Source organism: Anser cygnoides, chromosome 4 (assembly GCF_040182565.1).
Source record: "Anser cygnoides isolate HZ-2024a breed goose chromosome 4, Taihu_goose_T2T_genome, whole genome shotgun sequence".
Classification (NCBI taxonomy): Eukaryota; Metazoa; Chordata; class Aves; order Anseriformes; family Anatidae; genus Anser; species Anser cygnoides.
The window spans coordinates 78,744,923-78,866,818 of NC_089876.1; the positions used below are offsets into that span (position 1 = coordinate 78,744,923).

Here is a 121,896-nt window from a genome sequence, read left to right on the forward strand (position 1 = left end):
AAAAATGTTACTTTGCTCAGATTCTTTCCCTTCCATTTCCCTCAGTAAAATAATTTCCACGATGGATTTTCAAATAAAGGGAGGCAGGGGATATTGAATTAGAGCCGAAAGTGCAAGGATTTGTAATATTGAGGAAATCTACATTATTGGCCTTATACGCAGTACTTCGATAACAACTGCATTTCAACAACAAAATTCTGCCTCTGGAAGTATGTGAAAGGTAAAGGCAGTATCCATACTCATTCGAAAGGCAAATGTTAAGCTTGTTTGTCTTCTGTGAGGGATATGACATCACCTCTTCTCATCATATATTTTATAATCATATTTTCATAGTATAGCATATGCCCTCGGTGATATATAAACAAAGGATAATTAAACAATATAGGTAATCAGTATCCAACAGTTATATTATGATTTCAGCAGTTACCTAGAAACCACCCTAGAAAACATCTGTGCAGAAGTACAATGAAGAAGGCATGCAGAAATTATATTTCCTTCTCCCCTAATTAGAGCGTATCAGAGTCTCATCTCTTTTGCAGAACATAATAAAGTATCATTAGCAGAAGTGCAATTCTGTTTGACAGAACTGTTTAATTTCTTTTGATTTACAAAGCAAACCGCATGCTAGGTCTGTCGTAAGCCTGTCTGGTGTTGTTTTCCCTGGCTCCAGCCCCCGCCAGGAGCTCTGTAGCTGCACTGAGGAGCACGGAGCTGACCCAGGCTGAGCTGTGTGGGCAGGGGGCCGCGATAGCTGGGATGGCACTTCCAGGTGTAATGCATGCCAAACGTGACTGTACCATGCTCTGAGCGCAGGCAGCATCAGCTTACATCAGTACTGGTGCACGGTTACTTGGGGAAGAGGTGGAAGACAGCATGCAATCCATTCTTAGCTTGTTTCATTTAGTTTTTTACCATTGGATTACAAATACCTGTGGGTTTTTTTTTCAGTGCATTTGCAAAATGGCTGAGCCAAACAAAGGCTTAAATCAGATCAAGTAGCTGCAGTCCCCTTGATGCTGAATCTGCACAGAGAGAGGTGTGCTCGTGCCACATTCCCTTCCCAGGGTGCCGGCCCTTCACACAGGAGCCTGTTTTTTTTTTGTTTGTTTGTTTTATTTATTTATTTTTTTAAGACTGGCAGGGCTCTGAGCGCTGCACCCATGTGCCAGAGGAAAAAAGGAAAAAAAGGCAGTGCGCAGAGCCACACCGACTGCATTGCTATGAACCTTAGCACGTACGGCCCGTAGGTCTGGCTTCCTGATCACTGCTCAGTCATTCTGGTCAGCCAAGCATCTACCACTGCCTCAGGCATGGAGATCCTGGATATATAGCTTAAAAAAAAAAAAATCTGTTTGTGGATTGTTCTGCCACTATACCCTGCTTGTTGCCATAATCCCTACCCCGTTCCAAATCCAGAGATTTCAGCATATTTTTCGAAAGCTAGCAATCATTCCAATAAATTTCAATGGTTCAAAGTTATTGCTTTTGTCACTGATTCATCACTTGAGACCTAACGTCCAGGCCTCACTAAAGCCCAAATGGAACCTGGCTGCAAGCAGAGACGTGAGCAACAGAGACGTCTGTAGGGCAGGTTCTGCTTTCAGGTATGCTGCACCCATGAAAGGAGGGCGGTTAGAGCAGTAAAGAAATGCTAGAATAAGATAAAAATATTTGACTTTATGCATACAAACCTGAGGCTGTATTTATGATGAATTACTTCTCCCGAAGTAAAATTATTAGAAAACGTGCTGGGCAGAAAATGTGGTGTGTCTGCTCCACAAGCATAGCTCTCATACCACGGAGGGCAGGGCAGCTCTTCTAACATGGTGCGAGAGGCTTAGATGCCAAACCACAAAATGCAAGCTAAGTGCATAACCCATATTAAAGCAGAATAAAATTCAAAGGGCTGTATTAGGCCATTATACACCGTATGCTTCCTTTTCTTTAGTTTAATTGGCACCGGTGAGCCAGTACCCTAGCTTGTGACAGCACCTGCCACTGGCAAAAACAACTACATTCTTGCACTGCTCTCATCCCATATAGGAGAGGTGACTACAGAAGTACTTTAACTGGAGACATACAAACTTACAGTTTTATTTTTGATTTTTTAATCTTTCAACTGAAAATATTTAGATTTTTAAGGGATTTATTCGATTAATAGGAATTCATCAGCGCTGCTGTATTGTAGATAAGAATGCCAAATTAAAATGGGAAGCACAAAGCATGTAACAATTATTTATAACCTACACATTAAACAATGATGGAAAATTACAACAGGGGTGAGAGAGACCTCTGTAGGATTTGTCAGATACAGACTTGAATGAGTTTTGAAGCTATTACTTCCATTTGAATAAAATATCTACGAATTTGCTGCAGAATGAAGGAAAGGGTTTAAGTTGCACATTATTCCCCTGTCTTCATATAATCTTTCAATCCAGCTCCCTATAAAACCGGCCAGAATATTGCAAGGACAATTATTCTCCAAACTGTTGATGTTGCTACATTCCCAAATGTTTGCATTTTAAGGCAGCTCAGCATGCTTCCATCCAGAAGCAGATATTTACAATAGCTAAGATTTTAAAGCTCAGTGTCGAAGTCTTAGGTCCTAAAAACTTAATCCCCAACTGATTTATTATATTGGTAGCACATGTAAAAAGTAGCATTATGAGACAAGAATGAGACAAACACCTAGGATTTCTCTTGTGGTCTTTGAGAGGTGATGGTTGAACTATATATTGAATTTATACTGCTCCCTGCTGCCCCTGAGGAATATATAAGACCTATTGTCTGCATTTTTACCATTTTCTTTCCTGCTCCTGTAAGCTTTTGTGCTGCCTTTAAATTGTTCTTGTTGTAGAAGGCAAGCATGCTTAGCAAAGAGTGACAGCCTATAGTCTATTTACCTTCTGTTTGCTTCAGGTCAAATTGTTATTACTTATCAAGCTCACAATACAGAATTTACTGTGTAAATAGAGACACAAGAGGACAGACAGAAGGACACTAATATACAAGCAAACCAACAGAGCTACATTCTCACTATTCTCACTTTTTTTTTTTCTGCATATGGTTTTATTTCCCTCCTCCCTCTCGTTTTCTTCTTCTTTTTTTTTTTTTCCCCTGACCCAGGCTTTTCTTTTTCCGTTATTACAAACATTGGACTCAATTTGGGATGTATGAAATAAGACTAAAGTGATTAGTCAGTTGTGAAATGCCTTGAAAGGTATTATCTGTCTGCCTATCTACATGCAACTCTCAGACTGATGGGGATGCCATTTTCATTGCACGCTCCCATTTACCTTCCCTCTTTATATGGAATAACAAGCGAATGTAATATATTCTGAGTAATCATTATTATTGTGGCACCTGCATTCACGTGAATAAAGACAGCTGGGTTATGTTACACAGCTTGGTTTTTGCAGGTATACAGGAGGCTTACTGCATCTGAATGCAGAAGAACAACTCTGCCTCCCTCCTGCAACTACTACAGCACAAAAGCACCTTAACGGCTTTTCTTTCTCTGGAGGGAGATCTCTCATTTCTATAGAAAATGAAAATACCTCACAATTTTGTATAATCACTCTTGTACCTCAAATGAACAGATATAGCCCTTTCTCTCATTTGGTCTACTGCTTATTTGGTCTACTGATCTACTGCTACTGCTGCATTACGTCTCTGAAATCAGACTAATCAGGCTAATAAGGATTTTGCAGGGATATTTTTATGAATCGTTCCCTGGCTTCATGGCTAAGCGAACTAAATAGATTGCAGTCTGCACAGACTTCACTCGTACAGCATAAACGCTAAGCCTGGGAAAATGGCTGATGTGGCACAGCAGAACAGGATCTCTGAGGCTTTTAGTAGCGATTTCTGTATAATGCCAAACAGCGTAAAATACAATGTGATTCTGAGTGTTCCTCTGATAGCAGGAGGAGTAATTAATGCCAGCGGTTATTATGGAGGAGTGCAGCCAACCTCATTTGCATCAACAGCACACTGCCAAACTCTTTACATTTGTTATAAATGGTAATTTCCAGGCCATTTTGGAGTCCCTTTGCATGACCAGTGTGAAGGGCATAAAAATAAATAAATAAATGAGATTTAGGACACTTCTCACAGCCTGAAATACAAACTGAAATCAACGTGAAGAGTTAGACTCTCAGAATAAAAAAGGATAAATACTTTCTCAGGCACACTAAGTTTCATGTTGAGCATGAAAACACTGAAAGAACCCCTGAAATATGTAAAATTGTTTCTTACACAAGGACTCAAAATAGTTGGTGCTGAAGCTACTGAAGATACGTCTAAAACATAATGAAAAATATTTCATCTACTTTCACTTTCTTGGAACTGCATGATCAAAGTGAGTTAAATCATTAATCCTTCTTTGTAAGAAAATGTGTGAGACATCTGCTGGCAGCACATTAAAAAATACAGCTTTCTTTTTTTCTACTGGCTAATATAAGAAAAGATACTGAAGTCTAGTTCAAAACCCAGTAAGATTAGTAGAGTCAGTCCTATTAGCATCAGTGGATTTTTACAAACAGCCTCCTAATATGTAAAAGGTTCAAAAGCCAGCTAGCATGCTTGCCTTTCATGTGTTGTTTGTTGTTTTCCCTCCAGTCGGATGTACCAGATGCCCTCCATTCTCTGCAGTGATCAAATGCAAAATGAAGGCTTACAGTACTACCACAATGAGGCACAGGGAAACAGCTGAAGAATACAGGAGCAAACAAATATTTCAAAAGACATAAACAGGAATTCTGAAAATAATTTTCAAATATATATGATAGATCTGTTCTGCAATGTACAGAAGATGCACTCTTGGTCAAGGTATGCTGACAGAATTGGCCCTTGTGGATCACATAGAAATACTATCTGTAAGCTTTACCTAACAATCTCAAATTCTGGTGCTTTTCAAGTTTGTTTTGCTCTAAACCTCAGAAGCCATTACAATTGAAAGCAGACCTGATTCACTGCTGTCGTAGGTAGAAATTCAACTTGAAATAAAAGATTTGCCAATTTTTATCCACTCTCTCTATATATGGTAAAACAGTAATATTGCCATATATGCATGGAGTTTGGAATAAATCAAAACAAAACACCCAACTCTCTTTTACATTTCAGTTTTCTGTACTGTTAATTTGAAATTAATTACCATTCACATAAGAGAAAGTGAAAGGTTTAACAAATTCTTTCAAAACCATATCGAATTAAATATTCTGTGTACATTCTGTTGAATAGTACTCCACGTGTGTTTGACTGACAGGACTAAAATACCTTGAACTGGGCATAGAAGCTTAATTCTATCTGCAAGAGTGAGGAAATGATCACTTAAATGATGATCATATGCTTTACTGTAGCTGCCAGGTAAAAGGTTCAAAATGAGAACTGTTTCTCTGACAGCAAGGAGAAGAAAAACAGTAGCTAGTACGCACCCACTTAGAATTATCTGCCAGAATACTTCATCCTTAAATAATTTTTCGTATGGTTTCTCACTTCTTTTCCTCTATCCCTAAGAAAAAAAGGTTTGTGGTATATCTTCTCCTTATTAACACTAGAGCGAATAAACTCGCTAAGGTTGAGATGTTCAAGCAGACATAAGTGTTCTTGAAAGGTGTAATACAGGCATCTGTGTCAACATTAAACATGCAGTACATTTTCTCACAACAGTTTCATGCTATTTCTTGTCAGATCAAGCATCCCCAATGGTTCTGTTTACTGGAGGATTCTGAGTAGATTTATTTCTGAAAGTGAATGAGAAGCAATAGAGTTAGAAGTGGTATGTCTACACTGAAGAACTAAAAAGTGGAAACCCACATACTTGACAAATGACCCCTCACTAAATTCAATACTTGCTATTTTCCACACCCTTCTTTCTACAGAGGTCCATTTAGAATCTAAAGCCCTTGGCATCAGCAGATGAGAGTAAGTGCTGACAGCTCAAGATATTATAATAATGTAACTGAATAGAAAGGAAAAATGGAAGTTACTTTCTCCCTATAACCAGATGTTTCTATATTAATTTGCCATATATAAGTCATTATTCTGAGTCATTTGTAGGGTTTCTGCAATTATTTAAACAGAAGGGTTTAAACTTTTTGAACTGAATCAAAATAAGCCATCTCTCCTGATGATCTACAAAACCACTACTAACTGCCTGTCTTCAACTAACATCAAAGGACAAAGTAAAGATCTTAGGGGCAGTGACACAAAGAACATGAAGAACTTCATCCCATTCATTGGAACTGGTATAGAAAGGATTTTTTTATATTTTATAGTTAAGTCAAGGATGGAGTTTTGATAGGGTGAACAGAATTACCTTGAATGTTATGCTGTGGAAAAGAGGACCAGTAAAGAGTCTCTGAGGAAAGAAAACATCTAAAACAGGCAAGGTCTGCAGTCCTAGCGACGCTTGCAAAACCCTAATGTTTTAGTTGACTTCAATTAACTGTGCAATTTGGAATTCCAGCATTCTCTTTTTTTTTTTTAATTATTATTTTTTTGTTCAGAAAATAATTAACTGGCTTCATTAGATTGCCTTCAAGCTTAAGACACCCACGAGGACCAAATGCACCCATGTTAAGTAGTCAGGACACAAACACTTTTACCACTGGTAGAATACACAGATGACCTTGGATGATGAGAGGAAGCACAAATGCAGAAGGACCTCTCTTTCCCAGACTGAAAATTACTACATTTTCAGTCATGCATATAGTTTTAATAGGCAAACAATTTTCCCCCAGTCACTCATAAATATAACCTTCTTTATATAGACACTGGAAAACGAACAAACAAACAAAGCAGAGCTGTGGAAACTATTAGGCAGAAAGGTTATTTTTCAATCACAGTTTCAACAATCTGACATGATTTTAGAAGACTGGGTTGAATGTTACTCAGGAACTAGAAAAAAAGCTTGTCGAAGGAAAGCTCTTCTACACAATACAGAATCACAGAATTGTAGGGGTTGGAAGGGACCTCGAGAGATCATCAGGTCCAACCCCCCTGCCAAAGCAGGTTCCTTAGAGCAGGCTGCCCAGGTAGGCGTCCAGATATGCCTTGAATATCTCCAGAGAAGGAGACTCCACAACCTCCCTGGGCAGCCTGTTCCACTGAAACAGAAATACAAAGGTGTAAAAAAAATAAAATAAAATCCTAACAACCAACAAACCCAATGTTATAATCTGAATTCTTTTACAGCTGTCTGATGTGTAGGAATTGAGAGTAAGACTACAGAGAAGACACCAGGGGCAGTGGGATTTGGTTATCTGGCTGCTTGTGTGTCATTCCCAGCCCTAACGCTACCCACGTTGAACTTCCAGACTCTCTGGTCACGCCTAAGGAAAATCCATCAGCTGAGAATGGAGTGGAAAAGAAATGCCAAGGAGAAGAGGTGGAGTTAGGTCCTACCCTTCAAAGTCAAGTAAGCAGTTAATTCAGCGATAGCAAGTAATGCCTGCCTTCACGCAGGCATTTTATCTCTGAGCCTTTCATGGAATTAGGCACTTCTTTAGTGTCAGAGCTTTTTCAGCAGTCTGCAAACCTCTCCCTCCTGTCTCAAATCGCTTTGAATATTCACAGGAGGATCTGCTTGACTGGAAGGTGAGGTGATGTATACATACCTCAGTACTGGAAAAAGCTCGTGAAGCTAGAGAATGTTACATAGAATATAAACCAGATCAACGACATAAGTCAAGCTGTTCATACATGACTGCAGCATTAAAATATTCAGTTCTGTTTTCCGTTCCTTTTCTATCCATAACTGATTACTTGTACAAAATGTTACTGTTTAATAGGAAGCTTCCTTAAAATACTTCAAGCATATTTGAATCCAAAACTCTGTTGCAAATTGGGCATAGCAGATTTTTGAACATGATTCTTTCACATTTCATGTGAGCACACAAACCGTTATGCCAATGGCAGTAAAGAAAATTCACCTCACCTTCACAGCCTCCACTATCTCATGTGTCAGTGGTCACTAGCAAGCAACACATATGACTTTATAAATTCAATATATTACATTTATTATATTTATATCGTATCTATGTATAGAATCATATGGGTTGGAAAAGACCTCCAAGATCATCTGGTCCAACCATCCCCCTACCACCAATGTCACCCACTAAACACTGTTCCTAAGCACTATGTCCAACCTTTCCTTGAACACCCCCAGGGACGGTGATGCCATCACCTCCCTGGGCAACCCGTCCCTATACCTAACCACTCTTTCTGAGAAGAAACGTCTCCTAATTTCCAGCCTGAACCTCCCTTAGCGCAACTTGAGGCCATTCCCTCTAGCCCTATCACTAGTTATCTGTGAAAATAGGCCGACCCCCAGCTCCCCACAGCTTCCTCTCAGGTAGTTGTGAAGAGCAATAAGGTCTGCCCTGAGCCTCCTCTTCTCCAGACTAAACAACCCCACAAGACAGCATTTCTTCATGGTTTTTGTGTACATGAACTGTTGTGGATCTTGTTTACATCTCATTAGTGAGCAGAACATGGTCATCAGAAAAATTCGTTTGTATTGAGTGTGAAGTGGTTGCAGAAAGTAAAATCAATCCAAAACCATTCCTGTACACATTCTTTAAACTCTAATACTTTCAAAAATTGTATTTAAACTATCAGATTTATCCTAGCTGCTATTTCATACTGCACACATTTTCTGCTATTGTTAAGCTTCCTCTCTAATTAAAGAGAAAGAAATTATTCTGTTACGACTGTGAAGATCTTTGTTCGCCTCAGCCAGAATCACTGGGCAAACAACAGCGTTTGAATTCAACAGGCTTACTTCTACAGAAGTCAGGTAAGTTTTAATGACAGAAGGGGAGAGTCCTCATGTTGGAAACCTGACTGCACACATCCTTTGTCCAATAAACAGATCTTCCTATGTTTAAGACTCTAGCTATTGTGTTACTTCTCTTCATACTGATGATTTCAAAAGAGCTCCTCAATTTCACACATTACAAGGAAGAAATAACACATACCATCTGAAAGAGAGTTCTGAATGGTTTTTCTATGTAGAAAGAATACTTCTATTAAAAAAATAAAAATAAAAATTACCGGCACACTGTGAAGAAAAAAAAATACAGTAGACTGCCTAAGAGACCAACTTAGCTTTGACAATAAGGTGGTCAGTTCTGCTAGCTGCTGTTTTACCTTAAAACTGGAAGTAATGACAACAATGTTCATGAGTCTTAAACTCTTGCCAACCTTATTCCTGTCTGCAAACAGGCCTAAAACCATAATACACAAAATTCTTGCTTCTGCCTTCCTGCAAACAGGCATTTAAAAGCAGTCTGTCCAGATGTTCCAATCAGTGTTTCCAATTTTCTTCTGTTCGGAAACCAAATGTGGGTTGGGGATGACTCGTACATCCTTGAATATACTTTCACATATGACCTACTCCACACAGATTTGCATTGCGTGAAGAATGCTTTGCCAAGAGGGTTACTCAGAACATCAAAAATTCAAAATCCATAATTCAGGCCAATTTTGAATGTTTTCTTCCATAAAAACTCTTTTTTTTTTTTTTTTTTAACATATGCTGAGTACTGAGAAAGCAACATAACCAGGCTCTCAAGACAGCACACTGCCAATTGATCATGCTTTTACTCTAGCAAATCATCATCTTTTTTTTCCTCCACTGAGAAGTTTGGCTAATTCTGTTTCCTGTCCTGCCTCAGGACTTGGGGCAAAGAAAGCTTCCAAGATTTGCTATTTGACTTCTCCACCTCAGCCTATGATTGAGTAGAACCTGTTTTACAGAAGTTTGATCCTTATGCAAAATCATCACGTGCAGATTTTAGGTAAGAACGTATACATCCTGTGAGGTGTTATAGAGATCATGACCAGCAGCAAAGCAAAGTCTGAAATAGGAGCCGAGAAGCTCAAATAAAGAGCTGAATTTGACTTTCCTTGAACTTGACAGCATCTTGACTTGTTTGAGAATGAGTCCTTCCTCTCATTAAGGCTTGGGGATGTTCTGGGAAGGTACATTTTCACATAATCTCTGCTCAGTAACTGACATGAACCTCATCCCTCAGGGCTTTGACATGACAGGAATTCTTGACGAGCTTTCCTGGTCACAGTGACTTTCGACAGACACGTTCGACTGTACAAGCGATGCTACCTGCACACTTACTGTTTCTTTGGTAGGCACTGAGGTACCAAGGGAAGGGAGACAGGGGAAGAGCAGAGACATGGAGTATGTACCATTAGCATTTCAAAAGGAACTCCGAAACCAGATGAACAAAAGGGATGGAGCTGCATCCAGGCCAGCTGGGGAGCAGAGAGAGAACAAATTAATTGAGAAATAATAATTTTCAGAAGCAGTCCTGTGTGTAAGAATCAAAGGGGCTAGTAAACTAAGGCCATTCCATAGCAGTATATACTATAGTAGTATACACTACTATTAGTAGTGTCATATAATGCAATTGTGAGTTCTCACTGTGCCAGCAGATCTCTCTATACCCCAAACACTGAATCCTGATACAAAAAAAAACAACAACCAACTAACCAAAAAAAACAACGGGACTTTAATATTTATAATGTTTCTTCAGAGATACTGCTATGCATAAGTAAGATTCTGTCACACATACATGAATAATTTTATTTAATCTACATGGCCATGGACCTCTTATTTACCCTGAAATGTACCTGACATGATCTTGTGCGCTAGATAAATTATAAATTTCCTCACTATATTACCTCACAGTTTGCAGTAGCCTCAAACAACATCCACAGGCTTCTCTGATAAAAATTTTGAGCTTTCCGCACCTGAGATAAAGATAAAGGCACTTGTACTTGTTTGGTGAGCCCTGCTGATATTTGCCTAGACTTTAAAGCTGTCACAGTTTCAGGGGCTGAGAAACCATAGCTAGCCTATAAAGGCTCTCTCTCTTTTAGGAATAGATGGAACATTCCTCTCTGATGTGAATTCAGAAGTGAGCTATCTTTCTGAATCCCCTGCTTCCCACTGTTATTTTGGCTGTCACTTCGATATCAAAGTAATCTAACAAAGTAAGGGGGTGAAACTACAGTCTAGACAATTAATACGCCAGAATATTTTTTTTCTAAAACACTGCAACTACAGCATAGGGAAACATTTCGAAAGCTCAAAGGTTTGCATTGAATGCATTTTGGCTGTTGATTAAGGATGGATACCTGAGGTGAAAGCTACCAAGTAGCTTGTGCAAACTGGGTTTGGCCATACTAAGAAAGGGAAGTTTAGGGAACTACAATGAGGTAAACCTCTACTCTCACTAAGTGTATAGTAAGGATCGTTATGTTTTTATTTTTAATATACCATTTGGCACATAAAAGCCAAGCTTTTCTGCCTGTATGATAAAGCTTAAAATAAAAAAACAATCCCAAATACCACCAACCCCAAATGATCTTCACTAAAGCTGCTCCTATCTTCTACAAAAGCACATTAACCTCTGACTTTGTATTTTGCAATCTTATTTTAGGAAACCTTATTTTAGGAAACATTTTATTCCACACTACCTAGCCCTGCAAAGCTGAATCTGAACAGCTTGAGGAACTGCTGAGATTCCAAGGATTTCATGAAGTGAAACAAAATCCTGTGAGGGATGTTTGGTACTACAAGAATATTATACTTTCTGGCTTTTCATCTTGAATTGGGATTTTCTTCTCTTTCAAACTGTAGCAGTTCTGTACAACAGGCATTCGGGTTCTTCAGTCAACTCTGTAAGCAGAAGCTCATGTGGACCTAATTGTCACAAACAGGTAAAGTAATCAAAACCACTATCTAAACCCAGGAAGCAGCTGCCATATATTTTAATTGCCACCCAGGTCCTTTTTCCTTTCCTAAACACGTTTTCTCCTCCCAGACCACTGTCTGGAAAAATAACCTACATGAAGCACTCGAAAAAGGGTAACAAGGGCTATGAACACTGACCAAAGAAAAGTGAACAATGTCATAAAACACTCAGCCAACTCATGAGTCTTACATGACTCAACTTCATTGGCAGTTGTCCAGAGTTTTTCCTCACAAAGGATGAATCTTCTTCACTGTATCTCATTACAATTTCTTAACGTATACGGAAGAAAAACAAAAGACATAGAATAAAAAGCTCATTCCGATACCCTTGGAACTAAATGGGAAGAATCATGTTTGCTTCAACGTGCTTGAATCAGAGTTTACATCAAGGCACATATACATTAGTAAATGTGCATATTGTTTTTACTCCTTTACACTCCAACAACAGTAGATAAATAATCTGGACAACTTCTTTCACTATTTTATTAGTGTAAATCTAGAGTAATTTCAAAAATGTTCAAGTACTAGTAAAGTCTGGTCTCTGAGACCAGAACTGTGAACATTTAGGAAGTGCATTTTTTTCCTGCTTTTTCTATTGAAACAGCAGCTAGGTCTCCTTACTCTCATAGTCCCACCGCATACGTTTACAAAATCTGATAGTAAAGCATCAAGTAGAAAAAACAAATGGGCTTTAGTGCTGACATGGAAATCTTTTAGCTCCGGTATATGCAAGATTTAAAGCAATTATGTCTTTGGGAGTAAGCACAGCGTATCTGGGATTTTCTTGGAAAATTCCAGTTAAATCACAGGGATCAAAACTTCAGCATACGTATGGTACTTGAGGAATGGGATGCTATCCTCTTCTATCGCAGATACATTTTGGAATCAGCTTGTATTTGAATAGCAGATGTCTTATTTTCTCTTACATTCAATCCTGCATTTATGTTCCTGTTACACAGCTGCAACCCTTAATTTATTTCTTGCACCTGATACAGCATTCTGGGGTCAATGATGTATTAACTCTGGTTCTGCACACGCTTCCAATAGCGAACCATGAAAAAGCCACTCTTTTTATACTGTAAAGGGAAACTAAAAGGAAGGGGACTCTGTATGGGTTGCAGTTGGTTTTGATTTCCCAAACAAAGCTGAGAAGAAACACGACCACTTTAAGGGAATAACTCACTACGTAAACAACAGGAAGCAGCACGGAGACTGTGTAAAACCAAGCACACACAAGGAAAAATAGTTTTTTAATGGTAATATTACATTGAGGCTGGAAATGAAAAAAGTTTAAGTTATTCAACATGTGAAACTGAATTAAGCTTTTACAGTAATTCATAGGAGCTTGGGGGACAAGGAAGTCAACCGGCTTAGGTATAGATCCCAACAAACTGTATGCACAGGCTTATGCAGCTACATTGCACACAAGGAGATGAATTTAACCGTGCAATTCAGAAGATCCCTGTCGGTTCTCTATCCTACATTTCTCATTTGGGATTTTCTCCATGAGTGATTCATCCATTTGATGAACCTCTCTCTTAGAAATTGCTATAAAAGTTTATTATGGTAAACAAATACAATTCTCTTCTTTGAAGGCCTCTCACAAAATTTAGCATTTTCTTTAAATTCTCAACTACTAAAGTGAGTAGTGGAAAGAATATTTTCATAATCTTTACTGTAACAGGTAGTGATGCATTAGTTCTGCATGAGCAACTATAGTTCAGTGAAAAATACATAAAATCTATTTTATCAATTTAAATATTCATTTTTGATTTAACAGCACTATTCTACTATTTCCTGTAATTCTATAAAACAGTATCTAAATTAATTATGATTTGACGTTATCTGTGTTGCTGGAGTGTCATCTACTGGACATTGCTAGTACACTTGGATCAGCAAGAGTATTATTGGATATTCACCTAACTGAAAAGGAAGGGTCAGTAAGGAAAAAGTCTCTGCTAATACCTTAAATAACTTCAGTATATATATGGCATCAAAAAAGTCATCTCGTAAGTAATAAAAATTCAGCAAACTTGTCCCAGATATTTGATTTTGTTTTTAGACCTTTCAGCATGTCTTTGGTCAAACTATATGCTTGATAAAAAAAGGATTTACTTGTGACATCTGATTTTTTCTTCATCTGGCTGTTCCATGTGCAATCTTCAGCAAATAAACAGCGTGACACTATAGAAAAAGAGCACTGTTGAGTTCTGGAGGAAAATAAATTGAAGCCCTCATACTAACAGCTAAATCTGTTATTTTGATTTTCAGTTTTCTCACTCATAAGATGGGGATGATAATGCTCACTTCATTATTTGATATCCTTATAAGAACGTTGCAGTTATCAGCTAAATGGATATAAAAAATAGATGACATACCTGGTAACAACTAGGTGCTCCACATATTGATACAATACCCTTAAACTATTGATATAATACCCTTAAAACCAGCACTGTTTGTAAAACAGAGCACCTGGACACTGAATCAAATAATTAAAAAATTCTCCTTTAGTTTAGCAGACCTGACTTAGGACTTCACCATGATTATGCCACCTTTCCCACTGCTGTGAATTTGAGTAGCCACAATGTCTATGTACAATGTCAGGTTATAATGATTTCTCTCTCTGTTTTAAAAGCTAGGCTATCCAGGAATGGCAATTACGTTATTTGTACCCTGAACCACACGCAGGAAAAAACAACAACAAAAAAACCCACCAACCACTAGATAAAAATAAGCTTCTTCTGAAATAAGGCCTAAATAGAAGAAAACAAGATTGTCTTTGCTCTCCAGTTTCCCCACCAATATATCATGGTCACCTTTACCATCAGATGTTTCAGCAAAGGAACAAGTTATTTGGTAGCTGACAATCTTCTGGAACCTGACAGCTGTCATAACATACTTGATAACAGCCTTCTAGATTTGCTTCTCCTTTTCCAGCTTCTTCAGGTTTTATGCATTTTGTAGATCATCAAAGGCATTTAGCAGGTGCTAAATAATCCTCAGTTCTGCTTTTTAAAGCTGAAGTTTATATTAAAGTATCTTAGATATCAAAAGTATTATTCTACAGCAAAATAAATAATTAACAAAACTGGAATAAATATAGGAAGTGCAATCAAAGAAATCATTTAAACAGTACTAATTTCTCTCAATAACATATTAAAATTTAAAAAGCAATAGGCCTTTATTTGACAAGAATATACGTAAAAGAATAAAGCCTGAAAATTAACCTATTTCACTGGGCTAACAATTCACTAATTCAACAATTGTAAAATACTGACATCTTCAGGTGGAATAGCTATTGAAGTACGTAAATAATAGAATGGGCTGAATATAAAACATTGAAATTAGAAATAATTCTTTAAGCAGGATACTTTCTTATATTTATTTTTGTCTCTTCTCTATTTTGAATGAAATATATCTATCTAGATATACATTTTCAAAATGTTAAAATAGTTACGAAATGCCTGCAGCCTTCTCAATATGTGGTTTGAGTAATGTTGTAATCAGGTGCACATGAAAGCTCGTAACAAAATATCCTAGAAAATGTCAATAAAATCAAGAGTTATTTATGAAAACATTTCAAAGGAGTTACTTCTTATGGGAAAGCCAACTTTTTTTTTCTTTTTTTCTTTTTAAATCAACTTATGATATTGGTATAAGCAGGCAAAACAGTTTTCCTTTAATTACTTAACCTGTTTCTACGAAACTTTTTAAATCATGTGCTCTACATTTGGATGAAATTAAAGTCAAGTGGGTAGACTAATGCTGGATATACATCGGTGATAGGTAAACTAAAATCTGACTTTGAGGTCCTGCTGTTGTCTTCTGTTTCACAGCGTTCGGTAGATTTCGATACCAGAAGCGATCATTACCCTTTATTTACATACCATTGAAACTAGTGTCCACTTTCCACAATTCTGACTGACTGCAGTCACGTACTGAGATACCCAGACTAGCTCCGCATCATCTGGAGCAAATTCTGAAAGATATCTAGCTCTTGTAGCAAAAAGTCCATACGGGCTAGTTTAATGCTAGGGCAGAACATGAACAATCTCTGAAATCTGGGCCTACTTGGTAAAAAATTCCATTTCATCCCCAAATTGGTGTCTGTCCAGCAGCACAAACTTCAGTATATCCAAAGAACTCGATACAGACTTTGACACTGACAGTACACAGATGACACTGTGGGCAGATGTTGATGGAAAAAAATAGAGTTTTCATAATAAGGACTTTGGGTGAATTATATTTTGTATTTGAAGGCTTTAATTGTGTAAGAAAGCACATAAGAGATGGCTCTGATGTTAGTAATAGGTGATTCAAGAGAAGTCAACCTCTTCAAGAAATATAAGAAAAGATACCTTATCTCATCTGACCATTATGGCCCAATAGGCTAAACAAGTTCTGATACTTCTACTTATTTTTAAGTACTTCTGTTTATTTTTAATTTTTACAAAGTGAAAAAACTCGAGATTTTCCTCTTATTTTTACAAATAATTTTGTTTTATAATATCAAAATCAAAAAAGCTATCAAAAAGCAAGACAATGCACATTGCAGACTGTTCCCATCGGAGAGCCCTGAAGCCACCAGAGGGTGTCAGCAGCACAGGGCAGTCCGTAGAGGAATACCTGCGAGAGGAGCACACCTGGAAAGGAGCACCATTTCTGTGCCACGGCAGCTAAAAAGACATGGGGGGGCTTGCTTGAACACACAATGCTTAAATGAATAAACCTCTTTAAACTTCTAACAGTGGTTTTCTCCTTGGTGAGGAATCGAGTGATCTGTTGACTTTCTTGTTTAGATGATGTGATTCCTCTTAATGCTTAATGAGGTTGGTGACCCGTAGACTCAGACCATCCCCTAAGGAGTAACCAGTCCAACCACGCATGGTAGGTCATCGCTGACCTCTGGCTTCAATTTATAGCTGACAACAGAACAAAACACCATTTCCAATGACACAATCTACAAGCTTGGGTGTTTTGGAAGGTTCTAAATTTACACTTAAAAAATGCACGACCATGAAGACTGCACGTGAAGATTAAGACGGCACGTGAAGATTAATCTGCTTATTTTTCAAGGAGAAAACTACGTAATAACCACTCACCACATAAAACCAATGCCCCTACATTTGTGCTCATTCATCCTTCCCTGAATGTTTTATTCCTACTTTTAAATGTGCCAGAGGGAAGAGAGAGCAAAAAAAGCTTTCACATCTGGCAGCTGTACTCAGCCAAACCTTTCAGAGCTGGGTTGTGCCATTAGGTAGTTATTTGTTCTGGCAACTTGTTGCAAGACTACTAGTGTTACTTAGGGCTTTGAGGAAGGTCAGACAAAGAAAGTCAAGGGTAAACTGTGACTGTTTGCAAAACAAATATAAACAGTCTTGATTGTATACGCAATGCAGAAGATAGTATTCCGTGGCATTCTGCAGAGATGTATCCTTCCTAACCCCCAAGGGTCGATGATTAAATGCTAACTACAGTTAGATGATAATGGTTAATGTAAGTTGTGATTTCACTGAAAGTCTCAGGCATTTATCTTAAGATATTGTACATTTTAGCAATACATGAAGGATGCGTTTCAAGTACCAATGGAAGAAGGGTAGCATCCAAAATCTTGGACAGTCACAATATAAAGTAAAGGAAAAGGCTGCTTACAAGCTCAGACACAACTGAAAACAATTTTAAAATGTGCATGAATTCATGAACTATAAAAATCAGGTTTAGACAAAGAGGCTCAACTGCCACGTAAATACAAAAAAGCCCTTCAATGCCATGAATTTCTTATCACAGTAGTACTGTGCATCCTGACTTACTGTTCCATGTATTGTACAAACGCAGAACAAGGAGACATGACTCACTTCCTCTCTCCAGAGAACGGACAACATACTACTTTTGCTCTCCAGAGGTCCTCCACGAGTTGCAATTGCCTTAACTTCAAGGTCTTGTAAGGACTTGTACGGACTGATGTGTGGCATCGGGAGACCTGCAACTTTGTGCCTATCTCGTCCATAACATGAGATACCATCTCTCTTTCTGCACTTACGTGAACAATTGCTCATCACGCTTGCATAATAAGTGACCAGTTGTAAGAATGACTATCATGGGTCATCACAAGTATATCCCCAACTAGCAGTTATCACTAATACAGAAGACAGTTTCAACTCCCTTTCAACACTGGTGATTTCTGGCCCTGCCTTACTGCTTGCAGCTCAAAACAGCCCCTGCTGAAATCAGCCTGAAAGTATGGCTCTACCTGACAAGCAAAGGTGTCTGTGGATACCACAGAATAAAAATCCCATGCTGCAGCTGCTTAGGAAAAAAAAAATCACTTAAGATATAAAAAAGGAAATTGTTCTGAATGAATTTCAACAGGAGTACTCAAGGGTAGATTTAGAAGAGACAGAAGGAGGGAGTGCAGTACAGAAATTTGTTCTGCCATTAAAGACTGTAAAGCCAGATATGGGAAATGGCACAAAGCTAACAATCTCCATGGGTTATTATCTGATGTCTACAGCTATTTGGCCATCAAGAGCTGATGAACATTAATGAATCCCTTTTTTGCCTTTTGTATTTTTAGAGAATATCCTCCTTTCACATGCATTGCACTGTTATCTATACGGAAACTAATTGCTATCTTTAAGGTTACTTAAGATTTCATTTCCTTTCTAAGTTTCAGATATCAAAGTCACTTTTTCTTCTGGCACACGTTTGGGATGTAGTAGCCAAAACTCATCTTGAGGGTACTGCCTACACTGCCTCTGTAATCACCAATTCCAACACTACAGGAATTGATAGGAAACCAGCTGTTTCTGTAGGACATTTTCCACTAAAGCACAAGGATGTACAAAAATATCAGAGGCAGTGTAGCACCCTTCCTGTCAAGCAGGTGGCTCCACTTTCTCAGACTTGTTGAAAACACTGTTCTTCACCATCACTAATTGAGTAGAAATAAGTGGAATTCAACAGTCATTTTAAATGAGATGCACAGCACCATTAACTTACATCTGCTCTTTTGAAGTTCATATACACAAAAACATTGCGAGAAAAAAAAATAAGTGTGCGAAAATAAGGCTTAATTCACATAGATGTTTTGAACTCTGAAAGTGCAATAATCATTTTAATAACATTTTTGCCAGTCTGGAATTTGAAGCCTTAATCTCAATCTCTTAACTCCTCCTCCTTCCCCATTGATAGACTTGCTTCATTCATAGCTTCACAGCAAGAGCCCCACTTGAGATCTTCTAGTGCCAGTTGTGGCAAGCCACTGGATGTACTGTTCTGCACTATGACATTTCTCCCCTGGCGTAATAGTATGGAATCTCAACCTGAGAAACAAGAAGCTTGGAAGAGCAATAAATTCTGCCCTGGTCAGCTGGCAGACCTTCAGCATACAGGCAGGTTCCCTGCTTCTTGGGTGGTGGGGTGGATATTCCTCTGGCCCGTGTTTGCTAGGAGTTATGATAATTATAGCCTTTTGCTCTGTGCACAGGGGTAACCTAACTTGATTTCACTGTCAATTACTCTTATCCTCAATCTCATCAAATCAATCTATAATGTGTCATAATCATAAATCATGTTTAATTAGATGGGAGGTACCGTGTGGCGGGGCAATGTCTCGCCATGTACAAGAACTTGCATGCTAGGATCCCAGTTCTGATTTTTGGGTGTCACTGCAATACAAATGACAACCTGTGCTCCTAAATAACTTATAAAATGTAACCTCCTTCTAACAGAGACGTTAATAAAATGATTTAGTGGATGTCACACTACATTAGCATATACAGCTTTATTTTTTAAGCAGATAACTGATTCTCATGACTTTATTTTCAAGGGATACATAAAATATTTAAGGTAGGACTAATAAGCTAATAAAAAGATCACTCAAATAATGCAAACTATATCCAAACCTTGTTTCTTTTTCTATTTAATTACTAAACTAACCTCAACTGTTACAGTGGCAGACTCTGGTCATGAAAATGACTACTACAAGAAAGTGTAGTATAGTAGTATAAATCACAGATTTTGTACCAAATGTCTTAACAAAAAATTCAATGTAAGGACTTAATTCTTCATTACATCTTTACTGTAATCCTTCTTAAGGAGTATTAGTATGGTTTAGCTTTGTTGACTGTTCTACACTCCCTATTTACATGTACCACCTAAAGAAAAAAAAAAAACATCAAAGCAATTCTACAAATAAAGGTCAAGATTATTTTCATATCAGGATTTCTTAGTTAAGAATAACCCAATTCATTCCAGCTCAAAATGTTTCATTTGGGGGACGATGAGCAGGGGGTAAAGAAGCCATTTAACAAAATGATGCAGAAAAATTTAGAACTGTTTTTACCTTTTATTCATTTCTTTGTTTTTCCTCCATGCAATTTTATGAGCAATTCAGTGTGATTTAATTCCACTCTGCTGCTCACCTTCTCCTCACCTGTGGAGACATTCATCTTCCCCTGGTGATCTTCATCACACCATGGCCCCCAGCTGAATAATGAACACTTTTTTTTTTTCCCATATCTGGTTAACTTTCAGGATAAGAAGAATTACCTGACCTGGCTCTTCCTGCAGCTGTACCCATGGCATTGACAAGAGCACCAATGTTTATTCATACAAGATTCAAGTATTGACTAAGACCTGTGGAAACTAGTTCTGACCATTCAGTGTTAATGACAGCTTTATTAGATGGAAACATTAGCCCCTGCAAACATTACAGACTGTGAAGGCTGTGTTCAGCCTTCAGAAAGGTTCAAACTGCTCAAAGTCATCACTTAACGGCGTGGCTATCACATGAGGGAAGGTGTAAAGGTTGAGGAAGTGGAGAAAACACCGTGTGAAAATATACCTAGAGTGCTGGGCTCCCTCTGTCTTCTAGAAATGTATCAACGCTGAAAGAACATCTTAATTGTTAATGAATTCATGTATGCTTGTCGGACTATCCCCCCAAATACTACAAATTTTAAAAGACAGCCTCAAAAGCAAGCTGCTAGGACATGCAAATTTCTAATCACATCAGTAACGATTCTCAGCTTATTTTTCCTCCCCTGTTCTTCAAATCAAAAACAAACACAAAAACACACACACACAAAAAAACAAACAAACAAAAAATAAAAATAGTGCACTGACAGATCTCTAAAGCTAATTTGATAGCCAAAAAAACCAACCAAACAAACAAAACCCTTTTTCATCACTTACTACCTCACATGACTGGTGCTACATTAAAGTTCTTTTTGAAATGCAGAGGATTCTGATCCCTCTTTTCAAAGGTGGCCCATACTGCTGGATGTTGCAGTGTTCTGTAACAAGAGGTCACTGACAGTTAGGGTAATAAATACCCTTGTGCATTGAAATATATATGGCTCAATTTAAGTACTGTCAAACCTGTTGTAACACCTATCCGACATATGCAGAAAGCTACCTAAAAGCAACTATGATAACAAATTCTAAGCATTTTTTCTCATGCACTCTCGAGGGAAACAGAGCTTCAATGTCACTCAAAATTAATTTGAAGGACACACCTATCTTAGATAATCAGCGAACAAAGGAGCCAGAACCTCATTCTCTGTTCCTTTGAACCTAATTATCCTCATTACTAACAGAGCAGAAGTTTACTGGAAGACTTAGTACCCTCAAGTATTTTAACTTGCTCATTATTTCTAAAACACAGAATATCTAAAATATTCCAAGAAACAGATTGTAAAATAGATCCACTTATGCTCACAAACAAGCTTTCTTTTATGTGGTCTGGGGGTGTGGAATATTTGTGATGTTGACATTTGTAACTTGGTGAAATCCCAGAAGTATACTTTGTACCACGCTAGCCTACTCAGCAAGAATTCTCTGTGTGTGCTTGGTTATTTACAAGAAAATACAAAAGGAGCAATCACTTATCAGAGCTGAAAATCTAAAGCAGGGTAGGGCTGCTAAATCCGTATCTTCTACATGAGCAGCCTGCATAATGTGACGGTACAAGAGTGCTGTAGAAATAATAGCTCACGCAGGAAAATTTGAAGTGGCTTTCAACTAATTACATATGAAGCCTAGATTAAATTTTATTACACGTTTTTGTAAGACTTAATTTTATAATCTGGTCAAAAAGCAGGACAAGGACCTGATGAAACAATTAAGAGTCCCACCACAGTTCAAAAACAGAGTGCTATGAAATGCTGGCTTACATCACTCTGGCACGCTGGGGACAGAAGTCCAGCCTTTTGGCTTCATATTTCTGCACACCCCTCAACCCTGCCTAACATGAGGGTAGAGTGAGGGAGACGACTTTGCTCCCAGTGCAATCAAAGGAAGTCTATATATTAGAGTGAAAAGCTTTTTTTATTTTATTTTATTTTTGTGCTCTCCATTTGATGAGTTAAAAGGAAGAAAATTCAATTAAGTTTGGATGCCAGGATCTGTCCCGTCATTTCTTTGAACTTTAAAATTTATTAAAGATACTGCTTTTTATTTGTTTTTCTTAAATGCTATCTTCTCTTGCATAAAATGGAAAGATAGAACAGAAACACAGAAACATCCATAAACACACTTACTCCATCATGCTATTTTGAGGTAAATGCATAAGCCCAGACTTTGAGTCCCAAATGTATTTTCTCATACTTGCACAACTTAGGATGCACTGCACCTCTTTCCGTCATCCCCATTTACAAATTAATACTTTGATTAATGGGAAAATACTATGCAAAAAGTATCTCAGACAAGTGTCATTTTGAATCTAGTTTTATGGATCAGTTGAAATCAACAAGTAATGTAAAATAGGCGATTAAAAACGCAAAACCCCTTAGAAATCCACATCACAGCCATTATAGAAGAAAACAGACAAGTGGATGCATATTTTATAACAAGTATACATTGTGATTAAAAATTATATAACTATGTATGCGTTAATTTCTTCCCCCTCCTCTTATACTCTAAAAAACACAGGCAAGTTTGTCAACTATTTTCTGCGTTATCTTCTACAACTGGACAACATATAGCCCATCCCTGTCTCTAATGCACACTGTCACAAATTTTTTTTTAAAGTAACTTAGTTTTCTTTCTTCTTTCTGAGTCATTGTGAAACTCGGGTCATTCCTGACCTTTTAAAATGAAATCTGGCTAACTGTATAACCACACATAACACATAGTTTTGTCAGATTGTTGCAAAACCAATTTACATTTTTCTTACACTTCTCATTTCTAAATTGCTTAATTAACTGCCCAAATAGATAATCAAAGGAGAAAGAAAATATTTAAATACTCCACAGTAAGTCAAATTTAGGGACTATTGTAATGTATGGCAGTGTCCCTTTATACCAACGTTATAGATTCAGATGTTTCTCTTATATGCAGACACAGGCATTGAAGATTGTATCCTCAGGATAACTGCACATTAAATTAAAGTCTGCTTACTGTTTATTTTCAGATGAAAATGGACCCTATTTCTTGTTGTGAACCTGTCAGCTGCCATAAAGACAGCAGTGTGAAGCAAAGTAAATACTTGGATTGAAGCTGTCACTTCAGCACTTCCTGTATGTGCTGGTGACAGCGGTCCAGAAAGAATGAAACACTATTTGTGGCCTCTCAGAAGTGCGGTGAGCACGGATTCATTACTACTTGTAAATATTTTTAGTCTTTGAGACGTTACCATACTAATTCTGGGTACGAAGGACAGATGTAAATATGGGAGAAATTTTCTAGGAACTAACAAAGCAAACAAAATCAACAGAAAGTTGGAAAAAAAAGAAAATCATTTTTCTTGATTGACTCCAGTATTTTGTTATTAACCATTTGAAAGAAATTAATCATCAAATTGCCATAAAACTCTGGTAAATCCTTTTAACACTCTCAATGCAGTAGGAGCATGATACAACTAGAACCTGGTAAATGTAGCATATATAAAGCAGAACTGTTCGTTGACAATATCAAAGGAAATCAAGCACATGCAGTAAGCCTAATTTAGCTTAACTCAGACTTTGATGTTATACTCTATTACAAATACTTATTTTAGAAAAAGATTAGAAGAAATATCGGGTGATCAGTAACTGGCTAAAGGAGAGGTGTTGGAAGTAGAAACTGCAATGGAGTCACCGTCGATAGTCTTCTCTGTGAATTGTCTCACTTTGCATTTTCATATTGCTGATTTGCTTTATCAGTACAATTCTATTTTTTCTTGTTCGTTATTGAAAACACAATGCATTTCTGCTGACACACATTACAGTGAACACCAAAGAAACACTGTTTAAACATCAGAGCCCTATTAAAGCAATTGTGAGAGGATGTAAACCGTCTGCAAGCAAATTCACTCTGGAAATCAAGACAAAGAGTTGAACCAGCCCTTCCTTTAAGGTTCAACTTTATTAAACAGCTGTTGTATTTTATAGATTCAAAAGAATAATGCAAGTAAGTCCAAATAAACCAAGTCTACCCTCTTCTTTGGAAGCAGGATCAAAAAATTATTTTATTCTAAAGTAATCTTGGAATGAACATTGTCCGATTATGTCTGAAAGTGGAGTCTAGGGCTTTCCTATAGGTACCAGAAGCACTTCCAATAACTCTGTATCAGTCTGAGATACTTTTCATAGCATTTGACATTTCTTTCAACATTTTCCTATAATCAACCATCCTTACCCCAGGGCACTTATGTGAGTTGAGACCGTGCAAGGAATACATCTGAGTTTACCCTTAATAATAGTAAATCAATAATTTGTCCGTGTAAAGAATGTGCCAAATGAAGGAAACTTTAAAAATTTCTTTGTACACCAATTTCCTACTTCTGCTACTAAAACAAAAGTGATATGATCATTTTAAGTTTGGGGATTTTTTTTATGTGTGTGGTTTGTTCTTTGTCATCATTTTCGTTTTGTTTAAACAATGAGTTACATATCACTAAGGCAGGATGAAATGGAAGGAGACGAGGAAAAGAGCGCTGGGAGCTATAGCACTGCACACCAAACCTAACTTTGATCACTGAAGCTTCAAGTGGTTAAACAGCTCCTCAGCAGGAGCACCTCCTGTGTAAATGTTTAACACAGTGAAGGATATGGTTGCTGATATCACATTCACTTTACTACAAAACAAATATCATACCTAGTATTCACCAAGACAAGTATATATAGCACTGAAATGTACAGCACGGAGTTTATTCAGTTTTTCTAATACAAACGGTTACATCGTTTTCTCCAGGAATGGAAGAGAAAGGAATGGCTAGTTTTGACCACTACACTCCACAACACCTAAGTTTTGCTTCACAAGACATTAATTCAGAACAATGCAAGAATAGCTCCCAGTCTGCACTGACATGAGAACTCCTGGGTAAGGATTACAGATTACCCACGTGCGGAACATTTTCCAAGATTCAGGCTGAATAGGAGCAGGAAGCAGATAAACAATTGGACACTGCTTTTTAGATAGAGAGCTGCTTGGTTAACAGAAGCTCAGCAAGTTCAAGGCTGTTATCTACTGTAATGATAGCAGACCTCATCTTGGATGATGCTGAGTCTGCTCCTCTTTGTGAAACAATGTACGACACACAACAGTTCTCAAAAACGAGGAAATCGTTTTTCAAATTGTTAAAACCTTTGTGCGAACTGAACCCTTTCAGAACTACTGGTTTGAAACTTCTCAAATCTACCTTTTTACATGAACAGCCCCCCTCATAAAACAAAATGACAGAAGGAATGTGATTTGTTCCTTTACACCCTAAATTGACATCCCAGCTACAGGACTACAAAAGTGCTGATGACTAAAAAATACATAACACACATATGGCACAAATACACACTCATTTTCCAGCAGTCAGACATAATTAGCACAATATTTAATTAGTTTGCATTTTGCGTGCCCTTTCCTAACAAAGGGAAGCTTGTCAGCAGTTCTGATAAGCTGATGGAACTACACTTGATATGATTTAGAAATGTGTACAAAAATAGAGTAAAGGAAATCCTAGGATTTGCAAGAATATCTAGATATCTCAATGCGATTTCTGAAGAATATGTGTGTATTTGAGACAACACAAACATGCTCTTTTATATCTAGAGTGGCAGACTATATTTTAAAAAGCTAACTCAAACGTTCAAGGTTCCTGTTCAAACCTGTTCTTAAATACTGTATAAACTGGCATATATTCAACAATGTTACTAGAGATTAATACGATAGTCACACATTCTTCTTCCTTCTGGAAATACAAAAAAAAAAAAAAAACAGACCTAAAATAAGAGAATAAGCAGACAAGAAGGAAAATAGTATACAACCAAGTTGTTTTTTTCTTTCTCCCCACCCCCCCCGCCCCAAGCAGTTTAGGATCTAATCTTCCTTCAACAGTATTGTTTCAGGAACAGTGAATGATGATTTTCTGGGGTATAACTGCAGGTCAAATTTTTCCCTCCTACATAACAGTGCTTCTCAAGTCTTGGGATAGCTCATTACACATTTTGTAACACTACCAGAGAATCATGTCGCTGTATTAGTTCCTTTTACTGCTCTCTAATGCATTCATAAATCAGTCTTCTTTTTTTTCTTGGGTGGCCATGATTTGTCCCCATTCTCAGGCTGGTCTGTGACACGTTGCCTTCTGACATCTGCGAGTGTCACCAACCTTTCTAACACCCCACCCAGTACTTGTTGGTCTGCATCCCCGTCTGTGGTACACACAAGCACACCCACAGGACACGTGCAAATTTCTGGCGCTTCCAGCAGCTTTTTCCAGAGGAAAAAACATGCAGGTTAAATCTTCATCGGAAGATCTTAGTCAGTAACATATGCCGCATTAAATGTACGGTAATTTGTTTTCTTAGGCTGTGACGTATTTGAGGGGTGTCATTCCTTTCCTATGACATCACCCGGATTAGGGAATTTGGTAGGGCTCGCAGATTCCAGATACTGGATGCACACCCTGCCTGCATCCCCGGTGTGTTGTAATCTGACCTCCTTACGTACTCTGCGCTGTGACCTCCACGCAAACAAACACACCAACAGCTCTTCGGCCAGAAGGAACAGGCAGGTGTCTGAGCTGGGTACCTGAGCGCAGCGGGTGCCGCACAGTGCCACTAGGGAATGGCCTCGTCTCCTCCTCGAGCTGCTAGTACCATTACAAGTTATAGCCAGAGAAAAAATGAGAAGATTGAGAGTACCAACACTGTCCCGTGATCTTTTTAATTCTTACTTGGACATCCATCCTGGGTGATAGGTTGTTATTCAGTCACTCTCTACTTATATCTGAAGTTATGATTTGGCTTCTTCAAAAAATATCTGCAGTAAAATTGACTTCCCAACTAGGGGTGATAGCATTCTGAATTACAAACTATTTAACATAACTGGCATTTTACTTCAAACCATTGTTTGCTCTGGTGTTAGCACAACTGCATTTATTTCCTTAACATCTGCTTTAATAAGGGATTTGTTATTGGAAGTTGTACTGTTCGTCACAATGCAGCAGAAGCAGCAGATGACCTTACCAGACTGTTAAGCAAGGTCGTCAAAACACCAAAGATCAGAAAAAATACCTGATCTAAATCTTGTATTTGCTCCCATCAAAACTACCTTAACAACGGAGCTGTTTGAACTCAGAACGAGTCACAGCTAGGTAAGCCCTGGCCCTTGTCTGGAAATGCAGTGGAGTACCAGAATATGAGCAGTTCAACAGAAACCACAATTCAGTATGTGACACGGCTGGGTCCCTGTGTCACCATTTAGAGGTCCCTACACAGCATGCTGAGGAACATCACTGAGCACCCCTTTCTTTCTTTCTATCCCTCCATCAGGTATTGTTAAGACACAGGTGGTTTCAGTCAAGGGACATTAGCAATAAATTGGGTAAGTGGGTTAGTAAAAGAAAGAAGACGGATACCCCCCAGCCCCATGAGACAATGACAGCTAGGGTGACAGCAAAGGTTATATCCAGCAATACATTAACCATGCAGCTGCAGAAACCACAGTAAAATATGCAGATTGGCAGATGTCCTAAAGGAAACTTCAAATTTGCTATAGAATTGTATGCGTACAGACTGCTGAGGTAAGGTTTTTCCAGGGGAACAGGCAGGAATATCTATCTTTACCCTTTGCCTCACTTTCCCCCACCATTTTATCCATTCAGGCTCTCTTGCTGTGCTTATCACCACAATTTCTTAATCCTCTCGTCTTCAAGAAGCAAACAAACTAATAAATGCGTGATTAAGTCAGCTGTTCAGAAAATTTCATCCTGCTGACAGAAGAACGACTTATCACATGATAGTGCCAACAGAGCAACATATAAGGACTAAGAAAAATGAAAAAAAATCCTCAGATAACCATGTGGCCTACTCACATTTTTTGGAGTTCATTTGCTCCAATCTGGACACCGACACAGAGCTCTTTGCCAGGACACCTACTCGTTTTTCGTACGGTAGACCTAAACAGTTAGCTCTAACTCCACGATACATAACATTTGTTTTAGTAAACAAAAGAAATCTTTCATGAACAGTTATTCCTGAATAGCTTAGAGCTTTACTCCTACAGCTATGGTCAATACTTTCCCTTTCTCTCTTTTTTTTTGAGTTACAAAAATGCAGCCTACGTGCTGCAGTGGGCAGCCATTTCTGGCAACTAACACTACTAAAAGGCATTTTAAAATGCTTAAAAAAAAATACTGTCACCAACAGTTGTGAAGACTCGATATTCAAAGCCTGTCAAAACATCAAACAACATATATGCTCGTGTTCTTAAAAGAATGACAAATTTTGGAAATATAATCAGTCCCTTTACAAAAAGGCAAGCTGTGCCTAAGTATGCAAGTTATCCCCAGTACAGGCATTGTGTATTCTCTGGAAGACGAAGTGGAGGAGGAGGTCTGCACGCATTCCTATAAATGCCCACTCCGACTGGCTCGGAGGGAATGCTTGCTGCTAAGACATTCTTCAGGCCTCCGAGAGTCAGCATCACCTACAGCCTACTGCAATGAACTGCAGAAGAATGACAGGCATCCAGGGAAAAGCCTGTGTGCGCGCGCACGCACGCACACGCATGCGTGTAGAAATGCAAATGCAATCAGTCTGAAACTATTTGGGATCTTGGCCCGAGTTCCCCACACATTCAGGACTGATTTCTTTTTCCTAGGGATAGGATCTGTGTGGAATCAGAATAGCAATGGGGATGGCACCCTTACATCCACAGCATGGTGGTTATGGCCTCAGTGCGGGGGCTTACATCTAAAACTTGCTTTTTGAGGGGATATAAAATCCACTCCTTAGGGCAAAAATGACGTTGCCAGCTTTCCCCAAACATATTTGGTTTGACAATGGTGTTATTGAGACCACTGGTCAATTTTTAACATCAGAACCATGCTCCGTTGTTCTGATTCTGTGGCAACCCGGCAGGCTCTGCAGAACAGAATGCGCCCCGGGACCTTGGGGTTGTTTGCAACACATACCCGGCACGGACACTCCATGTCATTTTGCATGAAGTGACAGCACTGGTTTGTGCTCAAGGAAACAGATTCTGCAGAATGAGGACAGCGCTGCAATGTGAATGCCAAAGAGTTCTGTCCTTTCTCAGGCACGTTACCTCCTTGTGAAATGAGATTCTGAAGCCGTAATAAACCTTCCCTAATACACAAGGAAACAGATAAGACAAGCAGAAAGAAAATCAATTCTTCCTCACAAGCACTTAATTTACATCCTGATAAGATCTGCATATTCTTGAGAAGTTTGTGCTTACACATTGGCTACCTTACAGATAAACACTAGAAGAAAACAAAATAAAAATGAAAGCGCTATCCACATTCGGAGCATTAAGGGTCTCCTTGGTTCTACAGCTGCTCAGCAAAGCAAGCGGATGAACCCCACTAAAGAAAAAGCACAGGAGACTGATTTCAGCAGCTTTTGGTCAAAAGCCAAGGAAACCTTTTGGCACAGCAGATGATGATTGCTGTGAATGACAATATCTGGCCCACACAGGGCATCAAGTTTATCATACCTTTTTTGTACAGCTCCCCGCTCCCACTATTTTTGGCTAACCACTTAGGTAGGTGTGAATCAACCAACTTGTCGCAATTGTTGACAGTAGTTAATGAGATAGGGAGGAAAAGAATTTCCTATGAATTTGTTTGCCTGAACACAACATTTGTTTGTGGCCCAAGACAACTCAGAAGGGTTCAAACTGAGAACACAATTATACAACATTAAGAATTGTCCTACATTTTGTTTGGTGTGTGAATGTGATTCAACTGTTTACTAATATGACCTACCCACAGCTTTGCCTACTGATTTGTGTTTGTCCCTTTTCAACACTGTCACCTCCATGTCTACTTTGACATGCAATTTAGATTTTCATAATCATGAACTCTGGCATTGTACTTTCTATTTTGTAAAACCTCAGAAAACACGGCATGCTGTCCCGGAAAAAGACTTCAAGTTGAATGATGAGCAAGTTTATCATGAAGTACACACTCCCAGTACATTTCTTAAGAATACGCTCTACTCTAGCCATGCAAACACTGGATTTTATTTCTGTTAAAGAGTTCAAGAAGTTAATAAACCAAAAATTATTCTTTTTTTAATCAGTGCTGGTTAAGACTTCGCTAGTATCTCACAATACATAAAAAAATGAATACGCAAACAAAACATGCAAGGCTTACAGAGTGTATCTCCAGATCATTTTCACTATGATACATTTAGGGCCTTTTGACATCTTTTTAATTTGTGTAGTAGTTAAGAAATCACCCCAAAACATTAGTAAGAATCTCAAACTGTCATTTTATTTATTTTTTTTCAGAATCCTGAATTCATTTTGAAAGTCATCTCAAAATTTATCACCACCTGAGAGAGACATAACCTTCATATTTGGATCCTTGAACTTTACCAAGCCCCCACAGAATGTACTCTCAGTGGCCTTCAGAATGCAGGTTTGACTCAGACTCACTGCTCAGTCTGGGACAAGGAAGGTAGCTAGACCCCAGAAGTCACAAATTCAGGCTGGAGAAGAGAAGGCTCCATGGAGACCTTACAGCAGCCTTCCAGTACCAAAAGGCAGGCCTACAAGAAAGCTGGGGAGGGACTCTTTGTCAGGGAGTGGAGTGATAGGGCAAGGGGGAATGGCTTTAAACGAAAAAAAGGTAGATTTAGATTAGACATCAGGAAGAAATTCTTCACTCAGGGGTGGTGAGGCACTGGCACAGGTTGCCCAGAGAAGCTGTGGATGCCCCATCCCTGGAGGTGTTCAAGGCCAGGTTGGATGGGGCTGAGAGCAACCTGGTCTGGTGGGAGGTGTCCCTGCCTATGGCAAGAGGGTTGGAACTGGGTGACGCTTAAGGTGTCTTCCAACCCAAACCATTCTATGAAATCTCTTATTTTCTTCTTTTTAGACTACTAGGTGTAGTCTGTATGGAGGTGCATGATGAAGAACAATCTAGCTCCTTTGCAGATTATCTTACCGTGACCTCAAGGAGGGTAGGAACTACAAGACTGGAACAAAGTGTTTAATTACAATCAAGCACAAACACTATGATGTGCTACAGCAACCAAAGTGTTTTACTTTGCCTGGCCAGATTTTAGACTGCATACATTACTTGAATATCTGCAAAGACAAGAGCACCTGAAATATTTATGATACTACACGAGAAGTGATACACCACAGCTCAACATGCTCATGGCTGACCTGGGAGCCATGTTCTCCTAAAATCAAGTGAAGCTGTGGCTTGTAACAGCATCCAGTTATAACATCTCTTACTGCAAGGTCCTCAAACCTGCAACATCAAGCTTGGGCAAAGAATTCTAAAGCAGAAGAATTGTGATTTACCTGTCTGTCAATGGAAAGCATGGATTAGTTTTCATCATCATCATCCCCCTTCCCCCAGCCCCCTCTCCCAGATAACAGCCGTCACAGGCAGCTCTAACAGAGTTCAGGCAAGCACAGCTGTGCACGTAGTCTGAGTCCTGTTGTCTTCGCTGAGACACAGCTCAGCTGAAATCAAGCAGGCCTATCCTACCCAACAATTATTTCAGCTCTAGTGCATTGCACAACCCTGGCTTTGCCTTTCCCCTTTCCTAAGACAACTCTTTCCTTTACCGCACTCCCAGGGAGGCCTGACACCTCTTCTCTGAGTCTCATTCTCTGACCTTGCAGTTGTATTATTCTCTGCCTAATGACACCGATCCTTACGTTTTGTCCTTGTCCACTGATCGGAAACTTGACACAAGATCAAGGTAGTATGGTACGTTTTTCTCTACTTCTCTATCATACTGCTTTCCCCACAGTCTGTCTGTCCCTCTGACACTGTTAGTTGTTTTTCTCCTCCCCCTTCAGCATCGCTATGTATTTATTACCTACTCTCAGAGAGCATTACCTATGTTGGTCACCGAAAACTGCTGATAGCTCTTTAGAATCAGCAAATTTTAATCGTTCTGCATTGTTAAGGATAAGTTAGCCATTAAGGCTCCGTATTATCCACATCACCCTTTCCCCTCACAAAGGATGGGCTACGCTAGCGTTCGACTGCATCTGACTTTAATCAGTAACTCTGCAGTAGCGCTTACGTTTCAGAGATCTCTCTTGCTGATACACAAGAAGCAGGCACAGATTTGCATAATGTATTCCATCAAGTTCAACTGGATACAATAGTGTAACGGAATACAATGTACGGTAGTAATAGGGGGATACAAAAGAGGGCCACACACCACTCAGAGGAACAATTCCAATTATTTCGTTAGCTAAAAGAGAAAATAATAAAAAGAAAATAATTATGCATGTATGTTTTCAGGTGATGATTGTATAAAGCTAAGCATATGAGTCACAGTTATGTAATAAACAGCAAATAAGCATGTAGAGTCTGAATAAAACCTGTGGCTCGCAAATGCTTTTGAAGGTCAGGTCAATGCAAATGGTATTTGTTTTTTCCTCAGAATTACAGAACCGGACATGTATAAGGATGAGTGCAATCTTTCAGCACTGTAAGTATATTAGATACTTAAATAGGGGAGGAAGGAAGTAGAAAGATTTCCAATCTATAACAGGCACAAAATAAAGCTCATTTTGGCTATGTGATAAAGTCCTACCCTAACACGGGTCCTACCTAGCTGTGTGGCTGACTGAGGAACCCAGGGGTTTCAGCATCCGCTCTTGTGACACAGCAAGGAATCAGCATGAGCTAGCAGACACTTTTCCCTGTGCAGTCACCCAGTTAAAGCAGCGCAGGATGCAGTTTGTGGAGCCCAGCTTCACACTGCCATGACGGCAGGATGAGCTTCCTGATGCAACAGAGCCAGCTTCCAGGCTGCAGCCTGTTTGCATCTGGCTAGTATGCAAGACCAGCGTCCGCTCCTCTGCAGCTGGTACAGACATGACCCGAGTTACTTTCAGCCACTGTTACATTATTTAGACCTCCACATTTCATTTCCTTTTTCCTCTTGGCTTGCAGCATCACTTGTATTTGCATAAGTTATTGAACCAGGGTTTTGTTGTTGTTGTTTTAAAATAAAATTCTATTTAATTCAACAAAAAATAAAGCAAACAGATAAATGATGCAGTTCTTATATACTGTGATAACTTACTAGATAAATGGAATCAGATACCTGCAAATCCCATATTTCCTCTCAAATTAACCACCTAAGTTGTGAATTTGGCTGACTTCCCAATGTTCCTTACTAACTCTTAGCATCTCATAGTTTCTGGTACATAAAATTCTTACCTTAATTAGTATTCCTCTCTACCTTAATTAGTATTCCCTTCCTTACTCATGGGTTTGGAGGAGAAAAAAAGTACAGTATGACCTCCTATGTAGCACAGGCTACAGAAGCTCGTAGGGTGACACCAAACTATGCTTGTAGTGCAAACATAGCTTACAGACTGACATCACCCGCAAATTCTGAAGATATAGCAGAAAATCTATCCATGTGATTTTGTGCTAAAACTCATGTGCAGTTAATACAGCATTTCATTTATACTAGGAAACTAACATTATGAATGGATTATTCCTACTGGCTTATCTTTTGTTCTGCCTGTAGAAACCATGCTGCTATCTCTTTTGTGTACTTTCACTGTGAATGTTTGGAAGATGCTCCTAACTTCAAAACAGATGAACCTGTTCTGTTCTGTATATCAACTGAGGAACAGAAAGGCCCAATTCAAATCCCCACCCATAAAAGCAAGTATAGTTAATCACCCTTAGACATATGTATTTAACTTTTTATATTTTTACTTGTAGTTGGATTAGTTGGGATTTGGAATGTCACACTGTACACAAGCCTGCAGGTAACAGTACTGAAAGCTCTGGGCAGGAGAGGGAGAAGAACAATAGAACAGTCACTGTCACCCATTATGTTGGGACACACCCCGTAAAGAAAATTTTCCTTAGCAACACCTCATGAGAGGTAAACCTTACCTCAAAAATGACAACAAATTCTGTGACATGCCCACTCAATTTCCTTCCATTTCTCCATTTGGAAAAGAGAGCTTCTGGCACTAATGTCCTGATATTAATTGTGCTACAAAGTGCCAGCAAGAAAGTGACTGATACTGATAATAACAGTGAAAGATCTCAGACTTTTTTTAATCATTTTTTTTTTTTTTTTAACCTTTTTCCTCTTTTGAGTACGTGCTGGTTTTCATGAACTGTCATTTTCTCTCAATCACTTTCTCCAGTATACTAATGATAGAGTAGAAGTGGTACATTCCTGAGAATAGACATGAATTACTACCAGAAAGTAGGTAAAAGAATGTTAAATTTGCAAAGTCAAAGATGAATTACAGAGCACTAAACTTAAATTTTGCTCCCTTGTATGCATACACTACAGTACAGTCTACATCTACAGGCAGAAACTGATTCCTGGGGTTCTCAGCTCCAGGAACAATCAGCACCACAATCTCTTCCACCTATTAGGAGATTAAACTGCAGGAGAGTTTCTTAAATATTGCAATACTGTGCTATGGTATACACAGCACACACACAATTTTAGCAGAATTTAACTTCCAAACTCTAACAAGTCTCTACTAAGCACGTACAGATCTTTGATGCTTCTGAGATTTGCTCCTTCAGTAAACTATTCCTCTATCAAACACCAAACTCCTGCTTCTCAGAATAGAGACAGTAAAGCTCAACTGATCTTTAAGGTTTATTTAACACTAGGAAAACAGTGTATTCTTCCTCTTTCTTCATCTTCCTTTTCATATGCCCTTGATACCACGGCCAAAATTATAATGTCATTAGCCACAGGCAGGGAAGGATGGATGGAAAATTTCAGAGCAAACTGGTAGGGAGAAGAAATGCCATAACGTGCTACAAAGCACTTTAGGATGCAAAGCACCATGCACTTTTAACAATAGATGGCACTATCTTGTTTTTCTGAAATTGATACTTATGATCTATGTATATTTATTGGACACTAGGCAGGACACAGATATAGATTTTTTGCATGATAAGCATTTCTCTCTTGCTACATGGAAGAATAGCACCATCTTCAATAAATGACTGCACAGAGTTTATTTAAATGTAGCTTAGATGAAGAAAAGAACGGAAAACCAATTTCACTGAAGTCATTTCTTGGAAACTAAATCAGTACTGAACAGTACAAAGCACATGTGGACAGAAAACACAAAAGATCTTTTTCTCCAGCAAAGCACACAGAAGCCAAAGAGATTGTGAAAACATTTAACATTTGACTAACATTAAATTGAGTAGAAGCTTGCCTTAAATTACAGCATTCACCTAAGGTGATTAAGCAACCTTTTTGGCACAAAAATAATGAAACGAAGGAAGAAAAACCAGACATGAAGTTGGAAAGTTGTGACTACTCATTCAAGACTCACATTTCCTGCTCTACTGAAAGCAGCATCCAGAAGTACATTCCTCTGTGCTGAAGCTACAGATAGAAGTTGGCAATGCTTTGGTGAATAAACCTAAAAACATAAAGCTAGTAGATGCATTGAAAAAGTATGGCAGAAATGCAAGTTGCAAAAGTTTTTGGAAAATGAAACAGTAAGCACTCCCCGAGAGCGCTTCACGCTGGCAATACAGAATGGCATAGTCTATCCGGTATTTGTAACAAGTTTGCAGCGGGTGCTGTGATGGTTGTGCCTTAGCCAAAGCAATGCCATTGATGTTTGATGTCAGATCAAATTAACAAAATTAATGAAGATTTCCCAAATAGCCTAGATCCCACTTTTTCTTTTTCATACAAAAAAATGCACACTTCTCAGCTTTTGGAAGATCACCACCAGGATATTCTGTTTTGCCTGATGCTGTTTCATAGGATAATTTCTTGTATTCTTCCTACTCGTGCATTTTAACAACACCTGATGTATCCTAAGCTGCTTCTAATGACAAGCCAATGATAGGAGCTCTACCTGTAGTACGGGAGGTCAAGACATCGAAGAGGCTCCCTCGGTTTGTGGTGCCATCCTGCAACATAAGAAAGTTGCAAGTGTTGTTTACTCACACAGCTGTGAAGGTCACAGCAAAAACTCACATCTATTAAGAAACCCTTTAGTGACATTGCTTCTAAACAGGAGATTTCAAAAGGGCTTCAATCACTACGTTTCGACAGTTGCAAAAGCTGCTGTGAAGGAAGGTCAGCAGCCAACTAGGAAATGCCCCTGCAGAGAGGCCTGCCAGCTAGTGTTATGTGTTGTATTCACATTTATAAGGAGAAAGTTAAAAGTATTTTTACACCACTAGCCCCCGCTCCTGTCTGCTACCAGACTGTATGGATCCAAAAGCCTCTTTCCCCTTACCATTTAACCCCCTCCTTCTCATCACTATGCTCAAAACAGGTTCTAGAGACTCACAGCATACAACTTTTTTCCTGCTCTATGAAGTTGACAGCCATCACTGACCCCAAACGTCTCTGGCCACTTTCATTCATCCAGACGAATTCCAGTCATTCTCCTGCAGTCTGCGTCTTCGAGCCCTTTCTCAACATTGGCATTGCAAAAATGGCAAAAACACAAATATGTTGCATGACGCACAGGTCTATTGCACTGTCCAGTACAAAAGGTCCTAGGTAACCTGCTCTGGCTTACAGTTTCATGTCCAACTTTCGTCAACAGTAATGAAAAATTAACCCAATAAAGGCAAAAGAATCAAGCCAGGAGAGTTGAACACCAAAAAGTTACATCAGTCTGTATTACTCCATTTCTACGCTGCTAACTTACATCAGCACATGCCTGAACTTTACAAGTCACAAAAACCACAGCCCTTCCTGAAAATTACTCCACACACAGAAGTAGAAAGTTACCATCATCTTGTTTCTCCTTTTTCGTATTATTAGGTACCAAAAGCTCTACGAAATGGCAGCACCACACCTGCTTGTTGCTGCTTCAAATGCACCAGAGTTTCATCTGCATTCACAACTGCACACGGGCACCAGCCGTGCATCTTCCCTGTGCCACATAACTGTTTGAAAGTAACCTAGACAAAATGCAAGATGAGGAATCATGGGAGTCTGGTGATTTAACTACCAAAGCCATATTCTTATGGTGCCTCACTTCAGACACTGAGCCGTGCAGAAAAACACTGCTCCCTGTGACTATGGCTTAGAAGCCTGAAAAGTTATTGAGGGAATGCACAGAAATGTGTGGATACTTAACAAATGAAATCTCAAGGTAGCGTAACAAAATAGCAGGGATAAACTTTAATTTAATCTCAAAATACTGCAAGACAGAAAAAACACCACCACAAATTACCTAGTATTCTGTCTGAGGTACAGTCTATGATGAACCACTGCCCATTTTTTACAAAGGCAAAACCTAGTTATCAGCTAGAAAAATCTCAAAGATGTGTTATCATAAGAGAAAGCAGAACAGCAACAATAGATCCCAGCATTTCATTTGTTCCACCGGATAATTTAATGATAGAAACAGGACTTCAGTCAAGGCAACCATACAAACTGCATTTCCAACTTCAAACCCATTACCAACATCATACAGTATACACGTAAACACTAGGTGCCTAAATAACTCACAACTCATCAGACTGATGCCTACAGCAAGGAACACTACTCTTATTCTTGCATCAATTTTTCTGTTGAAGTCTGATTTATAGACTGAATCCTGCAGAAAGAGTAGCAAGTAGAAATGCTTGTCTTCAAAAAGATTTACTTAAGTGCCACACCACTCTTTAAAACCATGCCCCAGTACTCGTACTGGAGGGGGAATTAACCACTCCGCGCTTCCAATCTCAGTAGCGCTCCCTTTTATAAAATACAAGAAATGTCAAACTGGTAAATCCCATTTAAAACTATATTAAATGCCACTGCTGAAGCATTCCTTAGGACGTGGAATATTGATATGATATATATAATACACATAGATTACATAATCATATAAGAATGCCATTGTAACTTATCACTCAGCAATACCCATTATGGGGCAACTGTTACAGCACTGGATAACTATAGCCTATTAAAAAGCAGATAATTATTTTCAAAGGAAGTTGCACCCAGTTTTTCTCAGCTGCATTCGGAACATTCATTGCCGGTCACTTAGGAATTTTGCAAAACAACTGTTTACCTGTCAAACTTGCGTTCCCTGTTTCTAGAGAAGACACCACATAGCAGTGGTGCCTCTCATTAAATTGCAAAATGTTAATCCTAGAATTGCCTTTCACCTGTAAGAAGGTTCATTCATGAAAAAATAGAAAGAAAGAGGCGGAACCTAAGAAAATTTAAGTTCACATTTATAATTTGGTATTTACAGCATATTGTAAATAAAACAAACATCCAAACTCATCTGGAAAACAATTGTGCATGAAAATTTAGTGAATGGGTTTGAATAAAAATTTGCTAACAAAACTATTATTGGACTATAATCATTACAATTATTTGATTTGCAGAACTAGATTTTTTTTTTAAACTTATGCATCATTTACATGAGTAACAGGCTCAAAGACACTAAACATAATACAAATAGATTCCTCTCTGTGCACTTATTTCACTATTTAAATTCTTGGGCACTTGGACCAAACAGGGATTTAAGAGGACCAACTTATGAGATATAAGCTCTCATGTTTTCATTTGTAATTACTGATGAAATCTGAATTGGACTGTGTTTCTGCAGTTGCAGAAGAGAAAGGATTTGCATTTGCATGGATTTAGATTTTATATACAAAATGAACCATAAGCAGTTAAAATGCTGCAGCCAGAGAACAAACAGCCGTCTCAATTAAAAATAAATAAGTAAATAAATGAAAACACTGAAATCAAAGACAAAAGAAGAAACCAATTTTGTATCATTTTATGGTAACCTGTTTTTTTTTTTTTTTTTTTTTCACCTCCTCGAGGGCTTGGATGCTTTGTGCTATTTTAATGCTCAGGCTATCATTTTCCTAAAGCACTTGAATGATCACTGAGGGACAAAGGTATCATTCTGAAGGGCGTAGCTGTTTGCAGTGAGGCAGCCCTGAGATCTTTATTCTGTTGATTCAGTGTCTCTTCAGATCAGGTGAATGGTAGGAGGTGCATCTGTCAGCAACTTTGCAACTTCATCTTTATATATACTCCCATGCCAATGGAAGCAGGTCAACAATGTCTTAGTGGAACCTATTGATGGCCTGTATCCTCATCACCAAGGGTATAATCAGAACAGGATATACTATTCAGTGAGTAACAAAATCTCCCCCACACACCCTAAATATACATGCTGAAGTCTGTTTTCTTAAATTGTGTCTTTGAAAGAAAACTGGAAGGGAACTTACTGCCTGACATCCAGCTGCTTTATTGTTTAGATGACCCAGATTGTGTTTTTAAACACATTTGTTCAGCTGAGCTATGAACTGGCTTCTTCAGGGAAAAAGAATTACGCAGAGTATTAATGCCGATTAGAAGACGCCTCCTTTTATTTCTGAATTCAGAGAAGTCCTGCAATGTTCTAACAAAAACTGGACGGGAAGATCAAAGGAGCAGGGAAGGCAATTAGCAGATTGGCACTTATCCGTCCTCAAAAGAAACAGTTTGCAGCTTTTGTTAATAAGAAAAAACTACTACTATATTTTAAAGGGCTCTTAGCAAACTATCTTAAACCACAGGGGCATCTGTGTAAGGCTTGTGAAAGATGTCTGCTTATTTTAAAATCCTAATTGGTGAGAAATATCTGCCCATTCTGATGAGGGAAGAGCCTCAATAATCTAATTAACAAAGATTAAAAAAAATATAAAAGGACAGTGCAGACTGTACAGAGTTTGGAACACTAAAAGAAAAAATAATAAAGGACACCACAGATATTAACTGTAGCAGTTACAAAGGAAGTCCAAGGAAACAATGAACACTACACCTGATAGAATCCCCCTTGAAAGCGTATTACAGGGTGGGCCTAAGAAATAAGCTTCATACTGAAGGTCCCACTTCTGACCGAAGATACAAATGGCTATGGGTCAGAGGAGAAGAGCTTACCAGATTTTATGAATTCTTTAAAGCAGTAAAAGCTCTCTAGTAATTCCCTAAACAGACAAGAGGATGTAAAGCCATGCGTTGACTAAACATGGGCATTACAGAGGGAGAAAGCAGTAACAGATGCATAAGAAACAAGACATTAGAATCATTGCTTGTGTCCCTGCTGAATGAAGCTACCACAGCCAGGAGGTCTTTGTTGAGTTTTGGTTTATCCTCCAAGGATTCAAGGATGTCTTTGGCCAAGCTGAAAACACGGCCAAGTCAGTTAATACAGAACATGCAAACAAGCAAAAATGCAACTTCCCTTCACTAGCTAAATGCCTTATCTCAAAACATAAGCATGAAGATTAAGCGCCTAATTATCTAACCAAGGTTTGTCTCCAAAAGGCGACTCATGGATACACTGCATCAAAGAACAACAAGGGAACGGCTGAAACTGCTGCAGTGCCATTATGCAAGACTGGTAAAGGCAATGCAGAAGACAGATGAGGTTGGCAATTGCAACCTCAGGCACTGCAAAACATTCTTGTGCCAAAGCCAGAACAGTCTTCTGTAATATACAAGTTAAACACAGCATCACAATTTGAAATGAAAAATAACCAAACCGAACCCCTCACAGGTAATACAGTTTATGATACTAGGTATAACTGAATAGAGAAACAGCATTAACTTAGTGGGAGATGGCACCAAAAATGTTATCAGCATGAAGCTGTAACAAATTGCTAGCAGCTGGTAACATCCAGAGCACTGAACACATCTATACCTCAGCTGCAGAAGAGCAGACCAAAAAAAACATACTACCTCTGGCCCAACACGTGTGAGATACACCGTGTTTCATCCAGGATTTCTCTAATCAACTAATTAAAATAAAACAAAAACAAAAAACATCCCACAGCTTATGTCAGATTGCTACTGTATTCAGGCCATGGTGCTTATGTATTTCTACACACTTCTAACACGCCATGAGGAAAGTATGCTTCTCAGTCAGGACACCGTGTTGCAGGAAACAGCCGCGTGTGCTGTGACTTGAGGAAAAGCACTGCTGCGCCCGGAAGGATTTACAGATTTATTGTTCTGTCCTCAGCTATCTGTGCAACACAAACACAACAGTGTCACTAATAAACCATTTGGGCTCATGTTTGACGGACTACTGTGGGACAGGTGAGGTGACAGCACCAAATGTTTGGGCAACAATTCAGAGATCGTTTGAGAGAATGAATGGGGGGGGGGGGTGGAACAAAAAGACACGTAATTTGATGTCTTCGCCTCAGGAACTGCTGAAGAGCCACCACCCTTTGTAGCAGAAGAATTATGTCCAAGGGTGGAAAGTGGCCCACCCATTGATGCCTGAGACTGACTCAGACTCCCCAAATTTACTCCACCCTAGCACAGATCATCTCCTGATCCATCCCTTGCAGTGGGTGTTCTCTTCACTCCCATTCTTCTTCTAAGCTGTCACAGTTCCTACTTTGGCATGCCAATGTCCCAGAAAATCTGGCATACAGGTAGATAAATGCCCAGATTTTATTAAAAACAAACAAACAACAACAACAAAAAAAAACAGCTTCACTTCAGGGGAACATTACCTCTCTTCATGACATAAGGTTACATTATGTGTTTCCAGCATTACATCTCCTCTCTGGCATACTCAATAACCAAGGAAAGTTTACACAGACGCAAGTCAAGGACTGCCCTTGATGCAGGTGACATTCTGAAGAGTTTGAACATTAATGACAGTATCCATATTGTATTGAATACGGATAACTCCTTCACCAAACAACCACCACCTCAGCCACAACAGTACTGGCAACCTCTGTGAGCAAGAGGCACTCTTTTGTCATGAGTATTAATAATAATATACCTGAAATCGCACCTAGAATTTCCCATTTAGGGAAAGATCTACCAGCTCTCCATCTCTTCAGCAAAGTGTGTTTCCCAATTAGTATCACCATTACTTGGGCACTTGGGCTACAGACCCTTGTAAGGAGATGAATAATTTTGGCTGTTATAGAAGGGGACACGAAGTAAATGTTTTCTCCTGCTCCACACAGACAGCCACAGAATTACTGTAGAGAAGCCCTGCCCAGACCTGCTTCACTCTACCTTAAAGAACAAACTTGACTCAAGTCTGCAGGTGTCTGCTCTGCTTCTCCAACCCATCCAAATCGTTTACAAGCTACAGAAACTGAAAGATAGTTATATGGCTGACTTGCCATGTTTTCTGAAGATCCTTGAAGATTTTCAGTTATTACGCTCCGCAGGGACTGAAGAAAACTTCTATAACTAACTCTGTAACTAGAAGGCAAGCAGGGCTGATTTTGGGGCTCAAGGAACACCCAGGAAAGAAATGCCCAAGAAGCCTGAGGAAATCTCAGACTTGACATTAAACTACGGTCACAGAGCCTACAAAGAGACAAAAATCTTTTCAGCTTTTGGGGTTTTAATGACTACTGCTTGCAAAGGGCGATATTCAGATGGGATCTATTTCTTTCGTTTCCTTCTGCAGATTGAAGATGTTAAGCCTTCTCCTGGAAAATAAAATACTACATCAGAAAAATGGTAGGCAGTACCTGGTTGGAGATGTACCAGCAGCAAGTTCTAAACCCACCACCACATGCAAAACTGAGAATCGTGCAGAAGGATGGGCAGGCTGTTCAAGAGAAACACTGACAAGCCACAGCAGCACAGACTGCTCTCACGGTATTCACCAAATAAATCAATTTTTGGATTGGGCTATCCTCGAGAGAGTGCATTTGACATACAAAATCCAGAGATAAATATGTCTCTGGACAACTGGCCAATACGCAGCCGTCAACGCGCCTTCAAAGTCAAGTGATATCTCCTAGTTACAGGTGAAATTAGAACAACGTTGGGTTCAGAGGCCCACGCTAGAACTGCCTAGATATGAAAGCTCAATTAGGCAATAAAAAATTTAGTATCCCACTTATGTTGTAGGGCCGGCACACCTACAGGATCCATATAATTTGCATCTGTCGCTGATAGTGGTCTTTTCAGTTTAGGTATCTAGTTTAAGGATCAGTAGACAATTAACAATTGATAACCAGCTCAAATAGCTCACTTGATATCTCCGCTGCTGAGGCATACTCCTGCACTGTCAGTGTCTCAGTTCACTCTCTCAGCTACACTGAACAATAACTCTAAATCAAAACAGAGGCAGCTGCACTAACAACGTCAATAAGAAAAAGGCTTCAGTGCTGCCTTAAAAAATAAATCAGCATTTATTGGCGAGTCTTCCTTTAACATTGAAGCCTTGCAGCATGGTCTTAGAACCAGATTATTAAAAGCAGATAACGTACCATATTGCTTGTGAATTGCTGCTTAAGTGGATTTTAATAATTGAGGAGGGAAAATTTTGTCTTTGTGCAGTGGAACCTTGTCAGGATAGGATGAAATGCTGGGGAGCTGAAATTTCCTTTATTTTGGCATTTTATTCTCATTTCAGTAGGATTAGAGAGAATTCTGACCCTTTTTTGCTTCTAATTAAATTATTTCAGCTATCTATTAGGCTCTTTAATTTTTTCAAGGGCAGAATACAATGTAAGAAACAACTTGGTTAAAAAAAGACAACTCATAGGCAGTCCAAGGCAGGCTGCTAGAGAAATTATTGCCCTTTAATTTGCACTTGATGTATGTGCACCTGTCACAAGAGTCACAGCCCAGGAAACAGTGTGCAAAGTGGCTGGGAGGCCATGGCATCTCCTGCATACACCTCTTTCTTCTTCCTACTTGATGGAATCAGTGCTCCTCGCTCATTAAAAACGATGCAGATAACATCTGTGTAGCCTCAAGGTCACGCTTTCAGAGAAAAGCTTCAAGAACCAGCTCTCCCAATTTGAAATGGTAAAACACATGAACCACCCCCTGCTGTGTAATTTTTTCCCTCTTCACCCAACAATATTTTGAACATTTGTTAACACACTTTTCCAGTCTTTCTGGTTTTCACATCCTGCTGGGGCTTTGCCAGTTTCTATACCAGAATCCTTGCCTGGAAGATTCAAATTACAGGTTTTTGTTACTGGACACATCCCTGTCAGCTGCAAAACAAAAGGCCTGTATCTAAACGATTTGGTAGAATCAGAGGCTAGTTAAAAAGCAGATAAGAGAATTAAAATGCAAGTGATATCAGTGTCAGTGGTCATGAAGAACAAAAAATGCAATTGAAAAAATACAACCTGGTCTGATTTAAAATTCCTCTAAACACATAACCCACTTAGCATCTCCCATTCATTTTCCCTTCTGCAAGCCACTCACATTTTCCTATGAATCTTTCTGTTTCATGAGGCAAGAATCATCCCTTTTAGAAAAGAAATAATAAAAAAAAAAAAAATACTTGGATTAGCCAGGCCTTACTGCCCTTCCTTCATGAATAAACAATGAGCTTTTCCAGAACTGTGAAATTCATTATACACAATGAATGTGTTGCTTTGTTGTTAGACACAAAAAAAAAAAAAACGAAACAGTGCAGTATCAAAGCACTTTGTTCTGTGCTGCTTTCACTTAGCGTACTTTCTAAATCTTGAACTTCTGGAGGAAGAAATTACCTCCCCCCCCCCCCCCCAGCAAATGACTCCAAACTCTCATCACATACACGTCTCAAAAATTACACGGCAATAGATTACATGTAGCACACTTGCCTTGGTGAAGCTCTTGGCACTGGGGTAGATTTAATCAAAATGGGAATACACTCATTTGTTGTTCCTCTTTTAACTTTGGCTCTTTAAAATAAAACTACTCAAATCCTTCCTTCATGACCTTTTTCTGGTTGAATAAAAGTGGCGAGGCATTAACACGTCAGTACTTCCAGTCAGTCAAATGCTTTAAAAACAAGAACTCACATTTTTTCTAGATGTTAATATCTGTCAATAAATTGTTCCTTTTCTGCCTTCAAAATATTTTTTAGGCCATAATAGATTTCCACTTGACTGTCTCTTTGACTGTCTATGGAACTGTCAAATCTAATACAACAAAAATCTCATCATGCATGCCATTTCCAAAAACTCTTCAGGAAAAAAACTTTATTTATGGTTTTAGGATACTGCAGGGAAATAAAGCAAAATAGAGTAGAAAGACAAATAGAGATGGTGAGGCTTGTGTCATTAATGAGTTTTATGGTATTTCCTAATGACAGCGAAGTTGATCATTAAATTCTCCCTTTTTTTCCCCTGAGTCTTCAAAAACAAATATTTCTTTTAAAACTTTATATACTGTTGCAAGCAAAAAAAATGCTGGAAATGGCTTCAGTTTCAGAGTAGAACCATAGCAGAGCGAGACATATCAGCTTCTCTAAAATAACAAGTAACTTAGGAGGAGGAGGTGCTTTTCACAAACTAGAGAAAAAGAAAGGAGTACTCTGCTCTTAATATATCAGGTTACCTGGTAATAAGCCAGCTGTTATTCATGGAGAAATACATATTTTCAGTAAGCAACTATTTATCAAGGAAGCAACAAGGACCACTCTCCTGACAGCCAACAGGAGATATTAGAACGTCTTCCCAGGCAGCCCCCTACCAGTGCCGATTTCCATTGCCTCACCCTTTGCCTCCGTGCTCGGCATATTTATTTTTAAGAGAGTGATATGTCTTCCCCTTACTGTTCTGGGAGGAGTTAGGGGTGGCAGGAAGTTGGCAGGAGGAAGGAATAAAGAAATATAACCACCGAGTTCTACCAAAACCCCATGTTGCTGTTTTTCCACCCTACAACATATGAGGAGCAGAAACCACAATCCTAGTCTACGTCCAAGTGTTTGATTAGACAGTAATCCAACAGCATCGGTATCAGGCTGGACCAGCCTCTCAGATTTTCTCATTTTTCACACACACTATTCAGTGCTTGACATGTTTATACTACAGATAAATGAGTATTGCTGACTTGCCACGCTTCATAAAACTCTTCTTTTTCATAATCGTATGGTGGTGACAAACACAATGGGGGAAAAAGAAACTAACAGATTTAGCATCAGTAAATCATTTGCAGTATATTTATAACCAACAGTGCAATAAGAGATTCTCCAGATCACAGGGACAAGGCACATATGTAATGGTTCCTCAGTTAATGAACTATTCTGGAGCTATGCAGGTCAAAGTTGTGTGTGAATGAAGGAGGACTGAAATGAGATTGATTAGAAATCAATCAAATCGGATTAGAACTGCACATAGCACACATTCTACCAGAACAGCCACATATCAGAAAACCTGCCTTTCTCTGTTACTCCTAATACCAACTTCTGAGAAAAGCACATAGCTATCCTTCACTGCTTTTAGGCTTCCTCTTTTCCAGGTCCATCCAGTCCTGGTCAGAATCTATGGCTTTTCCTGGATCCTCATTTTGCCTTTAAGCAAGTGTCTGAAATTTGTCAATATTGCCTCCTTTCAGGTCAGTTGCTTGTGTTACTTGGTATATAACCATAATGAAGGCAAGCAGTTACCTGCTTTTAAAAAACAACAACAACAACAAAAAACCAGTCTCCTTTCCTAAGTACTACATACAGACCTATGTTAAAGGTGAATGTGGTCTTCCTGTTGATTGATTGTCATGGCTTTAAAGCTGCTTAGAAGAAAGTTATTAAAGCTTTTCAGATCACCTATGTCAATGCCAGAAATCATCTCCAAATGCATTTCTTTAAGGTGTAATGGTATAATCAAACATCTTCAGCAAACATGCCTTTCAGACACAGTAAATGTTCAAGCTGCTCACTTTTAATGAAAGGACACAACCACCAACTACAGGCAGAGTGAGCTGGTTACTACTCCTTTCTGTGCGTTGGTTTCCCTGGCAAGCTTTTGTATTCCTCAAAGCAATTCTGAGTTACAGAAGCTTCACTGCTGGTTCTACTTACCATAGTCCTTGAAAAGCAAATCTTGGGTTTTTACTGCTGGCTCGTTTTACTGAGGTAACAATTAAAAACAGTATTTGCAAGCCATCGTTAACTACAAATACAGCTGAGAACTATTCAACTCCCTATTAACGTAGCTGTGGCTACACTAGCAACAGGCTGAGTAGAGATTGTGGCCAGGAATTTGTTGCTGCTGTGATGCTGAGCACACCTGAACTGGATTTAATTAACACTTATGCTCTAAAAGCACTGTTGCTAGAAAACAGAGCTCCATATTTTTAATTATAGTTATGGCCTCTATCTGATCAATAAAGAATATGAATTAGCTTGGATTGAATACAAGGCAGAAGAATACAAACAAGCCTGAAGTTCTAATAATTTAAGAATTGAAGATAACAGGAGCCAATCCTGTCTTAAGCTGATGCAACAAAAAGATTCAACACAAACCTAGACCTAACTGAGGCTTACGTGAAAACCGATATTACTGACTCTCATCCATTCCCCAGTCTCTGATCAAATACTATAGCAAGGAAAAAGTCCCAACTAACAAAAAAATAAAAAGCTAAACACCTATTTAAGGTGGCAGATGAAATACCGTGAGGCTGATTTTTCATCAAAAAGAGAATACAAAATATTTTTGTTTACTAAACTATGACTTACAAAAAAAATCTGTGCTTATGTCTATGGCTGGTTAAGTGTGTGATGCCAGGAGGATTACCCTTTTCCTTTCAGAATTGTAAAATATCCATCTTAATTTCCTTCAGTTTTTTTTTAAACCTGCATTCTACGATATTTTCTGTTATCTATTGTTATCTGTAATATTATATGTATAAAATAGATAAGTACTTGTATATAGAATATTATTTATACAGCCTGTTTTGAACGATAGATTTCCTTTCCTATCTGAGGAGCAGAAAAAGTTAAAATGCCAGGGCGTTAATTTTAACTACAGAGCTAACTCCTATTCCCAGCAACCTCAGTTCCAGGTGGGCTAAATGGAACAGACTGGACTTAGAAATGTAGACTTCAGAATGGTAATTTAGAAATATATTACTGCGTAATAGCTCTAATTCATATTTTCTGTGAAGTGCTGACAGCACACTGTTTGGGTCTTTGTTGCTATTTGCTTCTTATGTTGCCTGCAAAGATAATGCATGCATAATACAAGGACAGAACAGGTTATCTACATCATATGTTTAACAGAAAGAAAAACCTGAGAGGATGCCCACTGTTTCCACCCTCACGTGCTATCCAGATTTCTGCAGGACACTCTCTGTAAGGACTGAGAGGCATGGAAATACAGTAGGAATATATATAGGATGGTAGAGCAGTGCTGGCACTGCAACGAAAGCAAGTTTTTAAGAGACAGAAAGAGCTGCATCTGCCATTACTGAAATGAGCGTACCAATAACATGCACGCCTGTGAGACATGCTATGGAAGAAAATTAATATCAAGAAGGTATTTAAAAACAAAAAGAAACAAAATCACCACCACCAACAAAAAAAACAGATTAAGTTCTAGAGGAACAGTTTACATTGCTTCTGTATTCTGTACACTTGCATCTTGATTGTACTACAATTCCTTATATCTTGTAAACATAACCTAGATCATCTTATTATTCAAATAACATATTTGTATTTAAAGCCAAAGTAAAAAGACGACCTAAATCAGACCATTGCTTTTCTAATGTTAAATAATTAAGGTGTAATTTGCTGTCATTTACATATTCAGACATCTTCCAGAAGCAAAATAATAATGCTTTGTTAAATTGTATAATCAAAGTGGTGGAAAAAATGCTTCTGACTATTTTAGGGTTCAAATTTTACTTATTAAAATTAATGTTGCCCATTTAATTACACAGAAAACAATTTCCATTTAATTATCAACCTTGTGACTTCACACATGCTTAATACTACATAATTGTGATCATTGACGATACAGTAATTTATGCATTAATCACTGACAGTTGCATTATTTCTGCAATTTTCACCTATCATGTACCTGATGTTGGACTAAGACAAAAAACTAATTTAAAACAGAAAAAATCCTATTTCAGGAAGGCAGCCCAATGGCTGGAAGGTAGGATCCTGAGACACTTAACACTGATATCTGTTTTAGAACAGATAAGAACAGTAATCTTTTATTACTCATGGTGCTTCTTACACTGACTTCCTCTCCCAGTCCCACAGCCAGCCTCTATAAGCACTGGAAGTGCTGGTGTACACTCCTCAGCAATGGGGGATGAAGGAAGCATCTCATCTGCACGCAAACATGACTTTATGCATTGTAAAACTTGACTGGAAATTAACAAGCGTAACTACAGCTGTCAGAAACTAATGCAAACTTTTTTTTCCTCTCTCATTCATCAGTTGCTGTCTATTTTGAGCCTAGTGGCACTATTTTCAGCATTTCTGATGTACAGATATTACATGTTACGCTGGCTAGTAAAGAAAGCAGACTGGAGTCTTGGTCTAGGCAGAAATAAAATTGCTGGATAAAACTGCTAGTCAGAAGTGATTTAGCTGAAGGAAGGGTGAGTACTTATAATAAATTTTTGTATTCTTTCATTATTTTCAGAATATCCCCATGTTCCCATTAGTGAGCTTTGGAAGGCTCTGGTTCACAATTTTTGTACTTTTTAAAGGACTTTAAGACAACAGGCATTTTAAAATCAGTTTTCTAAGCTTTCTGGATACTATTGGCTTAGACAATATAGAAAAACTAGCTTACACTTCATAATTCCCTGGAAGAAAATAAACAAACAAAATGCTTTTGTGAGACCTTGAGAGGACTGACCTACAGTCTGCTGCAATGCTGTGAGCAATCATGCTACTCGAGCTGTTCAAATTAGGCTCTTCCTGCTGTGACAGCACTTCCACGGTGCATGCATGACTAAACTTTCAGAATGATTTTTTTTCTGTAAAATGTGGACCATTTGGAAACAAGTAGGACTTGACTTAAGAATTCTGTATGCATAGTATTTTTTACTATCCTACACTGATCAGTTGTGCTTGGAACAAAAGTGCAGCTACATCTATAGTTTTCTATTAACTTGGCTAATGCTGTTTTTACAGTAACTATTCAATATTAAGGAAGCTTTCTGGATCTTAAATTAAGGTGAATAGCTCCTCACACTGGAGGAAAATAAAGCGTATTCTAATAGTCCCATCTGGGATCAAACAGCAATCTTGCAAGCGATGTTCAACATATTCCACCTAAGCCCATTTTCTCTTTATTTCCCCTAGCTAATTAATAATAAATACCTCAGATAGGGCCCAAGCTTATTCCCATGGATGCAAAAGGAAATTGTGATCATTTATACAGGTTTGTTTTGTAGGACCATAATGTAACATACTGTAAGAGCATTCCAGAGCTGGAACAAAACTCTGGAAGTGTGTGCATAACAGGACACAGCCAGAATTGAAGCCCAGTGCCCCTAAACATTTGGATATCCATCTCTCATTGAAACCAATGGATATTATTGCTATAATTCAATTAGACAACCTAAAGCTATTTTAGGAACTCCTGCCCAGCTTCCAGATTGCACTGTAGGAAAGCAGAGACCTCTTCTAGGTCTTGTGCCATCTGCCAGCTCTACATGAATGATTTTAATATCCTCGGCAATCTCAAATTGTAATAGATACCTGTTCCTAAGCACTCAGTCAGTGTTGAATTCTCTCTGTAGTCTCAGTTTCTTTGTGAACCTGTCTTATTGTTTGCCTTCCCCCCTCATTCAACTGCTGGTTCTTTTTTGGAACAGTCAAAATTCCAAAGGGCATCCCTTAACCACCCCAGACCTACTAAACAAACATGACATAACAAAAACATAATCTAAAACTTTTTAGAAAAAAATACACAATAAACTGTCCTCCTGAAGCAAAAGTTTTTGCATTCAAACCTGAAATCTGCTGTTTGACTTGGCATGAGAATTCAATGCCTATTTCAGTGTAACATGAGTTAGCCTGGTGCTGAAGTCCTTAGAGTAAACACAGCCAGAAGAGTTGCAGTTGTCCTAACAGCAATGCTCCTGTTGATACAGTCAACTAGATCTGTTATTTTCACCAGTCTCCTTGTTCTAAAAGGCAGCTAACAGCTGCCTGCCCTTTTTACTGCACCAGCAACATTTGTAATTGAAACTGAGTCAACTCAGCATGAACTGAATGGTGGTTGCAGACTGTCAGGTTCATTGAAACTGGATGTGCTACACAGATATGACTGTAGAAATAGGGAAAATTACACTTTAGTATATCATTTTTCATGATAAACACTCATATTTTGGATAAATACACGGAAACTTCTATGCTAATCAATAAAGGTTTACAAGTCTATTATAAGATCAGAGACACATGGCTGTCCTATACAAAATCATGAATTGTACTTTGAATTTTGACTGATAGATTAGTTGCTGATGATGATCATCAAGTGTACAGTAAGTTACTCATTTTAAAGTGTGATCTTATATCTCACTTTGAATATGTCTCTACTCATGAATTTCCATGCACTGACACAAGTGGAAATATAAATAACCCAAACTTAACAACCAGTAAAAGCAAAAAGCTTCCAACAGAAAACTAGGTAAGTTGAAACACTTCTAGTTTTTCTAGGATTAATAATCTTCAGAATTCTCTTCATTTCTTCTTCACTTCAAACCACCTCTGCAGTCTTACCGCTGTTGCTCCAGCAGATCTACAATGTGAATGATCTGGAAATACAGAAGGACAGACACATAGGCAGACCCTACATACACAGCTTGCCTCGGGTTGGCAGCATGCCCTGTCAGTTCTGGAAGCTTCATTTCATACGGAAGTCTGCCTCTTCCTTTTTAATGTGCCCCCTCCACCCCTGAACATTATTCAGGCATCAAACATTTAAGTACAGCTTGTTCTCCTAGACGTGACTGTCCTGCTCATCAGATCAATACAACGATTTGTTTTGATTTTTTAGGGCCAAAAAAAAAAAATCCTTGGCAATTACAGGTGTAAGAGCAAAACAGTGCAAGCCAAAAGCACATTCAACTTCTCAGCCAAACTGCACTGAAATGAAAGGCATTCAGTATTTCACTAATCCCCTCTGACTTGCTAAGAAGTAAATTAAAGTGCCCAATTCCACCACCTGCATACAACATCTTACTAATATTGGTCACAATTTAGGCCATACAGCACATCATCTCAGTTCTGATCAGCCACGCGTTAGCACACCCCCGCTACATAAGGTCGAGCTCCACCAAGAAACGCTTTCCACAGGAATAATCCCACTAACGCAAACCTTTGGCTTTGCTTATATCGATCTAAGTCTATCAGCCTGGGTTCTCAGTTTCTGCAAAACCTTTGCGACTGCACAACCTCACAGCTCTTTGGGGCGTTTCTGCTACAGCTTATCTGGTTGCTAGGTGTTAGACAAAGGAGCACGGATTAGTGAGAAAACTTCTGGCCAAACCCAGAATCCTTAATCCTGTGAGCAAGTCCACATGCATACATATGGATCCGAGGAGGCTAATGTGACACAACAGGATTTGCAAGGTAACCAGGTCAGGCTATTGATTACTTTGCAGGGAGGAATGAAAAAGCAGCAAAAGCACGGCAAAGCTCTGGGCTGCTAACGTCAGAGGAATGCCAAAGTTCTTAACAGTGTGAGTGGAAGTAACAAATGTCTCATTATCGATATCTACTTGTTAATCTTTACAGCTGATTTCCAAACTGTGATATCCCCAAACTCCCCAAACTAGACCTGAAAAGTTGAAGAGCCACATGCTAGAGCTGCAATAATTTGCTAAGAAAAAAACATAAAAGATAAGAGAACATCCCCTAGGGGCTCACTCACCTGTACGGTGGCAACATCCATGGAAGTAGAGAGCATGAATAGTCAAATACAGCCTACACCTTTGAAACTACAGTTCTATTTTGCTTACTTCAAAAGGTAAAAACCATGTCTGAATAAAGCAGTCGTCTCTGAAAGTGCTGTAACATTTATAAAGATTATTAAAAGCCTTGCTGAGTTAAACAGAGATCACTTTTCCTTACAACATCTTTCCTCCTCCTTTTACCTACCTATCTTTAGAGTCAAGGATTCATCTTAGTTATAGCTTAAACCATGGACAGAAACTCTGCTTGTGGCCTCTCAGCAGCAGGCTCTGAGCAACACAACAGCCAGAAGACACTGGTGCCCTCTCTCTGCTTGGTCCACTCACCAGCACGGCGGCAGCAGCAGCAATGAAGGGCTCTGAAACTGGTTATGCTGAGGGTTTAGAAGTAGGTAAGATTAATTCAGTGGCAAATCTAAGTGTGCAGAGAATGTGATCGCCTTTTCAAAGGCAAGGTCCAACACATTGGCTATTTCACAGCAGTAGCAAAGCTATTTTTTCTAAAAAGAAGGAGCTTTACCAGAATTCAAGGTCACTATCAGATTTCAGAGGAAAATAGAAAACTAAGTACCCTTAAATGAATTTTCTGAGCTGGTTAGGAAGGTGATAATCTCTCTTGTTATCCTAAAGCACAACTTAGTCATTTTAAATAAGATTTCTTTACGGTTTGGAGGATTCCTTGCAAAATCTAGACCTATTCCCCAATCACTACTTTTCTGCCAAATTACTATCTCAAGCCCGTTCTTCTTTTAAGAAGTATACAGGCAAGTTATCAAACTTTGTCCTAAATGTACACAGAACATTAATTACAAAGGGGTCTGGTCATTAATACCTCATGAGAATTTAATTTATTGGGGAGAAATAGGAGAGAATGTTTCTTTTCCCTGTTCTATACTCGTCTGACAAATATTTTTATGATTTTGACAGCATGTAGTCAACCTGTTTTGCAAATAATCTTTATTGTGCATATCTTCCTTTGTTGCATCTAGAGTATTTGGACTGACAATACTGGAATTGGGTTTTCAAAACCTTTGTGACAGCCATAACAGTGCTGTTGAAGCGTGCAGTTCCAGGCTCTGTAGGTGGCTACAGCTGGAATACGTTGTTCCCTGCTGCTTCATCGCCATGGACTTTCAGAGAGTTTCTCACAGCGGAGTATGAGGAACTACACTCCCTCGGTGCCTTTGAGAAGGGTAAGCACAGGGGGCAGTGGTAGCCCCCTCGAGTTCATCTTGTGACATTGGAGCACAAAGCAGCATTTGGATTTAGCCATGAATCTCTGACTCCAAATATTGCAAGAAACAGACTTTTGTTTGTCTCTATATGCACAGATATGTAAGATATAATAGTAAAACATTCCTAGCTGCTTTTCCCTGCTATAGAGTTAACTGAAAAACACTTTGCAAGACCAGAGACAGAGCTGTAAAATGACACAGGGATCACTCTGGAGAAAAGAAGGCTCAGGGAGAACCTCACCACAGCTTTCCAGTCTTTAAAGGGCAGCTGCAAAGTGGGCTGAGTCGCTCTCTTCATGAGAGGCATTGACAGGAAAAGGGGCAACAGGAACTAGTTGGGCTGGGCGAGGTTTCATCTTGATATAAAAAACATTTTTTTTTTTTTTAACAGTGAGAGCTATCACTGGAACAGCCTCCCCAGGGACGCTGTGGAGTTCCCATTAGTGGAGGCTTTAAGATGCAACTGGACAGGGTGCTAAGATAATCTTGTCTAAGCTCCATGCTCCATGAAAAGGCCAGGCCGGACAATGTTTTGGAGGTCTCTTTCAACCTGGGCTGTTTTATGATTCGGTATGACTACAGAAGTGGAAATTTGGAGGAGGATTTAACAGCTGCTCTTTGATCCTCTGCTACTAAAACTGACTCTTCATTTCTGTCTAGGAGCAAATGTTCTTCTGTGGGTTTACTCACTAGAGTAAAACCAAGGAGACAGATACTAAATATTCTGCAAGAGTGGCAATTTAATAAAATAACAAATCATAGCATCAGGACATAATTTTTCCTGTCATAAAGGCTCTTCATAAAAAAAAAATATAGTGTAGCTAACAAGCCATCACAAAGAAAGCAGCTGGTGGTTTAAATTGCTTCCCCCAACCAATAATCATTTACTTTTGTTTACACCAGTGACTCCTTTGGGAGCTCCGAGGAACAAAAAGAATTTGCAATACTTTAGAGTATTTAATCTCATTATTCTGATTGCTGATCCTCTCACTTTCTAAGGGTACCTCTAAAACTTTTAAACATCTTGTCTGTATTCACATTCATTTGAAAGTCTTCTACAGGGCTGCTGGTTGGCAGCTGTTCCAAAGAACAAGTTTATTAGATCAGCTGAATGATATCTCATTACCACTCCTTTAAGGAAAAAAGGAAAATGCCTTTACTGCCACAATATTGCAGACATTGCTATAAGCTTTTCTTTCTGAGAAGAGACAGGAGCCCTTGCAGCTTTGGATCTGTGGAAATGTGGGTACTTTACTTAACGAAAGTGCAAAATTAGTTCTAGGAACTTCCCAAATTTGTAGCATGCAACAGATAAATGTACTACATAAGCAGCAATGTGAGCACAAAACCAGGCACCCGTGGCAGCAGTACCACAATAGTCTTTATACAAACAATTGCACTAATGAAAACTAAACAATAGTCTTCATTATCTACAAACTGCCTGGCTAAATAGGGCTTTTGGGGGAGTTTCTAATCATAACAATACCCATTATTTCCTGTGGATATGAATGAAATTTCAGCTTTCCTTTACCGATTAATACATTTAACAGAATGTTTTTATCCATATTTATTACTACTGCAGTCACTATAAAATAGATTTAGAATAACCAAATACAAGATTTTATATATATATATATATATATGTAAAAGGAAATTGGCAGAAACAACAGAAGAACACCGCAACTCTCTGTATTATCCTTTTAGTGAAATAGTAACTATACTGTCAAAGCTGCAAAAGATGCATTTGAGAAGTAAGAAATTTGAACTAACTTTAGAGGAAAGGTTGAGAGCATCCTCTTCAAAGGTAAGAAATCTGCATAGATTCTGACTTGAAAGGAAATGTTGAGTGAATCCTTAGAGCACATACCTGTGACTTGCATTAAAAAACAGCATGTTACCTATAATGCTGTTAGGGGTGCTATTTGGATGCTGTCATAGATCACAGCAGCAAGTATCTAAGTTATATAAAAATACATTGCCAAGGGATTAAAGATTTATATAATACATTTTTGTTAATTCGTTGTATTATTACTCACCAACCTTAAAGCTACATCTTTAAGGTCTCAATGATATGTCAATATTTGGGTTATGTTCATAAACATGATTGTCTGATTCTAAATGTACTTATAGTTGTGTTCTTTACTTAATAGCCTTTTATTTAACAGGCATAAACAACACATACTTATTCTATTCAGCCATAGCTAGGGTGAAGTCAAGGGTTCTCAAAGTCCTGCTTGGGAGAAGCAGTACAGCAGTGGAAAGTGGGCTTTCCCATAAAACAGCTCGTATGACTGGTTAATGAATGACATTACAGTGAGTCTGCTGTTTGTAAAACCTTGAAAAGTGTAACTTCCTGGTATCTAACATGGAGCTCACCATGTTCAATGACATAGTGAGGTCAGAAACAAGGGACAGGTACAATAAAGGGCTTTTAATCTAATCTAAGAATGAATCAAAACAGCAACACATCAAAATAAAAACTATATATATATAATGTGCTGGTTTTTAGAATTCTGTTCTGAATTCCACAAGGAGCAAGCAGGATCATTAGGTTCTTCTGGTTATTCTTTAAAGAGGCCTAGACAACGTGTGCAGTTTACGTTAACAGGAAGAAGTGTTAGAGTTCACACTAAGTTTGTGAAAGGGAAAGCATCCAGAGCTCCGCAGAAAACAGCAACAAAGTTGTTAGTGGCATTGCCCTCACATCAGCCTTCTTCATCAAAAGAGCAGTTTAATTTGCTCATGCAATAAGCATTAAAAAAAAAAAAAGTATCTCTCTTTGTAAATATACAAAGATCCGATTAGAAAAGACCGTGCTATGATTAAAATACAAAACATATTAAGAAAAGGTCAAACCTGTATCTAGATTTTGAACTAGATATTGGAAGGGACCCAGCAGCACTTCAAAGATTTCACGTAGAGAATGTGAAGAGCCAGGTTTTCCACACATACTACCTGTCTGAATACATCTAAGCTGTGGAGCAGGTTGGTCACTGCTCTCAAAAAACCTTGTAGTGCTGCTCTCCCCATCAGTGTCCTCTAGAACTGCCTCCCTGTTCCCCTTCCTCAAACTTCATCCAACAGGGAGCAGGATAATGCAGAGGGCTAGTGTGCCCCCCCAGGCCTGCCCTGATGCTCACAGGGATGTGGCCAGAGCATGTCCCTGCAGCCAGAGCCGGAATACAGTCCCAGGTTTCCTGCTGCATAGCATCTGCTGAGGAATTTGGGATTCTGCCCTTTAGAGATTAAGAGGTCAAACTATGCAGCTGGACAAACTACTGATTTACACAGGGATTCCGAAAAGATAGATAATTTAATGAGAAGTTTGGATAATTTAACTGGAAGTCCCTAGTCCTAGTACAATTTTAACTACGCATAACACATTTCTAAGTCACACCTCCTTACGCTAATGCATCAATTTAGCATAGCTATGTCAGAGCGGCAGGTCTGGGAGAGCCTGGTACAGAACCAAAGTACCCTCCAAAGGCATTAAAGCATAACTAATTTGATCCTGCAATGTTATAATTCTTGAATCATTAACGCACTGGGGAAAGCTACTACAAGGTCAGAGAGGCTTGTCCATGCAGAGGAACTGTGCAAAAGAACAGTGCCAATTTTCCTTAAAGCATTCTAGCACCAAGAAGGTTTTTTAATACCACAGCATATAACCATTCTCTGATTTGGCTTAAAAGATCTTTTACTACATTGCTGACCCAGATTTTATGCTACGATAAAAACTAATTACTCCTTAACTACATAGTTCAACTAAGTCAAAGATATTATAACATGAAGTTTCTTCCCATTAAAAATAAGAAACCCAGAACTCTGGATTTTTAGCTTTGGTCGCCTTATGGTTTGCACAAACAAATGCCATTCAACATAAATAAACAGCATATGAAGTGGTTGCATAGCTAGAACTATCTTCCAATGTTGAAAGAGTCCATTCGACAAAGGTTACGTAGATTTGATTGTCTGGGGATCTTGCTGTCACACACTGAGAAGAATCGCTATTCAACATCAAGGTGACAAGACAACCTTTATTTTCAATGTGAAACCTTTGCATTTTTCTCCCCAGTAGCTTTTCTGAATGATGCTGCAAAATCTATGCTATTCCTTCCCAACCTCGCTACAAGGAACATTTAGAATTAGTTACCCTTTAGGCCTCAAAGATGGGTGGAAAAAGCTTGGGGAAGAAGTAACTGGTTTGATGTTAATTTCAAAGCCATTCTGTTGAGGCAACAAAAGATCGAGTAATGTGAATGAGGTCACAAAAATCTGACAAATGAAGCAACTGGAACTAGATCTCCTGAGTTATGACTCATGGGAGCCCTCTGAACTTAAATTACAAATGTGTTGATTTTATTGACCACTTTTATTGACCACTTAAATACACAAAAGACAATATATGCGTATATACATGGCGTAAGCAACACAAATTACATGACTTCTATCAAATTCATTAAGACTTCCTCATGCTATCATTGCATTGCAGTAAAACTTTTAAAAAAATGGTTAACTACAATTCTAATGTGAAATCCTTTCAAATACATATTGCAGAGAAGTTTCTAAAATTATTTCACAGACTACATTTTTGTAGGGAGGTGAACCAAAAAGCCAGTATAAAGCCAGTGCTGTTAATCCAGTGTCATGAACAATGTACTTATGATACAGGATTTCAGCTGGAAAATCCTGATACGGATCATGGACTTCTCTTAGAAGAGATTGCAATGACTAAGCAAACAGCAGCATGCTGGGAAGATAGTCACTGCTGTAACTAGCCAGATTTATCATGTTACTCTAATTACCTTGACTTACTCATTGTTAGGATCACTTTTCTGTTGTGGAAACTTCAGGCAGCCTCAAGCTTGACAGACTTTAGTAAGTACATCCTAACTCAATACATAATTAAGCTTCCAAGTCCAATGCTTTTTAAAAACATTTATAGCAAAGCACAATATCAATGGATATACACTAGGAATATGTAATGCTAGGGATTCTCATTCACATTATACCCATATTAATTTATCATGAATCGCAGCTTACAGAAGTTATATAGATTTCTTGCAAATTGCCATGTATTTTCATATTTCTCTTAAGTCAGCAAGAGTAAAAAAAATTTATAGACTGAATTCAACAATAATCTCAGTAATAAAATCTTTGTTCATTTACTCCTCTGTAGCCCAGTAATCTGAAGGCTGTGCTCATCTGTTGTTTTACTTCTATTTACAGAACCACTTTCATTCAGCTGTTTTATACACTTGTGGTGAGACAAAGCAGTTTTTTAACCTGACTTCTCTACCTGGCTAAGGTGGGTCTGTAAAAACTTTGGTTTATGAGAGTGAAAGTAGATAGGTAGAGAGACAGAGTTGATTTGCCCTGATCTTACCACATTTTGTCGCCAGTTATACCTCTGATGCTTCATTTGATATAAAATGCTGTTAAAGATACCACATTTTCCAGTATGATTTAAATGCCCCCCAATATTTTGTTCTGTAACGTTTTATTATGCACGTATGTTCAACACACAGCATTCTTTGAGATGCATTGTTATTAACAGGCGAGTTGTACCTTAATGAGGATTCACGCTCATCCCATGATGAGCCTTACCACGCATCTGAGCTGGGTTTAGCACTTACAAACATTCACTTTGCTACAGATCTTCCTGCTCATCTATTAATGGAATAGCACAGATTTGACAGAGAAAAGAGTTTGACTTCGTGCATGCAATGAAATAAAGTCCAATAGTAATATTACCTGACCCACACTATGTAAAGTTATACAACAAGAGGGCAGTGCATTCTTGTTCTGAACTGAAATTCCCCTCTTCTGCTTTTTTCTAATATATCCCTTTTGGAACACACTGCTTCATCTGTGGTCCACAATTCACTTATACCATCTTTTCAAGGTGTATCTCAAAAGGCAGAGAGCAGCCAACGTTCTGTGTCCATGAAGTTCCTAATCTTTCCAGGGAAACTATACAAAGCAGTAATATTTTTTGGAGAAAAAAATCGTTATCTCCTTATAGGATATTTAGACAATCATGGCTGCATCACAGTAATTTGTGACATTTGTATATTGACTTCGACACATAATCTATACCTCACCTCCCATCCTCCAGGAAATTATTGCTGGAAAGAAATGATGTATATGCTATTAAGAAACCTTTTTCCTAAGTAGTCATGCACAGTAGAAGTGGTCAATTTTTGTTTTCTTCAGCTCTCCAAGCCCTCACCATTCCTAGTCACACGTACAAATGATTTCCAAATTGTACTCATGAATCCAGTGGTCCACATATAGCCTAAAGCTAATGCCTCTTCAATTGATGATGCTTTAGGTAGATATACACCTAAATATCAGTGCACTGACATTTACAGGCATGGTTGGGGGAGAATCCAGTCCTGCCACTGTAAATAGATTAAAACTGCATGGATTGCCGAGGCAAACTTCAGCCTATGACACGATTCAGTGATTTTTGGCTAAGAGTGAGTCAAGCATGAAGATTAAGAAGGGAATTGTCTTCACCAAGCATCTGTTCTTATACCAGTGATAAGAAGAATTGAAATATTTATTCGGATCTTTAGTGGGCTTCAAAGGCAGTTTCTCTATACGGATGGTTGGTAGACTAGATGGGCTGGAGGGTCATTTGAAAACAAGAGAGAGTTGTGCGGTACCCAGCTCCTGATGCCCTTTGAACATCACACAGGAAATCTAAACACTCAGCATGGGTCCCTCCACATGAGCTTGTTACTGCAGGATTCATTACGCAGGGTCACATATTTACAACCCTTTCCTTCTCTCTTAGAAGATGTTTAAAACTAAGCACGACAAACAGGAAGTTTATCCCTGTGGAGAGAGACAGAGTTAAGCCTCTATTTAAGCCTCACTGAAGTCCTCCCAGCATCTCACAAAGAACAAGTCACTGCCAGTTTCTTCATTCCATGGTTAAATTCTCATCCTAATTTCACCAAAATGTTTTTTTTTTAAAAAGAAAGCATCACTACAACTATGATTGGGAAATTAGGTTATTCACCAACCACCACACCTGTGGCACAAGCATCAGTCAGGTATTTCAAACTCTACCTCAGCGATGAAAGTCAACCCAGCCAAAATAAGAAATTGCACAAAATGAAAGGACTGACTTGCAAACACAAATAAGACATCAACACTCATTCCTCCACCTCTGCCTTGATGGCACAGAAGAATTAACTAACTTCTTAATGCAATGCCCTAATAGAGGATCATAAATCACAAGTCTCTTAAACCTTAAATGATTGATTTGCTTTTTATTTGGTCTTTAACCTTATTAGAATCTGCAACTGTATGAAATGTTAGCTAGTACAAATAATAGTAGTACTTTACAGAGTAAGGCTTTTTTAAGTTTTAGCTTTTTTCACAACAGCAGCGCATGAAGAGCAGGATAGCAGTACAGTTCCTTGATTTTCAGTGCTAATTGGTATTGTTGCAGACCCCAAATTAGTCAAAATTTGAGAGGTAAACACAACCACTAAACTCCAAGGGATTAGTCTACAACAGAAAAGTCAGAGCCTTAACTGTAGTTTCTTGTTTCATATAGCTGGCGTATAATTATTTCCTAACATTATTTTGATATTGCAGCAGGACATAACTCTGGCCTTTAGATGCAGCTGTTAAAAAAAATAGTATAACTTCCAACCTTACGCAGACATTTTTCTAGTTGTTTAACTGTTTTACTAAATGTTTCATCTACTAGATGTTGCTATTTTGGAATAGGAATTTGTATGAGCCAGTATGAGACTGCAACATTAAGGCCTATACATGAGAAGACTTGCTGGGGATGTTCAGAAGTTTTAGCACTGGAAAAATATTAATTCCCTTTAAACAAAGTATTTTGTGATAGTGTATAAATAATTTAAAATTTATTTTGAAACCTACAGTGAATGGAGATGTGACTGACTTCTCAACGACAAACTGAACAAAGATTTTCATTCATACTTCTCCTCAAAGCCTGGGACCAGAAGTTTTCCAGGTTCTTGCCTCTGGGATAAGGAGCCTTAGAGATCCTAGTCCAAAAGTGGTCTGTTCTCATACGAACACTCCTTTTTTAGACTCCCCATAAGGCAAGCAACGTTAATGATCAAGAACGCTAGAGTAATTTAAGATTCAATTTCCTACACTTAGAGAGTTTAGTGACCCAGCAAAACTCGCAATATCATTTAAAAGTAGAGTCAATTATTACCATGCAGAGCACCCCAAATGGCGACCTCTACTTGTGCTAGGCACCATACTCACTCATTTGGCATACAACGTATGGAAGGTATCTATGTAAATGTTTCCAGCTACGTAGATGTGGGACACTCACTTTGTGAGAAGCTCATCAACGATGCTTAAGAAACAGATGACAATGCTTTCTTACTGATTACACTAATTGTATAACTCCTTAAATGCATGGTTTGATCAACATAAGCTATAACCACACATTATACATCAGAAGTCACAGGGTCAGGTGTGTTTGATTTCACGTTTACTATGCGACTTAAAAGCATTTCAGCAACTCCTGTCTAAAATTCGGTTGCTATTCTCTACACAATAGCCACACTAATACCACTTGCATACCGTTTCACAGATACCTTAAGGTTTGTATGATATTTCACACCTAATTACAATTTGGAGTCAAGTTTTTGAGGGTTATTTCTAATCAACACTTGCAGTACAGCAAGGATTACAAAACAATTTCTGAGTCACTATCAGTATCATGTCCTTACTTGTCACATAATGAAACAGTGTCTTTACAATTACCTGACTGCTCTGCTGACTTGACCTCACTTATTCCGGCACCTTTTGCCTCTGTGCCATCTGTTCTGGCAGAAAAGAAGCAAATGAACTCCAGCAGATCCTTTCTGACGGGTAAGACAAGAATTAAGATCTTGTGATAGCTCAAGGTTTCATGCTGTGAGGATACACCCTCTTTTATAACTTAAGAAAAACATTTACGGGATCTTTATCCCACAGCAGATATAAAGTGGCCTGTTAGTAATGTTTCTCTTGCTGTATGCTTTAAAGACAAGTAACTTCACCAGTACTGCACCTCACTCAAACAGAATGAGATACCTACAGCTGTCTTTCATCCTTTTTTTCCCACATCTGTGCTTGGAAGCTTATACAGCAATATAAGTTTACAGCATTTTTGCAGACCTCAGTGAGGCTTTTAATGCTAACAATGAATCCTATGTCTAAATTACCATCTTAACATTACGCCTTTGTTGTAACAAATAGCTGTAATATGCAAGCATAAAACTGAGGGATGTTTTGACTCCCAATGTTTTAGATGTATTGCATGCAGCACAATAATTAGAACACTGCAACTTTTTTGTTTCATTGTGAATTTATTCACCCCAAAACGTATCTATTAGTTCAAAACTGAATGTGAACTAGGCTGAAAATACTTCTAGAATCAACTATTTTAAAGCTCTTATTTTATTCATAATCTTTTTAATTATATGCCATTTTCCTTGGTTAAAAAAAAATTAATACTGGATTTCAAACCTCTTTCTATTTAAAGAGGCTCAAGCTTATATCTTCCTCTCTAAATGTTCCAACAAGCAGAAACCACCATATGGCAGGACAAGTCTTTCATGATTTATCTGCTAAGATGTTGCACTTATGTATGTCCATACTTGCTGATGATCAGAAAACATTGCTTTTCCTTGATATTTCGAATGATATTGAAAGACAACACTAGTATTCTTTAATACTGTGATGATGCGAAGGACAGGTAGCATTACCCTGGGAGTGAGAGAGATTTTTAAAGACCCATTGGTGAGAGGAAGGATTTGATCCATGCCAGAGAGCAAGGTGTGACACCATCTGCTTATCCCTGTGGTTGTGAATGTTTATGAACAGCTAAATTTTATTATAATTTCTTTCATTTTGTTGAAAGTAACTGCAATGTTTTTCACTAGTACTATTTCAGTAGCCAAAACATTGTTCATTTCATTGGGCTGAATTTATGTTTTGTTCTGTGACCAGAACAAGGCAATTATTTGTGCAGACATAAAGATGCTCATGCTATTGAAACCAAGCTATCATATGGATACAACAAAGAAACTATTGCCAACCTTGCCATGAACAAGTCACCTCAAAAATTCTTTGACTTGTCCTGACTTCTGTCAACTCTCCATGCACCGTGGTATTCAGATGCTCCTAATTCTCTGCCTTCACTTATGTTCTCTATGATTTATTATTCCTGTAGTTCCTCACTTTCTGGTTCTTAGTCATATCTATCCCTTGATACTATGGCAATTGCTGCTCTTACAACAGGTGGCAGAAACTGTCTCTCCCCTGCCTACTATCCTTGTCCTTACTTTGCACCCTGCTTCTCAACTGTGTTCACCTTGCTCCTTGGAAGCCAGCCTTCTGGTACGTCGTTTTGCTGTGGAGATCACAGTATCCTTGCATGCTGTTTACTGCTTTGGTAGAACTCTGTTGTATCAAAAATATATGTAAATCACTTTACTGATGGGAAAAACAAAAAAAGAAAAAAAACACCACCTGCAGCACCACCAAACAGGTGGCAGAGCTCTGCCTCATCTAGCCTCGCTGCAGACTAATCTGCCTCTAGAGCAGCACTATGCGATTCCACTGGTAGAGTATCATCTCTATCTGACTATAATACAGCAGTCATCTTTTATACTTCTTGGTGACCGCTCCTTTTGACTCAAGCATTTGGCAAAAGTAAGAAACAGAGAGGTAGGATGCAGCCAATTGGTTTCCAAATGTACACTAGGCTGGCAAGGAATCTGGGGAAATGTTCTTGACGCTTATGTTTAGCAAATGGAAGAGAAAAGATTTACTGCAGAAAAAAAGCACTGAAGCAGAAACAGATCCCTATTCCTAGGTCTCCTTGTGATCAAAATCTTCTGCTATGACTAGGCCATGCTGTGGTTCTGTGACAGAGAAAGGAAGCCTTAAAACACACTGCCATCACAACAGGGAAACGACCAACAAAAATGTATTAATACAAGATTCCTAGTTCTTAATTGCTCCCAACAAATAATACTGGGGCATGGAGAGAAGAAAAACTATTGCAGCCTCCGGGCAAGCAGATGGCCTGTTGAGAACATAGATGTATTGCACTGAAAGTGCCCTGAAGTCATCTCTGTTACCACCTCTAAGTATAACCCTGGATTGCTGGGCTCAGTGGTCTGGGAAAAGACAAAAAAGCTGGTGTTTGTCCTTGTGAACAAACAAAAATAGAAAGAGCTTTGCAGTTTATTTTCATCATTTAGAACCTAGTCAAACAATCAGAATGAAAAGCGTGGTAATTGCCTTTTGAGAGATGTTGCATTTTGCTTTAAAAAAAAAATTAACGTAGCTGTAACTCATCTGGTTGGAAGCTTCAGGACATACTGTTTTGGTTTGTGCTTAAATCAGGTAATGAATAGAACATGGCACAGAAAAAAGTATATACACATTTTAATTTCAGTCCTTGCACTGTCTTATTGTTTGTTTAAGCCTGTCCAACTGAGACTCCTTGCACTATACGCCCCTGGATGCATTCCATTTGAAACAAAGGCATATTTCAGGGAAGTACCTCTCACAAAGAGGTATTGATGAACCACAAATCAGAGTCTGGACAAATGACCATTTTACTATAAACACAGCTCTATTGTTTCCGTTTTTCTTCTCCTAGGGAATAAATATTTCATTATTCAAAACAGTGGCTGAAATGCAAATTTCTCCTCCCCTTTCTACCAATGATTTCCCCCCGCTACTCCACAGAAATGCAACTCAATGGTTTCCATGACTCCTCTCTTGCAATATTTGTATTATTTTTTCCTCTTATCTTGCCCACAAATAAATTACTGTGGAGTTAAAAGAAAAAGAAGTAATTTTCTGTTCCTCAATGACTTAGATCCACAAAACCCTGAGCTTGTTAAGATGTACACAGTGATTTCTGTGACCATTTGCCTATCACACAGTAATTACAGTTTGCTCTTTTATTTTCATGATCTATCCTTAACTTCCAGTCATGCCCTACTGTTACCAATGCCTTTATTTCCACCAATCCCATCTTTTTTTTTTTTATTCCACCTCTCAAATTGCCTGTATTGGAATGAGTTCCTTCAAGAGTGCCTTCTCAGCTGTTTCACAGAGATGAAATTAATCAAAGAGAGGAACCACTTCTGTCTTCACTCCAGCCTTTGCAGATTTCAAGAACTGATCTGAGCCGTGAGCATGTGAATTAAATTTGTTCTCAAGATACTATCCTTATGGTAACTGTTTCAGTTCAACATAAACCCAAATTTGTAAAGAGGCCCAAGATTTGGGTAGATGGAGAGAGAGATTTGTGTGCTATGACCCAAAATCCACACTTCAACAATGATGGAAAGAATACGGATGGATAGCTAGTCTAACGTCTTGTATCTTGAACCTATGAATGAAAACAAACCTTAAAAGTTTTCCTTCTACTGGTACAAAACACAGCAACAAGCAACATATCTACAGATGGTTATAAATGATTGACTCTTTGGTTCATCTTCCTAGAGGCAGAATTCAGTTTATAGTCTGTGTTCACATGACATGTGAGAACTGGGCTTGTTCAGCCTTGATGAGAAAAGGCTGATGTCTACCTAATGGGATGGTATAAAGAAGACTGAGCCAGATTCTTTTTGGAGATGAAATGACAGCATGAGAGACAATGGACATGAAGATCATCACCACAGGAAAATTCTGGTTATTTATCTGGAAAAAAATTGCTGCCATGAGGGTGGTTGAACGCTGGAAAAAGTTTCACAGATGGGTTGTGAAACCTCCATCCTTGGAAGTGCTCAAAATTCACGTGGACAAGCCCTGAGCACCCAAAACTAGTATGATCTGCTTTCAGTGGGGGCTGGACTAGATGACATCTCATTCCTTTCAACTTAATTTATTCTGATTCTCATGACCAAGGATCACTCTGTTACTGGTCATAGCTACTGTGGATACACAGAATCTCCAGACTTCATTCTAAAACTCCTACTGGGTCAACATTAAGCACCAGACTTCTCTTGTGCAGAAGGAAGATTCATCATGGCTTCCAAATAATCAAACCAAGATGTAGAACATTTCTATAGTGGATTTTGGTACGCTTCCCCATTCATAGAAAAATAAAGCACATAGATCCAAAAATCTCAGAAGATAATCATCCAAGTTTCTCTCTGTCCTAATAGATTAATAGGATAATGGGAAAAGTCGCAGTGTAACAGATCACTACTCCAAATATCTTGATCCACTTGCATATAATTTACACAGCCTTGGAACAAAACTAAGCAGAATCAATTTCCCTTAGCAAAATGTTCAATATATTATTCAAAGCTCCCAAGAAAACTTTAATATAAATGTACACAGTCACAGATAATAGCTTCAACTAAATCACCAAAGGTTCATCCAGGGTCATGCAGAAGATCATTCATATGAGCAGGACAACACATGGAATGTATCATTGTAAGACAGCATCAACGCATGACTGCAAAGGAGCTAGAAGATTTCTGTATAGAGAAGTGCTTCATCTGCTCTCCCTCCATCACAAATTTGGGCCAATATGCCTCTGTCAGCAGTTATCTATTCGTTCTACTAATCCTGTCCAACTTCAGTTTCCTTGGTAGCTCATAAGCACTGACGGGGTTACATGATTATTAACTGTTTCTAAGCAGAGATGACAGTGTTGGGTAGAAAATTACTCTCCTTCCTCATCTGATTTCAAGCAAAAGGAAATAGAGCTCAGATTTCCTTGTTCTAGATATTAAGTACTTCAGATGTAAAATCTAAGTATTCGCTGCATTCAAATCAATGAATACAGTTCATCTTATTCCCTAAGTAAGGAACAGAAAATGTAAGCTTGTGACTTTTTTTAGGGGAAAAACAAACAAAAGCAAATTGCATTAGTCAAGAAAGTTTATCAAAAGGGAAATTGAGGTAACAAACAGCACCTAAGATTCTTGACAACATTATTACAGCAACGTTCAACTATAAAGTTTTAGGAAAAGCTGTAGTTTCAAGAAAATCTTTAGTAGTAATCAGCGTAGATTTACAGTTATGCTTGTTAAAAGTGATTAACAACATTCTCTGTTGTTCATAGATGCAAACAAGATACAAGCTAAATAGCTCCATATTCAGAGAACTATGTTTTACAATATATTTTTAGAAAGACAAAAAAATAACTGTGATGATTAATACAAAACAAACTTCCCCCTCCAGAAGGAGAAAGGGAGGAAAGATACCTAGAAAACAAAAGCAAACAAAATGCTTATTCAAAAAGGAGGGATGATGTGTATTTCAATAATGTAAAATATTAGTTAATTCCTGCAATTGTTTACAGTAGATTTTCTAGAATTTGTTTCTATAGAATATCAGCATTGGTGACACATAAATCCTATTTAAAAATAAATTCCTTGTTCTGATTGACATTCTTATTTTACACAGCCTTTTGCCATTACGCTGTTGAGAATTTAATCTATATTATTAAATACATGAAGTAAGTTCAAAAGTTAGTGCATGGGTTATTCATCTGAAAAACATAGTCAAATACACATATCAATGATTACTCATTTCATACCACTAGTCTAAAAGAAAAACAGTAAGTATGCTAGCACTGGAAACAGATTTCCAGTATCTATAGATACGTTAAATATGTAATTAAAATTTTCAATTTTTTTCATGGGTTGTTGGAAGTCTACTCTACTAAGACTGTTCTTTTCTCTGATTTTGGGAGAAAGGGAAATCAAGAATTGATCTTCTTGGAAGTTTATTTCCCATCCTTCTTCAGGTATTTAGCATCCCTCCTAAAAATGAGAGAAGGCCACACTACAAACTTAACTAATAAGAGTAGTTTGGGGAGAAAATGAATTTCAACTTGTTCCAAAGCACATCCCCTGCCCTAAGTGAATCATTCCACACATTCAGGTCTACAAGCTTTCTGCTTGTTTTCAGCCCAGTGATAACATAGAATAGGCGGAAGAACAGGAAAAAAATACTTTAGGAAGTGTCAGCAGATATACTTTTAAAAACTGATAAAGAAACAGAATTAATATTGGAATAATTACATGGTGTTTTTATAAGAAATTGTAAAGCCACTTATAACAGAAGAGGCAGTGTAAAATTGCACAGCCTGTATTCCAGAATGGCTAGTTAAAAAAAACAAGAGAGAACCTTAGTTGCAAATGGCTGGCACCTCAAATAGATTTTGATTGTGGAATTGTATGGATATATTTCTTAGATGTGAATGGAAGAAAGGAAACACACTATGATGCTTGTAGCACGTAGATGTGTTGAAAAAAGGGAGATTGAAAATAGGTGTAAGATGGAAAAAGGCTTCTGCAGCACTCAGAAGAGAACCTGACAATGCTTTTGTTACCAGGGCTGCTTAAAAGAGAGGAAGATGGCAAGTAGTTCAAAGCACGTACTGGAACATGCAAAAATGAAATAGGGACAAGAAAATTCAGTGAAGATACTTTAGAAACTGAAGAACAAAAAGGAATGCCTTTCTAGTTCTCTAGATGAAATACAAAAATTTCCTCTGCTGAGTTTTAAAATGGATGGTGATAACTTCAGTACAGCATTCTTTGAGAGTATACTGGTGTTTGCAGGCTGAAACACAGGTATACAAGGGAAGAATTTGTTTAGAAGACGTGACATTGGGAGTTGGTGGTGGCTACTCAGACATTGGTAAACTTCTCTTTGGTGTGTTGCTGGTACACAGAGTGATTTTGGTATGTTTCCCATCACACCCAATCCAAGGCTTGTAACAAGATTAACAGGCATTGCTAGTGAAGGTATACAGATGTCACAAGGAATTTAATACTAGAATTTGCTGACTTACTAAAGCACTGCAGAGCGGCTGAGATATACCTATGGCTCTTAAAACTTCATATTCTTCATGCTTTGTGGACTTGAATCAGTGGCCATATTTTATTACCCTAGCCCTTTTGATTCATCGCATTGTTGTTTTATTTTATATCAGTTGCTGAATCACTGTTCTCCCTACCTCTCCTAGCTTTCTGTGTAAACAAGACAGAGTATTTATATTAAACAGTCACCTGGCATTGGAAGCTTGAACTCAGAATCTTTGCCATGTACCCCATACAAATGTCCTACCTAACAAGAAGGCTGAAGAGTCCTATTCTTTTTTTTTTTTTTTTTGTCTCCCACGTTTTATAAGTCTCTAGTCAACAATTTGGGACTGAAAGTGACGTCCTGGGTTGAGACTCTTACCCTACAGGAACTCTGTCCTACAATGTCTTTCATAGACTTATCAAGCTCATCATAAAAACAGTATTGTTATGACAAATGGAAAAGGTGCAAAAAATTACAGTCATTATTAGTTAACCAAGGAGAATGAGTGCAGCTAGAGCACTGTCCTAGGTGATAGAAGGTGTGTTCTTGTAAGGAAGGACCTGAACTCTTCTCTGGAGGCTGAAACACTGTTTAGCATATTTTTTAGACTACTGCCAGGTGTGACCTTTGACAACAAAGACATAACACTGAGACCAATGTGGTTTATTTATCTTATCTTACCCTCTCAAAACTGAACCAAAAAAAAAAAAAATCTACTCACCTTCATGAGACTAAGAGGAATTGTAGAACCCCATATGAGTAAGTATTTGTTTTGTCAGGCTTTTGCCACTCTACAATTAAGACTATGAACACCCATTTATAAAACAGAAAACTGAACACACAAACACACCGTACCACGCCCCTGTCAATTACCCCAGTATCGAATGACCAGCTGGGTCTCAGTTCAGTTAACTATTTCCTTGAGTCCTTACTGAGGGACATGCTAAGTCTCTTCCTTACTCCTGCCTTTCAGGTGAGGTAGAGAACAAATGAGATTCACAAAGGTTTTTGGGTCTGGTGTTTTTTTAGTAGGTGTAGTAAGACAATGCTCTTATTAGTGGGAAATATTACAAGAATCAAATAAAATACTGTTGGAGTAATACATTTGTTTGTTGCCTTTTTTTCTTCTCAAACAGCAAGACGTTCTAGTAGAACCTCTGGGCACTATTAGGTACCTTATTTATTTTTGGTCATACACTACTAGCCTTTTCTGCTTATAAAATAAAGATAACATCAACCGCAGCACCACAGCTTATCGTCATGTGAGATTTTAAGTTATAACTCTATCTGCAAGCCTAGCCAGTACTTCCTAAAATTGCGTATCAAAGTAGTATAAAACCAAAGCACATTCAGGCATTTTTTTGGATTGATTCACCTTGTTTGCAGTCAGATTTTTAACTCAGTACTTATTACAATATGTAGCTAACAAACCATAACAATCTTATTTGGTTCTGAAAAAGCAGCCTGCATCTGTTAGGATTAAAAATTAGTACCACCTCCATGCTTTCTAAGTATTTAGAAGATTTTTTTTTAATTGTAGTAGTCGCAGCATTTTGTAACCTCTTCTTCATCTTTAACAAACTAAGTAGACTAAGTAAGCCTCACAGGGTAACAATAGACTTTGAATGTTTGATTTTGTAATACCTTTTGATATTTTAAAATGACAAAAGGCTATCACTAGTGTCTGTTAGTTGTTCTCTTCCTCAAGCTTAACGAAGTAAAATTATAGTTCTTACCTTCTTTAAACAGGGTAACAATGGCTGTAAATGGTGTTACTTGCACACACAGTTTGGAAACCTGAAAAATAGAGTTACATTTGTAAATAATAAAGCATTTCTAACTACAGCTAAAAATACAATATTTAAAGCCATACAGATGGTTTGTGAGTTTATATGAATTAGCTTGGTAAAAGATGTAACAAATTGTCATTTGAAACTTCATTTGAATGATACCAATAACTTTTCAATTTTTGGCTCCCATTTCACTTCCCAAAGAGTTAAAGAAGGCATCATAACTCAACATAGAAGTTTATGGACAGAAACAATAATAATAAATAAAACTTTGGGCCTGACTTTTCAAGTGCAGATTTTTTTATATACTAAAATTCAATTTCAGAAGAAGCGTCATTGAAAGAAGACAACTCAGTCAAAATACAAACACAAACACCAAATCTTGGTATTTCTACCTTTTAAAAAAAAGCATAAGTGGTTATTGCACTATTAAAGAAGGACTCAAGCGTGCGATGTCAAAATAGCATTACAACATGAGAACAATATACAGAGTTACACAGGCTTTGAACTGATTTCAGTGAATTGTGGCTAAATGTAAAACAAATGAACAAAATATCACAATAGTTAACAACAAAAAAAAAAGCAACCAAGAAATACCTACACATCTAGCCTTCCTACCTGAATATTACATTTCAGGGTAACATCTATACTAACTTAATAACTTGAAGTGCTCAAAAATAAGTACACAATTTAATTTTCTAGAGCTTAAACCTTGTAGAAACACACTCACTTCCATTTACTACCAACAAGAAAAACAAATGAGTCCTTAGATTTTTCAAATCTCATTTTTCAATTTTTTTAATCTCTGTTGAAGTTGATACACAGCTAGTGGAAAAAAAAAGGGCAAATAAAAAACTCGACTCATGAGTTCACATGCCTTTGAGCTGAGTTCTCAACAGAAGAAATACACTATGGGTGAACCAAGCACCTCTAGGCCACCACTCAGTTTCTGCCAGTGAGAAAAAAAAAAAAAACCTTTAGAGAGAACTTGAGAGCTCAGCCACTTCCTGTAATCAATTCTTCTCTCTTCCCTAGGTCAAACACTGATTGTACTGTGTACTGCCACAGTTACAGGTGCAACCCTACCCTGTAATAGTCATTTATGGACTTGTAGCCATAAAGATGCTTACCCCCTTTCCAAACATACTGAAAAAGTGTGCCTCCACAATTTCCGTTGTTAATAAATAACCAAGTTCAACTGCTCCTTTCATCTCTTTGGTCTGTTTCGATAATTGCTGCAGTGAGCATCACCCGGTTCTTGGATTACAGGATCTAGTGAATAGGAGCTGCGTATCTATCTTCTCTACTTCTTTCACCATTTGATAAATCGATCATATCCTACCCCTCAGCTTTTTCCTTTCTACACAGAGGAGTGCCAGCTTCTTTAGTCCCTACTCATAAGGCAGCTGCTCTATCCCCTTACAAACTTTAAGCACTCTACCCTGTACCTTCTCTAACCATAGTACGTACTTTATAACAACAGCGAAGCAGCATTAATAATTTTAACACTTTCCTACATGAAAGCGTTCTGACCTTACGGTTAACAAATAAACACTCAGGAGAAAAGACTCCTCAGAAAGTTACAGTACTGCTAGCCAAGCGGTAGTCAAAGACGAGATCTTACCTAACTTTGTTTATAAATGATTCCTTCTTCCTTTATTGAAATTACTGTTCAAGGAAACAGAACTTATGTTTTGTAAACGTACAGGCTGCACAGAGACAACTGCAACTGCACCACAGGTTTCTCCTCTAAGTGAAAAAATGACAGAGAAGCCCCATGTTCTGCTGCTACCCAGATATCCATTAGTCAACTAGAAATTACCATTTCATACTTACAAAATCCACAAAATGCAGCATGATAAAACAATAGTTATTGTCCGTTAGAAACCACCATTCAGAGCTATAACATATGGTTATGGTAGTGACCTATACCAGTAGAATAAACACCACTTTTGTGGTAGTGTCAATTATGTGAGATAATAAGGCCAAGAGTTGCCTACAGTAAAGGCAGACCTTCTGTACACCTTTATTGGGTTTATGTGTATCTATGAACAACGTCACAAGATGTAGCAACTAGATCTGGAAGAGGTGGTTGTCTGGCAACACTGCAATTAAATTAGATAATATACATTTTAGATAATTAGATCCATCTGGCAAATTGGTAAGGCAATAGAACTAAAAACCTTATTTAAATAAATTAGTTTGGCTACTTATGATCTCATACCAATTAACAACCAAAATTAGCTAATGCTATCTTACATAAGTTACAAGAAAGGTTATACTTCTATTTTGCCCTGTAGAAATCCTTAAAGTATGCATTTATAGTCAAAACAATCGAGACACTAGGAAAAAATAGCTAAAGAATTGTATGTTAATCATCACAATCCAGGAATCTAGGAAATTACTCTCTTTTACCAAGAGAGCAGTGCAAATCAGGAGAAAATCATGAGACAATTTTCTATTTAATGTACATGCATTGTCCAGTCTAATCAACCAGATTTGAAGAAAAACAAATCTGGAATTAATGCAGTATTTCTATATTTTTATGAGTATGACATAAACTCTAGCAGAAAGACAAAATAGTTCTGCAAACAGAAAACAGCACTCTCCAAGATCTGAACTCTAGAAGCAACATTCTCTCTTTAGTTAGTATTAAATAGTATGTAGTATGTAGTAATTAAATTCAAAACGTTACCGTCACTGTGAGACATTTTCAGTAAGAAATTCCATGAAAAGTCTCTTAAATGATTTTTTACCAAGGTCGGATAAGTAACTTTATTAAAATTCTCCAGATAACTTCACCAATAGCTACTTTTGGGCATTTCTATTTCCACAGCCAGAACAGCTTTATTAAAGTTGCTAACGAAGAAATGAGAAGGACACTCAGAAACATGCAGGAAATATGAATACATTTCAGGGAAGCCTGAACAAAATTTACAAATCTAGTCTTAAGCCCACTGTTAATCTAAAAGTGGATTTGTTTAATTTGGATTTTACTAAGTCAATTTTCACTAAAATAAGACAGTTGTTCAGACATTCAGAGAAGCTGAACTTATTCAACTATTACCTTCTGCCTTCAACTAGCATTACAGTTTGAGTTTTATTTTGCCTGGAAGTAAAGAAAACTTTCAATACAATAATGGCTCTGTATGCTTGATTCTGGAGCATTTAACTTCAGAACCTGATTTGTAGGTGCTCCTCAACACCTACCTCAAAGCTAAATGCCACTATTAGCTTGTAGGATCTGGGTATCGCCCACTAAAGCCTAACACCTGATTTAATCTTGACTAGATGTCATATGGGGCATGAGATTTGAGTAACTTTAATGATTGGTTTTATATGTGGGAAATGCAAGAGCTCTTAAGATGTGCCATGATGAATATCATAGGAAGCTCTATGTCCCAAATACATGGGATTAATTTAAATAAACTAACCTTTCATTTCCTTTTGCAAGCAGTCTTTACTAGAATGGAGATCAATTTAAAGCTTGAGTTTTCTTATTGTGGCATTCTTTCACCTTACCTAAAGATGGATTATAAATTTCATTAACTTTCTTGCTTTGAGAGGACTTAAACCTCCACTTTTATTAAAGGAGAAACTTAATCTTCAGTCACATCAGAAAGGCTACCTAAAACTTCTTTTCCCTTGAAGGTCATTATAAGAACTCAAAGAGAAAGAAGCATTTACCTCAGCAGGCCCCCCAAAAAACACTTCTGAACTTACAACTCGATCATGAGGAAAAATTTGTTTTCAAAAGGTGTGTGGTGGGTGGGGGTGTGTGTCCTGTTCTCTCACAGAATTTTGTTCTGTCAGCTGTGGTAATTACCGTTTTTTTAGGCATGTGAGTTAAAATAAAGCCACAGACACATACAAAAATAATTATTGGAGAATTACCAATGGTATTTAAGTTTTGCCAGGTGGTAGCTGGCAATCTGCTGTAAGGTCTCTTTGAGGGTGACAGAGGAGAGGAACTGGAAGTGCTCTATGCCCTTTTAGTCAACTTTCTGCAAGCAGGGGTCACAAGCAGTAGGAACCTCACGACATTTTCGGCAGGACAAGGGACCGTGCATCACTCAAGGCAGCTAGGATCGATTAAGCAACCGTAATTAGCTCTAACGAACCGGGAAGACAAAAATTAAGAGCTCGTAAGCGCTTGTGCCTCTTGTTTTCACACTACCACCGCGAAGGGAGCCAGGCGTTGCGGCAGGACCTGGTGGCCCCGTGAGGCGGCGAGGAGCCCCCAAAGGCTGTGGGGAGTTACCTGGGCCGCTCCTTCCTCCTCCTCCTCCTCCTCCCGCCGCAGCGGGGCCGATTGGTGGAGCTCAGCCCCGGTCCCACCCGCCAGAGGCGTGCCCAGGGCACCTGCCCCGCCGGGAGCCCCTGCCCACCGTCCGGGGCGCTGGGGCAGTGCATGGGGCGGCAGGGCGCCCGGGGACCCGGACAGCGGCTCGCCGGTGCCGGCCAGGGGGGAGCCTCCGCTCGTCTGGCCCAGGGGCCGCTGCTGGCTCCGGGAGGGTCGAGGGCAGAGCCGGGGCGGCGAGGCGGAGGGAAGGGATGAGAAGTTGAGGGAGGACGGAGCGGGGGTGCCCTCTCCTCCTCCCGGCCCCGCCGCAGGTGCAGCGGAGCCGCAGCGGAGGGGCTCCGCAGGGAGCAGGGCCTGGGCTGAAGGGCGGCGAGCGGAGCCCCGAGCGGGGGGCAGCGGCGTTAACGGAGGCAGCGACGAGGAGAAACGGCCCCGAGGAGAGAGCGGTGAGGGAGCCGGGCAGCACCCTGGGGTGCCGGGTGGGCAGGGAGTGGGATGGAGAGGAGCCGCGGGGGAAGGGAGCAGCGGCCATACGGCGGCCCCCGGGGAGGGGGAGCGGGGAGCGCCATGCCCTTGGTGGGGTGCCGAGGGGCGTCGTTTTGGGGTGAGGAGGGGCTCGTGCTCCCCCTCGTCCCTGAGGTGAGCCCGAGCTGGCGCTGTGAGGAGAGGAGGGGGCAGCCCCAGCAACCCGGAGGCGCCTGGCGAGCGCCCCAAAGGCGGCGAGGAGGGGTCGCCGGCTTCCTCAGCCCGGGGAGACGCCCGGGAGAAGTTTTGGGGGCTAAATGGGGGGGGGCACCGCAAGTGTTTGGGGTCGGGAGACCTCACCACGAGGGGCCTGGGCTGCCCTGCTCCCGGTGGGTGCCGGGTGGTGTCCTGCCCTGTCACCTCTGTGGGGCTTACGAGGAAAGGAGTTAAGCGGTGAAGGGAGTACATCAATAAAAGTCATGGTGTTTGGACAGGTATTAAATGGTATCTTTTATGGCTTGTTTACGCATTCATTGTAGTACGGCTGTCGAACAATAGGAAATCATGAAACAAACCTGTTTTGTGTGCTCTTTGGGATTGCCTAGGAAGAGCGGCAGTGGCTAAGTTTAGTAGAAGATAATCTTAAAGGTCTTTCCCCCAAAGCAAACACCTTGAAAGTAGTATTTTTGCTCTTCATGCCGTGACTAGGACACTCAGTTTTCAAAGTAATTCACATAATATCGGTTGTTTCTATATGTTTATTCTAAAAATGGCCTGAGTTATGCTTCCTATTGGAAACTGCCTGCCTGGTTTTCCAAGCAATTATCACCCAAGGTCACTTAACATATTTTAGCTGAGCTAGTTTTATAGCACTGACACAACACTGTATGCAATTAACCTTTACTTCACATTTCCTTGTTGTTGTTCCCTTGCTCCAGTCATTGATCCAGACTGGGTACTGCAGTGATGTGTTTTTTTTTCCAGAACTCCTAACAAGTTTGTGCTAGGGTCCTAAATTCTTCCAAATAGCTTTCATGCCATTGTGAGCTGTCTTTGTTGAAAGAGTTATCTGTGAAATACTGGGGAATGAGCATGCATTGCTTGCATTTTGTTCTTGACCTTCGTGCAAGAGAAGTCATATGCTTGAAACAAGAAATCCATTTCACTGTGTCATATGTCTGTTAAGTATAGGGACTGTAAGGTGAGTCTGAGTCCACTGTAACATGTCGAATCACATTATGGTACTCCATTAATACCCCTTAGTTTTTATGTTCTTAAAGCACACTGAGCTCAGTTGGGTTGTTCTGAAATACGATGTGGGCCGAGAGACCTGCAGGTGGAAGAGACCCTCGGAGACGTCCTGGCCTCCTGGTTGTGTGTGGGGGCTGAGCTCACCTGTGCCACACAGGGCAGTGGGTCAGCTCTGCGTGCTGGTGGCAGCTCGGCCCGGAGTGTGGCCGCGCGCTGCTGTTGCAGTTCAGTGGAGTCGCCACTGGATTTGGGCTTGGTCTAAGGTCAGGAAGGATGCTGCTGTAACTCCGGGTTGGTCCCCTGTAATGCACTTAAGTAAATTAGTTCCTGTTTAGAGAAATTGGAACGTAGTCTGTGAGACTTTGGTGCCATATTTATCGTATCTAAAAGACTTGAGAGGTGATGCTCTAAGCCTGGTCGACCATTTGGAATGGTGTCTTAATGGATTCACCTGGATGAGTTGTGTTTGAGCTAGTAAATGAATGCTGGCGGTGCTATGGAATTGTAACCACATAAATTAGTTTGTAAAGAAAAACTAAGAGAATTTTCTGCGAAATGTCCTTTGATGCAGATTGACTTGATTGATTTCTAGAAATACATTTTTATTCCCAGGACTAGAAAAACAATCAAATTTGTGTCTTCTCCCTGTGGTGCGTTACCACACATGCAGACATTGAGTAAGACGGCACTGTGGCAAGCCTTATATCCCCAAAACGATGGCACTGTGCATCAGTTTGTGTATGGCCTTTTATGACACAGGCCTGTTGGGGCTTGTGCAGAGGACGTGCTCTGCTGGAACGCTCCTACCACTTCAAGTGCCTTCTGCAATAATACTAATAACTGTAATAAAATCATTTTCTGACTTTATTATTTTCTAATTGACCTTCCTGAGCATGAACTGAGTTACTTCTGACTTGAACAGCTGAGTATTTTATTGCCCACATCTAACTTCCTTTGTGTTTTCCACTTTGGGCTCCTTGAGGCGCATCTTTCCACATCACTGTTTTTGTCAGGCGTCTTGCTTTAGACTAGTACCAAGAACTCGCATCAGTTTATTTTTATCTTGAACGAGTCCCTTATCACTTATTTACTAGAAAAATCGCAGTACAGCTTTAAATGCTATTGAGACATTTGTTGTAAGGTCATATTGAAGAGATGGTTACTAAAGTAAATATCTGTTCTCTGCAGCTCCTAACTTAACAGAAATGCTTTTATTGCAGTTTCAGTATTAGTGATATTTAAGAAGAGACTAGAAATGGCTGACAAATGCTGATACATAAGCATTTGAAATCATTCACTCTCTCTTGCTTGGAGTTTTTATTCTTTTAAGAATTTTTAGCATAGGTGGTTTTTTTTTTTTTTTGAAAGTATCTTGGGCTTAAAACTGACATTCTGATACAGATCACAGTGTTGTTTATGAATAGGCATTTTAGAAGGCTCTTCTGCCAGTTTTCCAGGAAGTAAAATACAGTAGCATCATTTAATAGAATTCTCGCTCCTAAATCATGTACTTTCTTTTTTCTAATTACATGGAAGGTTGTTATTGCAGTTCTTTACTTGGATCCAGTGTAGTGGAGAAGTAGTGAGTCCCTTTGGAAGCTCTTAAAATTTTTATATGTTTTAACATACGATGCTATGTGTTCTCAACCCCTGAATATGTTGGCATTCTTACCTATGTTTTTATGAAATAATATACTTGTTTAGCTGTTGGAATGCACATAATTGACTGTGTCTGGGGTTAAAGGACACACGCAACATCCTTGCTTGAATATTGGGCTCTTGGAAATAGTATTTAAGACTTTTTACAACAGGCATAGCTACTAGCTCAGTTCAAAAAAGTTCTCTCTATGGGAAGTAATCCTAAATGGGGAAAAAATACCCCAAAACTTACGTTAAAAAACAAACAAACAAACTGTAAATGTAACAGTTATGATTTAGGGGTTAAAGAGGAGTTGAAAGACAGTTTTCTAGATATTGTGGGTCAGATTTGCATAACCTGACTCCTTACTACAATTTCTCGTAAGTAGCACAGTTGTCATGCATGTAACTTTATTCCTATAGTGAAACAAGTACAGCTTTCCTCTGTGCTCTGTGCTGTGCTTTCCTTCTGTGAATGGATGGTTCAGCTTCATGAGAAGTGAGTGATTTTAGAGTGTTTTCCCTCCTGCTCAACAACTGAAGGGAGAATTTACTGGGAAGTCAGGAATTTAATAGCCAGCTTCAGGTTCTCAACTGAGTTGGAAATGAGCCCTGTTGAAACAATGTGCTTTGTAAAAGAACAAAAACTGATGAAATTTTCTTGGTGGGGTAAAGCCCTCTCTTTAAGGGGAGGTAGCAATGTGGATGTAAAAGGTAGAGTTCCTTAATTTAAGACAATTTAAAACAATTAGAAAAATTGTTTTCACCTATACATTGAGAGCAGTCTTTTGGAAGTTGACATTTCATACTTCTGTTACACATGGGAATTGACTGCATAGCTGTAGCGACCTTCAAACGTTAAATCCCTGGTTCAAGGACTAGGTTGTAGCTGCATTTTAATCAGTGCCTTCACATCTGCTGAATTTGGTGTTTTTTTCCCCAACCTGGAAGTCATTTGACTTTCACATTAAGTCACATGAATAAGGTTTTGTAATTTAATGCCAAGTACACTGATTCATAAAGTCTGGGTGTTTGAAAAAGGGTTGTAATGATTTTCAACAAAAGCATGGCCAGGAGTTGCGCTACTACTTCCTTGTACTTAACTTTGTTTTCAGTACTTCTGTGTTACCCCCCGATTTAATGTTTAAAATGAGAGATTTCAAGTTCAGAGGAAAGTCAGATACTTCCTAGCTAATGCTGTGAAAGAAGCATATTTGTCTGAATGAAATGTGGATTAGGAACAGGGATTTTGGCCAGAGTAGTGCTCTGAACACTACAAGAATTTAGCAGCGAGGAGGTGGACAGCTTGCTTTTGAGGAGGAATGGGCAGTGGAGCTGCAAAGCCCACAGCACCTGACAACTCAGCAGTGTGGCTGGATGTGCTGTCTGCAACTTGCAGCACCTGGAGAGGGAATGTACTCTTCTGAACGCACTTGTAGCTGATAGGAGAAACGCACACCTTTCTTTGAACTCGCTGAGACTGCAGATATATTCATTTGAATCTTTTGTTTCATGGGAAAAAAAAAATTACCTCCTACCCCCATCACAGTTAATTAAATACTGTTGTATAAGATGAAACACGGGAAGAAGATGCAAGGAAAAACAAGGCAAACATAGGAGATGTGCCAAATACATTAATGTTTCATATGATTGGAAACTATATAGTGAAATATTCCTTCAAATGAGTACTTAACTCTGTTTTCCCATCTTACTCGCTGTTACTGCACTGCAGAAGTAGTTTGTTCTGTTTCAGACTAACAAGATTCAGAACTTTTTTATGGGATAGTCGTTAGAGAATGTAGATGCCATATGCAAGTAGTTGAATGTTTATTCTGTACATTTGCTTGGGAAGCCAGTTTGCCAACTTATCATAATGTAAGCAAGTGCTGAAAACGACTTTTGTATAGCATGGGTGTGCTGAGACTTAAACTTGGACCTTAGCGGCAGTACCTTGAAGTGCATTCTTGGTTGCTGCTGGTGAAGATCTCGCGGGTGAAGTTTGGCGTCGGCAGTACTCAGGATAGAGCATGCGCTGCAGATTGGGATGCACTTGCAGGAATTTCCCTTGGGGGAAGGAAAGGCTCGACCAACTGTGGTGCCTGCCGAGTCAGCAGGTGCACAGAATTACAGAACTGTTGGCTAGAAGCATCTCTGGAGGCTCTTAGACAAATTTCCACTCAATGCAGGATTGTTGGCAGCATAAGATTGGGTCAGCTGTGGCTGTTTTTTATCCAAGTCCTGAACAGATCCAAGGATGGAAATCCCACATGCTCTCTGGTAACCTTTTCCAGTGTCATACTGGGACTTGTTAAGCTGCAGTTTGTGGCTGCTGTTCCCCCCAGTAAGAGCAAACAGAAAGCTAAGGAGTTTGGCTAGGAAGCTAAATGGGAACATCTGACAAAGTGGATTGGTAAGATAGAAACAAGTGCGTGCTCTGATCACAGCATTATTTATTTTTTTTAAACCATTGTACCTCTCAGGTTGCTGCATGGTTGCCGAGTCACATCTGTGTGTATTCCTGGTGGTCTTAGGGCATCAGCTGAAATTCTGTTTATTGCTTGTGGGCCACGGGTAGCGCTGGCTGCAAATACTCATGTGGTATAAGAGTTCTTCATGCACTGAGTGTGCTGCACTGATACTCTGAAGTGAGCTACAGGCCGCACAAATCTTGCTGCTATTCCGTACCTTGCTGTAAAATGAGATATGAATCTCTTCTGTTTCCTTCTAGGGCTCCCTTCCACTAAGCCTGTTACAGCTGAGGGAAATTGGAGGTCACAGCGGTCCAAATAAAATGTGTACACCATATAAATACAAAGAAAGATTTGTTCTAGAATTAGACCCTTGATTAAACCTTGCTGGTCATTGAAAGATTGTTATTGCCTGTCCCTGGAATATTTCAGCGAGGTCAAAGAAACTGAACCTTCAGAGCTGTGCCTTTATATATGGTGTTACTTGGGCACAGAAGTCTCTCGCATGAAATTGAGCATATAATACTCGTGGGAAGTTTTGTTTACAGAAATTCTTCATTTTAGAGAGCTGGGGATGGAAAATTTGAGGTGATTTTAGTAACATGACTGGATAGGCCAGCCTAGTGTTTGGGGCATCCATTGCTTGTGGGGTCTAGAAGTCTGTAAATGAGCTATTAGTATAAATCTTGAGGGCTTGCATGGAAACTCACCCGCATTTGACTATGAGAATTTTCATTTGAAGCTTGAGGATCTTGTAAAAGGGATCCTACTCTCCTGTATGCTATGTCTACCTTAGAAATATGGCAGCTTTAAGTTACAATCTTTAACCATTGTAGTGATATATCATTAATTACTCTCCCTTGTGATACTTTGGTAATTGCTTAGCTTCTTAGTTTGCTTTATTTTCATGAAAGCACTCAAGAAGATTAGAAGACTCCAAATTATTGTAATCTCACTTTTTTATGGAATGGTCAATCTTGCATTATTACCATAATTTTTAACTTACTGTAGACTATCAAGTTACTTCAACAGTAGGGCTGTAGTTAACAGAGCATATTTGTTATAAACCACCAACAACTATTCCTTATTACACAGTGGTAGCGTTCAAAAAGTCCTAGTTGCTTTCCAGAAGTGGGTTAAGATGATCACATCTTCCTGAAGGTGGAATTTTACTGGGTAAGGGTAGGTGCATGAGCACTTGTACAGCACTTGGTGTGCATCTGGATGGTTTCTTGATTTGTTTTGGTTTTACACCCAGATTGACCTCTGTGAATCTCGTTCTTAGAGCTGCAAGTCATCTTTATCTTGACTCTGAGTTGGATCCAAGTTCCGTTTTTCTTTAATATTTGTAAATTAACAAATAAATTCTTAGATCGTCTCAATCTTATTTTTTAAGAGGGGGAAAAAAACCCCAGACCTTATCTTCAGACCGTTTCCTTTCTGAAGTTATAATACAATTTTAGTCCACTACTGATACTAGAAACTGGCAGGAAGCTTCTGTGTATTTAAAATTGCTTATGCAGTAGCTGCATAAGCTTGAGTCTTTTCTTAACTCTTGCTGGAGTGCAGTCTGTACCTCTTAAGAAGGTTCCTAAGATGATTTTTGTCTTCTGTCATTCTGATAGGCTTATAAGATCAGGGGCTGTGAGCATTGTATTCAGTAGGAGAAAAGCAGTTGTGTGCATAACTTTTCTCTTTATTTTAACTACCGACTCATACTAGGAGTTGGTTCAAAGCAGACACCACAAAACACGCACATATCTGAAAGCAGAAAATAAAGCAGTAACAAAAACCTGCCTGTCGATGCAAACGTTTCAGAGCAACCTAGTGCTAAACAGACTGTCCAAGCTGGATCTCGTTGGAGTACAAGTTGTTGCTGCATATGATCTCGAGCAATGCAGTTAATTGAGCTGAATAAGAGGAAAACATTTTTAATAAAGTATTTTAACTTTGAATAAAGTTTTATTTCCCACTGCGGTAACAAATGCGCCATGGTTTCCCTTGTGATTCTGTTTGTGTGGCTTATTAAAATGTAATTATTTGCTATAGGATGAAGTCACAAACAGAACAAAGAGTTACTCAGTGCTTCTAGGTGTCATGTGATGGCGTGACCAGGGAGAGGGAGAGCTTGTACCAAGCTGAAGCTAGCTGTAGTGAAAGATGAAGCATCCCCCTGCTCCTCCAAAGGATTATCAAGGTTGGAATAAAATCCCCATAAAACGTTTGTTTAGAAGGAATATATTGATTCAGATCGTCAGGTTTGTTTGAGGCAGACTTCATGCTTGCCTGTGGTCTCTTCCAACCTAGATAATCCTGTGATAGCCTACAGAGGCTTTGTCACATCAAGTTTGCAACAGTGCTGTGCACTGCGGTTTCTTCCACCCTATTCTTTAAAGAGTCATTTTACCAAAGAAGAATCTTGGCACTGATAAGTGTTTAAAATTAGGTAGGTTTTATTCACCCTCCTCTTTCTTTTTTGATGCTTAGTGAAACCAGTATTTCAGCTTGTGCCAGTGAGAAAGGGAAGGATTTTTGGGTGACTTTTCCTCCCTCCTAGTGAAATGCTTGGCCCATTGGTGGAGGCATCCTTTTCTCTTCTCTCTCCGCAGGTAAAAGGATTTCTTTGTTTTCCTCCCTGACTTACAGCTGCAGTTCCTGGTGGCACAGTGCTGCGTGTGTTGCGATAAGCTACACCAGGACCGTGCCATTGGGAGAGCACTCGCTTTTTAGGGACAGATTCATTCACAAGGAATATAGGTGTTGCACTTTAAAGTAGGTGACTTGTGCTGTGTGTAGGCAGCACAGGAGCTGGGGGTGAAGTAACCCCAGACAGCACAGGAAAGACCTGCATAATACGGGGCGTTACTGCAGCGGAACCCGAGCTGTCTGCGGATGAAGGCGCAGGGGTGTCGGAGCAGCCTGCTGCTTCCTCAGGTTTCTGTGCTGTGCTTCCTTCTTGTCCTGAGGCCCAGGGCAGCACGTCAGCTCTGCTGCCACGCCACACGTGCTGGGCTTTCCTCCAGTCCGGGCTCAAAACAGCGAGCTGCCCTACTGATACCTCTGCACATCCCCTTTCAGCCACGGCCCCTCGGTGGGCTTCAGGTCCCCTGTGTAAATGGCTCGGCACACTGCAGAACAAAAGGCCACTTGCTGCTCTTGCTCTCTTTGCTCTCATTGGAGTTATTAAAATCTATTTTTCAGTTGTTGTGAATTGTTTTTAACTAGCTTGTCGGCTAGCTCTAGGAACGTGAGTATTTCAGAGGGTGCAAAATCTTTATGGAGCTTGTTTTCATGCAGTTATTTGGGAGGGTGCCTCTGGCCCTTCCAACCACAACTGTTCTGTGAATCATTTATCCCGAGGTAAATCTCATCGTGACCAATGCTGTCAATATTGCAGCATTATCACGCTGAGGTGTGTGGGTCTTGCTGTGGTTTATAAGTGACTTTGTTTAAAAGATGGAATATATTACTGTTAATAATTTACCAGTCTTGTAGGAATTTCTAATATATTCATAGAGTAATAAAGATTATCTTTTTAGAGATAATCAGTCTTTTCAGATGTTTAGGATTACTTTTCATGGCCACGAAGTTTCTAATTACAGCAGTTATTTCAGAAAGCCAGTGGTGAGGTGCTAGCAGGAACGTTAGACCTCAGTCACTGTTGCTCTGTGTTCATCTTAATAAGGCATTGTCTTATGTACGAGTTCTATTCCCATGTAGTCTTTTTAATAAAATCTACCTACTAGCATGTCTATTCAGTGTTTTGCCTGCTAACTCTAAAACCTATATTTTTGAATGTCACCTTTTGAGTGACATTTTTATTTAAATCTTTTTTTTTGCACAGCTCTCAAAAAGCTTAGGTAAAACCCTGCGTTTAATAAAACCTGTTACACAAATAACGAACCCTTACTGAAAAGGGCTTCATAAATTGCATAGCTTGTGGACTCCTTCATAACTGCTTTGCTGTTTGCATAAGTGACACAGTGGGTCTGTGATGGATGCTTACAGCAATGTCATCATGTCTGTAAATCTTCCTCTCAGCTGTAGATGTGGCACTCTTGTAGCCATGGAAATGCTTCAGTCACTGGGTAAAAGAATGCAGTAGTTGAATAAACTGCACAAAGTAAATGCAAAGGCCTGTCCCTGTTTGGGTGCACACCATTTCTTTCTAATAATTTCCAATAACATCTTAATTTATTCGTTTGGTTGAAACAGGAGCCTGTAGTTACAAGCCAAAGCTCAGTACTTCTCTAAAACATCACAACACAAAATAACAATCAGAGCGTGCACTACCTCAGTAATTTGTTGCAAGATCTATGATAGGAAAAACTGAAGAATATAAATCCGAAGGTTCTGCAATCCTTGTTATCAGAATCTCTTCCTAGACAATGTATTTTGCTGTTCCAAGGCTCTGTACGTACACAAGTTTCTGATGCTTTCATCTCTGAGAGCACATGGGGTGTTTAATAGCAGTTACTTCCTAATCTTAAACTACAGTGTGCTGCCTGAAGTCAGTTTAAGGGCCTGATTTCCTTTAATGCTCCTAAAGGATTATGGCATAATACTTCCTATTACCTACAGAATACGTACAGTACAGTAAGTGGGATTATAGGTTGAGTGTGTTTTGCAATTGCCAGCTTTAAAGGTTTAGGAGTCAACTTGGACTTTCAGATGGAAGAACAGGGTCTTGTCTTACCCTTATCTGCTGTGCCACTTTAATTAAAAACTTTGTGTGTCTGTGATGATTTGATCCTCTTCTGAATAAGCTATTACACATGATTTGGTCAGTGAATTTCTTCAAACTGTGGCATTTCTGTATACCAGTGTTTGACAAGAAATACTGAAGTGGGCTGGTATTAAGCATTAAAGATAATGTTTTGAGGGAAACTTGAAATTAGATTTTTTTTTTTTTAAGCAATGTATTGGAGGACATCACAAATAGAAAGGAAGACCTGTTCTTTTATTTGTTCACTTTTAATTTGTTCATTTATTTTATTTGTTCCCCGGTATAAGTAATGCACTGCATTCATGCTTGTGTGTGTATGTATATTTTGTATTTTTGTTGTTAATACCAACTATTTGCTTGTGGTTGATGGAGCTGAGGCTTGCTTTGGTTGCATATATTTTATTACTGAATCGTCCTATAAGTAGTGTTAGAGAACCATTTATTTGTTTTGGAATATCTTCTTCCTCTTTCAGCTTTACACTTAAGTGTAAATGGTTTTTGTTAGTCATTCCTTGCTATCTTGGGCTTGATAAAATGCTTTGCTTACAGGGCCTTTGGTCATGCAACTAGCTCTGTAGGGCTTGGCTCTCTATTTGTTTAACTGAAATGTTTACAAGCCTATGAAGGCTGGATACCATGTTTTATCTGGGAAACTGTGTTTAATAACAGTGAAAGCAAACAGATTTGCACATAAAATAGGTGGATGTTGATGGGATTTTGAACAGGCAGCACAGCACCGGCGCTCCAATAAATTGGGTAACGTGGGTAACGCTTCAGGTAACAACTTGCTTTTTGGCCTGGCTTACGCTCCACTGCCCAAGATAACCTGTGCTTTCTTTCTTTCTCCTCTTTAATGCTTCAGTTTTATGAAGAGCGCTAGTAACCAACAGTCAGGAGCTGCTAGTGCTTTATGGGGAGCTTCTGGTGCTCTGAGTAACCTGTGGGCTTTCAGCCACAGCCTGGGGCAGCCTTTAACGCACCGTGCTTTCCACAACGCGTTTTTTCTACAGCTAGAAGGCACACTATCTAAAAACCACGTTGTGTGTGTTGATACCTGTGATGGGCACTGTAAGGTGGGACCGACTGCTGAGGTGACGCTGTCCTGCTTATGGTTCTGGTTTCTTGCCCCCAGGTGGAGATGAGAGCCGGTGGGTTAGCTGGTGTCAAATCTGACTCGGTGACGGAAAGCACCCTGCTCTGCAGTGCCCTGGTGTATCCTGATGTGGAAACTGCATCAGATTTGCAACTTCTATTTCAGTTTATTCACTGATAAATACACCTCATTTCTTTGTCCAGAAAAGTTTTCTGTTTTCCTGCCTTTTATTTGAGTCAGATCAGGTCATTCATGAGTTGACAGCTCTAAAAGTAAGGTTTTTATTCTCCTTTCTGAAATACTGAGTTTGATATAACTAATTGATAGTAGAGAGAGAGGACAATACTGTGAGCAAGGCTCAGGTGATGAATCTGTATGTTACCAGGACTCTGTTAGCAGTTTGCAGTGAGTGCTGTTTGCTGAAATGCACGTAAATCTCAAATTTCCCCCTTTTTGGTAATTATACTTCTGTGACACACCTCATTAGCTTCCCACTTGCAGCTAGTCATTTCAGTGCTAATCAGCATTTGCACTTGGGCTTGCAGAGGTGAAAATCTAGTTGGTAAGCCTGCTTTTTTTAATGCATACTGGTATCTGTTAAATTGTAATGAGAAATTGGAAGCCTTCGGGTAAGATGAGAGTGATCAGTGGCTGGAAAGATTACTCCTTTGCGGTCAGTGCAGTGCTGTTGTTTGGTATGAAGGGCACCTTTCTAGGTCCCAGTCTTCTGACCAAACTGCCCAGGTAAACTCAGCCAACCGCAGCAAATCTAAAGAAAGGCTGAAAGGAAGGAAAGGACTTGAAAAAGTCACTCCTGTCATGCAACTCCAAGTCTGTAAACTTCATTTGCTTCTTCGGAAGTGAGGAGAGTTATGTTATTAGTGACTAAAAAGTACTGCTTTACTACTGTGTATAAGTACTGCTTGCTTTTTTGAGCAGTGGTAACTATTCTCACAGTTTGAGTTCCAGCTGTGCTGAGTGCCATGGTACTTGAGAGCTGCTTTGGCTTCTAGAACTGACTGCTCTAGGGGAGAGAGAGAGACAAAAACAAAACCACACTGAAAACAGTATTGCTGGCTTGAAAATGGGTATTGGGAGATTCAGAAATAGGCAGGTAGGCAGCCAGCCGAAGAAACCAGAGGAAAAAAGTCCGGGTTTTAATTACAGGGTGGTTAGCATATTGGTTAAGGGTTGGCAGTAAATCTTATCTTCGGTATGTATTTCAGTGCTATAACTGACTGTTGCATAAATTATGAATATGGATGATTTAAAAATATTTTTTAGGATTGAAATACAAATGCAGTATTAGTTCAGTTTTAAAATACTAATTTAAGCATTAAGACTTTTTTGTATAATTCATATAAACTTTAAACATCACTCCATTTCTTTCTGTGTTTCCAAATTTTCCTGTATAGGGCCTTCACGAATAAAACGCGGACTCCTTATCTGCACAGTCACATTTCCTGTTCTCAGTCCCGCTTTGTCTTTCTGGGTGAATAGTAACATGTTCTGTTAAAGTAAAAATAAACCAGGAATTAGAACTCTTAATCAGCTGGAAACATCCTTTCAACAGTCCTCTGTGTAGGTGCTTGGTTTTCTGCAGCCCACATTAAAACTTACACTTTCTCTTTCATTTGAAAAACGACATGCAAGCCATTAACTTTGAGAAGCCATTGGGATAGGTTTAATGTTTAACTTCTTGGTGTTTCTTTAACTTCTTCCAAGAGCTGAACTCTTTACAGACAGCAGTTGCATTTACTTGTATAAAGCTGCTCCTTACATCTCCTTTTTCTCCATACCTGTTCTTGCTTTTTGGCTTAGAGGAGTAAATGGTTTCAATTCAGTGGTAATTGTCTTAAGTATTTAAAAAAAATAAATTAAAAATGGCTTTTGTTCCTTCTTATTTTTATGCCTTCTGCTATAAAAGGCTATTATATGCCACTAGAAGGAAATCTTACTCTATGCAGGCAAATTCTAGGCAGAAAGATTTAGGACAGAGGTAGAAAATGTTTTTTATATTATTAAGTATGATGCAGAAATGTCATCCTCTGGCTTTGGCTTTTTTTTCCTTCCTACTATATAGACACTTGACGTTTCCTTTTCATAGGATCCTTAGGATCCAGCAGCAGGACACAGTGGTGCTGGATGCTGATCCCTTTTAGATATTTTGCCGATGTCTTATTCTGGGAGTTTGTGGATGATGGGTTGCAGGGGGAGTCCCCATGCTCCAGTTTCGATGGGCTGGCATCGAAATGAGCCTTGTGGCTCTCAGAGGTGAGCTGGGTTGGAAATTCCCATCGAGATGGGCATCAGCAGCTCTCTGTGTCATACTGGAAGTACCTCAGGTCTCCAGAGAACTCCTGGCTGATGGCAGGGAGCTGAATGCACAGAGTTGTGTGTTGTTGCCAGTGAGACCTCACTCAGTGTCTGCAAAATGGGAATTGGGAGCATGGTTAGTTGGTGAACTGAGTGCTGTTGCATATTGGCTTTGCTTGTGCTCGATGCAGACCTTGCAAGCTCCCAGCCTGGGGCTGGCCAAGGGATGAAGTTACGAGGCCTTATCGTGGGGGCTCCCGCCACAGGTGGAGACTCTGGTTGAGTGCAATATAAGGTCAATGCCATTGCTTCCAGTAAAAAAATGTCCCTTAGTGGGCATCTCTCTAATCTGTCACGTGTTTATTACCTCTGTGGTTTGGCAGGCCCTGTACATATATGTTCCTGTCCCTGTGGAAGATAATTGTGTTGAAAAGGGGGACTCCATAGCAGCATTTTGTATCAGTGCTGAGTAGTGAAGGTGCTGTGAGGCTTCTAGAGAGGAGTGTCATCTGTTATCATCGATACACAGCAGGAGAGGAAAAACTAATGTTTCATAACTGCTTGTAATTATATTGACAGATTTCCATGTTAGCTAGCTCGTGCTTTATGGGAGGCTCATAAAGATTAAGTTATTCGATGTGTTCTCATTTAAAGCAGTGCTGCGCAGTGAGAGCGGGGATCGGAAGAGGTGGTGTGATACCGTAAGCATCCTGAGGAAGTGCAGAGGTAATTCTGGGTGGCTTTTGGTGGCATGTGCAGAGATGAAGCAGTGGAAAATACGCCTTAGGGCTAAGGATTGTACCTGCATGCTCACGAAGACGTGCTGTGCTTGGAACCCGCGTCAGGTCAGGAGATCAAAGTACAGCATGGGGCTCTTGCATCTGGCAGCCGGTTGGATCACGGCGTGCCCGTAGGCTTCTGATACCTCTGATTTACAGTGATCTCGGAAACATTAACTGTTTGTGTGTTTCCCAATCCATTTATGGTTTTGTAACATCCCCGTTGTTGACAGAAGCAGTAACTTATACCACGGGAATGCTTATAGCATGAGGAGATGTAATCAGTAGTGTTTTTTTCCAAGTTCGACTAATCACTTTCTTTCGTATTTCATTGATAAAACATTTTTATTTAAAACCAAGCTTATGTAGTGCATGCTCTCCTCCAGCAGCATTGATGGCGATAGCTGAGCATGGTGTGTCTGCTCGCAGTGAGCTGTGCACCGGGATGGGCTCATCCTTCCCCTACGCAGCCCCCTGCTGCTGTGTAAAATCTGTCAGCCCCACAGTTGGGAATGAAACAAGGTGATTAGTGAGGTAATTAGTGGGGGCCTGGGTAGTCACATCCTTCAATCGGGAGCTCCCATGGGGGCAGCTGAGCCTTGTGGGGTGCTGTGTTTTTTTTAGAAAGCCTCCAGTGAAAGCCAAGGCCTGGACCCAAACGGCAATTTAATGCTTTAAGCGGTCTGTGAGGTCCGGCATTTGTGCTGGAAGTGTAACCAACGAGAAGTAATGAAGCCATGCAGTACTAGACTCTGTTTTTTCTCAGCGTTGGTGTCATCGTTCATTTTTTGTCAAAGCTTTAATAGTTCTTAAGAAAAAAATGGAGAGGCAAGCTGTTTCTCATGTAGAAAGAATGCTTTTTTGAACTTTGTTGGAGAATGAATAGGGCTATTGTTACGTTTGATTTAATTGCTGCTGTTTGCAGGGGAGGAGGTGTTTTTGGGTCACCTCTGACACCCTAATCGAGGCAGCTTAGCAAACAACTCGATCTCATCCACTGTCAGAGAAGAATGCAGTGTGGTAAAGATTTTAAAAGCCACTGGTAATATTTGCAGCAAGTAATTTCCTCTCTCTTCCCCTGAAGCGTTACCTTGGTAAAATTGAGCTTTGTGCCTAGAAACAGCGAAGCTTCTCCAAGTTCTTCCCAGAGCGGTACTTCAGCCTGTGGATGTGGATGTGTTGTGTTGGGGGGATCTCAGTGAATTTTCCGTGCTTCAGTTCTTTACTACCTGCTCGTGGGTACCATAAGATTTTACTGTGGCTCTTCCTGGTGTGGGCTTTTTCACAGCAAAAGGAGGAAAAAAAGTCTCTTTGCCTGTGTGAACTTTTTTTGTGTGTACCTGTGTGCACAGGCACACGGCTGCTGGTGGTAATAAGTTGGTAGGATTTTCATAAGCGCAGGTCAGTAATCTCCTAGGTGGTGGCTAATGCTCTCTGAAGACAAGCGTGGAACAGATTTCAAGTGCGGTAAGAAGACTTCTTACACGAGAAATGTGATTTAAATAATCTGTGTACCTTGTTGTAATTCTGCAGCTTTAAGTTAGACTCTGCATGCTTATAAAAGCTTCAAAGTCAAGCAAGCTGCAGAATCTGAAGTAGGAAAAAAATGGGACATAATTCAGAAAGACCCATGTTAGATCGTAGCAATACAGTTCAGGTGCTCTTCTGGTGAGCTGGTAACCCACCTAACATTACAAAAACGAAACAAAAAAACCCTAAGCAATCTGTAGGAGGTTTACAGGAGAACACTGTAAGGAGATAACAAGGCCTGAGTAGTAGCATTATCAGCTTCTGTACTGCTTATTTCTAAAGGACACCGTAACAGACTCCTGTTTCCACATAGATTTGGTTTGGCACGAGAAAAGAGCAGATTGTTGGCTTGTCCTCGATTCCCTGTACTAAGAGGGTTAATGTGACTGAGGGGCATTCTGACATGCCCTCGCCATGCTTTTCATACGCTTTGTTTTCATCTGGCTTTATTCACCAAAACACAAGGAAAATTTTTTTCCCATTCCCTTGAAGCCTGCTACTGTCAAGAACTGCCTTTAAAGTGAAGTTGTTGTTTTTGGTGTAGACTGGAGTTCATGCCTGAGTATCTGTGCAAGTGCCGATTATAGCAGCTGGAGAGTCCAGCACTTGTGCTTCAGTGGAGCCTGATGTGGATGTTCGTGTATGTGGTATAATTCCCTTTATTTCATTTGTTCTCATACACAGAGTGCAATTTTTGAGAGATTAAAGTAGTCACGTTGGTTCTTATTGGTAACATTTCCCTGCCAGATTTCGATTTTCCCTCTGGATGTGGCTGATCAGTGTTATACTAACCAAGAAAAACATTGCCTGAATTTCCCTGTCCTTTTAGAGGAAAAACCTATCTTCTTAATTCTTATTATGTTATATGAAAATAAAACAGCAGAAAATGCCATCCTTAAATCAGAATGGAAGCCTGAAGGCTGTGGGCGCCCATCAGAAGCACTTGCAGCAGAAGTGCTCATAACCATGTCAACGGTAGGGGGGTGTGGGTCTCAGTACAGTGAACACAAACTAAAAAGTAAGAATTGTCATATTAGAAGTTCCAGTTGAGGGTGTGAGACTGAAATGTATCTGTAAAAGTGTTATATCCTGTGCTGAAAGGAATAATAAATGACAAATCCTTTGGATCTGATGTGTGAATAAATGAGGAATTCTAGCCTTTGGGTCTTTGCGTGTGGTGTCTTTCAGGAATACTGAATTTGCTCAGTATATTATGATGACAGTAATGCAGTTGTGATTTTAAATACAATCCCAAACGTAGCAGGATCTGGCTTTCTGAGCTGACTACAGGATCTTGTAGCTGTTGGATTGCATATATAATTCAGAAGCAATGTGCGCAGTAGCTCTGTGGAGGGTACCAACCTCACTGTCTGTGTCGATTCTCCTGCCATGTAGTGCAGGTGCCCTATAGATGTCTGTGCTGGAAGAAGTCTCATCTACTCTCTGTTCAAGATGGAAAGGGAGGAAGGGGGGAAAAAAGCAGACCTTGCTGGAAAAAGAGCACTACCAAATGTATTCTGAAGCCTAGCGGCTCTGTTCTTCTCCCTTGACTGTTGCAAAGATATTTTTGAGATAGGGAGATGTGATTAGCTTTCATGGATCTACTGAGTTATATTACATAACTTTTTTTTCCCCTAATTCCCAGGTAATGTACCAACCTGGTTTCTGTTGATATAATGCTTCTATTTTTTGTTTCAGCTATGAAGCCGTACACTCCAGCTTTCATCCTCCTGTGGAGCACTGTTGGGATAGCAAGGGCTGCCAAAATCGTTGTTGTGCCGCCAATTATGTTTGAAAGCCATCTTTATATTTTTAAGACTCTGGCCTCAGCCTTGCATGACCAAGGTCACCAGACAGTGTTTCTCCTCTCTGAGGGCAGAGAGATTCCTCCATCTAATCACTATAGACTTCAGCGCTACCCAGGGATCTTTAACAGCAGCACCTCGGATGACTTTCTCCAGTCCAAGATGAGGAGTATCTTCTCTGGGAGACTGACGGCCCTGGAACTGTTCGATATCCTGGACCACTATTCCAAGAACTGTGACATGATTGTTGGCAACCAAAACCTCATGCGTACCCTGAAACAGGAAAAATTTGACCTGCTCCTGGTAGATCCCAATGAGATGTGTGGATTTGTTATAGCTCACCTTTTAGGGGTTAAGTACGCCGTCTTTTCCACTGGCCTGTGGTATCCAGCAGAAGTGGGTGCTCCAGCTCCCCTCTCTTACGTTCCAGAGTTTAACTCGCTACTCACAGATCACATGAACCTATTCGAGAGGATTAAAAATACTGTTGTGTATCTTATTTCAAGATTCGGAGTCAGCTTTTTGGTTTTGCCAAAATATGAAAGGATAATGCAGAAATACAAGGTTATGCCAGAAAGGTCCATGTATGACTTGGTTCATGGATCCAGCCTGTGGATGCTTTGTACTGATGTAGCACTGGAGTTTCCAAGACCCACGCTACCAAATGTTGTTTATGTGGGAGGAATTCTAACCAAACCGGCCAGCCCGCTGCCAGAAGTAAGGTTTGCTGAGCTTTACAGTAATTCCTGTGGTATCTGGTTTACCTCATATGATGAGTGGCGGTTCTAAGCAATGAATTTTAAAAGGGATCAGTATCTTGATGTTTTAAAGCTCATTTTGTTGTTTCTCAGAGGGAATATACCCCTGAAGTAGTTGGAAGTGGCTTGGGGCGGGGGGAGAAACTGAGATGCAAGCTATCAAAATTAGTCTTTTGTGATTGCAGGAGGTATTTTTCTTTGGAGTTAAGTGCTTAATAATAGAGGAGAGGAAAAGGCAGTACACACTAACTTGAAAAATTACTTCTAAATTCTAACCAAGTGTGGGTTAAAATAGAATGAACAGGTGAAGAAACTTATGCTTAAAGAAGCCCATTAATAAGTTATACCATCTTTAATTTCATGGTATTAGTGTTCTTATGGAAAGTTTGCTTCCTTTGGTTTGATAGGTAAAAATGTCTTTAAAACTAGCTGTATAGATGCATGAAGAAACTGTAAAGTTGAACAAATGGAGATGATGTGAGTTGACTTAGGAGGCACCAGGGCTATGTTCACATAAAAAAAAAAAATCTTACAGTACTCTTATTTGCCATCAGGTAATGAACTTCAGACTGAAATAGTAATAGTGGATGGATAGATTCCAGAAATCCTGGCTGCACAGATTAATAATTAAGCTTGATTAATACAGTGTACCATGTGGTCTTGATACCTGATAGCTGAGAATGCCTTTGTTCAGCAACACAATAGTGAGTGTGACAGGCAGAACAAAATTTCACAGAAGATCATGTCACTTGCACTTACTATTTATCTGTACATAAACAAATAGATCTTGATTTGGAGTTGATTAATAATAGACACTTCTGGCTGGGCAACAGGTAGGTAGATCTGCACCACTCACTGATCTGCTTCTGAAAATGACTAATTCGGCTTTTGCTTTTTGTATGAGAACTTCCAGGCCCACTTTTCATCTGTTTTTCCCCTGACAATTGGTCTTGGAGGGCTTGTTTTCTCTTCTTTACACTTCCTGTTCTGACTTAGCAGTACCTTTTTTCACCAGCTTAGGAAAACATTAGATAGTTCTGCTTCAGGCTGCAGGATTTGGAACACTGTACCAATTCCCTTATCTTTTTTTTTTCCCTGCTCAGCTTCCATTGTGTTTGAGCACTTGCTGAGCTTTCTGAACATGCAGGAGCTTGTCTGATAGTATGCTACGATCCAATGCATCTTCCCAGAAATTCAGAAGTGGGCAGACTTTGTGTAGTTTTGGCACAGAGTAGGGCATTCCTGTAGGTAGCCTAACTTGCAGGTGAGCTAAGTCTTCTGGCTTTTTTTTTCTAATTTGCTGGAAACAGAAGTGCTGAGGTACTAACAGCACTGTACTCCTGTTCTTACCCAAGCCATCAGAGTGGTTCCAAAGAGTGTTTATCAATATGGTGATAGGCGTGATTTTTATATATATATATATATATATATATTTTTTTTTTTGAAGGTGATAAAAAAGGTGAACTCTCAAATGGGGATTTGGGAGTAAGATGGCTGCTGCAGATTCCTACTTGGAGCCATTTTTGCAAGGCCTGCTGCTTTAGGATAATTCTAGGCCTCCATTTAGGGCACTGTCTCTACCCATATCTCTTTGTATTGCAACAGGAGGAGGATACAATTGTCTTCTATTGTTGTTTTTTGGAGAACAAATTCAGGTTAGGGAACATCATATTTTGCATGGTTTTCATTTGATGGGTCCCCATAACAGGTAGCCTGTTACTTGTATTAGTGAACAAAACAGTGCCTCTTTAACAAGCTCTTCCTTAATGTATAGATATGTGTTTAGAAGGTATCTAACTAGTCAGCACACAGACATCCTGAGATAGCAGACTAAAGGTGGTGTTGTGCTGCCTAAACAAAGTTCAACCATGCTCTCTCCAGGACGGCCTTTCTGACTGGGTTGAATTTCAGCTGTTCATTTTCCAAACTGGTATTTTCGTTTTCTGTAAGAAGAAATATGTCTGTTTTGTTGCATGATAAATTTGGGTGCTATGTCATCATTGTCTTTTATGGTCTCTTTGGATTGGTCTTCAGGGTAAAAAAACTAACTGTCCCCAAAGCAAGCAGAAACTTTCTCTTCTATAAAATGAGATGGAAGAATATGAAAAGAACAGTTTTACTTTGCTGTTTTACTATAGGGTTATACCTATGTTTGTATAAAAATGCATGTTTATACACATGTCTATACACACATACAAACATATACATGTATGTATGTTTTTAAACCTTCTTAAATTGCTTCCGTATGCTTCCTAAATTTGCTCTGGAACCATGAATGTTGCTGTGAAATGTTGTGATGGGAGAAGATGGAACCGTAAGTATAGTCTTCAGTGTAATCAGGCTGCCAGTGACCTTGAGGTAGACCTATAGGTAGCGTATGTATTGGCAAATATTTATTGCAGTGGGGTTAAAGAAAGAAGAACAAACACAAAAGCGAACTGTGATTATTTGTGAACTGAGACATTTTTTGCCTTCTTTTCAGTTCTACTGGGCAATTCATTCTTATATTAAGTGTGGGCTTTGATTAAATATGGAAGTGAGAGCATTTCTCTTATCACTTCTCCACGTCTATGCTGCTATGCATAATTCCACTTCCTGTGGCACATATTGTAGGTAAATTGGGCAATCGGATTCATTTTCTACATAAAAATTCAGATCTGTCACTGTACTCTGGCAGATTAAAAGTGGATGGCTGGTGCCGTGACTGCTTTCGGCTGCTGCCCTGTCCTGGGGCTGGAGCCCTCACCGAAATGGCTTCTGCAGCTTTCGGCCTCGTGCCTGAGGGTGAGGCGGCCACGGAGCTACCTCAGCAGTGGTGGCTGGGCTGGAAGGAGCACTGGGTGACAGGGCTGCCCCTGCCCAGAGCCCGTGGCTGCTGGCCTCAGGAGGACTGGGGGCTGCCCAGAGGCCGGGCCCTGCCTCAGCATGGCTGGAGGTGGCTGCTTGGCGCAGGCCTGGCCTGCTGGAGGAGGCACGGGGGCAGCTGCTGGCTGTGGTGGCAGCCCGCTGTTTGTGTAACAGAGAGGGGGAGACCTGCCTCTTGCTTTGCTCTGTTTAATCTGTGCTAATATTTTTGACTCAAGGCTGTGGAAGGGTTTTGTAAATCCCCCAGCTGCTCCTGTGTACTGCATGCTGGCTCTGTTTGTGGAGTACTCTTGGTGCACATAAGCTAGATGTATTTTAGAGGATGCTAGACTGGAAGCTTAACCTGTATAGCGGGTTAGGCTGGCCCTCAGCAGAGAGGTGCTCTGGCAGGAGGTGACTGAAATTTACAACAGTGACACATTTCCTCCTCTGTTCTTCTGGTCTTTGCTGCAGGTAGATAAAGCTCGGGGTAGGCACAATGCTCCCTATAGTTAGAGGTCATCTTCTGTGGTGGCTACAGAGCTGTTCTCACTGGTAAAAGTGCGTGGATTTCAGCAGTGCTTCTTGCATGAGTGCTGTGCTCTGCGGAAGGTGAGAAGACGGTTCACGTGGCTGCTCTTGTTACCCATAAATGAATAGAAACTTAAATATGTATGGCAAAGAGTCCAGGGTTTGTACAGATAACTGCAAAAATATTGCATTTTGAATTGTTTAGAGGGGTAGGCTTGCCGTAAAAGGCCAAAAGCTGGAGACAGACTCTAAATATCAATCTCTAAGGTCATCGTTGACTTAAAATACTATGTGTATGGTGTTACCTGTATTTTCTGGTTAGCTGGCAATGGCAGCTAGAAAGAAAAAGGCTCCTCCGCCACCACCTTGTAACACTTCTCCAGAGGGCTCCTGTTAAGCTGGGTGAAACTGGAGTTTTGAAGTAACGCACGTTTTAAGAAACAATGGGGAAACCTCTACTGTGGCATTGATATCTTGTGAGTAGGTTGTTAGGTAGTTAGGCATTAATCAGCCTGATAAGATACGTCCTTGAATAAGGGTAGAAACCCGATGGCTCTTCTGAGCAGCAGCGTCAGGAAATACCAACTGCGTAGTCAGGGAGGGGCAAAGGGCACTGAAAATGAGGAGGGAACTGTGCTGCAGGAAAAGAAGGTAAACATTATTTTGAAAGACTTGTTTAGATCAACCAGTTGTCTATATGGGTGTGTTGGGACATAGATTGGATCCCACAGTTTGTATGTGAGATCATCTGTATTAGCATTTGTCAAACACATCACCGAAAGTAAAATCATGCATACTGTCTGACATGCAAATTGGGCTTTTCTTTCTTCATACCAGCACAGCTTTTAAAGCCTCTTAACCACTTTTGTAATATCCTGCTTTCCTTCAGTGCTGATCTTGAGGCACTTCTTTTGGACTGAATGCCACTTATTATTGCTATGAAAAGAGAAACAAACGTCAGTTTGTTTTTTAATTCTCTTCTACCTGAGTAAATTTACGCTGCAAAGGAGGATGCTCACATTTCAGAAGTAGAAGCTATCCTTTCAGCCACAGTTGTCATCAGATAGTAATTAGAGTGATTTATTTGCTCCTCCCTGTAGATCTCTTATCTAATCTTGCTACTGTATTCATCTAGATATAGGTAACAAATTGGTGGCTTTGAAATATCTTTATTAAAAAGTTTTTTTCAGTCTTGCAGACAGTTGTCTGTTTAGACTGGTGTTAGTTGACTTGTCTCTGCAGTTTGGTGGAAGAATAAGGAGACATTTCTTAGATCAGATTTTTATTTCATTCATACTAAGGACAATTTCTTTACAGCTTGCTCTTGCAAACTGTAGCATTAGATTTTAGCACATTGCTAGTACCATTTTTTTATTTTTTGTTTAAAGGACTGGGAAAATAGTTCTTATGGAGCTACTTTTGACAATAAATATCTGACAATGTGAAGCAATTCTAGAGCTCTCTTAAGATGCACGTGATGTATCAGCTGGGGAGGCAAAAAGTCTTATGAGGATGATTAAGATTGTGGGCCACTGTGTGAATTCTGTACTGTACCATATAATCGTGTATTCTGTCCCTTAAATATATTTCCACATACAGCTTCATCACCACTGACTATTGATCTTTTGCTACACAAGGAAGTACATAATCTGAGCTCCTTAGGTCCAGTCCTCAGAAATAAAAATTGCCTTTTTTCACTGTCATAATCTCCAGTCTTAAATGCCGCAGTATTGCTGGGTTGATGAACCACATCTATTCCAGCTGTAGTGTTGCATTTCAGATTTGGGAAGAAATGTGACTCAGCGTGTACCTAGACAGCAAGAGCGGGAAGAGGGTGCCATGATGACTTCAGAAGTCAGGTCGGTATCTCCAGTAAAACTTTGGAAGGAGGTCCTCTGAGTACATAAGCTGGCGTCCCGCACTCTGAGGGGCAAACACCGAACCTCTGCAAGAGGTTGGGAATAGAATTCCTCATTCCTGGCCTTCAGCAGTCCTGTGCTTGCATCAAAAAGCAAGTTGTCTTGGTTTGTGGATAGTCGTATAATGTGTTGGGTTTTTTTTTTAGCTAAATCATTGCATGTACTGGGAATGAAGAATTCAAGGTTTGGTGTGGGTGTTGTATAGGTCAAATGATGAAAATTAAAAACAGCAGAAGGTATTTTACTATTTCCCTCATTTTTTAAAAAAAGTTAATATAAGCTATTACTGTAAACAGGTTTTCTGATTTTAGAATGGTCTTACTCATTTTCATGTTGAAGTGCACAAATCAACAAAATTAATTCACTTTGGTAATCTTCAGTGCTTTAATGGTGAGTGTCAGTTGCAAGTTTTTAAGGCTAAGCTGTATGTAGGACAAATAATGAGCTAGTTTTATTTCCATGATTGTATTCTCCAGCATACTGTAATTTCTAATATCGTGGAGAAACAAAAGGTAAGATCTAATTTCCAAATGCATGTTTTTTTCTCTTTTATTTGGTACATGTATCAGCTTGAACGGTGTTTGAATAGTTAGGGATGTATTCAGGGCTGACATTCAAGAGCAGCAAGCCTAATTAATAATGTTATTGATTTAAAACAAAATAAATTGTAATCAAGCCAACTTTTCTTGTCAGATGTCCTAGTTGCTTAAAGGTTATTTAGGTAGAGTGCATATCTTGTGTTTGGCTGATACTCTGCTTGGGTGTTTATTGATCCTGTTGCTGGATCAGGATGGGACGGGTGAGGGAGAAGTCCCCGCCACTGTCACCCATGGTTTCATTGCCCCAACGTTTTTAGCAGCTGAGAGTAGGTAGCACACAACCTCTTCAGCAATGTGGTTTCAAGTGCCTTTTCTCTGACCTTTTGAAGAGCGCTAGGAAAACTGGTAACACCTCTTAAGCTTCTAACAAAGCATCCATCTGCCAAATAATGCTATTCTCATTACAAACTTGCCTTCGAGGGAGTCGTAGCTTAGGGGAACCGATAAATGTTCGACTGAAACTTGGTGTACAGTAACCTTTTTCATTGTCCATTGTTCAGTGAATTTACTATACAAATGTCCTGAAATAATTAAGGCTTTCATTACCTGGCTGAGTAATCCTGTCAGTGAACTCTCTTTCTCCTTTCTCCAGGGAGATGAACCAAAGCTGCGAATAATTCTCCTTGGACAACCCCCCCGCTTTTGGGGAAGACTGTCCAAATGTCCTTGCTTAGCCAGGGGCAGGATAAGCAGTCCCTGACTAAAGACAACAAAGCATTGATTTGTACCTCACCCAAATCAGAATCGTTTTGGGTCACAAAAACATGTCAAAATGAAGTTTTGCCATCGCTAACCTCTGCAATCAAACATTAACTGCCCCTGCTGCTTTGCTCGCCAGTTCCTGCAGCTCGGTTGTGCCTGACCGGGTTTCCTCAGGCTGCGCTCTGTGCCTGCCACAAACAATCCTGGGCTTGGGAGGTGGACGTGGGGGGGGACCCAGGAGCTTGCCCCAGTTTATGGCCCCATGGTTGTACCCGCTGGGGTGTCCATGTGCATGGAGAGACTTGGCGAGGGTTTATGAAAGGCTAGAGATGATGGCTTCAGCATGGACTCAGAAGCCGGCTGTTTTTATGCCTGTTAAAGAAGAGGTCATGACTGTCCTGTTAAAAACGTGTATGTTTTATATAATACATCGTGTGTGTGTATATACACATATGTATTTTAATATACGGAGAAGGGAGGAGAGAGAAAAGCTTTCCAACCTGAACAAGAAATGCGTAACAACTTGTCATTATCCAAATCAAAGCTGCTGGTTAGTTAGATCTCCAGCCATCCACAGAGTACAGGTGTTGTACTGGAGCAGTGAAGGACAAAATTACCCGCCTAAATGACTTTATAATATGGATTTATGGAAGAGGTTGTAGGACAGTAGCTGTAACACAGAGGTCCAGGTTTAAAATTCATCTTCTCTTCAATTTGCTTGTTACTGTAGTTCTGGAAGTTCAATTTGACCGAGTGTTCTGGAGGTGGAAAGTGTAAAGGTGGTGTAAGTAGAAGCATTTCTCTGTACTTAAAGCTGTCTTTCTAAAAACAACCAACAAAATAATCCCCACGGAGTTTAACTTGTTCTTTCTGCTATATATGCAACTACTGAAATGGTAGGATTGACAAAGCGTTGGTTTGCGTTTAATAAACCCAAGTCTGTCTGTGCATGCTTACAAGTTATATGAGGGGGCTGCGTGCTAAGGAATGTGCAGATTTTATTTTTGAAGAGATTAGTGCTTCTGTGATAGTGCCAACAGTAGTTTTGATCTGAATGCTGGAGGTGAGGATACCTTTATTGTACCCTTTACCAGTATGCAACCGTCTTAATAACCTCTCTTGAAGGGTAAGCTTCTTGTTTTCAATTGCCTTCCATTCCTTTGCAAAGCAAGGTTGCTTTCCCAGGGTGTTTGCCAAAGGTCCGGTGAGTAATGGATTTTTGAAGAGTGTTGCATCAGGGAAGTACTTGCGCAGCAGTTTTCTGGTTGACCTCTAGTTTTGGGTAGACTGCGTTCTTGGAGGCTTCACTGGATACACCTGTAACTCTAGAGGGGGCTGAGGTGCAGGACAAAAGACAAAGGCTTGTGGTGCTGTGTTTTGTACCCGTGTTTGGAGTCTGAAATTAATTCTTTTTCAAAGTTAAAAGGACTTAAACGTTCTTCTGGTATTGGACTGTAAATTAGCAAAGGTCAGGGACAATAAAATGCAACCCTCCAGACATTGAACAGTTTCACGAGGTTTTAAAAACATTTTTTTAAATGCATTTTTGATGAGGCAAACATATGATGTATACCAAATAATTAGTGAGAAACGGTAGAAAACACTGAATCTGTTTTTCAGCAAGGCTGAATCTGTGCCTAATATTATTAAAGAAGCACTTTGTTATCAACAGCATTCTTGGGTGATTTGTGCCAACAGCACACTCACCGCTGCTTGGAGACCTGGTAGAAAACAGCTCGAATGTTACATTTTGCTTCGTGGCTGAGTGCGTTAGTGTGGCTTACAGATGGCTTTAACCAGCAAGAAAATAGAGGAATTTAGTCTGGTATAATCTGGATATGCATTTTTTATGCCTAAACTATTGGTTTGGGGATTGCCTTATTCATTGCTGATATGAACAAATAATGTTAAAATCAACTGGAGGGACTTTTGCTTACAGTGGGTCTCATTAATAGATGGAAGTTGATCAGCTGCTTAATGGTATGTGGTGCAGGTCAGCCAGTGTCAGTGTATCTGGGGAAGGGGGGATACATAGCTTGTTTTAAAAATGTGACCTTTTCTGTTTCATTTTTAAAATTTCAGTTTGAATTCATACAGCATGAAGAATCAAGGGAGAGAAGGGAGGGGACAGACCAGAAACGGGAAGTTTAGTTACAAGATCCCCATAGAGAAGTGGGTGATCGACAGCAGCTTGTACCTGGGGAAGGAGAACAAGTAATCTGCAGTGAATTGAGATGCAATTAATTGAGAGGCAAGTGGTGGGGTGGGAAGGATCATGTCCTGGTTGGGAGCAGCAAGGCTGGTGTTCACTAACTGGTGCCTGATAATACAAACGCTGTCCTGATACAGTGGAGCCAGCACGCTTGCTGTGCGGTCATTGCTTTTAAAATGCAGGAAAGCTGTTGGCCAAAAAATAACCTTCATCGTGTTGTGCGGATGGGCTGATGCAGAGGGTTTGGCTGAGCCAGCAGGCAGCTGGCGGTGTTGAGTCAGGGAGGTGCGGGCTGTCCTCTGCTCACTGCAGGCAGAAGCTCATGGGTGTGTCTCGTGTCCTTTGCTTGTCACAGCAGATACTGCCATCAGGTATAAGCTGACTTGCAAGCTCATGGCAGGTCAATACAAATGTCAAACTTTGCCCAAAGTGATGGTGTTGCTCTGGCTTTGCTGTGGGCAGATGTGTTATTTCTATAGCTTTCAGGTAATATGATAGGACCCTTGTTTGCTCAGTGATATTAGAGGTCATACAGTTGCATATATATGGCCTTTAACTGCCTGTGCTGAAGCAATGTTTTAAAATAAAATTTGAAATGAAGTTAAAATGTATTAATACAATATTTAAATACCTCACATGAGAGAAGTGCTATTTAGAAGATGCTAAAAAAGTTAGGCCACTAAAAAAAATTCTGTGTACCTTTCTGTTCATTTCTCAGTATCCTGCTTCTAAAGATCACTTCATGCGGCTATTTTATTTATTTATTTTCAAATAGATCTGGTTTTGTCTACCCTGAGCAGCATTTTGCAGCAGGAGCTGCATAGCATGCCTGTGCTCCCCGCTGGAGAGTGGTGGTTCGCAACCATATTCAAAGAACAGACACTTGTGCTATCACACATTTGAATCGAGCAGCTGAACAGGGGAAGCTTCGGATATTAAACCCGGTTATGTTTGTATTTGTATACTTTGTTTATCTGAAGCAAGGCTCAGTATTAGGCACCGCTGGTTACTGCCAGCTGGGTCCTCACTCTATAGTCACAGCTGTGCATTTAGCAGCTAAGCCTGCTAAGAATAGCTAATCAGAAAACCAAACAGAACAAAGCTCGCATAGTGGGCTCGGCACAATAACATTCCTGTCTGAGAATGGTAAAAAGATTTTTATTTTATTTCTTCCCCCATCCCCTGTCCTGCCTATAGAACAGCATAGATCAATAAGCGCTTATTCTCCCTATACAAGCACCGGGAGGCTTTAAGGAAAAGAGCAATGTACATGCAAAACCCTTCACTCTTCATAACGTCGTGTCGTACAGGGATGGTTGCACACAGGCAGCTGAACTCAGAAAAGAGAACATGGCAAGGTCGTAGTACCCGTGCCTGTGCTAAGCTCTGACTGCAATAAATATTGCCAACACTGAAAAAGAAGCAGCCTGTGCGCAGTGCATGTGACGAGCTCGAGGAGTGCTCTGAAGGTAAACGTGGGACTTCTGAAGGGACGAATCGGGCACGAGGCCAGCCGGTCCCTGTCGGCTCCCTTCCTAGAGAAGGAAGGAGCAGGAAGGCGCTGCAACAGGCTGCTTTTGCCTGGGCTGTGTAAGTGCCCTTCCCCCTGTGAAATCCACGAGCGTGTTTAGCTGCCACCTTAAAAGGGATCAGAAAGCCCACCTGGTGTGGGGTGGTGTTGAACATGAGGTGGTACCTCCTTGGGGCTCGGCCTGCCACGATCAGGCAGTCAGTGTATGTGAAACGAGGGATATGGCTCAACTGGCAGGTAGTTTCAAGAGAAAGTTTATTATTTCAGTCCTTTACTTTTGTATTAGTTTACCCAAAGAGTATGCATGTGCATGGACATTAACATGAAAGTAGACAAGGGCCTGACAGGGTTTGCCCCAGCATTGTAAGTGGGACACCGTTAAATGTTTCATACCTTAGCAGGCATGGATTTTAATCACTTCAGTTAAAATAGTAAGTAATGAATGTGTTTACTAGATGATGATGTTTTGTTGGGGTTATAATATATGAAGCTATAATTGGATGGAAACCAAAATTCAGTTAGAAAATTTAGTTCAAAAGTCTCCCCAGAAACTGGGCAGCTGCTACAGTAGATGATTTAACAGGTTTTTGGTTCTTCATGGGGGCTGACCTCTCGCTTGCTCATGCTGCCTCTAGCAAAGAGGTGGGGACGGATGAGGAGAGGTGCCGAGGCAGGTACCCCCAGTTCTCCTTTGGGCCAGCCTCTGCTGAGAAAGCCTGGGGGAACAACCTCCCTCACTCAAGGGGGTTTTGTGAATCTCTCCCCAGTTTTAGGCTTTCCAGCTGTGCTTTTCATAAAATTTCAGGGGGATCCCAGAATCCACCTGTGTGTCTAAGTTAATACTACATTAACATCAGCTTCTCTTCTGTGTAACTTTACTAAAGAAAAAATCTTTCTTCAGCTGGAAGTTGCGTAAGTGCCTGATTTAAGTTTTTGGAAGCTCAATTCAGAATTGACTACGTTTTTCTGAGAACCTTGCTGTCAGGTACTTCACGGTTTGGGGGTTTCAGCTGTTTAGGTTTTGATCCCTATTTTGGAAGGGGGGAAACAAAGTCTGTGCTTTTTAGTGTCTGGTTTTTCAAGTGTGCAGGGTAGCCTCAGTGAAGGAAATGTCTGCAATTGCTGGCTGTGCTAGGATGTAAAGTAACTGAGGCAAGAGGTTTTCCTTCTATGCAACAAAACCGGAAAATACTTCTATCTGAAGAAAAAAATGGGCAAGGACCCTACAACAGTCACTGGAAAAGTTAGTTTGTCTTTACCACATCTATGTAAAGCTTGAATTAACTGTAAAAGCCAAAGGTGCATCTGTGTTCAGCTGAAGTTGGAAGGTTGAAGAAGGCTCAATAATACAGCTCTTTATGTAATAGCACCCTGCCCCAGACCTTTACTGTAGGTTTAGACTTCAGAAGTTGTAATTTCAGTTATTAATCGTCTTCCCTTGCATTGAAAAAAAATCACGCTGAATTTACAGCAAATCTGAACGTTATTTAAACTGGGCAAGTTGAAGTAGCTTTCATGCTGCAAATGAGAAGTGTAAAATGCTGCCCAAACAAGGAACGCTTTATTTTTCTTAAACAAAGGTGGGTCTAATGACTCATTCTGGCTCAATTTTCATATGGTGTGTAATTGAATCAGGAAGACAGTGTGTGCTGGAGGACAAAAATCTAAGCGGATTTAGAAGAAGAAATAGCGAAGTTTGTACTGGGTAAGCCTTGATCTCTGTGCAAGTTTTTAGTTTCATAGACAGTTTTAGGAGTTCATACAGTGCCAACTGGAGTGGTGATTTCAGTTGTTTTCTAATGAAAGTCAGTGCTTTTTTTTTTTTTGAGGTTACCTGTCTCCCGAGCTCAATAACTGGAACCTAACTCAATGTGTGCCTTTTTCTCTCCAGCTGAGCACCAAGCTGGTTTCTCTGGTTTCTGTTCTGATGTGGGAGATTTCTTGACACGTAGTTGGAGCGCTAGGGCTAATGTGGTCTAAGTAACAGGTAGGAAGGTGACTACAGACTAGAGTGGCTAGATATGTTGAAATTTTAGGCAAAAAAGAAGTCCTGTTGCATCACTGTGTTCTCTTCTGTGACTCAGGTTTTGCAAGATTAGAGAAAAACAAAAGTTTGGGCTGCTAATCCTTCATCATAGTTCCTGCTGCATGCTTCATAAAGTAAATATGAAGAATGTATCTGCACAAATTAAGTACGTAGCTATAGTAATGAGAATGGCCTCTTCCATGTGCCAAGATCAGAATCTGCTTTATATCTACTGTATCGCTTCCATGTCTTGTAGGGCACACAAAGAACAGGGGAAGAAAATACTGAGCCTTTGTACCATTGCCCAGCTAACGTAGCAGGGCATGCAGATTTAGTTTGCAGCCGAAGATCTACAAACACCATTCACTCGGATTCAGTTCTGCTAGAACTTTATCTTAGAAAATCTGTAGTGAAAACTGTCTTGAGAAATAGTTACAGAGAGTTAAAGGAACCTGCGAGAAAGAGAATCCTTCAGGTCACTAACTCTGGTGGCTTTACCAGGAGGTGATATCAGTTCCCTCATCCTTCGTTTCCTCCTTTTTACTTGACTCTTGCAGTTTTAGCAATGCTTAGTGATCCTATTTAATTAATGCTGTGTTCTGCCAGAAATTATACAAATATATGCAAGGAGAACCCTTGTTCTGACAAGTCTGCAGTTCATTTTCTGCAGCTCCTGCACCGTGCTGATTTCCAGCACCCCTCTGGGGAAGCAGCTTGGAAAGGGGCTGCATATCAGAAGGCAGACAAGCAATTCCTCTTGCTAGCAGCACGAATTAAAGCTTAAGGAAAACTCGAATAAATCTGAGTGAAAGAAGAACCTTTCAGTTGATGTCAAAGTGCGACAAACTGAGTTGAAAGTCTTCGGATCCGTTGTACGATGCCGCAGAGCAGTTTTGCCCCTGTAAAATTTTGTGTTGTAGAAGAAAACCTGAGGACGAATTCAAATTCCTGTGCTTTTGATTTGGGTCGAGCAGGCATCATGCTCCTCTGGTCTGGAAGCCCGCTGTAGGCATGTAGGCTGTTCCTCTGAGCTGAGTCCCCTGCCAGTTGTGCTTGCATTTATCAGTTACACCCCTGTAGGATCTGAGTTGGTCCGCACCTGCCCGGCTCAAAGCATGGCAAAACCCGTTTCACCTGTCCCTTCAAAATGCTGCAATTCACACAAAATGAACCAATTCTGTTAATTTTTATAATCTTACTTAAGACAGCAAACACTTGTTCTGTTGGAGCCTGATGGCAGGTTCTTGTCTGACCTGACACGATTTTAAGTTCCTCAGTGGAAAGACTGTTTTCGTAATGTTTATACATTTATTGCATGCTATGTCCTGTTGAACCAGAGACGTGTTTCAAAGGGAAGGGTTACAAAAATTTGGCCGTGAAGTGAGTCATAATAACATAAAGCAGGTTGCTTTATTACTGTTGCACAGTAATAAAATGCAAAAGCCCGTTTGTAGGGTGACTCTAATGCCATGGTACGACGTAAAGTCTTTTTACTTCATACGTTATTCAATACTTATTAAGTACTGAGAATTGTAATTCTATTAGCTGTGTTATAGACATGGAGCTTTTCAAATGCTGTTTTAGAAATGCCATGACAAGGAAATACTTCACACGTCCTCGCTGTATGCGTAATGACATATAATTCTAATTATGTGAGTGCATCACAGAGTTGTGGAGTCTCCTGGAATTTCTAATTAGGCACAAAGGAGCAGGAGCGGTGGCCTTGGGAGCCATATCTGAGCTGGAACGGGCTGATCCCTAGTAGAAACCCCATGTCTGACCAAGCGTAAGTAATGATAGGAATTTCTGGTGCTGAATGAGAAATACTTGAGCAGTAGTGCTGGGTACTGTGTTTTTATCTTTTTAAAGCAAACACATTTCCAGCTGGACTTGAGCTTGGAAGGGATGATGCTTCAACTCAACCAGGTCTTCTGAACCCCTCTTCTCTCCAGGGCTGTATCTCACTTTTTTTTTTCCAAGCAGCTTCCTGAAGAGGCCAAAGCTGGCTCTCTTGGAGTCCAGGAGATCCTGTTATTGCCTTCCTTGTCCTCTCAGTGTCCTGAACAGCTAACTCCATCTCACAGTCACTGCAGCCGAGGCTGCCCTGACCTTCACGCTCCTGTCCAGTTCCTCCTCCTCTGTAAGGATGAGGTCTGATGGAGTGTCTCCCCTCACTGGCTTCTTGAGCCCGTCAGGAAGTTGTCAGCAAGGCACAGGAAACCTCCAGGTTTCAGCAGGTATCGGTGTGTGTTAAGTCCCCTGTGAAGACCAGGGAACCTCAAGAGACTCCTTCCAGTTGTCTGAAGCAAACCTCACACTTCTTCCTCGTAGACCCTGCAGCCTGTGCTGCTCTGCTAACCCTCGTCTGCCAGCTCCCTGCGGGCTCATCGTCAGTCCCAGGCAGAACTCCACACCTTCAGAAACACCAAGGTTATCTTTGGCATGCTGTGGGGCACTTCTGGGGTGCCAGGGGACACCAGGTTTTAGGGCTTTACGAGACCGGGGGGCTTGCAATGCATCATCACAGCAAATTTATGTGGGCTTTGTATGTGCATTGCTGTCTTCCAAAGGAAGGACCTGGTTTAAATTTAAGCTGATAGTAGCTGGGGAGCTTATTAGCAGATCTAATTTGTATTTTGCCTTATATTTTCAATGCCACAAGGAACTCCAGCTCAAAAGATTAGTCATACTAAAAGCACATCCTAGGAAATAAATTGCAACCTGCCTACCAAAGGGAATGCAGGGTACGCAGGGGCTGGGAGACAAGCGAGCCTAAAAAAGTCCACCTCATAATAGGTGACTTCAGCTCCTGGAATATAACTTGATGAAATATTACAAACAGGCACAGATATGTCTTTTAGAGCATAGTAGGCAATTGCTTTTCAGAAAAGTTTATCTTGGAGCCTGCAAAAGTGGATTTTTTTTTTAGCTTTAAAGAACAGATAGGAAATAGCTCAAGATGTAAGTAGTTGAACCGCTACGCAACTATAATATAATTACATTTGGAGCATGCCTTAGGTCCTTAAGTAAAATTCAAGGACAAACTTTAAATCACAAAACCAGTTGGAAACTTCTGTGCCAGAAGCGTAGCCAATAATAAATGATTCAGCTTTGAGGCAGGTCACAGACACTTTCCTCCCTCTCCTTTCCCTTCTTCCCCCTCCCTCTGCAGACAAAGGAAAAAAATAGAAAAGAAAGGGCACTGGAAGAGGATGAAGAAAAATGAAGAACCATGGATTCTAGAGAAAATGGAAATCACTAGCCCAGTTATGCAGTGAAAAATCCCAGTCCGATGTGCGGTTCTTTGTTGCGCCTGCTAGTTTTTGTGGTTTCGCACCCAGATACGACAGTGCAGCATTGCCCTATTACTGTCTGGCCCGCTATTTATTACCGGGACAAGAGGCACATTGTGAACCAAGTGCTTAATTTTCCTTTTACTCATTTCCTATTGCTCTACTGGTGCTGAACAGGCTTATGTTTAGTTTGGATGAGACTAGGATTAAACCGTATCCTGGGAAAAATAAGATATTCTTTGTCAGACTGACATATCTGAAGGTCAGTGGTATAATTTTCTTAGTTTCCACTGTGAACAGTTGATTTAGAAATAGAAATTGAATTGGTTTTGACAAGCAAAGGGTACACTGGACCTCTTTTTGCCACCCCCCCCCCCCCCCTTCCCGGAAGCCCAATGACATTGTTCTTGTGTTGGAGACTTGTTTAGCTTGCAGCTCTGCTCCATCTACTACACTAAGATGGTTTTTCCTCTGACTCTGCAGAGCTCTGCCGTCCCGGTGGTGTTAGGTAGTCGCATCTGCTGGCTTGCATTTTCATCAGTTACATAAACCCTGCTTCCACAAAGTCAGCCCCGGGGTTCAGATTTTGTCGTCTCCTGTGTAACTTAACTGTGTTTGTCTGAAGCAGTAGCTGCGGGTGAATTACCTGCGCCTGGACCAGCGCAGCGTGGTTTTAGTGCAGCAAAACCCCGGGCCCTTCAGGTGCCCAGCAGGATTTGGGCTGGATTGTGGGTAAGCGTACCAGCCCTGAAGTGTCGTGTGCCAGTTAGGCTTGGGCTACCTTTGTGACTTGTTGGTTGCTTCAAGCCCAGGGGAAATTTCACCTGTAATTTCTGCGTAGACCGTGGTCACTTGGAGGTGCCAGGCCATGGGTGCTCCTCACCACTTCAAACCTCTGCCCTCGTGTCAGATGGGCATTGTAACTCGCTTCTGAGCTGATGTGTGGGTGGAGGTGACAGTGCTCCGTGGGATCCATTCATCACCCAGAAGGCTGGCACCAACGCTGCTGCAGTCCTCTCTTGCTTGCTTTTCCTCTCTTCGGGCCAGGGGCTGGACCACTGTGATGCCTGCGGGTGCCTTTTGAAGGCTCTGGGTTCTGTCAAGTTGTGTTCTATTATTTTTCTATAAATTATATAAAAAATAAACTCTCGCTGTCTTTAAGGACAGAGGTCAAACAATTGAGTCCCTGACTTCGTGTTTTTACTGTGTTTTGCAACCAGGCTGATCCTACAAGATCTATTTATATTTTGCTGTGTTAAAATGCAGCGTTTTTTTCTTTTTTTACTTGTATGTCAACTGATAAGAAATTGTCTCCGAAGTTAGTTAGTTGTTAATATGGAAGCTAAAACAAACCTGGCAGAATTTTGATGTTCATAGCCTATACCTTGTATTCTGAGTCATTGTACTTTGTAGTTTCCAAAATGTTTGACTTTTGAAACTTGCCTTATGAAGTAACCAGGGACCAACAAATGATTGTGCTAAGCAATGCTTATTTCATCTGTTTCTGTTTATTTAGTTGGTAAACACCTGTGCTTCTACAGTGCTCAATACAAATCTTGCTTTAACAGGATCTCCAGACATGGGTGAATGGTGCTAATGAAAATGGCTTTGTCCTTGTCTCATTTGGAGCTGGAGTGAAATATCTGTCAGAAGACATAGCAAATAAGTTAGCAGATGCGCTGGGAAGACTGCCTCAGAGAGTTATTTGGAGGTAAGTGTGATGGCAGATGTACTTGGGGTAATTTGAAGCACAGTCACTTCCTATTGTGCCATCTTTAGAGTTGTATTTGAGGCAGAATCTGAAATTCAGGCAGTCTGGGTGGCACAGAGGACCTGACTCTTTTGAAAGATGGTCTATATAGAAGTGCTGTATTCCCCTGGTAACAAGCAAGAGCAACGATTTTGTGGCAGGATAAGGCATAGGTTATATACGCCTGTGCTGAGTTCATATCCTAGAAGGACTGGGGACAGCAAAAAGAGTTTCTGAGGTTATAACATTTGTGACATGCTCTCATCACTTCTGATAAAGAAATCCCTGTGGGGAGTGAGAATGACATTCTGCTGATACAATCTTAGGAAGGAAGGATTCAAGGCTTGCTCCCCCTGCCAACCTTCCTACTTTCTTTTCCTCCCCCCCATCCTCTGAAACCAGGGACTTTCAAAATTGCTCCTTTTATTTGTCTTTCTCTGTGAGAAATCAGAGGAAGAAAAATCTGCAGAAGTAAGAATCAGTAAGATTTTTTGGCTGTAAAAACATCTTGAGCAGCTCCTTAAACTTAATGTAGAAATGCAGGATCAACTGTCCTTAGCCAGCTCTGTTTCATGTGTAGCATCACTCTGGAGTGTAATTCGGAGGAATACATGTGAGCCATTGGCTTTCAAGTAACACTTCATCAGGTCAGTGGTTTGACTGCTGTTCTTGCTGAACTTTCAGAGTTGTATTAGCAGTCTGTGCAACATTTTTCCCCCACTTCTCCCATCTCTTCTGTTTTTATCATCTATTATCTGTTGAGGGGCTTTTTGGATAAAGAAACCTAACGCTGTTTCTTTCCAGCATGATTCATGCGATGGGAAGATGTCTCTGGGACTAGGTGCAAGACAATGGCCTTTGGGAGAGCTGAGCAAGTGGCTTTCTGTCAGATCTGTGGGAATTTGAGATCCATAATTAGACACCTAAATATGAAATTTAGTCCAGTTTTACTCAGTGTTTCTTCTGCTCTTCAGGTTGTTCATCTAGGATCTGTGTTGGAAGCAGGTAGTTTTTGTACTAGGCATTCCTCAGAATAGGAAAGGTAGTACTGTTTGTAACTCTTAAATCAGGATGCCAAATCAAGGAAATCTTTGCAGTTCTTTATATTCTTCTGCTTATGTGATACTAGTTAGAGCCAAAACCAGTAATGTGGTTTATCTGCTTTTACATAAGGTCAGGAATTTGCCTTTTTTTAACATGTCTTTCTAAATAGCTTATATATTTTATATGGTTCAAGTAATTGGGAATTTGTAGGTGATTCTCTATGAAGTTACAGTTCTAATGCTGTCTAATAACCAGGAGAATTTTTAAGTCTTCTGATGGAGCTGTCAAACTAAGAAATTCTCTAGTCACTGTTAATTTATTTCCCCCTCTTTATTTTGTTTAGAATATATTTAATTTACATATAAACTGTATATGATGTGTAAATCAGTTTGAGGATGTATTCTGTTCATAAAACTTTTCCAACAACCTTAGGTGACCAAGACATTTCCATTAGATTTCAGGCAGGTGAGCAAGTAACAGAAATGCACCTTACAGTCTAATCTCAACTCTTTTTTTTTTACCAGTAGCTTCTCGCCTCATAAACTGAGCTGTCACCCTTTCCTTTCCATGTAGTATTAATTTCTCTTAAAATGAGATGGTGTCGGTTCTTAAAAGCTATAAGAAACAGGCTAACTGAAAGGGAGTGCCTTGTGTTAATGATAATAGGGCTTATTATTTTTGTGCTGATGGGATGTTCTCGGTGGAGTTATGTAGTGCTAATCAGTGTTTTTAGTAAAGTAACGAACTTGGAGCCACAGAGGTTATAAAACCTTCTGTCAGTCACCATGGTAAGTTGTATACATTTTTAGAAATAACTGCATTGCCATTATGTAAATAGAAAACGTTGAATTTTGAACCAGGCTGTAAGGAAATGGAATGATGAAAAAACATTTTCAAGTTATTAGTTATTAATTATATAGTATTTTGGTTGAGGCTGTTTTAATGGTAAGTAAATGGTATCTTTGTGTAATTAGAAATGTGCTCAGCTCTTATGGATCATTTGGTTTGATTCTCTGCTTAGAGTTTATCAATTTTTGAGGTTTTGATAACTTAGCTTCAATTTGATTTTATTGTTTTAGGTTTTCAGGAAACAAACCAAGGAATCTAGGCAACAATACAAAGCTTATAGAATGGTTACCACAAAACGACCTTCTTGGTGAGTATCTGTAACGATGATACTTTGATTATTCTCACTCAAGTTCAGTTTGCTCTTCCAACAACCAACAACATTCTAATGAAATAGCAGTCATTGTAATACAAGTCACAGAGCAAGAATATAGAATTCACACAAGATGATGAAATGAAACACCTTTCAGATGTTACTTCTCTTTACCTGGTATCAACTTCATTTTTTTCTTTGGTCAATTGAGTAGCAAAAGCATAGTTATTCCAAAGCCTATTTAGCTTAATAATAGGAGCATTTGCTATGCATAATTTTGTATGCAATGTATGCAGTTCAAAATAAAAAATAATCATAAAGGATAAGTAGGAGTTCTCTAGAATCTGCTGTTTTAGGTAACTGATGACTGTAACTACTAATTTCTCGGTCAAGAAGAAGTGTGGTATGGTCTTCACTGGTCTCTTCGTGAAAGAATCATCAAACCAGACATTGAAAATTTGTTCACATCACACCAAAACAAGTCTTCAGACTCTGAACATACTGATACACGTTTATTATTGATATTAATTAGAAAAAATATATATATTTCTCCAATGAAATCTGTAAGAGAAACTTGGAATGTGTTGCAAGCTGATAACAACCTTTCTGTTTAACTATCCTGAGATACTGAGTTCTCAGATGGAGAGCTAAAGCTTGATATTCTTTCATCTTTTGGTAAAGTTTGTTAGAGTGTATGTATTTACTTTTTCTTTCCCTTCTTCCTGTGTTGAAATGTAGCTGAATATTTTGGATCCTAGGGACTGCAGAATGCTTGGTGTTGTCTCTGGGATCCCTATTTGTGTTTGCAAATTAACTCCTGTACTACGATGAGTGCTGATGAATGCATTAAGAATGTATGCGCGTCAACGAACGTGCATGTCAACCAGAGTATTTATCATAATGTAATGATTAGGCAAATGACTTCTAAACCAGGTAGATTTGTTTTGGTTACTAAATTGCTCTGAAGCAGTCTCATTTTTCCATTGCGTAGTAGTAGTATTTTGCTGTCATTATTGTTGTATCTTGCTAGCCTCAAGTAAAGCATGTGAAGCTGTAGAGAGAATGCAACATGAGTTGTCCTGTCATTAAATAGCTTGTATTTCATATGAACAATGAGGAAAAATGCTCTCTCCCTGGTTCATTTGTAATGCTAAATAGGTAAATAACAGTTGTAGTCACCGCCTGCAGTTACTCAGGAGTAGACAGTGTATTAATTAATCCATTAGTAATTCTACACAACTTGTATACATGAGAATATTTTTTCTTGGCCATTTCCTCTCGATTTGTATATAAGGAAATAATCTAATGCATGCAAAATTTCTGCAGAGTGAGTTTAAGTGGAGGGGAACTTCAGAACAAATTGGATTCATTCTACGTTCCTGAATTGGAGTCATAGGAACACAGTGATAAATGTATTGTACCATTTGCTTCAATAACTTTACCTTAAGGAGATGTAAAAGTTTCTTTTTGTCTTCATGCCTCTTCTATTTCCAGGTCACCCTAACATTAAAGCTTTTCTTAGTCATGGCGGTTTGAACAGCATTTTTGAAACCATGTACCATGGGGTCCCGGTGGTGGGAATTCCCCTTTTTGGAGACCATTACGATACTATGACCCGAGTGCAGGCCAAAGGCATGGGAATATTGTTGAACTGGAAGACTGTCACTGAGAGTGAATTGTATGAAGCACTAGTGAAAGTTATTAATGATCCCAGGTATGGAATGAGTGATTGTTTCTTGCTTTTGTTGTAAGTTACTGTTATGGGTTAGATATGTATATAAAGAGCCTTCACGCAAGGGGAAAAGTTTGTGTTGGGACTTAATAGTGTGTACAGCTGGGGCGAGTCTTTGGATAGTTGTCCCCATTTCACAAGATTACTCAACTGAACGTGTTCCTGTGTAGATGCCAAGGTCACTGATCAGCATACCAAAACTCAGTTGCCTTGCTTTTCTGTCGTTGTGACAGATGCCATGGGAAGGACAGCAAGGTTATAGAAACACACCTGGCCTGACTAGCTTCTTGTTGTAGACCAACACCTCTTTTTGTGTCTTGATTTACGCCACAATAGTGTATTTAAGTCTGTTATGCTTCCTAGGGAGGCTTGTGGGAAAATATACCTATATGATTGTCAGGTCATGTGTTTGGTTTGTAGCTGAAAATGTAGAGGTACTCAAAGAAGTGACTATTCTAAAGTCCCATGACTTTTTAAAAAAAAAAAAAAAAAAAAAGACAAAACCAAAACCTCAAACTCTTTGTCTTCTGGCCAGTAATATATGTGTTGGGGTCATGGGGGCCATTTGTTAGAACACTATCATTGCAACAAATTATTATGAATGAGGGCTCCAGCCTTTCTGTAACTTTTCTTTGTCATTCAGGTGGAATAAATACAAGCTCGTGAACTGGGTTTTGTAACTACTTCTAATCCCATCAAATCAATTTGCTCAGTAATATTAAAGTAGGAGGACAGTCAATTTACAATCTTTTAAATACAGACTATCTCTGGATTAAAAAAAGTGATGTTTTAGCTGTTCGCTTCTTTTATTAAATTACTAGACATTTTTAGAGTATAGTGAAGACAATGTTTCTTGTTCTCATGGGAGCAAAGTTTTTAAGTAGCACTTGACTTGGAAAAGGAGAAATCTGTATGAAATGAGCTCATTAGCAGTAGAATCTCAGTGAAGGGGAGTGTTGCTGAAGTCATCTTGGTAGTATCAGTTGCCTTGGCTTTTTCTTGTATAATTATCCCTAGTATAAAGGCACGTCCTGCACAAATAACTCGTCGACCCTGCAGCAGTGGGAAGGGAAGGAATTTGATGTGATCAGCTTCTGGGGGCAGCCCATTATGAAAAATCAGTTTTAGGCTGAACTCAAGACCTAAGAGGAATTCTAGACCCAAACCAAGATTCTCACTTTGTTCTGTTTCCCTATTAATACAGTTGCACAATAGCATGAGGAAGTGGTGTGTTAGGGTATGTTGCCACTTCAAGTGGGAAGGGCAAATACGTTCATCTGAGATTAGATAGGATTCCCGTCTGTCAGCAGGTCAGTTTGGTTCTTCATCACTTCTACAGGCCTGTTGCAGAAGGGTGGATTTCAACCTGGCTCATCCATAGGTCTGTATTTTTAGTAATTCTTCGTCTATGAGCTGTAAAGACTGATGCAGAGAGGTCATCCCTTGTGTATATTCCTCTGAATGTGGGTTGTTGTGAGAGTCCCGCAGTAAATGACATGCTTTGGCCTCTAGACTATATTTGTGTTTACAGGCTTGCATTGCTCAGAGCGCTGGCTGTGCTTTTTACCTTGTTTCCATTTTCTTTGTTTCTTTCACACAGCTACAGGCAACGGGCCCAGAGGCTGTCTGAAATTCACAAAGACCAACCCGGTCATCCTGTTAACCGGACTGTGTACTGGATTAACTATATCCTCCGTCACAACGGAGCGCAACATCTACGTGCCGCTGTTTACAGCATCTCTTTCTATCAGTATTTCTTACTGGATATTGCCTTTGTTGTACTAGTGGGTGCTGCCTTATTTTATTATGTTTTGGCCAGGCTAACAAAATTTATCCGCAAAAAAAGCAAACATCTTTGGTCAGATGATGAACATAGCACTGTTAATGGACATTACCAGAATGGGATACCAAATGGCAAGTATAGAAGAAATGGCCACATGAAGCATGAAAAAAAAGTGAAATGAGCCAACCACCCCATGTAAAGTAGTAATGAATCAGATCAGTAATCAAATTTTATCGCTGTAACTTAGTCTAACTACTTAAAATGTCAATAAGCAGTTCTAACACTCCCCTACAGTATGTAATATTACGTGACAAAATTCTATGGAACTAAGGAAAGTCTTTTTTAAAAAAAGAAAGAAAAGCAAGCACAACCTAAAATAGAAGATACTTTATTCTTAATACTGATGCAGAGAGGTTATTTTGGCACTGAAGTTTTTAGAAGCCTTAATTCTCTGAAGTTATATGATGATCGTATTTATGAATTTTCAGTTTTTAAAAGCTAAATGTGTGTCCCAAATGAGGAAAGGTTTCTTTTTATTTGCAGAGTTTTTTCCTTTTATTTTTTTATTATTTTAATATATCCATCTTTTAGCAGAGAGAACTTAGTGCTAGCTGTGTTTCATTTGTTGAAGGCTCAACATGTATAAGACTGCTGTTTTTTTAAAAAAAATTCCCAATGCTTTTGCAAGAAATAGTAAGTTGCAGAATGAGAACACAGATATTAAAAAAAAAAATAAATCTTAAAATGAGCACTGAAGAAAAATGGTAAAGATGTGTACTATCTTTTCTGATAAGCTGCATGACTCTTCTGCTCACTACCAGTACTTCAGAGAGAAGGGTACTGAGCAAGCCTACAATAAGTCTTAATTCTTAATTTATACAAAATTGTATTTGTTGCCTTTCTCTGCATATGTAATTTATGCCATGAAAATATTAGGGAGTTTTATTTCAGTTTAAAATCTGGCTGTGTGGGAAGTAGATATGCATAATTAAGAAAAAAAAATGAAACCAAAAAAAAAAATCCACCCTGTGCTTAATGCAGAATGTTTCGTAATGGCCCAGAGCAGTGCAGAATCAAACCACCGTGTGAGGTTTGGGAAGCAAACGAGCAAACAGGAAAACACTACAAGTTGAATGTCTTTCCTATTAATTCTCATTACTATTACTTTTTTTTCTAAATCACAATGTTGTAGATGTTCTCTTTGAATGGTTGTATCTGGAAAACTATTACCTTCTCTTAGTCTGGGCCGCGCAATCCATGTTTCCTGTAGTTGCCAATGTCACTTCTGCGACCGCGGGGCAGGAGGCTGCCCACCGGCCTCTGGCTTGAGGCCAGGCAGGAGGCGCGAGGCCAAGCCCAGCCCAGCGAGCACCGGGTCTGTGGTGGCCGTCTCTCCCATCCCCTGCTCCGGCCGGCCCCTCTCTGCAACAATCTCTTTCAATCATTCTAGCTGACACAGGACTCCTGCAGCGGTGCGGTGCGAACCGAGGGTGGGGAGGCTGGGCGTTAAAAAAGATAAATAACATTATTATCACGGCCCTGCTGAACCAGAGTTGGCAACTATGCGTTTATTTCCATGTCATTCTGTTTACTTGGAACTTGCACTACACACGTTGTGAGTGTATGCTTTATTTATTTGTAGTTTAAAATCCCATGCCTGGAAGAGGAAGGAAGGAAACCCATTTTACTTAGTGTTGTTCACTAACACGGGAAAAGTTGCGATGCTAACAGAGTGCTGAGATCATATTCATACACGGTGATGCAATATTTCACTACCATTCCATCAGGAGCCTCTATTCTATAGCAATAAATAACTGTACGGATATGTTTCTAATATGCAGTACGGCTACTTGTACTGCTTTCTGAATACTTGAAGAAAATGGTGTTACAAATAAGTCTATTAGCTATACCTTTTTACAATCTCACAGTTTGTGGCAACTAAAGGAGCACACAGAGGCGATGAATGGTGGGATGGTAGTAAGACTTCGAGTGTATGAATGACTTGGTTTAAATGTTTTTTTTGGTATTGAAGAAGGTACAAAAGCACTGACCGGATGATTAAGCATAATTTAATCTCCACTGTGATAAAACTTAAGCAATAAACATGGATTTAATAGAGAAAATCTGTTGTTGGAAGTATATTTTTTATTCAAATGAGTGTTGTTTATTTTGAAGTATCCTCTGTGTGTGTATGTGACTGGCTATTAAGATGCACTAATTTAATGTTTTCGGTATATGCAATGATGCATGACGTGTCTTTGAAACAAAACACTATTTTGTGAATATAGATCTATTTCCTATAGGATTGTTGAATCACTGGAAAGACTGAATGCTTAATCAGACTTTTTTAGGTCAGTTTAAATGTTTTAGTTCGTGAATGTTTGTTATTTTTCTGTCCATGTTATATTTGTTTCTTAAAAAGCATAACCAAAACCAGTGATAGATGTGTTTATAGAGACTATTCAGAAACAATTTCAGTTCAGTTGCATGAAGAGGAAATTACCACAATATTAGTCTTATTACCAAACTTACAGGCCAGTCTGATCAACCTAAACTATAAAAAACACCTGTTTAGTTCAGATTTCCTTTCTTGTAAGTCAGAGTATGATCTGATGTTGTAGTTATTTTTCACTTCACCCATGCAGTAATACGAGAATCTGTATTAGGAGAAATAAATGGTTAATGGCAATGGTCTGGGAGGAACACTGCCACAAGACATGTCTGACAGGAGAGTAAAACTGGCGCAAAATAAGTTGCTTCTGAGCTGTTCCTGGGGCAGGTGTGTCAAAGCCCCTGTGCAGCACAGCGGAGCTGTGTAATGTATAGCCCTCATGCAGCTTTGTCAGTGGGTTTAACTGCTCTCCCAAATAGGTGCTTTGTATCTGTGGGGTAAGGTAATTGGAACAAGCAATAAAAAAAAAATACTCTATGAGCAAAATCAGCAGCCAAGAAGTAGCCAGAACTGGTGTAGCAGATGTGGGGCACTTCCATAAAGGTTTTCAGAGGTGCTTGAGACTTGGGCACTCACCATAGGCTTTGATATTCTTTCTTATTTCCTTTGGATAGCTCAACTATTAAAGAATAAAGCAGCCATAGAAGCAGGACAGTTTAATTATCACCTACAGAAATAGGTTCTGGAGATGGTTATGTATTCAGAGTTTAAGGAAGATCAATAAATGTGCTGCCATTTATTTCTTACTCCCCAGAGCACTTGCAAGACCAAGTTTTTAATACTGTTCTGTGTTAATCTTTTTGATGTTATTGAAAGATACTACTTTTCATGCAGCTGATTGCTTTCTGGTTTTATTCTATGGCTTGGTGAGGGCACAGTATTTGCTCTAGTCAACCTGATCTGTACACCTGTAGCAGACAATTAAAATTCTACTGTGTGCATGCATACACACATTTAAGCAAAATTATAACCCTGTTATTGCCAGGGTGCTAAATTATTCCTGTTAATTTGTGCGGGTACCTGTATTAAATTTCATATATAAATAAACCCACTCGCATGTGCCCAGCTGCATTAGTAAGGAACAGAAGAGGGGCATTTGATTCTGTTACAAAGGTGAGCTGTGCTTAATTTTCTCTGGTGGCTTTTGGAAGACGTGAACATGTTCATTAAATTTCAGGTGTTTTTGGTGTCTTGACAAATGACTCTCATCTTCTTGCTGCACAATGCTAGAGATGGCTAGTGGCCAGTAAATACAAGAGGTATGATTGTTCTTTCATTCACAGAGCAATTTTCAACATCATGCTACTGTAATTTTTCCTGCAGAGAGATCACATTACTTGTTTGACATGTGTTTTTGTTGGGGGGGAAGGAGGGAAAAGGGGAGGGGTCAAAGACAAAGCTGATGGACATGGCAAATCCAGTTCTATACAAGAAATATCCTGTGCGTTGGGATACAAGGTCTGCATACTTGCAATCA

The 121,896-nt window shown here is 39.6% G+C and overlaps 1 protein-coding gene, 1 long non-coding RNA gene and 1 other non-coding gene across 8 annotated transcripts; 2 read left to right on the plus strand and 1 right to left on the minus strand.

Moving 5' to 3' along the window:
• Nucleotides 1-35,381: 35,381 nt before the first annotated feature.
• Nucleotides 35,382-76,107, minus strand: LOC106038628 (uncharacterized). Its single transcript, XR_007164274.2, has 3 exons — nt 75,972-76,107; nt 71,657-71,717; nt 35,382-36,137 (listed from the first exon to the last, which is right to left on the minus strand). It is a non-coding gene; the product is annotated as an uncharacterized protein (transcript).
• LOC125183097 (uncharacterized) lies at nt 53,090-67,092 on the plus strand. The gene is made up of 6 exons (XR_007164275.2): nt 53,090-53,228; nt 53,826-54,029; nt 55,776-55,875; nt 59,301-59,379; nt 64,368-64,493; nt 66,077-67,092. It is a non-coding gene; the product is annotated as an uncharacterized lncRNA (long non-coding RNA).
• On the plus strand, nt 75,644-120,090 carry UGT8 (UDP glycosyltransferase 8). Of its 6 annotated transcripts, XM_066996916.1 has the most exons (7): nt 83,927-84,032; nt 84,323-84,444; nt 93,978-94,801; nt 112,068-112,210; nt 114,373-114,449; nt 115,947-116,166; nt 117,785-120,090. In XM_066996916.1, the coding sequence occupies exons 3-7, from the start codon at nt 93,980-93,982 to the stop codon at nt 118,146-118,148; spliced, it is 1,626 nt and encodes a 541-aa protein (XP_066853017.1). In that variant the 5' UTR covers nt 83,927-84,032; nt 84,323-84,444; nt 93,978-93,979; the 3' UTR covers nt 118,149-120,090. The 6 variants fall into 6 exon arrangements, with proteins under 6 accessions (XP_013040731.3, XP_013040730.3, XP_013040729.3 ...); XM_013185277.3 differs by lacking the exons at nt 83,927-84,032; nt 84,323-84,444 and adding an exon at nt 75,644-75,855; XM_013185276.3 differs by lacking the exons at nt 83,927-84,032; nt 84,323-84,444 and adding an exon at nt 75,938-76,459.
• Nucleotides 120,091-121,896: the final 1,806 nt, after the last annotated feature.

Coding starts and splice junctions, on each gene's coding strand:
- UGT8 (XM_013185275.3), top strand. CDS start 83,996: ATGAAGCATCCCCCTGCTCCTCCAAAGGATTATCAAG. Junction 94,802..112,067: donor CGGCCAGCCCGCTGCCAGAA/GTAAGGTTTGCT, acceptor TTGCTTTAACAG/GATCTCCAGACATGGGTGAA. Junction 112,211..114,372: donor CCTCAGAGAGTTATTTGGAG/GTAAGTGTGATG, acceptor TTATTGTTTTAG/GTTTTCAGGAAACAAACCAA.